This window comes from Theropithecus gelada, chromosome 18 (assembly GCF_003255815.1).
Source record: "Theropithecus gelada isolate Dixy chromosome 18, Tgel_1.0, whole genome shotgun sequence".
In the NCBI taxonomy this organism is placed as follows: Eukaryota; Metazoa; Chordata; class Mammalia; order Primates; family Cercopithecidae; genus Theropithecus; species Theropithecus gelada.
The window spans coordinates 66,833,868-66,978,046 of NC_037686.1; the positions used below are offsets into that span (position 1 = coordinate 66,833,868).

General features: G+C 42.6%; 2 protein-coding genes across 3 annotated transcripts; one reads left to right on the forward strand and one right to left on the reverse strand.

Moving 5' to 3' along the window:
* Positions 1-26,573: 26,573 nt before the first annotated feature.
* On the reverse strand, positions 26,574-105,450 carry FBXO15 (F-box protein 15). Of its 2 annotated transcripts, none has more exons than XM_025365212.1 (10): positions 105,242-105,450; positions 97,790-97,900; positions 93,384-93,488; positions 86,322-86,564; positions 85,317-85,526; positions 81,875-82,001; positions 80,387-80,469; positions 79,260-79,402; positions 36,320-36,444; positions 26,574-27,052 (listed from the first exon to the last, which is right to left on the reverse strand). In XM_025365212.1, the coding sequence occupies exons 1-10, from the start codon at positions 105,355-105,357 to the stop codon at positions 26,783-26,785; spliced, it is 1,533 nt and encodes a 510-aa protein (XP_025220997.1). In that variant the 5' UTR covers positions 105,358-105,450; the 3' UTR covers positions 26,574-26,782. The 2 variants fall into 2 exon arrangements, with proteins under 2 accessions (XP_025220997.1, XP_025220998.1); XM_025365213.1 differs by having other exon boundaries at positions 105,113-105,398.
* A 628-nt stretch (positions 105,451-106,078) lies between these two features.
* On the forward strand, positions 106,079-115,889 carry TIMM21 (translocase of inner mitochondrial membrane 21). Its single transcript, XM_025365685.1, has 6 exons — positions 106,079-106,681; positions 112,445-112,507; positions 112,606-112,703; positions 114,937-115,010; positions 115,094-115,199; positions 115,299-115,889. Exons 1-6 carry the CDS (start codon positions 106,381-106,383, stop codon positions 115,401-115,403), a joined length of 747 nt encoding a protein of 248 aa, XP_025221470.1. The 5' UTR covers positions 106,079-106,380; the 3' UTR covers positions 115,404-115,889.
* Positions 115,890-144,179: the final 28,290 nt, after the last annotated feature.

The window sequence follows — 144,179 nt, forward strand, 5'->3', positions numbered from 1 at the left end:
TACTGCAATTTCTCTCCGTTGGCAAACTCTAATGAAGTCTGAAGCTTCATCAATTCAACGTGTTCTCTTTGTGGGCTTTATTTAGCATGCCAACTTGGTCAGCAAGACTCTCTTCTCAATGACATCCTAAAGGTCTTTCTGAAAGTGAACCTCAAAGTTAGAAGCAGGACAGATTAACATCGTCAAGTCCCTCTCCAGTGTCCAGATGGTTACAATAAACACTCTAACCTCCATGCAGTCACAATGCTTGTAACTTTCTAAAATTGAACGTTTTCAGCTGCATTCCGCCTTGCTCATCCACACATCCACTGTCTTCCTTTAGACACATGCCAGGGGAGTTGCTGAGGAGGAGGGAAAGAACTACACTGTGGCATCCAGCACCATCTGCAGCTGCTTGTTATATATACGCTGGATTTCTGATCCCAGGATAGGCATCGCTGACTTCCTCTCATGTGGAGCCATTTCTCTAAGACTCCAACATGGCAAGTGAAAAAAAAACAGAGTCATGAACCCATTTTTAATTCATAGAAAGTGTCTATATCCTCGCCACAAGTTGCCCGGGAACTTTCATTTGGGCTCTGAAAATGTAGGCGTTATCTTCAAGTTAAATAGACACTGATGGTTGAAAACATGGAAATGACTATTGAATCACAGACAGATCTTATTATGGATCATAATAGAGTAAATATTGTAGGGAGACAGGTAATAATTTACAGCTGTTATGTACTCAGTAACTATTTGTTGAATTGAATGTAATAACTTGGGAAGGGGTGTGAATAAAAGCAGTTCTTTTTACTCGCTCCTAGCTGTAGTTTCTCCTGTGTTTTTCAGTATCGAACCCTGTCCTCCACCAGACTTTCTAAGGACATGCATTAGCCCCACAAGGGATTCTCCTCTCATTACGATGTGATTTGTCATTCTGTCCACTGCACCAATGGGAGAGTGAGCACACAATTATCCACCTCAGGGTGAAGTCCTGATGGCCTTGATTTAAGATTCAGAACGCTTATGGAATGTTTTCCCAGAAAATTAGCCCTGTTAATGTTTCTGGAGGAAAGAGAGGAGACAGGGAGTGTGCAGACACAATATATCTTTGTGCATTAAGAGTGTTACTGTGTGTCTGTCATTGCAAGCTACTAAATCCACACTCTATCACCCTGCAAGTTTTTATACAGGGACGAGTGCTGCTGAGTTGCATTCTACTTGTACCACATCAGAAACTGTTACCTTCATCCCTCATCGATTTCTTTGGAGAATTCTATTTTGGGTTGTGGGACATGAAGATTGTCATCATATTAAGAAATGTAGAGTTGCTTGCTCAGAGAGCAATGTCGTTGTTCAGCATGGAATGCCAGGATAAACAGCAGTAACCTTTTGGTATTGAGCACCTGGAATGTCCCCCAGGCAGGCAGCATATTCCCAAGTCCAAGGCAGGATGGTTCCTGTCCTGCAGTCAGTGCTGCTCCGTCTGACCCGCTAAGAGATCAACAGACTCCTTAGCTTGGTCAGAGTGCTGCCTCTGCCCACACTGAGATCACAGTTTCAACAGTCCCTGGGTTAGGTTGTGTGAGTCTTGAAGGCAGTGAGGATCTGGGCTGTCCCCCGTGTATACAGAACAATGCCTTTTATACCCTAGGAACTTGATGAGAGTTTTGTACATGGATGAATGAACGCATGAATGTAGACCTCTCAGACACATTTTCTGCTGCGTGGCTCCTTCTGCTAGCTGCAGTTTCTCAGGGAGATGGACAAACATCGCCTGGTTGATTCAGGGCAGATAGAAACAGGGAAAAATCTTCCCACCCTGACCAAATATCTGTCATTACCCTGGAGTCTGTCATCTAGTCAGGACTTTCAAAGGGGGATATTAATCTATTTCAATGAGCACTTTCTGAGTAAGCCTTTTTTATGAGCAAAGGAACATGTTTTGGGGACACAATGGTGAATACAAACCCCCCCATCCTGCACCAGGGTATAAACCCTCTTCCCCAAGCCTCTGCCCCTCCTGGTTTAGGCTCTCGCAGGGCCATTTCTCACTGGACTCCCCACCATCCCCCGACCCCCATCCTCCTGACTATGGCCCACCCCACTCCTCTCACCCTATCTGTGGATGAAGAGCTATTTCCTAAAGTGAGGACACCCTCTTGACCTTTCCTCTGCTATGGTTCCAGATTCTCTGGTGACTCCTGAGCTGTGAGATGCTGATGGGAGACTCCAGGGTTCTCAGCACTGGGCCTGACGGCCAGTGGCACCATCCAGGGACATGCTAAAAATTCAGATTCTGATTCCCAGCCAAGATGGCCAAATAGGAACAGCTCGGGTCTGCAGCTCCCAGTGAGACTAATGCAGAAGGTGGGTGATTTCTGCATTTCCAACTGAGTTACCCGGTTCATCTCATTGGGACTGGTTAGACAGTGGGTGCAGCCCACAGTGGGTGAGCAAAAGCAGGGTGGGACGCCGCCTCACTTTGGAAGTGCAAGGGGCCAGGGAACTCCCTCCCCTAGCCAAGGGAAGCCGTGAGGGACTGTGCTGTGAAGGACAGTGCTATGTAGCCCAGATACTACGCTTTTCCCACAGTCCTCACAACCCACAAACCAGGAGATTCCCTCCGGTGCCTACACCACCAGGGCCTTAGCTTTCAAGCACAAAACCAGGTGGCCATTTGGGCAGACACTGACCTAGCTGCAGGAATTTTTTTTTCATACCCCAGTGGCACCTGGAACACCAGCAAGACAGAACCGTTCACTCCCCTGAAAAGGGGGCTGAAGCCAGGGAGCCAAGTGGTCTTGCTCAGCGGATCCCACCTCCACAGAGCCCAACAAGCTAAGATCCACTGGCTTGAAATTCTCGTTGCCAGCACAGCAGTCTGAAGTCCACCTGGGACACTCTAGCTTGGTGGGGAAAGGGGGATCTGCCATTACTGAGGACTGAGTAGGTGGTTTTCCCCTCATAGTGTAAACAAAGCTGCCTGGAAGTTCAGACTGGGTGGAGCCCACCGCAGGGCCACAAAGCCACTGTAGCCAGACTGCCTCGCTAGATTTCTCCTCTCTGGGCAGGGCATCTCTGAAAGAAAGGCAGCAGCCCCAGTCAGGGGCTTATAGATAAAACTCCCATCTCCCTGAGACAGAGCACCTGGGGGAAGGGGCGGCTGTGGGCGCAGCTTCAGCAGACTTAAACCCTCCTGCCTGCCAGCTCTGGAGAGAGCAGTGGATCTCCTAGCACAGTGCTCAAGCTCTGCTAAGGGACAGACTGCCTCAAGTGTGTCCCTGACCCCCATGCCTCCTGACGGAGAGACACCTCCCAGCAGGGGTCGACAGACACCTTATAGGAGAGTTCCAGGTGGCATCTGGTGGGTGCCCCCCTGGGACTAAGTTTCCAGAGGAAGGAGCAGGCAGCAATCTTTCCTGTCCTGCAGCCTCTGCTGGTGATACCCAGGCAAATAGGGTCTGGAGTGGACCTCCAGCAAACTCCAGCAGACCTGCAGAAGAGGGGACTAACTGTTAGAAGGAAAACTAACAAATAGAAAGGAATAGCATCAACATCAACAAAAAGAACAACCACACAAAAACCCCTTCCAAAGGTCACCAACATCAAAAACCGAAGGTAGATAAATCCACGAAGATGAGGGAAAAACAGTGCAAAAAAGGCTGAAAATTCCAAAAATCAGAATGTCTCTTCTCCTCCAAAGGATCATAACTCTTCACCAGCAAGGAAACAAAATTGGACAGAGAATGAGTCTGACGAATTGACAGAAGTAGACTTCAGAAGGTAGGTAATAAACTTCTCCGAGCTAAAGGAGCATGTTCTAATCCAATGTAAGGAAGCTAAGAACCTTGATATAGGGTTACAGGAACTGCTAACTAGAATAAGCAGTTTAGAGAAGAACATAAATAACCTGATGGAGCTGAAAAACACAGCATGAGAATTTCATGAAGCATACACAAGTATCAACAGCTGAATCGATCAAGCAGAAAGTATATCAGAGATCGAAGATCAACTTAATGAAATAAAGCATGAAGACAAGATTAGAGAAAAGGAATGAAAAGGAATAAACAAAGCCTCAAAGAAATATGGGACTATGTAAAAAGACCAAACCTATGCTTGATTGGTGTACCTGAAAGTAACAGGGAGAATGGAACAAAGTTGGAAAACACACTTCAGGATATTATCCAGGAGAACTTCCTCAACCTAGAAAGACAGGCCAACATTCAAAATTCAGAAAATACACCACAAAGATACTCCTCAAGAAGAGCAACTCAAGACACATAATCATCAGATTCATCAAAGTTGAAATGAAGGAAAAAAATGTTAACAGTAGCCAGAGAGAAAGGTTGGGTTACCCACAAAGGGAAGCCCATCAGACTACAAGCCAGAAGAGAGTGGGGGCCAATATTCAACATTCTTAAAGAAAAGAATTTTCAACCCAGAATTTTATATCCAGCCAAACTAAGCTTCATAAGTGAAGGAATAATAAAATCCTTTACAGACAAGCAAATGCTAAGGGATTTTGTCACTACCAGGCCTGCCTTACAAGAGCTCCTGAAGGAAGCACTAAATATGGAAAGGAAAAAACGGTACCAGCCATTGCAAAAACATACCAAAATGTAAAGACCCATTGACACTATGAAGAAACTGCATCAATTAATGGGCAAAATAACCAGCTAGCATCATAATGACAGGATCAAATTCATACATAACAATATTAACCTTAAATGTAAGGCTAAATGCCCCAATTAAAAGACACAGACCAGCAAATTGGATAAAGAGTCAATATTCATCAGTGTGCTGTATTCAGGAGACCCATCTCATGTGGAAAGACACACATAGGCTTAAAATAAAGGGATGGAGGAAGATTAACCAAGCGAATGGAAAGCAAACAAAGCAGGGATTGCAATCCTGTCTCTGATAAACCAGAGTTTCAACCAACAAAAATTTAAAAAAAAGACAAAAGGCATTACATAATGGTGAAGGGATCGATGCAACAAGAAGAGCTAACTATCCTAAATACATATGCGACCAATACAGGAGCACCCAGATTCATAAAGCAAGTTCTTAGAGACCTAAAAAGAGATTTAGACTCCCACACAATAATAGTGGGAGACTTTAACACCCGAATGTCAATATTAGACAGAATGACGAGACAGAAAATTAACAAGGATATTCAGGACTTGAACTCAGCTCTGGATAGAGCAGACCATCTACAGAACTCTCCACCACAAAACAACAGAATATACATTCTTCTCAGCACCACATCACACTTATTCTAAATTAGACCACATAATTGGATGTAAAACACTCCTCAGCAAGTGCAAAACAATGGAAATCATAACAAACAGTCTCTCAGACCACAGTGCAATCAAATTAGAACTCAGGATTAAAAAACTCACTCAAAACCATACAACTACATGGAAACTGAACAACTTGCTCCTGAATGACCACTGAGTAAATAACAAAATTAAGGCAGAAATAAATAAGTTATTTGAAGTCAATGAAAACAAAGACACAATGTACCAGAATCTCTGGGACACAGCTAAAGCAGTGTTTAGAGGGAAATGTATAGCACTAAATGCCCACAAGAGAAAGCAGAAAACATCTAAAATCGACACCCTAACATCACAATTAAAAGAACTAGAGAAGCAAGAGCAAACAAATTCAAAAGCTAGCAGAAGACAAGAAATAACTAAGATCAGAGCAGAACTGAAGGAGACAGAGACTTGAAAAACCCCTCAAAAACATCAATGAATCCAGGAGCTGGTTTTTTGAAAGGATTAACAAAATAGACAGACTGCTAGCCAGATTAATAAAGAAGAAAAGAGAGAATAAAATAGACACAATAAAAAAATGATAAAGGGGATATCACCCCGATCCCACAGAAATACAAACTACCATCAGAGAATACTATAAACACGCCTGCACAAATAAACTAGAAAATCTAGAAGAAATTGATAAATTCCTGGACACATACACCCTCCCAAGACTAAACCAAGAAGAAGTAGAATCCCTGAATAGACCAATAACAAGTTCTGAAATGGAGGCGGTAATTAATAGCCTACCAACCAAAAAAGCCCAGGACCAGATGGATTCACAGTCGAATTCTACCAAAGGTACAAAGAGGAGCTGGTACCATTCCTTCTGAAACTATTCTATACAATAGAAAAAGAGGGACTCCTCACTAACTCATTTTATGAGGCCAGCATCATCCTGATACCAAAATCTGGCAGAGACACAACAAGGCTGGTTCAACATATGCAAATCAATAAACGTAATCCATCACATAAACAGAACCAATGACAAAAACTACATGATTATCTCGATAGATGCAGAAAAGGCCTTCAATAAAATTCAACACCCCTTCATGCTAAAATCGCTCAATAAACTAGGTATTGATGGAATGTATCTCAAAATAATAAAAGCTATTTATGACAAAACCACAGCCAATATCATACTGCATAGGCAAAAGCTGGAAGCATTCCCTTCAAAAATCGGCACAAGAAAAGGATGCACTCTCTCACCACTCCTACTCAACATAGTATTGGGAGTTCTGGCCAGGGCAATCAGACAAAAGAAAGAAATAAAGGGTATTCGAGTAGGAAGAGGGGAAGTAAAATTATTCCTGTTTGCAGGTGACATGACTGTGTATTTAGAAAACCTCATCGTCTCAGCCCCAAAAGTCCTTAAGCTGATAAGCAACTTCAGCAAAGTCTCAGGATACAAAATCAGTGTGCAAAAGACACAAACATTCCTATACACCAATAATAGAAAGCCAAATCATGAGTAAACTCCCATTCACAATTGCTACAAAGAGAATAAAATACCTAGGAATACAACTTATGAGGGATGTGAAGGACATCTTCAAGGAGAACTACAAACCACTGCTCAAGGAAATAAGAGAGGACACAAACAAATGGAAAAACATCCCATGCTCATAGATAGGAAGAATCAATATTGTGAAAATGGCCATACTGCCCAAAGTAATTTATAGATTCCATGCTATTCCTATCAAGCTACCATTGATTTTCTTCACAGAATTGGAAAAAACTACTTTAAAGTTCATGTGGAACCAAAAAAGAGTCTGCACTGCCAACACAATCCTAAGCAAAAAGAACAAAGCTGGAGGCATCATACTACCCAACTTCAAACTATACTACAAGGCTACAGTAACCAAAACGCATGGTACTGGTACCAAAACAGATATATAGACCAATGAACAGAACAAAGGCCTCAGAAATAACACCACACACCTACAACCATCTGATCTTTGAGAAATCTGACAAAAACAAGCAATGGGGAAAGGATTCCCTATTTAATAAATGATGTTGGGAAAACTGGCTAGCCATATGCAGAAAACTGAAACTGGGCCCCTTCCTTACACATTATACAAAAATTAACTCAAGATGGATTAAAGATTTAAACCTAAGACCTAAAACCATATAAACCCTAGAAGAAAACCTAGGCAGTACCATTCATGAGATACACATGGGCAAAGACTTCATAAAACACCAAAAGCAATGGCAACAAAAGCCAGAATTGACAAATGGGATGTAATTAAACTAAAGAGCTTCTGCATAGCAAAAGAAACTATCATGAGAGTGAATAGGCAACCCACAGAATGGGAGAAAATGTTTGCAATCTATCAATCTGACAAAGGGCTAGTATCTAGAATCTACAAAGAACTTAAACAAATTTACAAGAAAAAAACAACCCCATCAAAAAATGGGTGAAGAATATGAAGAGACACTTTTCAAAAGAAGACATCTATGCGGCCAACAAACAAATGAAAAAAAACCTCATCATCACTGTTCATTAGAAAAATGCAAATCAAAACCACAATGAGACACCATCTCACACCAGTTAGAATGGCAATCGTTTAAAAAGTCAGGATACAACAGATGCTGGAGAGGATGTGGAGAAATAGGAACGCTTTTACACTGTTTTGTGGGAGTGTAAATTAGTTCAACCATTGTGGAAGACAGTGTGGTGAGTCCTCAAGGATCTAGAACTAGAAATATCATTTGACCCAGCAATCCCATTACTGGGTATATACCCAAAGGTTTATAAATCATTCTATTATAAAGGCACATGCACATGTATGTTTATTGCAGCATTATTCACAATAGCAAAGACTTGGAACCAACCCAAATGCCCATCAATGATAAACTGGGTAAAGAAAATGTGGCACATATATCCCATGGAATACTATGCAGTCATAGAAAAGGATGAGTTCATGTCCTTTGCAGGGACATGGATGAAACTGGAAACCATCATTCTCAGCAAACTAACACAGGAACAGCAAACCAAACACTGCATGTTCTCACTCATAAGTGGGAGTTGAACAATGAGAATATATGGGCACAGGGAGGGGAACATCACACACCACAGGGCCCCATGAGTGTGATGCTGGGGGTGGGGAGCTAGGGGAAGGATAGCATTAGGAGAAACACCTAATGTAGATGACGGGTTGATGGGTGCAGCAAACCACCACTGCACATGTATACCTATGCAACAAACCTGCATGTTCTGCACATGTATCCCAGAACCTAAAGTATAATTTTAAAAATTTTTTTAAAAAGAAATTCGGATTCCGTGGCCCCAACCCAGATGCTCTGAGCCAGAAACTCTGGGGGTGGGGCCCAGCGAGTTGCATGTTAACTGACTCCAGGGACTCGCAGGGAGCTGGACTTGGGGGACCACTGCCCTAATCCACTGTCTCTCTCCTGACAACCTCCCAAGAGCTCCCTGGGTCGAGACACATGGTCCTGAGCAACAAGGTCAGTTCTGGAGCACGGAGTGGGCCTACTGGAGGAGTGCATCTGAGTGGGGGGGACCCACAGCAGGTGACAGCGAGAGGCCACTGGGCATAGAGAGGAAGGAAGGACGCCAGAGGCGGGGGCTCAGCAAACAATGTAGAGCACATGGTGTCCATCGGCCTTCTCCAGAGAAACAGATCCAACAGGAGAGGGACCTGAAGGAGTTGGCTCACGTTTGTGGGGTAGGAAGGCCACAATCCATAGGGCAGGCTGCCGAATGGAAACTCGGGCAGGAACGGATGCTGCAGTTTTGAGGCAGAATTCCTTCTCCCAGAAACCTCCATCTGTGCCCTTGAGGCCCTCAAGGGACTGGACGCAGCCCAGATTACAGAGGGGCATCTCCTTTGCTGAGTCAGCTGACTGTGACTGTGACCACATCCACACAACGCCTTCGCAGCAGCAGCACCTACGTTCGTGTTTGATGACTTCACTGAGTACGATGGCTTGGCTAAGTGGACACATAAAGCTACCCATCGCACACAACAAAGACAGATTTCCCTTATGCAAAAGTTCTCCGGGGACCAGCATTAGATAGAACAGTTCAACTAAGATTGCAATTTCCAGGACACCCAAGTCCTTGGATACTGACTGTCAAGACCTCCACAAAGGCAGAAGTATGATGCTTCTTCATAAGGTCTCACCCCAGGAACACCTGGCTAGAAGCTCACATGAAATCAATCCATTTTGCTACCTGCCTTAGCTTGGGCTGCAGTAGAAAAAATCCAGGGGCTGGGTGGCTTAAACAACAGACATTTATTTCTCGCACTTCTGAAAGCTTGCCATGCCTGACCAAGGTGCCCACTGACTGTTTCTGATGAGAACTCTCTCCCTGGCTTGCAGACAGCCACCTTTTCTCTGTGTCTTGACATGGCAGAGAGAGAGAGAGAGCGCGAGAATCTCTCTGGTGTCTCTTCTTATAAGGGCACTAATCCCATCAGGGGGCTCTAGTCCCACAACCTATTCACCTCCTAAAGGCCCCATCTCCAAATCACATCATGCTGTGGATTTGAGCTCCTACGTATGAACCTGGGTTGGGGAAACACAGACATTCAGTCCACAGCAACACCTGCACTAGGAATTGAAGTCGGTATTTCTTGAGCAGCTATTAGACGCTAAATTAGGCACTGGGGATATTCAGTGAATAAGGCAGAATCTCTGACTTGAAGGTCATTTGTCTAATTATTAGCTAAATCTAAGTTTGATATTTATTAATATATTTTATTTTTTATTAATATGCCTAATAGTTTAATTAATTACATGAATCTCTCCCACCCCAAAAATAGTTGAATTACATTGGGGGAAATTCCCTTTCCTGAAATTCCTGGAAAAATCTGAAAAATAAAACAGATGCTCTTGCTACAAAGTTCAATTAGATAGCAAAACTGTCTGAAGATACAATGCGACCATGTGGCAGTTGAGAGGTGTGTGTGCTCAGCTGCAGGATGTGGCTTGGGCGTGGGATCTGCTGCCTCCCCCCCAGGCTTGAGATCAAGTTCAGGGATACAAAACACCAGCTCTGAAATATTTCCTGTCCTACTTACCGGCTCAACTGTCTGTGCAGAGTCTCCTAAAAAAAGGAGAGGATGCAGGGTCCGACTTTTCCCAAAAGCCACATCCCGTCTGTTTCTGAGGCAGGCAGCACAAAAGAAAAGAGGTCCCAACCCCGGGCTCTGAATTTTAAGGCACCGTAATCTTGACTTTGAGTAAAATGAGTGTCAGCCAATGTCCTTCGCTCTGGGTAACAGGAATAGCTTCTTCTCTACTTCCTGGCCTTGCTGCTGGAAGCGCAGTCCCTGGACAGACCCACAGTCAGCACCTCCTGGGAGCTTCTTGGAACTGCAGAATCCCAGCCCCAGCCCAGCCCAGCCCTGCTGAACCCACAGCTGTGCTGTAACAAGCTCAGCAGGTGACTGACTCCCACGCTCACCAAAGGTAAATACTAGCAGGTGGCTAAGATAAGGCTGGGATGGGAGAGGAGCAGGATCAGGTCTTTCTCAACACCCCCCTTTCTTTTTTAATCTCTTAAACCATCAAGCCTAAAACAATCAGCCTAAAAGTGGTGGCCGGGCTGACAGAGGAGAGCCTCAGCAGATCGGGGCATCCTGACGCTCTCATGAGGTCCTCCACTAATATTTTCCATCACCCTTCATCTTCTTCCTGGGATCAGTTGAGCTGTTGCCTTCAAACATCTCTGAAGTCTATCAAAACATGGGCATTATTAAGTTAATCTAAGGTCTTGGTGTTGAATCGGCTAACAATCCTCTAACAGCCACTTCCACAGGGTTGTGCTGGTTTGGTTTCACCGCACATTCTGCACTTAGCCTCCTAGACCCAGACAGGGGTAAGAAATGAGCTCTCCACTCATCCTGGTGTTTGCACTGCACAGAAGAGGCCTCTCAACATACAGCAGATTCCACCTAAAACCCACCCCTAAGATCAGTGTGGTCAGCCAGAATTCTGTGTCCCCGATGAGGATGGGGGAAGAGACAGAGAAAACAAGAGAGAAAAACAGAAATGGAGAGACAGGGACTAAAACAAAGACAAAGGCAAAAAGGTGGGGGGCAGAGAGACAGATACAGAATCAGAGAGACAGGGACAGAAGAAGAGAGAAATAGAATATAGAGACAAACACAAAGACAGAAGTACCAGGTAGGAAATATGACAGGCACAGATGAGGTGAAATCTCATCTGAGCAATGAAAGCAAAGCCTCAGCCCCATCAGCCACACACCCTGCTGGCCCTTGTGTCCCAGCAGATGAGGATGCACTGCTAGGATGACTGCCAGCGGCCTCATGACCTGCGGTGACTGCCCATTACTGTGTCTGGCATGAGTCAGTGGCACAGCCACCTCCCCACTGGCTGCATCCACAATCTATCTGCAGAGTCAGTGCCTTGGTTTCTCCATCACACCAGAGCAGAAGAGACTGCTGACGCTGTGGCCAATGGATGGCCTGTGGCTATGACAGACAGCGCCGACCACAGTGCAGTGGCTCTGGGTGGGAGAGGAGGGGGGCCTTCCTGAGGACGTGGCTCCTCCTTGGATCTTGATCATTCATCGCTTAGCTGTTAAACACTTAAATGTCCCTTCCTCGCTGTTTTATCCTGGGGTTCCCTTTGGCTCTAAGCTTTGGGGTTGAAGCAAATGACAAGGGATCGTCTGGGGACCCACTTAGTCACTCTGACCAGCCCCAGGATCCTTCGCTAAGCTGCGTTCAGGAGGCTGGGGAACAGCCTGGGACTGCCGGTGCCCGCAGTGTGTCATGCAGGAACCGAGGGTTTGCAGATCAGAGTGGGTGACGAGCGCAGGCTGCGGCCCAGATGAGGGTGTCTGCCAGTGACCTGTGGGCAAGGCACGATGCTCTCTTGCTGTGGGGCCCAGGGAACATTCTCCCTCTGCTTCTCCCACCACAGCTCTCCCAAGCGGCCCTTTCACAGACGTCCTCCAAGGTACAGGGAACAACGCTTCGCACTCTGAGACCAACAGCTTCAGCTGACAGGTTCTCAGTACTGCAAAGGCAGTGATTTCCTTCCCTCACCTCAACATCTGGTCAGCTGGCCTCCCAGATGGACATGGGAGTCAGTTACTGGTGTAGGTGCTTGGCCCCATTATTCCTCTCACACCCCATGAGGTTCTTCTGCCACGCCAACTTCACTTACAAGCAAACTGGGACACAGAAAATTGAAGGAACCCACCTGACGTCACAGGGCCAAAGAAAGGCAGAGCCTGGCTTGGCCCAGACAGTCAGTGGCAGCCTTGACCTCTAAGCCCGAGTTTGAGACAGGAAGCCTCCCAGACCATGAATATCTCCTGGACCAGCCCTAACAGAGAAGACGGAACATTTGAATTTTGCACAAAAACATGTTTCCACTCTATTTTTACAGAGGCTGCTGTGTGGCCTATATAGCATGAAGGGTACATATTTGAGGTCATCTAAAAAGGGAAAACTTGAAGGTTTGAGGTGATTCATGTGTGAAATCAATTAAGCTGGATGTGGTCATGTATTTATTTCGAAAAAGAAATTATAGCAAACTATATAAAATATATAGTATTTTAATATTTTTTCCCAAAATTGTGCTCCTGAAATGGTGGACATGAACCTTTCTGCCTGTTGTATAGAACTCAGAAATGCGTCATCGCCTCTGGCAACATACACCAAGTATTTATGGCATCTATGAAAATGTCTAACAAAAGAGTGCCAGTAGCCAGGTGTGGAGGCACACGCATATAATCCCAACACTATGGAAGACCGAGGCAGGAGCACTGCTTGAGCTCAGGAGTTCAAAACTATCCTGGGCAACATAGGGAGACTCCCATCTCTACAAAAATAGAAAAATTAGCTGCAGGTGGTGACATCCACCTGTAGTCTCAGCGACTCAGGAAGCTGAGGTGCGAAGATCACTTGAGCTGAGGAGGTTGAGGCTGCAGTGAGCCGTGATCGAACCACTGTACTGTGACAGAGCAAGACTGTCTCAGAAAAAAAAAAAAAAAAGAGTGCCAGTAGATAATGTATAGACTATGTATGTAAGCAGCATGCATGGATTGAAAAAATAAAGAATCATACTGGGATTACTGACAAACACTGACAAACAACAAAGTTAAAATGTTATACCCATATCAAAAATATCTATGAGTAAAAGACTTTGTAACAAGAATATTAAAATATTTGGATTATGTAGGCAAAGAAGAGGAAAACACTGGGCCTTGGGAGAAAGCAGCCTGCCCATTCCACTTTCCCCTGGGCCCTCCTCAGCTCCAGGCCACTTTGCCTGGTGTCTTTTTGGCCTCTACCCAAAGCCCGACCCCAGCTCTTTCTTTTTCTCCAGTTCTCCTCCTCCTCTGCCTACCTCTCTCCCGGCCCTGTGATTTATCTCCTACCTTCTCCTTTCCACACACTTGTTGAGCACTTGCTGTACTTTGAGATCAACTGTTATACTCAATACTTAGTTTAAAAATTGGGTCTATTGAACACTGAAAAGGAAGCTGCATTTTCCCCACATGTTCTTCCCTTTTCTTTTTTCTTATGCTTGTCTCCCTACCTGGATAACCTCAGTTTTACAAAACAAAAATCAACCCGTATTTCAAGATGAGGTAGGAAGCACAATTTGACTCCAGAGGTGGAGTTTGGACACCAGACCAAATTGAGGACTAGCTAAAACAAGGAAGAGGCAGATACACCTCTCCTAAGACACGCCCACCAGTGTGGATGTCAGTTTACCATTGCCATAGTAACATGCAGACGCCACTGCCCCTTTCCATGGCAACAACCTGGTGACCCAAATGTTACCACCCTTTTTCTAGAAATGTCTGCACAATCTGCCCCTTAGTTTGCATGTAATTTAAAGTGGGTATAAATACGGCTGCAGAAGGGCCTTTGAGCAGCTACTCTCAGCGCACCACCTGTGGGTAGCCCTGCTCTGCAGGTGCAGTCACAGAGCTGTAACTTGCCACCTTAATAAAGCTGTTTTCTTCTACCACCAGCTTACCCTTAAATTCTTTCCTAGCTGAAGCCAGGAACCCTCCTGGGCTAGGCCCCAAGTTGGGGCTCACCTGCCCTGCATCAAAGGTCCATGGTGACTTTTTCATTCCCTCCTCAGACCTCATCTCCCCTTCTTCCCTGCACAGAGCACAGAACTGGGACATGGCACACGTCATGGTCTGCTTCTCTGGTTGTCCATGTCCTTTCCTCTTGGAATCCAAAGTAGCCAGGGTGTTGCCTTGTGCTGAAGAAGCACAAAATAAATGCCTGCTGGCTTTCCTTCTGAGGGTCCCTTGTTATTGTTAGGGGAAGAACAGTTTTAGAATGCCTGCGTTTTAGAATGAGTGGCATGAAGTGTGAGCAAGAGCCTGCTACTTAAGTGTGAAGTATCAGCTGTGGCTCACAGAGAATGCGTACATCTAAAATCCGGAGCTCATGCTGAAATCTGAAACAAAGGGCTCACATTCATGTGCTACACGATCCTCTCACCATTTTCATGGGGAGACTAGAGTATTTAAAATAATTGAAGGCAATCCTAAGTATTCTGTCCGAGAAGCCATATTTAACTCCTGATACAGGAACAAGTTTCAAACCCATATTCACAACTAAGGGAACGATTTTCTCACATCCACAGATGGGGACAGGGGAGATTCTGTACACAGAAGTAATATTCACTGTTGCTATTAGAGTTTTCTTAAATCATAGTGATTAAAATGCATGGTTATACTTCCTAATTTAATAACACCCTTGAGGAATAAAAGTGATGGGAATATAAACCGTGAGACTATAATGCATTATCTGCCTCCAGAATAAAACTTTCAACATTTTCCTAATGCCAGTGTGGCAGGTTTTCCGTTTTTGCCCCTCCGTGAAACAAAGTTTTACCATCTGGGGACTGGGGACTTTTTTATACAATATCGCTTTGAGAATCTCTTTTTACAACAGTTATAGATGTACCATAATTATCTCCTTGTGAAAGAGAAGAGCAAACGCCTACAATTTCAGGTCAGGCATCACACAGGTCTATTTCAGCTGTCCATGGAGCCCTTACTAAACAGATACATCAGCATAGTCATTTTACAGGGCTGCCACAGAAGCACATTGCTCCGGCATGGCCATTCATTCCACTTAAGCAAAACCAATAATAGGACAAATTCGCAATTTAGCTGCAAAACAGTGGCCAACGGAATCTTATTATGGAAAGAAAGTATCTTGTTCTGGGAAAATGGGTAGATGGGGTCTATAAATCTGTAAGCAAGCGGACAGTCACTTAGTATCTTATTCCAAGACAACAGCAATTCTTGCCCTAATAGTGCAAAGATCAGCGTGCATTGCACAAACACAAGAATTGGGGCCAATATAAGACTGCTGGGATGTAGGTTACATGTAAATAAAAGATTCAATCATTTTTATTGCTGGCTCCAGAGTCTAGCTACATCAGAGTTTAATAGTGGAATTAATGTAACCATGAACTAAATTTCTCATTTTAAAATATTTTACTATAGCAACATTAATAAAATTACAAATAAAATGTACTTAGAATCTCAGGACTTTGACAAATCAAATTGCATTTATTTGTCCATTATTACTTCTAGTCTCTGTTATTAAAATATCTAACTTTTGCTTAAAGAACTGTGCAGTTAAGAAGTACTTGATATTTCATATCCATATAGAATGTTTAGAATGTTTTAACCTTACTATTTTACCCTGACGGTGTTTAGGCTCTATTTATCAATAAAATATTTTTCTCAGAATTATAGCAAGATTAAATGCCATTAAAGCAACTTGATCGTTTGATTAATTACCAAGACTGCGTAAGTGAACTGTTTTCAGTTTTTCCTTCTCATTGGGACCAATTCTCATCCACATAAATTTCACAGCAGAAATTTGATTCATTGATTTTTTTGATCCCTATCAAATTTTACCAATCACCATGTCTGCCCCTGAGCATTTTCTGAAATGACCTTTATTTCTTCCCAGGCTAATGTTCTTATGTGAAGTTTTAACTACTCTCAGTTTTATTTTAGATTTGTCATTTCCACCAAGTCTAGTTTGTTAAAATAATGCACCCAACAAACATCATTGTGGCTAAAATGGCAGAGTCAAATACCCTGCTCTCTTTATATATACATCATATAATAAAACTTTCCTTTTGTTTTTCACAGAGTTGATTGTAGATGACTAAGATGTACCTTACAGCCCTAACTAAGAAGATAGAGCACTGTCTGCTTAGATGCAACATAGATTGTTCCTCCAGCTTTTTTAGTTGATGCTTTGAGGCCCATCTCCTCTTCCCCTTTCAAACAACTCAGGTGAGGCCAGTCAGCGTTAGACTTCTACGAACGCCCAGCTGGGGGGAAATAAGACCAATGAGTCATACTTTTCTGAAAGTTACTTACGGACAGGTGTTGCCTCTGGGCTGATTCAACTTGGAGAGGAATATTCCAGCAAGAGTTATCGAGAGAATGTTTCCTAAGAAAAGTGAGAGTCCTATTTCTAAAAAAGTAAAAGAATGGTTCCCAACTTGAGTGCCCGTCAGAGATGACGAAACGTGGAAATACTGCCCATATTGTCTTCCTGAAACTTCCTTACTTTGCTTTCCACATTTAGGGCTTGGTATAAGTAGGTCCACTTCTCTTTCCTCCAGATGGCTATATAATTGTCCCAGCATCATTATGAAAATGTCCATTCTTCCCCCACTGCTCTGAGATGCCACCTTTGCCATAAGACAGCTGTCCTTCGGTGTGCGTCTGTTTCTGAGCTCTGTGTTCTGCCCCATTTGTCTGTTGACTCTTTTCTTGCACCAAAGGGCACTCTAATTTCCTGTGGCGTTACAGAACGCCTTCCCATGTGGTAGAGCAAGCCCTGCCACCTTCCACGTCTTCAAAGTGACTTGGTTATTCTCAGTTCTTTGTGTTAGTATATACCAGTTTCACTGATTTAAGACATAGTTCTTTCAAACAGCCTTATCCCTGTTAGACAGAATGAGCTTTACTGCATGTGTTTATTTAAGCTCTGCTAAATACCTACATGACGACCTTTTCTTGTGTCAAATGTTCATAATCCATCATCCACCGCCCAGCACCATGGGTGCACAGGTGGAGATATGGGACAACAGGCCGTGGGCTTTAGAATCAGGCCAATCCTAGCTTTGTCCAGTACCAGATATGTACCTCTGGGTATTTAACCTCTCTGCTCAGTTCCTCATTGTAAATGCCGCTTTTCATACCAACCGCCCATAGCGTTTTGGGAGGATTTTAAAAAATATAGGTGAAGCTTGTTGCATAATGCCTGGCACACAATAAGGTTCCAACTTTTAAAAATGAAAGCTACTATTATTTCATGGTGAATTTTTCACTTTCTCCTTTCCCAAGATTAAGTCAGTGAGAAATCACAGGTGTTTCATCTTGCATCTCTGGGCACTTTTCTGAACCAAACACCTAAAGATTCATGTATTTCTTATAGCCATTTCACTAACTCAATCATGTGACCATATGTCAAGCGGTAAACACACATTTTCCCGAGGAGCACCTCTCAGAGTTCATTTTTATCATCGCCAGGAGGCCAGAAGGTAAAGTGAGGGGGTTGGCACAGACCAGCTGTCCAGGCTGAGGCAGGAGAAAGAGGCTGATGACCTGTGTGCCCCACCCCATGTGACTCTAAAACCTGACAAATTCCCAGTGTTTACACATTTCTCAGGGCATGCACTCATCTCTGCACGTCATTTTCAGGAACCAACTGACACCCACAATGTCCTGCGCAGCTGCAGTGATGGGTGTGTGAGCAAGCATCCTGCATCCCTGCTGGGGCTTGCATTTTGTGCTGGTGGCAGGGGATCTGACACGGTCTGTGGCTGCACCTTTAACCTGCTTTGCCCGCAGCCCAGCCTTTTCTGCTAAGCTCTTCCTTGGGAGCCTGGTGGACCTCCATGGCTGCAGTGGGCAAAGGAGAGCCGCCATTCAGCTACTCTCGAACATGCCTTTCATTTCCCCATAGCAGCCCTCATTTCTTTGGGTGTCCTACGCACCCCCCTCCTTTCTTGCCTTGTGTTGAATTCCCAGAGCGGTGACTAGTGAGCCTGCCTCGCAGCCCCAGGGGCTTTTGCAGCTCGAGAGGTACCTGGCAGTGACCTGGCTCATATTCCCCATAGCTCACAGGAACCTGGGGTTATTCCTTGCAGCCACAGAAGACCACAACACTCCCTAGCCTGCAGGTAAATGCCATGATATTCCACGCAAAGGTTCACAGGTGCCTGAAACCATCCAATGTGTTAAAGGCACAACCTCTTTCCATTACAAGCATTGGAAAATAGTTTCCATAGATTTTCCCATGAGAACATTTTTTTCCTGAAGTTATGATCATTAGACTTAGGTGGATGTTAATGAAAGTAAGAGACAACTATGAAGTTACATATAAAAGTCAACTTTCCAAAGGATGGTCAGATCTCTGACCTAATTTTGAATCAGACAAGATTTTGCATCTGGAGTTTACTTGAAATAGAAAACATGTCCTTTTTTCCTACACTAGTGGTAGGTATGCTTTCTTGTAACTCAAACTTATTTTCTTTGCCAACTGCATGATTAAGAGTTTGCACCTGTTACTTTTCTTGAATTGATTCAGCTCAACGAGCCCTGCCTCGTGATTTTTTCTTTGTAGTCAAGATAACCCAGCGCAATAATTCCTCTTGCTTTGCAAACAAAAAGCTTTCTCTGACAAAGGAGTATGATTAGTAAATGCTTTCTTTTCATGTGTCTGACAACTGCATTTCAACACACCCAGTATTAAGATGGTCAGTCCCCGCAAAAAGCTAGTATTTCTACTGGGTATAATCTGTGAACGTTTATGACACACAGAACTTACATGATGTTAGCATATTTAATCCTTCAGAAATATCTCCCCTTCACCCACTGTTGATTCCTAAAGACATTAAGTGGAGCAGAGCAAGGCAGCACCTGAAGCTGGTGGAATAAGCAATCCTTAAGGCCCAGGTGGAGTGATTGGGGTGTGTGGTAGAGGAGGCAGGGCTTAGAAGGAGTGGCTGGAAACTGGTTTGTTATTGTATTAGTTCGTTTTCACATTGCTATAAAGAATTACGTGAGACTGGCTGGGTAATTTATGAAGAAAAGAGGTGTAATTAACTCACAGTTCTGCAGGTTTAACAGGAAGCATGACTGGGAGGCCTCCCAGAATATGAAGGGGAGGCAAGGACCTTCTTCACATCGTGGTCAGAGCGAGAAAGCGAGGGGGGTTAAGTGCCACACGCTTTTAAACCATCCGATCTCGTGAGAACTCACTCACTATCACGAGAACAGCATGGGGGAAACTGGCCCCATGATCCAATCACCTCCCATCAGAACCTTCCCCAGACATATGGGGATTACAATTTGAAATGAGATTTGTGTGGGGACACAAATCCAAACCATATCAGTTTTTTTTAACGCTGTATCCATTTAATGCTTGACCTGATTTTGAGGATAGAGGCTGGTCAGTTCCCTTCCTGAGCACACCCCAGCCATTAAGTCCACACCCCAACCAATTCCCTTATCAGGCTCTCATCGTCAATGTCCACTATATACCAGCCTTAATAGCTCTGGGGCCAGGTACCAGACAACTAGGATATGACCACAGAATTATTCAAATTAGCCAATCCACAGGGAGGCTGCGAGACCTAGCTAGCCTCCCTCCACACCCAGCTCACCATTAATAGGCTGCCCCTGCAATGCCAGCTTGCTGTCACCCTGTCCCCAGGAGCAACCCCCAAGTGGCCCTAACTGGCAGCCTTCCCTTATTTAGAGCTGTAGGTAACCAAGAGCTCTGCCCATCATCCATCCGAATGCCAGGATGTTGTGGGCATGAAAAAGAATCTTTAATCCTACAAGTCAGTGGTTGAGTGTGACATTTCTGAGCCTGAGTGGGTGCGAGGGCTGCACAAACAGGAGTGGGTGCCCTGAGGCATGAGGGGTGGGGGCTCTGGCGTAGTGCGGAGGGTCTCCTTGTGCCTGAGCCTCTCATCACCATCTGTCAGAGCCCAGGAGAGGAAGCGAGGCATCTGCAGGGGAGGGGTGATGGGAGATGGGATGGGATGCCCCGAGGAGGAAAGAGATTCAGGATGATGGGAGTCAGGTGGGCATGGGAGCGCCAAGCATCCAAAGGAGAAAACAAGAATGAACTTGTGGTGCTGTATTGAAACTGAAGATATAGGGGTGAATTCATGCTTTTCAATATCTGCGGATATATTAAGTTGGTGCAAAAGTAACTGCGGTTTTCGCCATTAAAAGTAATGTCAAAACCGCAATTACTTTTGCACCAACCTAATAGAAAGGATATAAGTGAACGTGTAGCGTACGTATGAGGGGGAATACTTAACATTCCTGACGCTGTTCTTGGAGAGGAACTGAGGCAGTGACACCTCAGTAGAAATGAGTATGCCTGGCACCCAGATCTTTGTTTCCAAATACTCTCCACTAGAAGGAAGGCACACTCTTTGAAGAAAGGCTGATTCCAGGGCTGTGGCAGGGAAAGTACAGGATGAGTCTGAACCACCTTATTCCAGAAAGGAAGTGTCCGGAGAGTGGTGGGGGACATATCAGAGAACACAGAAGCCAGCTCACCAGGGCTTCTGCCAGCCAGACCTGAGAAAATTTGAGCACAGAAATAAATAATAATGGTAACTGATTACAACCCAATGAGAAAAAAAGAAAACCATGATTCCACACTGATAGAAACAAATATGTTAAAAGTTTGCTGATAAATAGGAGAGTTACCTAGTTTCAAAGTACCTCCCACAAAATAATTATCACAAAGGTGGGAAAAGTAACTTCAGAGAAGCTGCCAGACACCATTGTCATCCAGCGGCTGCAGGGAACAGTTTGGTAAGGGGAAAAATTGAAATCCTATGGCCCTGATAGGACACAGTGAGAATACAGCACCCCTTCTGCAATATTTCTGACAAAGATGCTGTATTAGTCTGTTCTCATACTGCTCTGAAGAAATACCTGAGACTGGGTAATTTATAAAGAAAAGAAGTTTAATTGACTCACAGTTCTGCATGGCTGGGGAGGTCTCCAGAAACTTACCTTCATGGTGGAAGGGGAAGCAAACATGTCGTTCTTCACATGGCAGCAGCAAGGAGAGTGCAGAACGAAGTCGGGGAGAAGCCCCTTATAAAACCATCAGATCTCATGAGAACTCACTATCATGAGAACAGCATGGAGGTAACCGCCCCTATGGTTCAATTACCTCCCTCCAGGCCCCTCCCACGACACGTGGGAATTATGGAAACTACAATTCATTATGAGATTTGGGTGGGGACACAGCCAAACAATATCAAATACGTAACATGAGACAAGCTCATATTGAGGGACATTCTATTAAATAACTGACCTGTGACATTCAAAAGTGTCAAGGTTGTAATAGTCAGCAAGCCTGGGGAGCCACTCCAGAATGAAGGGAGGAGAGCCACGGGCCAACCAAACACAGCACCTGATCCTGAACTGGACCTTCTGCTATGAGGTCATTATTGGGACAACTCGGGAAACGTGAATGGGGGCGTCTAAGTATGAGATCATCAGAATCAGTTGTGTTGATTTCCTGATTTGTAGTGGCTGTGATTATGTTATTAGGAGACTATCCTTGTTTGTAGCAAATATACATTAAAGTACTGAGAGGTGATGGTGCAACCTGTTAGCAATTTACTCGCAAATGATTCAGTCATTTAAAAAAGAAAAAGAGTTATTTGAACTGCACTTGTAACAGTTGTGTAAGTTTGAGAGTGCTTCAAAAGAAAAATACTAAACATAAATATCAAACTGAACCCCTTGATTTAAAAAATATATATATTGTCTTGTCATTTAGGAACCTGGAGAAAGACATTTTTAAGTGTATCCCAAAGTAGATTTACCTGTTGTTTTCGAATTGCTAATGTTTGGAAAGCTCTGACCACCTAAATACTACTAGGGTAAACTATTTTCCCCTAAGATCCTTTGCTCCGTGTCCTGGTCCACTTCCCTTTCTCACACCCTTAATTATAGGAGGCCAACAGCACACAAATGTTACTTCTGCTCAGATTCCCACCATGACCTCCCACCTGTTATCCCTGCCTTCATGTTCTCCTGCTCCGGTCCATCCTTTCCCATCTGTGTGGAAACCACATGTCCAACCAATGACAATTCACTTTGGCCAGATGGAGGTGGAGTAGTTTAGAAACAAAATTTTTGTTTATATTCTGATTTATATCTTCCTATTGTTTGAATGTATTACCTCTGTATATGAAAACAAAGCAAAACATTTAAAAACTTCCTACCATGTAAAGAATCAAGTCCAACTCTATCTGGACATGCTGTTCCCTTCTCAGCACGGCCCAAGCTGTGTCAGGTTTACCTTCCCCGGGCTGTGACCACAGCTAGCCCCTCTCCATGTCCTTTACACGGGGGACACTTGCGCAACCCTGGGCTCTTGTGAAATGGGAGAACTCTGTGAAGAAACTGGCAGCCCTAAAGAACAGGCTTCCTAATACTCATATTTGGAGGTCCCAGTACCAAACGCAGTGCAAGGTCCAATTACTCCAGTGTAGCCATCAACTGACAAGTGGGTCCCCTTGGCAGACCTCCTGCTGCGTTTCTGAGGGCTTCAGTCTTAAATAAGAGCAGACAGCAGAGGCTCCAACAGGCAAGCCTGAGAGCAAGGCAAATAGACTGACAAAGACAGCCTGAATTCCACAAAACAAAGGGCATGGGAAGATGTGAAAACCTTTATTTTTTTATGTTAACTTTTTACTTTGAAACAATTTCAGGTTTATTTAACAGTTGAAAAATATAACAAAGCTTTCCCATATGCCCTTCATTCAGACTTGCCAAATGTTGACGTCACATTTTGATATTAAAGTCAGGAAATGAACATTGACATGCTATAATCTACAGGCCCTCTTGACATTTCACCTGTGGTTCCATTAGTGCCATCTTCTGATCCAGGGTCCCATCTGAGATCACGTGTTGCTTTCATCTGCCCCCTCCAGTCGAGGAGACATTGCCTTTTACCACCCCGATACTTTTATAGGGGAATGTAGACTACAAGTGCAAATATAAGTGCAGAGTTTCCTTCAACCTGTATTTGTCTGATGTTTCCCCATGTATCATCCTTGTTACACATTTTTGATAAAATGCCACAAAATGATAAGGTGTCTTTCTCATGGCATGATCAGGAGGCAACATCTGCCCACTGCTGACGCTGCTAAGCACTGGTTAAGGTGCTGTCCTAGGCTCCTTCACTGTGAACTTCCTATTTTTTCCTTTGTAAACTAATATTATTTTGGGGCAAAATCTTTGAGACTATGTCAATATCTCCTTTCTCATCATACTTTTACCCACATATTTTAGTATCTACTGAAGATTCTTGCCTAAGACTATTATTACTACTATGGGTTTGCCAAATGGTTAAGATAAAAACTTTATTGAAAACTGAAATCAATAACCTAGAGATGTGTGCAGAACTACACTTGGCAAACTACAGCCTGAAGGCCAAATTCAGCTGCTGTTTTTATAAATAAAGTCCTTTTGGAACACAACCATGCCCATTTGTGTCCCATCTATAGCTGACTTCACACTACAATGGCACAGTTGAGGAGTTGCAGCAGACACCATATGGCCCACAAAGCCTCAATTATTATCTGGTCCTGGGCAGAAAAAGTTTGCCAACACCTGCCTTAGAGAAAATATCACATTTATAAAACAGACACAAATGCTTTAGAAGGAATTAGAAAACAGAGTTCTTACAAAGTAAAACTCTGACCATCAAAATAAAAAATAAAATACAAAAATGATGCAATATTCCATAAAGCAGAACAAAAGACTAAAAGACAGAAAATCAGATGGAAAAGATAAGGCATTTGAGAGAATCAATCCAGAAAGAATCACAGTTCATTAACAAAACTGAAAGAAGCAAAGAAAGTACTGTCAGATTTTTTAAAAATCCAAGACTTAAGTACACAAGTTCACAGATTAAAATGACCCATAATGAACGCAAAAACCTATTCCAAGGCACATCATCTTGAGATTTTAAGATACCAGGAGAGAAGAGTAAATCCTAGAAGCTTCCAGCGACCAGAGAAAGAGAGAAGACCACATAGAGAGGAAGAAAAGGCAAAGTGGCATGAGACACAGCAACAATGATAACACCTGTCTTCAAAGTCCCCAGTGGAAACATTTTTCTTCCTACAGTTTGGTACCCAATTAAACGATCCATCAGACATTTTTCAGAAATTCATAGATTCAAAATGTATCTTCCGGTCATCTTTCTTAGAAAGCCGCAGGAGAATGTGTACCACTGAAAAAAAGGATATGAACCAGGAAAGAGGAAGACAGGATTCCATAAAATGGAGGATGCATGCGGGGAACCCCAGAATGACAGCTGCCCAGCAAGGCTGGAGAACAGGCAGTTCACAGCAAAGAGATGGAATTCCAGGGCTGAAGTGTCCTGGGAGAAACAAAAAGTGGAATTCATAATCTGATATGTTTAAATATATATAGAAATACAGAGGCAAATATGAGACAGATTTAAAAGCTGAATATTAATATCTCAGACATGCGTAAGTTACGTTGGGACAGGGGTATCTGCTGGCATCTTTCGGTTGTGTGTGGCATGCACACCTGTTTTGATGAGACTCTTAAAAGCACCAAGGCTTTATGAGCACTGCCTCCTCCGCCTCACCCTTCCCCACTGCTGCCCAGTAAACCTCCCTTCCAGGGTGAACTCAGATGTCACCTGAGATGTAAGGGACTCCCAGAATCATCGGAGTCCAAATTGCTCCCTGCTTCCTTTGTGCTCCCATAGCTGCTGGTATATCCCTATAACAGTTTCCATTGATTCGACAAGTCATTATTGAGTATCAATTATGGAGCACCCGGCATGCTCCTAGGTGCTGGGGATGAAGCAGTGAACCAGAGTGGTCATTGTCCCTTCTCACAGGACTAGCAGTCTGGCGGGGAAGGCAGGCGCTCACGTCCACAGAGCTCCACTCTGCCATCCCTGGAGGTCCTGGCTTCCCTCCTCCATCCAAACATCATTAAACAGGAGGTAGAGAACAGGGCTCCTTCTCTGGTTCTACTATGTTTCCAGTACTGTCAGGACACCTAGTCCCTCACAATTTAACCCAGGGGGCTCAGGGGGCCTCCAGCATTTTCTCGTGGTTGTATTCCAACGCAGTTCTGTAAGTGGCACTCGGCATCCCTGGCCTCTCCTGACTCCTGGTCCTCATCTGGGCTCAGTGCTCAGGCCAGTGGCTCCTCCCTCCCCTGATGCTCACTTAGCTGGGGCAGACACTCCACATTCCCTCACTGGTGACACCATGAAATAACACAGCCCAGTGCTCACAACATCTGACCGCATTTCAGACTCCTGTCTTCCCCAGGACTTTGGCCCAAGGTCATGGAGAACAGGAGTGCAGAGGACGGTGTCAGCAGCAGAAATCCTTTTTACTCTCACGTTTTTTGGGGCAAGAACATAATATCTGTTCCCCATCTTCACTTGATTGCTGTCTTCAGGCTCTTTATTCTATACTCTCACACGCTCACCATCATACACACACCTCCAGAGAGAAAGTGGCCGGGTCACTAAACAGGAGAAGAATGAAACACAGAGAGGGGCCATGTGCTCATGCACGCCTGAAGAGAAGGAACATGGCGGGATGTCGAAAACCACCTTGGAGGGGAACTTTCAAGTGGGGAATAAAAATATAATCAAAGCAACCAATGCAATCTAAAACAAACGTAGAACCAAATGCCCTAAAATAACATAGGCTTAGATACTTATCACCCCTACTTGAATCCTGATCATCTGTCAATTTTCTTAAAATATTTCTGCAGAGGAAGTTTCGGTAACTCATCCGTCTCCATCCCCACTCACACAGAGCTGGTGTCCCCACTGGACTTGTACCGTGCCTTGCTCTTTTAAGCTATAACTTCCTTACGATCTCGGATACATCTTTCCTTGTGAATGAGGCCACTGGTCTATTTCACTTTATTAAATACCAATATGGCTGCTGACTGTCATGAATGTAGCACTTTCTAATTCTAGTGAATACAACGAAGTTTATATTAATATTTACGTACATTTTCTCATTTGAGTTTCTTACCAATAAAGAAAAAGAAAAACCGTTATAAGAACATACCCCTAAACACACACACACACACCACACACACACACACACAGTGATCACATGATCATTTGCTTAAGCAAAAGTTCTTAGATTTTAATGCAGGGCGGAAGAGAAGTAAATACCTTTTTTTCTTTTTATATGAAGTTTCACTGTTATTTTTATTTTTAAAATTTAACTGAATCTTTCAAACATTAACTTAAAAATGACCCATAAATCGTAATTTCTAATGTGAGATGAAAGGCATCACACAGCACTCTGCAGATTTGCTTTATTTTAACTTTCAACATGAAGAACAAAGCCAGTCAAAAATAAGCAACTAGATAACAACAATAAATTGCCACCTACTGCTAATATTCAGTCCCAAACCAACGGTTGATTTTTGCGATACTAAGGTAAAGGACCAGGTTGACAATAAGGTATTCTTCGGTCTCTCTGATCCACACCAGCTCCACGTGCACTCTTCCTTCTGCATCGACATAGTCCACGCTGTACGTCTGTCCCAAGAAGCTAGGGCCATCAGCGGGTGTGGCAGGCGATCTCATGCACACCGGGGAACTGAAACACCAAAAGGGTTTCCCATGTTCATCCAAAAGAGTTACGTCCATCATGGAACAACTCTGCAAAATAAACACAGATTGACAAGGATAAAAAGGTCAATCAGACCTGATTTTCACAGAAAATCGTGACTCTGTAAAACTGACTAGAAATGCTGCATGTGGCATCAAAATCCAGAATACTATCATTGGTTTTCCATGGCCTACTTCATAACCTAGACAATACTTGGGCTTGTGTCTCATCACTTAATATTCATTCTCAAATATACACAGGAGCACTCACAGGGCTCAGTTTAGGACTTACTTAGCACTGGGAGCTCAGAGAAATGTGTCACAGATATTGTCCCTGTCCTCATGGAACTTAAAGTACAGAGGCTACAGATGTGACACAAATCACACCAACAACCAGTCAGTGCTTCCGAGCGTGAGGCGGCATCACTCTGAAAAGCAGTGTGGCTGTGTGCCCGGGTCTTCACTGCCACCACCAGGCCGTCCCCTCCCCTCTTCTGAGAAGCCTCCTGCTTCTCCGAGGCTCTGAACTTCAGCTCGGCACCCCTGCTCCATGCGCATCTCCGACATGTGCCAGCCTCCTGTCTGCCCACTCTCATTTCCAGGACTCTGGTGCCAGTCCTGCTGCCTGCCTCTCCCTCTCACTCTCTCCCAAGTCTTCCAAGTCTCACTGTCATCCCAAGTGATCCCAACATCCGTGGGGACCCTGGTGGAGCCTCCAGTATCCTGGACTCTCAACTCCTGAGCTGTTCAACTCCATGACCTCCTCCTCAACTTGACCTCAGTTACTCACTCCCACAGTCACACCGCCGACACATCACTTCCCAGAAGTGGTCCACTACCACTGTCAACACCTCAGGCACCCTGTCTTCTAACTGCCACCTTCGTCTTCCAGCTGACTCACCGGACGATTTCCACTACAACTGTACCTCAGATTCATCCAGTGTTTTCACCCTGCAAGCCACGACCTATTAATGCATCCTGAATTACACTTAGCAGGACACAACTGTTTGTCAAAATAAAATGAAACAAGATGAAAGAGAACAGAGTCAGCATGCATCGCACAGAGTAAGCATAAACGTCATTTCATGAATGCTGTTTTCATTGCACGTGAATGTGTGGTTTGTATATCCCCATAACGCAGTGGATATGTAAAAAGGCCTGAAGAGCACTGCCCATGGACCTAGCCCACCCGCCGGCCAGCCCTTCCTTCTCCCGCTTCTTCCTTTCCACTTTAGATTTCACTGGCCTTCGCTGGAATAACACTCTTGCCAATGCACATACCTCCCTCGTTCCCCTTGCATCACAACTGAGGACCAGGTCCAGCAAAACCCCAGCCCTGGAGGAGCCTAGTTATTTTCTATCTGTCTGGACCTGAGCACCAAGCACAGCGGGAGGGCTGCATACAGAGCTGCTGGGTGCCCATGTAGCTGCACCATCCTCAGCATGGCCTGAGGGTCCCACCCTGGCTCTCTGGGTGGCTCCTTCTCCGCCTCATGGAACAATGCCTCATCTCCTCCCTCAGCCCTCCACATCCTGCTAGGAGGGTGCTCTCTGCAGAGGACCTTGGCCTTCACAGAGAGGGGAGAAGGATGTTTTCCTCAACTTCCCACCGCAGATCCACAGCCCAGCTCCTCTGCACCCACCTCTCCTCGCATGTGTTTCTCATCTGCTCCTCCCGGGTGTGGCCCAGTAACCTCCTGCTGCAGCACAGCCCATCTCGCAAAGGCACGACGTCCCTCTCTCAAGTGACTACTTCTGTCCTCCCATCAGCCTTCAGCCTTCAACACATTCAAGTAACTCCCATCTTAGAGAGACAGAGAGAGAGAAACAGCCTCCCTGGGCCCCATAGACGCCTGTTCTTTGCTCGCTTCCCAGACAGCCCTCTCCAAAGAGCTGTCTCCGCTGGATTTCTCCATTAATACCCGTTCACTCCTCAAACCACTCTGGCCTGGTATCCTTTCTCCATCATCTGACCGAACATCTCTTGATAAGGCCACTAAATCTAGTGACCGTCTGTCAGTCTGCCTCTCAGCAGTGTTTAGTTTTTCAAGAAAACATGAAGAGTAATTCCACCTCCCCAAATGCATCCGGAACCCACAAGCCCTGTAGCTCTCTACCCACTCCCATTGCTGAGGTTTCTACAGCTTGGTCCTAGGCCCTATTTTCACCCTATGGAATCTCTCCCCATAAGTGGAACCCATCTACATCCACATCCTAAGCTATCACCAACGTGCCTGTGATTCCCAAAAGTTTATCTCCAGCCGAACTTCTTTTCCAAGTTCAAGACCTAAATATTCAAGTGCATACTCAACTTCTGGATCTTTGAAGGGACCCTCAAGTCCAGCAGGACTACATCCAAACTCAGGACCCTCCCAGCAAAGCTCTCCTGGTGCTCCTCATCCCACGGATTGGTGAAACCATCATCAGTCATCTGGCTGTGCACGCCTGAAATGTGGGCGTCACTCTAGAGGCCTCCCTCCTAGTTCTGTCTGTCTCCATTGCCACTGCCCTAATCCAAGTGCTATGGTCTGAATGTCTGTGCCCCTCAAACCCCGTGTCTTAAAATCTGATCACCAATGTGACTGTTTTTAGGAGGTGGGGCCTCTGGGAGGTGATTAGGTCACGGGAGCAGAGCTCTCATGAATAGGACAGAGGTCCTTATACAAGAGGCCCACAGAGCTGTCTCGCTCCTTCCCCCAGGTGAGGACACTGCTAGAAGGTGCCTCCAGGAACTAGGGAGCGGGCCCTCACCAGATACCCATCTGCTGATGCTTTGACCTTGGTGCTTTCAGCCTCCACAACGGTAAGAAATAAGTTTCTAGTGCTAAAAGCCACCCAGCTGACGGTGGTTTGTGACCTCAGGCCAGGCCGACTAAGACACCAAGTGACTGCTCTTCCTTTAAGAAGGCAGCCATCCAGCTCATCCCCCACTCATTCTCCACATTCAGAAGACACACCTTCACAAAACATGAGTCTGAGCATGCCACCCATAGCTTAAAACCCTGAGACAACTTTCCATGGCTCTCAAGAAAGAACCAAATGCCTTCCGGCTACCATTAAGGCCTGGCCTGGCCTCATCTGCCCATCCCACCTCATTGCACACAATGCCACCTCTTGCCATCTGTGCTCCAGCCACACTGACCCTTCACCCTTGAACACACCATGCCCCCAGCTGACAAAGAGCCACCCAGACTCCCCTGCTGAGAGCTCCTCTCCCCATCTTCTCTTTGTCCATCTCAGCATTCAGTTCAAATACCAGTCCCTTGGGGAAGTTTCCCTGACACTCTCATCTCAACTGACCATGTACCCATTGGGCAGAAACACCAGTGTGTTGAATGCAGAACTTGATGCAGCTGCAGTGCTGAAACCGACTCAGCCCGGCCAGTGCAGGTAGAGATGGATGCTAAGCACCATGAGGGCAGGACTTAGGCCAGCTCAGCTCAGCATCGTGTCCCTGGCCACCTGCATATGCACACAGTCACTGAAGCTCAGCCACTATGTGCCGAATGAACGAATGAGTGTGATAAAATGGGAGGGAGGCGGTAAGAGTAGTGATAGAGATGCTGGTTGTTATTAAACACTAAGGTAGGACAGCAGGAGCCCTAATGCATCAGGGGCAGCAAACACCAGGAAAGAAGAAATGGAAGAGACACTGACGAGGTAAGCAGAGCAGAATCTCACATCTGAATGGGGGAGTAACAGGAACGGAGGTTTTGTCTCCTAATCATTTGCTTATCCATTACAGAAGCAGATGATATGAGGAAGAACAAACGTGCAAATTTTAGACATGTTGAATCCACAATGTCCATGAGGAACCCAAGCCACTAAATCCACCAAGTGAACAGATATAGCTAGGTGGGGTCTTGAGTCAGGGGAGGAGGCACAGTTGGAGATACTGATAATTATTACAATAATATTATGAACGAGCTATCTTTTAATTGTGGTAAAATAAACATAAAATTTACCACCTTCACCACTTGTCTTCCATATTTCAGTGGCTTACATACCTTCTCATTGTTGTATAACCATCACTACTATCTCATCTCCAGAACTCTTCATTTTGTAGAACTAAAACTCTGTCCCCATTAAACCCTAACTCCCCACTTCCCCTCCTCCAGCCTCTGGCACCCACCATTCTACTTCCCGTCTCTATGAATTTGACAACTCTAGGAACCTCATATAATGGAGTCATACAGTATTTGTCCTTTCGTGACTGGCTTATATCCCTTAGCATCATGTCTTCAAAGTTCTTCCATACTGTAGCATGCGTCAGAATTTCCTTCCTTCCTAAGGCCAAATAATACTTGATTGCATGGATAGACTACAGTCTGTTCATCCACTTATCTGCAAATGGACACTTGGTTTTCTTCTACCTTTTGGCTACTGTGATTAATGCCTCTATCAATGAGGGTAGATGGTGTGAGCCATGTTTTTAACGTGTTGTATGTTCTAGAAAAATAGTAGTGTACATTCACTATTTTATTTAATTCTAAGGAAGCTAAGAAGTAACGTCAAGGATAAAATCTTCTAACGTTTATCTTTTCAGGATGGCTCATTACATGCCATGACTTCTGCCCCATATTCGTGTTTTATTAATTGTAATATAAATGCTACTCTTAGATATCAGCAAAAACTGAGCAACTATATACCACTACTTTCATAAGTTATAACTAATCAGATGTGGCCAAAAATGCTGACCATTCAGATGTCAGTATGATCAGGTCAAAGGGTCTCGACTCAATAAATGTATATCTTAGAGAAATTTAAGGAAAAAAAGACATTCCAAACATTGAAAAAATGAGATGGTTTAATAAGTGACTGGCATGAACTGGCTGCTATCTGCGCAGGAGACCCGAGTGAAGCACCAGCCAGCATGAAACATCCTGATCCCTGATGGGAGAGTGCATGCCAGAGCCTAAGGCCCCTCACATCAGATAAGCTACACAGTGAGACCACCCAGGAACCCCTCAGACACCTGACCTTGCTCCCTGATGCCTTTCCCAGGCGATCAGCTGCAGTGGTCCTGGAACAGCAGTGCCTAGCCCCACACAGCCTGTTCCACAGCACCCACTGCTTCCTGCATGACGGGACCACCACACACAGAGCCTGGGCTGCCAGGAGAACACCAGAGTGGGGAGCAGGTGGGGAAGAAGAAAAAACACCCTATGCTGCAGCCTCACTGAGGCTGAGAACGGGGGAGTCGAAGCCAATACTGAGGGCCAGCAGATGGCTCTGTCCTTGGCAGGCAGCGGGAGCCCTCCTGGAATGGGCATTACCACTGTGGCCATGTTAGAGAGAAGGCTCTGAGGCCTAAGCACCTCTGAGATAACACAGCAGGTGGGACTGCATGGTGCACCCATCTTCCACACCCCACCACCCTGCACGACCTTAGCCACTGGGCTAGCAGTCACTTGACTGTGTTACTTACAACCTCACCAAACCCACCAGCATAGAGATGGTGGTTAGATCCCATGGGAGGAAGGAGGTGGAGCCCTGGGTCCCATCACCTGCAAGAAGGTTGCGGAGGAGAAACGCTGGCAGAACTCAGGAAGGAGCGGCCGGTGGGGCACATGGGCTCCTTGGTGAGGACGCAGCTCACAGCCCTAAGCCGTCAGTGGGTGTCTCAGTCTTTCTGCTCTCCCATTCCCTCTGCTGCCAGATCAAGAGCTGGGAGCTGATTCTCTTCTGAAGCCCTCCTAGTGCTCAAAGTCCAGCGTTCTCCAATTCCCTCCTAACCTAAAACACGGCCTAGCACACGATAGGCACATCAAACTCTTTAACAACATCCATAGATACACCAAAATCCAAATTCTTTCCTGAGGGTTTCAAGGCCCCTCCTGACCTGTCCCAGCAGCCTTTCCAATGCCCCCCAATCACTCTCACTCCTGTCCCTGGGCACTAGCCCACCCCAGGCAGGACAGCCAGCTAGGAAGAGGCCCACCTCAGCACCAGCTGCAGCAGCACAATGGGTCTCGCACCCCTCCCCGGGCCAGCTGCCCCTCACCTCTAGAACCTCGCTCCTTATTTCCCATCCTGTCCGAAGCATCTCTTTCTCCACTGGGTTCCTTCTCTAGAATAAATCACTCCCAATCTTCTGGAGGCGGATGCATGTCAGAACCTCCCACGAGCCTTCCTCCCACTGGCCTTTTCCTCTTTCTCCTCACAGAGCTTCTTTTCAATCCTCTCCTAAATCAGTCCCTCGCACCCTGAAAGTCCAGGAGGCACACATCTGAGCAGTTGGCAGACCTCACCCTCCTTGCAGGAGGAAGTCTCTCCTCCCCGGCGCCCCCATGGACCAGTGAACTACGCCAGGCTCAAAACTCAGCGTCTGGGGCTCACCTGCACCCCCATGGACCAGTGAACTATGCCAGGCTCAAAACTCAGCGTCTGGGGAGAGGGCAGCACTTGCACATGTGGGACTGTCCTGTTCTTCCTGAGCTGTTCAGTTGTATCAGCACTAGCAGCCCTAATCACCCATGCAGCTGCAGTACTTGTCAAGCAAAGTGGCCAGGGTGCTTTCTCATGGGTCACGGCCACCCGCAACATGCTGAGCCACGATGTGCCTATAGCAGGCTCTACTGAACTCAACTGTTCTTACACAAAGCAGAACCACAGAACTCCACTGAAATATCTAGTCTAAATAAAAACTGATGCCAATCTCCATACGGATTTAGAAGTAACATTAAAATAACATCAAAGATGCCAAGGAGTGAAAGAAAAACATAAAAGAAACATACGGGAAAACCTCACCAAAAGAAAATCCATCCGTCTGAAATTCTGATAGGCACTGGGAGGAGACAGAGCAGGAGAGTATTTCACTTTGATTACCTGACTTATACTGAAGACCGCAGCAAGGTTACCTTGAGAGGATAGCCTAGCTGTTCAACATGACTTTGTAAAACAGCATGGTAACCACTTATAGAGCAAGTGTCCTGCATGGATTCAGTACTAACACATGGCCACTGAAAGCATCTTTAAAGTATATTTGATATCATAGCTTGACTTTTTTAAAAAAGGAGTAAAAAACTGACCTACTTATAATGTGATTTTTAAAAAATGTTAAAGTTTAATAATTTACCACATAAACGTATGATCTGTTGAGTTTTTGCTCCAGAAACTCAAGCTAAAGATACTTTCCACCTGAATTACCTCCACAGCACTAAGTGTTAGAGGTCACTCAACTCTGAGGTTGGAGGAAGGCGGAGATTCTCATGGGAACAGTAGGTCCCAAGGACATCAGAAGTCCTTTCATGACTGCACATCACTTCAAACAACACGACCCAACCAGGCAGCATCCTCTGTCATTATCGTTAATACGTTCTCACTTCTCTGTCCTTCCACCAGCATCATATTTGGGTGATGCACTTTTTCAGTAGCCTATGCTCTGACAGGCATCGTAAACTATGTAGTAGAAGCTCCTCACCAGAGGTTGTGTCTACAATTTCCAGAAGGAGTAGGGTTTTTATTTTACATTTTTTTAAAAGTCATATGTACCTAAGAAACTTTCTAAGCTTGTCCATGCTTTAAAAAAAGTTTTTGACTCCTTCCAAGCAATTTCTTAAAATATATGTTATCATTTCACTATTCTTAGGGTGATCAGACGCCTGGAGAGAAATATCTGAGCTGCACAGCAAATACAAGGAATATGACATCACTGATCTGACTTTTTATTCTTTTGGGAATTCTGAGGACAGCTTAGTCTTAATACTGAACCCAAGAGCATAAAAGGCAAACAGAAAATAAACCACATCTTCCCTCCAGGCCCAAGGGAGAAGGTACAAGCCTTTGAGCTATTCGCTATCTTTTCCCAAAGCCCATCTGAGAGGAGGAATTTATGGGGAAAACTGTCCAGGGACATTCAATCCATTCCCTACCTTAAAAACTCAAAATCCTGCTTTCAGATCAAGCTGTTTTGCTAAAACCCTGTGCACCTGAGTCACACTGGTTTAGCAACCTACAGAATCACTGCTTGGAGCTCATGTAAAAGTCCAATTTTGAAGCTGTATCTTCAGCTTCTCTGAGAACTTCTATGAGAAATCTGTGAGTGCATCTGCTGCTAAGATGCTATTTAGGGTTAGTCCATTATGTAGCTTAGTCTGCCCTACATAAAGTCCCATTGGAGATTTTGTTTTTAATGATCAGAAGTGGGATAAAGCTTTCTTTGTATAATTACTACATTTCCCCTTTTTTTCCCAATGAGAACTAAACGACTGCTCTCATCTCGCTCTGGACTACCAGAAAACACAGAATAAATTTATTTTTAAAAATTATGCTGACCCTTTCAAAGACCGTCACATTCATATTCTGCCTTTCTTGATCCTCAAGGTCTATTTGATGTGAATATTTTATCTTAGTACCTATTTTTATTATAAGCTTTATCGAAATCTGAAGACAAAGAAAGACGGTAGGTCTGTTCTCTTAAAGGCATGAAACAATATGGTGTGTGATAAACATAATTTTTACCAAAATTTAAACATTTGCTATGAATAAATAGGATTTGTAAAATATCTCATTGTATCAAATATCAAGTGGCTCAAGGGACAGCGCTTCAGGATAACACCACTCTTGGTCCCGGTCGTCATCACGAACAGTTCTAACAAGGTGCCCACGCGCAGCGCAGAATAAAGCCATGTTACAGGAAGGCCCCGCAGTCACAGGAGATTGATCCCACTGGTCCCCGGGACCATAAATATCTTGTTCATCCCACAAAATAAAGACGGAGAGTGACAAGAACCAGGAGCAGCCATGGGCACAAGGACAGAAGAGAGCAAAACTGTGAGAACATCTTTCTCCTCTTCCTCCTCCTCCCTCCTTCCCTGCCACTTCCCAACCACTAAATCAACTCTCCCACCCATGTGGCTAATCTTTTATATAACAGTTCAAGGAAATCCCTATATCCTGGACTATGAATTTATAACTGCAAAAGGTTTTAAATTGGTACATGGATGATCAAGATGTTTTGAGTAGATGCTGCCTGCCTGGTCCAACCTTCAGTTCCACTCTCTTTCCACAAAACAGAGGAGCTTTGAGGGAGTAGGGGGCTGTAATCAACAGTGTTCTGAAATGCTGCTGCAGACTATCTGCCCCTCCAACTCTCAGTGACACATGAAAGGTCCTCAATAAGCATCTCATGAGTGAATCCACTGGATGTCAATGGCTAACAGAATGTGCACCAACCTTCAGAAACTAGAACAATAAATCCAGAACTATAAAAGAAACATCATACGTATATGATTATATCATCTACACATATAAACAGACTTTTTATTACATAGAAATCAAGTTACTTGAAGAAAAGAAAACGGTTCTGTTTTTTACCTTTATACAGCCATCCAAAATATCAGTTTTCCACGAGAGGCCAACTTTTCCAATAAGAGGTAGGTGTTCTCTGTTATTTTTTAAATGTATAACAATGAGCTTCACATGTCCATTTTCAATATTTCCTGAAAAGACATAAGATTGTTTCAATCACTGTCTTCCAATGCAGGACAACAAGCCAAGCACGTTCAGTCAGTGACTTCATGAGGATACCTCACCCTGGTAAGTCCTGGCCTCACCGACGGGGACAACATGGCACAGCAATCCCAGCCTCTGGCTTGAGGCCAGAGCGATGCATCTGTGTCCCAGAGACAGCAACATTAACAAGTACCCAGAAAGGTGATGTCAAAGGTGAGTCAGGGGAAGCCAGCTGAGGTGAGCCTGGATGGCCACCTGTCGCTGATGGAAAGGTGGTTGCTGAGGGAAGAAAGGGTTCTTCTGATATGGGTAAGCCAACAGTGCTGGAAACCGGTATCTATAATTACAGAGCTCAAGAAAGCAGGTGGAGAAATGGCAAAGAAACAAGGGGGCTGGAGAGCAGCCGAACGTGAAGAGGAATGGAAGAAACTCATATGAAATAAAAAACTCACACGAAAACACCTCTGCACAGGCTTGTAACTGAGTGAGAGTCCGTGCCCATGCCCACCTAGTTGGAGGCCAAACCCTGTGGCCCTCTGCTGCCAGCTCCAAGCCAGCTACGGCAGCCGGGCCACATGGAGGAGCCCTCGCATCCACGCAGCACGCTAGCCCTGCTGCCCTAGGCCTCCTGTGGCAGGGAGAGCCGCGGCACCGCTCAGCTTCACACAGACACAAGCTTCCTGGTTCTGTCTGAATGCACCCTGAGAAGCGACCGTCAGGCACAGCAACACAACTCATACCCGAGAGTTCTCCAGAGATGGGTGTCTGAACAAAGGGAAGGTGCAAGTCACCGGGCAAAGCAGACGGAAAAATCATGGAAAAGGGCAAGTGTTCTCCAGCCCTGGCCTGATTATTTCACGAGACAAAATAAAACCAAAGCCAAGCTGTCTTGGGAGCCAAAGCTCTGTTCTAGAAATGTTATACAGTGTTCTCCAACTTCAGTGTCACCAGGTTATAGCCCACGCTTTGCCAAGGGCCTTTAAGTGAGAGACGACACAGAGGCAGGGTTTCCAGCCCCGCAAAGGGGAGCTCCTCGCCCAGATGCCACGCTGCTGGTTTCTCCTCGTCTTATTTCTGTTCCAAGGACAGAGGCAGCCCACATTTTCCTCTCTACTGCTGAGTAATTAGCAAGAACTGTGTAGCTTCCCTTCCACTCTCCCCAGACATAGGAAGAAATGCCAAATGACACGGACCATTCCCAGGTAACAGCTCTACCGTCACCTCATCACCTCGTCACCTCAGCAGGGCTTGACGGAAGCAGGGAGGAAGTGTATGAAAAGCGAGGCCTCAGTGGAGGCACAGTAATCACATTCTGAATGGACCAGATGTGACTCTGCTCTGTCCTGCACTACTGCAGCCATGTGCAAAATCAAGGGAGGCCTCCGACTGGTGCAGCAAAGGCAGGCAGCTGACGGTGCCTACAGAAAACCAGGAGCTCATCTTCCATACAGCTTGTCCCCAGGACACGGCAGAAAATGCACTCCAAAGTATAGCAGCCAATAACGTCTCAATGGCAACTGTCTGAGCTAATAAACATCAAATCCCTGTAGGAAGCAGAGACTGTTATTTTGTTATTACCAGGTATTCTCCCACTTCAGAACAATTATAACACTGTGGTGTCTCCAAAGGTCAGAGCTCTTTCCGCCAACCCTCTGCAACCACTTACAAGACAGAGACAGGTTAAGCTCTTCCTACATTTAAACAACCTGCACATGGAACAGATGTGTGAAAGTGTGTGTATATAAAATAGGTGTGTTTTTGAGTACTTACTGTATACCAACCACAGAGTTAGACACTTAATAGCTTAGAAGAATATGTTAACACCTCAAATAATAATATTAATTGGGCATTATAATTTTCTGAATTCACAGGTGATAAAACTGATGCAGGGAGATTAACAGTAACTTGCCCAAGGTCAATGGCAGAAACATGATCCAAACCCTGTTCTGTGTCCAGAGTCTATGTTACAACAGAGTAAGAAATATGTGAAACATACACTAAGTAATTATCTGCTAGCCAGGAATTTATAATGTAGATTCAGATGGTCATGTTTGTTTTCATATTACTCCCAAGAGAAATGCCTGTTAGAAATCAGCAAGCAGAATGCACCATGGAATCGCCACGGCTTCCCGATACTCGAGGTAATGGCTCAGCCTGTGAGCACCACGCTCAGCCTCCGCTCCCAGCCCTCCTTAGAAGCAGGTCACCGGTGATGCAGGCTCCTTCCATGAGACACATGTGTTCCTGCAAACCTGGGGTCGGAAATGAGCATTGAGAGGAGGCACAGAATGGGAAGAGCCGTCTGCTGGCAGAGGCAGTGGCAGCGGCCTGCTCCTCATGCTGGCAGGGGCAGAGGTCCAGAGGCTGCTAGTGGTTACTATACTGGTGACAGTTTCACAAGACAAACCACAGAGCACGGCTTTGCATCTATAAACAGAGTGTGGCTCTCCTAGACCGACTATAAGCAAGTATATGCTTTATTAAATTCCCGTGCTCCTTAAGTCATTCAGAATAAATTCTGTTCTTGGAGACTCTAATCTTAACTTACCAATACACAAGACCATCTGCAAAATTCAGCAAAATACAATTTGAGGCTCACCATCCTTGGTTTCCAGTGACACTGTACCTGTAAGCATGGCCTTTAGACTCATAAAGACCCATTCCAAACCCTGCTCAGCCATTTACTAACTGTATAACCATGGTCAAGTTCCAAACTCAGTAAAATACGGATACAAATAGCACTTGATAAGGCTTTGTGAGGATGAATGGAACTGGTAATAAATATTAACATTATACAGTAGTTGATTATGTATGCCAAGCTAAGTGTGTTAAGTACCCTCTATGCTTTATCTCAATAATAATATTCTATCTAAAGACTGCCAAGTGCATTGTCAAGCAGAATGTGGAGATGTGCCACGTTTGTAGACCAGAAGACCCAATATAGTGAAGATGTACAATTACCCAAACTTATCTATTATAGTTTCACACAATCACAAGCATAATCCCAACAGGTACTTGAGAAAATTGTTTACAAATAATTAATACTTACATAAATAATGATATTGGCAAGATGATTCTAAACTCCATATGAAAATGCTACGGACCTAAAATAGTCAAAACAATCTAGGAAAGGAAAAAAAAAGTTGACTTCAAGACTTACTATAGAGCTACAGAAATCAAGACAGTGTGGGACTGTGTTTATAAAGACACACAGATTGGCTGGGCGTGGTCGCTCACACCTGTAATCCCAGCACTGTGGGAGGCCGAGGTAGGCGTATCACCTGAGGGCAGGAGTCTGAGACCCACCTGGCCAACATGGTGAAACACCATCCTACTAAAAATACAGTGGCAGGCATCTGTAATCCCAGCTACTCAGGAGGCTGAGGTGGGAGAATCGCTTGAACCCAGGAGGCAGAAGTTGCAGTGAGCCAAGATCGCACCACTGCACTCCAGCCTGAGTGACAGAGCAAGACTCCGTCTCAAAACAACAACAAAAAAAGACACATAGATCAATAAAATGGAATAGATGGGTTCAGAAATAGACCCACACTTTTACAAGCAATTGATTTTTGACAAAGTCATCAAAATGATTCGATGAGCAAAGAAAGTCTTTTCACAAATGGTACAAAAACAACTGGACATCCACACTGGGAAAGAACATCAACCTATCTTCTAATTTACACAAAACCAGTTAAGGACAGATAACAAACCAAAATGCAAAAGCTGAAACCATAACAATGGTAGGAAAAACAAAGAAGAATATCTTTATAACCTGGGATAGAAAAAGTTTTAAAACAGGAAAAAACAACCAGGAAATTTAAAATTGATTAGATTTCATCAAATGAGAAACACTAATTTGTAACACTTACTTTCATAATAAGTCATCAGATGTACAAACCAAGAAAACATGTACTAACAAGTACTAATAAATATGCTATAATGAATTATCTGCTCTGAGTTTGCTAGGTAATTACCACTCAGAAAGGAGTATACTGTTTCTAATGCTTTACCTATTATAAATTCTTGGGGAGTATAACCTGAACTAGACACAGAAAAAAAATTAATATCAAGAAACTTGTTAATATCAAGAAAGAACAAAAAGTCACCTATTTTTGGAATTACAACAATAAAAAGATAACATGAGATATACAAAAATAACTGAAGAAAAACCCAAAAACATTAAAAAAGAATTTCATAATGAGATCACCTGCACATATCAGGTTCTGCTGCTAAAGAGCTGAACAATTTCATACCTCTAAGGCCCATAACCTTATTTTCATACCCTTGACATTTTCTATTGTGTCTTACAGAGTAAGCACTGAACAGTTTTTGTTTTTGTTTTTGTTTTTTGTTTTTTGAGACAGATTCTTGCTCCATTGTTCAGGCTGGAGTGCAGTGGCACGATCTTGGCTCACTGCAAGCTCCGCCTTCTGGGTTCACACCATTCTCCTGCCTCAGTCTCCCAAGTAGCTGGGACTACAAGCACCCACCACCATGCCCCGCTAATTTTTTGTATTTTTAGTAGAGATGGGGTTTCACCATGTCAGTCAGAATGGTCTCGATCTCCTGACCTCGTGATCTGCCCACCTCAGCCTCCCAAAGTGCTGGGATTACAGGCGTGAGCCACTGCACCCAGCCAGCACTGAATAGTTTTTAACTGGTATTTTAATAGAAAGTATATTACAGAAAGTCTATAGGATATAGAGCAAATCTAACAAAATATGGAAACATAATAAATAAGAATTTGTTCACAAAGGCAACACAAAAATAAGTATTAATAAATGGAGAAAGATGCAGGATCTACATAAAAGCATTTCTCCAGGGTACTAGAGGGAAACTTAAAAACAAGTATATCTCAGATGTACTGCAGATTTGGTTCTTGACCACAGGAATAAAGCAAATATCACAAAAAAAGCAAGTCACATAAATTTTCTGGTTCCCCAGCGCATATAAAAGTTATGTTTATACTATACTCTTTTAACTGTGCAATAGCATTATGTCTAAAAAATAATATATATATTTTAATTCAAAAATACTTTATTGCTAAAAAATGCTAATGACCATCTGAGTCTTCAGCAAAGCAGTATCTTTTTGCTGGTGGAAGGTCTTGCCTCGATGTTGATGACCGATGACTGATCAGGATGGTGGTTGCTGAATGCGGCTGTGGCATTTTTTTAAACTTTTATTTTGGTTCAGGAGTATATGTGGAGGTTTGTTATATAGGTAAACTGCATGTTGCAGGGGTTTGTACAGATTATTTCATCACCCAGGTGATAAACATAGTACTCGATAGGTAGTTTTTGGATCCTCACCTTCCTCCAACCCTCCACCCTCAAAGAGGACCTGGTCGTATCCGTTGTTCCCTTCTTTGTGTTCATATGTACTCCATGTTTAGCTTTCACTTATAAGTGAGAACATACCGTATTTTGTTTTCTGTTCATCAGTTCACTTAAGATAATGGCCTCTAGCTCCATCTATGTTGGTGTAAAGGACATGGCTGCATAATATTCCATGGTGTACATGTACCACATTTTCTCCAGTCTACTACTGATGGGCATTTAAGCTGATTCTATGTCTTTGCTGTTGTGAATAGTGATGTAGTGAACACATACATGCATGTGTCTTTATGGTAGAATAACTTATATTCCTTTGGGAACATACCCAATAATGGGATTCCTGGGTCAAATGGTAATTCCCTTTGCAATTCTCTGAGAAATTGTCAAACTGCTTTCCACAATGGCTGAACTAATTTACATTCACACCAGCAGTGTATAAGTGTTCCCTTTTCTCCACAACCTTGTGAGCCTGTGTCACTTTTCTGAATTTTTAATAATAGCCATTCTGACTGGTGTAAGGTGGTATCTCACTGTGGCTTTGACTTGCACTTCTCTAATGATCAGTGATGCTGAGCATTTTATCATATGCTTGTTGGCAGCATGTATGTCTTCTTTTGAAAATTGTCTGTTCATGTCCTTTGCCCACTTTTTAATGTTTTTTGTTTTTTTTTTGTTTTGTTTTGTTTTTTGTTTTTTTGTTTTTGCTTGTAAGTTCCTTACAGATGCTGGATATTAGATCTTTGTCAAATGCAGAGTTTGCAAATGTTTTATCCCATTGAATAGGCTGTCTGTTTACTTGGCTGATAGTTTCTTTTGTTGTACAGAAGTTCTTTAATTTAAGTCCCATTTGTCAATTTTTGTTTTTGTTGCAATTATTTTTGGTGTCTTCATCATGAAATCTTTGCCAGTCCTATATCCAGAATGGTATTTATTAGGTTATCTTCCAGGGTTTTTATAGTTTTAGTTTTTACATTTAAGTCTTTAATACATCTTGAGTTGATTTTTATATGTGGTGTAAGGAATTGGTCCAGCTTCAATCATCTGCATAGGGCTAGCCAGTTATCCCTCCATCATTTATTGAATAGGAAGTCCTTTCCCCATTGCTTTTGTCTCTTTGTTGAAGATCAGATGGTTGTAGGTATGTGGCATTATTTCTGGGCTCTCTATTCTGTTCCATTGATCTATGTGTCTGTTTTTATGCAAGCACCATGCTGTTTTGGCTACTGTAGCCTTGTAATATAGTTTGAAGTCAGGAAGTGTGATGCCTCCAGCTTTGTTCTTTTTGCTTAAGATTGCCTTGACTATTTGGGCTCTTTTTCTGTTCCATATGAATTTTTAAATAGTTTTTTCTAATTCTGTGGAGAATTTCACTGGTAGTTTGATAGGAATAACATTGAATCTATAAATTATTTTGGGCAGTCTGGCTATTTTAACAATATTGATTCTTCCTATCCATCAGCATGGAATGTTTTTCCATTTGTGTCATCTTTAATTTCACTGAGGAGTGTTTTGTAATTCTCACAGAATTACAAAATAAATCTCACAGAGGTCTTTCACCTCCCTGGTCAGCTGTATTCCTATTCATAGGTATTTTATTCTTTTTCTCTTAAGTTCTGGGATACATGTGCAGGGCGTACAGGTTTGTTACATAGGTAAACACGCGTCATGGTGGTTTGCTGCACCTATCAACCTATCACTTAGGTATTAAGCCCCACATGCCTTACCTATTTATCCTGATGCTCTCTCTTTCTACACACACACCCCTCGACAGGCCCCAGTGTGTTTTGTTCCCCTAGGTATTTTATTCTTTTTGTGGCGTTTGTGGATGGGAATGTGTTCTTGATTTGGCTGTCAGCTTGGATGTTGTTGGTGTACAGAAATGCTACTGATTTTTGTACATTAATTTTGTATCCTGAAACTTTGGTGAAGTTGTTCATCAGATCAAGTTTTTGAGCAGAGACTATGGGGGTTTTTAGTCATATAATCATTTTGCCTGCAAACAGGGATAGTTTGACTTCCTATTTGGATGCCTTTATGTCTTTGTATTGTCTGATTGCTCTAGACAGGACTTCCAGTACTATGTTGGAGTGGTGAGAGAGGGCATCCTTGTCTTGTTCCAGTTTTCAAGGGGAATGCTTCCAGTTTTTGCCCATTCAGTATAATGTTGGATTTGAAATAGATGGCTCTTATTATTTTGAAGTACGTTCCTTCAATGCCTAGTTTGTTGAAGGTTTTTATCATGAAGTGATGTTGAATTTTATCAAAAGCTTTTCCTTCATCTATTGAGATAATCATGTGGTTTTTGTTTTTAGTTTTATTTGTTATGAGTCACATTTATTGATTTGCATATGTTGAACCAACCTTGCATCCTGGGGATAAAACCTACTTGATCATGGTGGATTAGCTTTTTGATGTGCTGCTGTATTCAGTTTGCTAGTATTTTGTTGAGGATTTTGGCATCTATGTTTATCAAGGATATTGGCCTGCAGTTTTCTTTTTAATTGTGTCTCTGCCAGGTTTTGGTATCAGGATGACGCTGGCCTCACAGAATGACTTAGGGAGGAGTCCCTCCACTTCAATTTTTTGGAATAGTTTCCTTAGGAATAGTACCAGCTCTTCTTTATACAGCTGGTAGAATTTGGCTGTGAGTCCTTCTGGTCTGGAGCTTTCTTTTGGTTGGCAGGCTTTTTATTATTGATTCGATTTTTGAACTCATTACTGATCTGTTCAGGGAGTCAATTTCTTCCTGGTTCAGTCTTGGGAGGGTGTATGAGTCCAAGAATTTATCCGTTTCTTCTATATTTTCTAGCTTTATGTGCATAGAGTTGTTCATAATAGTCTCAGGGTTTTTGTATTCCTCTGGGGTCAGTGGTAATGTTCCCTTTGTCATTTCCGATTGTATTTATTTGTATCTTTTCTATTTTTTATAACTCTAGCTAGCAGTCTATCTTAATTTTTTCAAAAAAACAACTCCTGAATTCATTAATATTTAGTACAATTTTTCACGTCTCAATTTCCTTTAGTTCAGCTCTGATTTTGGTTATTTCTTGTCTTCTGCTAACTTTGGGGTTGATTTGCTCTTGGTTTTCTAGTTCCTCTAGTTGTGGTGTTGTATTGTTAATCTGAGATCTTTATAACTTTTTGATGTGTGTGTTTAGTGCAATAAACTTCCTTCATAATGCTGCCTTAGCTTTGTCACAGAGATTTTGATATGTCGTATCTTTGTTCTTATTAGTTTCAAATAATTTCTTTATTTCTGCCTCAATCATTTCCCAAAAAGTCACTCAGGAACAAGTTGTTCAATTTCCATGTAATTGTATGGTTTTGAGTTATAGTTTCTTAATATTGATTTCTATTTTTATTGTGCTGTGTGGTCCAAGAGCATGGTTGGTATGATTTTGGTTTCCTTTATTTTCATTTGCTGAGGACTGTTTTATGTCTGGTTGTGTGGTTGATTTTGGAGTATGTGCCATGCACAGATGAGAAGAACATATATTCTGCTGTTTGGAGGTGAAGTGTTCTGTACATGGCTATTAGGTCCATTTGGTCAAGTGTCAAGTTCAGGTCCTGAATATCTTTGTTAGTTTTCTGCCTTGATGATCTAATACTGTTAGTGGGGTACTGAAGTCTCCCACTATTATTGTTTGGTTATCTAAGTCTCTTCATAGGTCTCTAAGAACTTGCTGTATGAATCTGGGTGCTCCTGTGTTGGGTGCATCCATATTTAGGACAGTTAGGCCTTCTTGTTGAATTGAGCCCTTTATCATTATGTAATGTCCTTCTTTCTCTATTTTGATTTTTGTTGATTTAAAGTCTGTTTTGTCTGAAATTGGAATAGTAATCCCTGCTTTTTTCTCTTTTCTGTTTGCTTGGTAGATTTTTGTCATTCTACATCCCTTGAATCTATGGGTGTCACTGCATGTGAGATGGGTGTCCTGAAGACAGCAAACCATTGGGTCTTGCCTCTCTAAATTGCCACTCTGTGCCTTTTAATTGTGCCATTTAGCCTGATTATATTCAAGATTTGTGTTGATGTGTCTAGATTTGTTGCTGTCATGTTGTTAGCAGTTACTATGTAGATTTGTTTGTGTGGTTGCTTTACGGTGTCACTGGTCTATGCACTTAGTGTGTTTTTGTAGTGGACGGTAATAGTCTTTCATGTTTACAACTACCTTGAGGACCTCTTGGAAGGCAGGTCTGGTGGCATCAGAATCTCTTAGCATTTGTTTGTCTGAAAAGGATCTTTCTCTTTCACTTACGAAGCTTCATTTGACTGGATATCAAATTCTTAGTTGAAAATTATTTTCTTTAAGAATGCTGACTAAAGGCCCCCATTCTTTTCTGGCTTGTAGGGTTTCTGCTGAAAGGTCCACTGTTAGTTTGATGAAGTTCCCTTTGTAGGTAACATGCCCCTTCCCCCTAGCTGCCTTTAATGTTTTTTTCTTTCATTCTGACCTTGGAGAATCTGACGACTATGTGTCTTGGGGATAGTCTTCTTGTGTAGTGTTTCACAAGTGTTCTCTGCACTTCCTGAATTTGAATGTTGGCCTCTCTAGAGAGGTTGAGGGAATTTTCACAGACCTTATCATAAAATATGTTTTTCAAGTTGTTTGCTTTCTCTTCATGTCTTTCAGGGATGCTCATGCATCGTAGATTTGGTCTCTTTGATCCCATACTTCTTGGAGATTTTTTTCATTCTTCTTCATTGTTTTTTCTTTATTTTTGTCTGACTGAGTTCTTCAGTAGAGCTGGTCTTTAAGCTCAGATTCCTTCCTCAAGCTTGATCGATTCTGTTATTACTTGTGATTGTATTCTGAAATTCTCGAAGTGAGTTTTTCAGCTACACCAGCTCAGTTTAGTTCTTCCTTAAATGACCATTTCATTTTCCATCTTCTGTATCATTTTATTGTAGTTCTTAGATTTCTTCGATTGGGTTTTGACATTCTTCTGAATGTTCATGGTTTTTGCTCTTATCCATATTCTGAATAATATTTCTGTCATTTTAGTCATTTCATCCTGGTTAAGAACCATTGTGGGGGAACTAGGGTCGTTGTTTGGAGGTAAGAAAACACTCTGGCTTCCGGAGTTGCCAGAGTTCTTGCACGAGTTCCTTCTCATCTGTGTGGGCTGATATTTCTTCAATCTTTGAAGTTGCTGTCCTTTGGATAGGTGTATGTTTTTCCTTTTATCTTTGATGTCCCTGGGGGCTTGATTATGACATAAGGTAGATTGAGTTGACTGGTTTCATTTCTGGTAGATTTTGTGGGGGCCAACGCTCAGCTCAGCACCCCTAGGCCGCATGTTTTAACTCAGGAAGACTGATATCAGGACCCCAGCTTTGTTCTTTGACCCCCCCCTGAGGATGGAAACCTGCTGTGTGAGAGGAGCCAGTGTTCCCAGAATGCTGGTCACAACACTCTAATGGGTGGTGCCAGATAAAGCATCATGTGGAGGCAGCAGGATCCATGCTTGTTTGCATGGGCGAGCAGCAGCAGCACAGCAGGGTGCATGCTTGTCACCTGAGACACAGGGCTGGTGGGCCCAGAGAAGTGGGTGGTGGGGCAGAGAAGGGGGCAGGCTGCTGGGGTCCATACACACATTCACACCCACAGCTGTGTTGGCACAGGGGCAGGGTGCTGGCAGGCGCAGAGCTGGCGACCTCCATGCATGTGTTCATACCAGCAGAAGTGGCAACACAGGGTGGGGGCAGGCCTGCTGTTGTCCATGCACATGTTTGTGCCAGCAATGCACATGGACAACAGGTGGGGGGTGTGCTCATGCCAGCAGCAATAGCATGGTGGAGTGCACATACACCCACATGCTGGAAAGAAAGGTAATGCAAGGTTCACTCACACATGTGTGCCGGCAAAGCAATGAGGGGGTGGCCACAGACAAGTGCATGCTAGCAAAGTGGCATAGGGTAGTCTGCAATGAGGAATGAATGCATGTGGGCTGGTGCGTGTCAGCGAGGGCCACTCTGCTGGAGCTCTCTGATGGTCAGGTGTGGTCTGCCAGCGCAGGAGCTACGATGTGGGTCTAAGCCATGGTTGGGTTTCCAAGGCAGCACTGCAAGCAGGCACAGCCAAGCTGGTGCCCTGGGAGAGGCCAGCAGACAGAAAGGTGCTCAGGTGAGACTGGCCTCAATTCATGGGCAAGATCACCCTGCTCCATTCCGGTCCAGTAGTTCCCCTAAGGCTAGAGTCTCCTAGAGAATCTTGGCAAGCCTTGGGGAGTAGGTGTCCCTGGCCATGCTCCCCTGCAGATGTTCTCACACCAAACCTCAGCCATTCTCACACCAAACCTTCTCAGCTCCACACAGGCTAGTGTCCTGCCCCTATCATCCCTCTAAGCAGCTCTCCCTGCCAGATCAAGTGTCTGTGGGTGTCATGAGGTCTCCTGCTGCCAGGATTCCAGAGGCCCATGGAAAGCGTAGGTCACTCCTCATCTGCTCAACTCACCCCTTCCCCAGGAGTTGTTGGGAGCCAGGAACAACATGTCATGGTGTGCAGTAGCCCCATGCAGGGTCCCCAGCTCCCTTCCCCTGCAGCCCAGCATGTGTATCCTCTCTCCATCCACTCTCAATGTCTTCCTTCCAAAGATCTGCTCAGAGTGTACCAGTCTTCCCTGTCTTCCCCACGTCCCAGTCCCTCGGTGGCGGATGTTCCTCCTGGCTGCATCTAATCAGCCTAGCTGCAACAATTTCTTAAGAGAACAATAGGGTTTGCAGTATCAATTGACTCTTCCTTTCATGAAACATTTATCTATAGTATGTGAAGCTGTTTTATAGCATTTTACCCATAGTAGAACTTCTTTCAAAATTAGAATCAAGCCTCTGAAACCTTGACATTGCTTTATCAACTAAGTTTATGGAATATTCTAAATCTTTTGTTGTCATTTCAACAACGTTCACAGCATCTTCACCCGGAATAGATTCCATCTCAGGAAAACACTTTCCCTGCTCATCTGTAAGAAGCAATTCCTCATCCACTCAAGTTTTATCATAAGATTAAAGCAATTTAGTCACAGCAGGCCCCACTTCTAACTGTAGTTCTCTTGCTATTTCGACCACATCTGCAGTTTCTTCTTCAAGTGAAGTCTTAAACCTCTCAAAGTCATCCATGAGGGTTAGAATCAACTTCTTCCAAACTCTTGTTAATGTTGATATTTTGACCTCCTCCCTTGAATCATGTGTGTTCTTAATGGCATCTAGAATAGCGAATCCTTTCTGAAAGTTTTTCAATTGACTTTGCCCAGATCCATCAAATGAATCACCATCTATGGAAACTATAGACTTATAAAACTATAGACTTGTAAAAAGACTTATAAGACAATAGACTTATAAAATGTATTGCTTAAATGAGACTTAATGGATGAAATTACCCTTTATCTGTGGATTACAGAATGGATGCTGCATTAGCAGGCATGAAAACAACATTGATCTTTTTGTACATCTCCATCAGAGCTCTTGCATGACTAGATGTATTCTCAATGAGCAGTAATACCTTGAAAGAAATTGATATAGTCTAGATATGTACCTCTGCTAAAATCTTATGATGAAATGTAATCTCCAATGTTGGAGGTAGGGCCTGGTGGGAGCTGATTGTATCAGGGGGCAGATTTCTCATGAATGCTTTAGTGCTACCCTCTTGGTACTATTCTCATGATAGTGAGTGAATTCTTGCAAAATCTGGTTTTCTTTAAAAGTATGTGGCCTCTCCCCTCCTTTCTCTTGCTCCAGCTTTTGTCATGTGATGTGCCTACTCCCCACTTCGCCTTCCACCATGACTGTAAGCTTCCTGAGGCCTCCTTAAAAGCTGATGCCACTCTATATCCTGTACAGCCTACAGAACCTCGAGCCAATAAAATCTCTTTTCTTTATAAATTACCTAATCCTGAGTATTTCTTTATAGCAATGTGAGAACAGACTAATACAGGAATCTTGCTTTCTGAGAAGTGGGTCTCAATAGTGGACTTATTCAGTAAACCATGCTATAAACAGATACGCTATCATCTAGGCTGTGTTGTCCCATTTATATAGCAGAGACAAAGTAGATTTAGCAGCCTTCTTAAGATCCCTAGGATTTCAGAATGGTAGAAGAGGATTGGTTTGCACTTAAACAGCTGCATTAGCCACGAACAAGAAAGTCAACCTGTCCTTTGAGCCAGGCAGTGACTTCTCTTCTCCAGCTATGAAAGTCCTCGATAGCAGCTCCTTCCCATAGAAGACTGTCTCATCTAAACTGAGAATCCGTTGTTTAGTGGAGCCCCCTTCATCAATGTTCTTAACTGGATCTTCCAGAGAACCTGCTGCAACTTCCCCTCAGCACTTGCTGCTGTACCTGGCACTTTTATGCTATGGATATTTCTTGTTTTCTTAAACCTCATAATCCAACCTCTGCTAGCTTCAAACTTTTCTTCTGCAGCTTCCTACCTTTTATCAGCATTCACAGAATAAAAGGGAGTTAGGTCCTTGCTCTGGATTAGGTGTGGGCTTAAGGGAATACTGTGGCCAGCTGGATCTTCCACCCAGACAACAGAAACTTTCTTCATATCAGCCATAAGGCTGTTTTGATTTATCATTTGTATGTTCACTGGAGTAGCACTTTAATTTCCTTCAAAACTTTTCCTTTGTATCAATGACTTGGTTGTTTGGTGCAAGAGGCCTAACTTTCAACCTCTCTTGGCTTTTAACATGCCTTCCTCACTAAACTTAATCATTTCTAGCTTTTGATGTAAAGTGAGAGACATGCAACTCTTCCTTTCACTTGAATGGTTAGAGGCCACTGTAGGATTATTAACTGGCCTGATTTCAACATTCTTGTTTCTCAGGGAATAGAAGCGCCTGAGGAGAGGGAGAGGGATGGGTGAACATCCCTGGCCAGTGGAGCAGTCAGAACACATACAACAGTTATCTATCAGGTTTGCCATCTTACATGGGCACTGTCTGAGGTGCCCCAAAACAGTTGCAATAGTAACATCAAAGATCTCTGATTACAAATCACCAGAACGGATATAATAATAATAATGAAAAAGTTTAAAATACTGGGAATTACCAAGATGTGACACAGAAATTCGAAGTGAATACACGTTATTGGAAAACCGGCACCAACAGACGTGCTCCATGCAGAGGTGCCACAAACTTTCAAGTTGTAAAAACTACAGTATCTTAGACTTCCAGATCCAACATGGTAGCATACAAGCAAGCTGGATTCACTTCCCCTCAACAGAAAACCAAAACAAATGCACAATGCTAAGATTATCACCAGAAATATTCCAGAACTCAAATACGAGAATGAGGCAGTTCCTGAGGCCACAGAGAAGTGAAAGACCCTGAGCAGATGGTAATAGAATTGGATTTCACATCTGTGACACCCCTCCCCCACTCTACCCATAACCAAGGGCGTAGAAAATTTCCTTGCAACTCATGGTATCCACAATGGAAACATGAGATTAAGGAGGACAACCAGCTTCCCCACCATCTTGGGTTCCCTGGCAGGAGACCTGTCCCTACTTTAACCCATGGGAAGTATTGCGAGTGCCTGAAGAGAGAAATATCCTTGAGGACAGGCAAAGTCAAAGTGGGGAGGTGAGACTATCATCCCCAGCCCTGGAAATGCAGCTCAGTAACTCAGCCAAAGGAGATGCCAAATCACTGTGGCTGTTCAGTAGCACCACACCACAGGATGGATGTTCCACTGACTCCTGGGCACAAGCCCCCAGCCAGCCTTCTCATACTGCCAGGATATACTCTTTGGGGCCTCCTGCATCTGAGACAAGCAGTACTCCAATTAGTTCCTACAGCCAAGGTGAAAATGGGCTTAAGGCACCACCTAGAGCCAAAAAGGAGCCAGCAACCTGGCAGTAAAGAATCGCTAAGCAAATATATCCCATAAAAAAAAAAAAAAGAAACCAGACAGAGAAGACTGGAATAAATAATCATTCAATGGAAAGAAATAGCCATACATCCACAAGAAAGAAGAGCAAACAGGGAAACATAATCTCCCAAAATTAAAAAAAAAAAAAAAAAAAAAAAAAACCACTAACTGACCCTAACAAGATGGCGATATGTTACCCTAACAAGAGCTTTCTGACCAAGAATTCAAAATAGCAGTTTTAAGAAAACTCGGTGATCTCCAAGATAACACAGAAAAGCAATTCGGGAAAATAAACATGTCGATAAACTGAGAAAAGCCACAGACCCTCCGAAGGAAGCAGATTACTCCCGCAGGACACAGGACACACTCCAAATACTGTGAGTACCCAAGCTATGGAAGTAGGAAAGGGGAATCACCCACCCCGAAAACACACCCTCATTGGAGAACCTGAAGGTCTAGATCACGGGAGAAGATTCATGGGTCCTTACCTGGAGCTGAGTCAATTTAGAGAGCCGAGTGAAATATGGGGGCAGAGGAAGCAGCGGGAAAAGCCCCGCGGGCTCTCTGGGTCCACAAGGAAGTCATTTCTGTCTTGCCTAGGAAGGATCCTTGGGGAGGGCTGCCAGAGGAACTGGGAAAAGACCAAAAGGAAAAGGACACCTCCAGCTAAACTTTGTAACAATCCAACTGAACGCAATGTCTCCTGGCCAGAACTTGGGGGAGGGTGTGAATCCAGTGTGCAGACTCCACAGGTGGGGAGGCACGAAAGCCCTCCTTGCTTTCACAGTTGAGAGGCAGGTAGACTGGGGCAAGTTCTCAGCCCTGCACAGCCATTGCCTGGAAACAGACTTGGTGCTATTAGAGGGGTGGGGGGGGGGGGGTGGTGTAAGTGAGACCAGCCTTTTAGGTTGCATGGGAGCTGGGTGAGGCCTGTGACTGTTGGCTTTGCCCCACTTCCCTGACAACCTGCATGACACAGCAGAGGCCGCCATAATCTTCCTGGGAACACAGCTCCATTGATGTGGGAACCACATCTCCATCCCCCACAGCAGCCACAGCAAGACCCACCCCAGGAGAGAGTCTGAGCTCAGACATGCCTAGCCCTGTCTCCACCTGATGGTCCTTCCCTACCCACCCTGGTAGCTGAAGACCAAGGGCATATACTCTTGGGAGTTCTCGGGCCCCACCTACCACCTGATCCTCCCTGTACTCCCACAGCTGATGCTCTCTTAAAAACACAACCTCCTGGCAGGAGGCCAACCAGCACAAAAATAGTGCAATACACAAAATTACAACTAAGAACCCTTGCAGACTCCACTTCACTCCCTTGCCACCTCCACTGGAACAGGAGCTGGTATCCACAGCTGAGAGACCTGCAGACAGTTCACATCACAGGACTCTGTGCAGACAGCTGTCCCACGAGTAGCAGCCCAGAGCAGGTAGGCCTGCTGGGTGGCTAGATCCAGAAGAGAGATAACAATCACTACAGCTTGGCCCTCAGGAAGCCACATCCCTAGGAAAATTGGGAGAGTACAACAAACACCCCATGGGACAAAAGACCTGAAGAGCAGCCTTGAACCCTAGACCTTCCTTCTAACGTAGCCTACCCAAATGAGAAAGAACCAGAAAAACAATCCTGGAAATATGACAAAACAAGGCTAATATCCCCCAAAAAATCACACTAGCTCACCAGCAATAAATCCAAACCAAGATGAAATCCTTGATTTGCCTGAAAAAGAATGCAAAAGGTTGGTTATTAAGCTAATCAAGGAGGCACCAGAGAAAGGTAAAGCCCAATTTAAGGAAACCAAAAAAAGATACAAGAAATGAGGAGAGAAATCTTCAGTGAAATTGAGAGCATAAATAAAAAACAATCAAAACTTCAGGAAGTAATGAGTGCACTTAGAGAAATGCAAAATGCTCAGGAAAGCCTCAGCAATAGAATTGAACATGGCAGAAGAAAGAACTTCAGAGCTCGAAGAGAAGGTTTTTGAATTAACCCAATCCAACAAAGACACAGAAAAAAGAATAAGAAAAAATGAACAAAGCCTCCAAGAAGTTTGAAGTTATGTTAAATGAACAAACCTAAGAATAATTGGCATTTCTGGGGAAGAAGAGAAATCTAAAAGTTTGGAAAACATATTTGGGGGAATAATTGGGAAACTTCATGGGCCTTGCTAGAGACCTAGACATCCAAATATAAGAAGCTCAAAGAACACCTGGGAAACTCATCGCAAAAAGATTATCATCTAGGCACACTGTCATCAGGTTATCTAAAGTTAAGAAAAAGTAGGCCAGGCACCGTGGCTCACACTTGTAATCCCAGCACTTTGGGAGGCCGAGGCAGGCAGATCAATTGAGGCCAGGAGTTCAAGACTAGCTTGGCCAACATAGCAGAACCCCATCTATACTAAAAATACAAAAATTAGCTGGGTGTGGTGGCACATGCCTTTAGTCCCAGCTATTCAGGACGCTGAGGCAGGAGAATCACTTGAACCCAGGAGGTGAAGGTTGCACAAGATTACGCCACTGCACTCCAGTATGGGCAAAGAGCGAGACTTCATCTCAAAGAAAAAAAAGACAAAAGTTAAGACAAAGGAAAGAATCTTAAGAGCTGTGAGGCAAAAGCACCAGGAAACCTATAAAAACCTATCAGATTAACAGCAGATTTCTCAGCAGAAACCCTACAAGCTAGAAGGGATTGGGGCCCTATGTTAAGCCTCCTTAAACAAAACAACTATCAGCCAAAAATTTTGTATCCAGCAAAACTAAGCTTCATAAATGAAAGAAAGATACAGTCTTCTTCAGATAAACAAACGCTGAGAGAGTTTGCTACTATCAAGCCAGCACTACAAGAACTGCCAAAAGGAGTGCTAAATCTTGAAACAAATCCTGGAAACATATCAAAACAAAACCTCTAAAAGCATAAATCTCACAGGACCTATAAAACAAAAATACAATTTTAAAAAAAGGTATACAAGCAACAAACAGCACAATGAATGGAATAGTACCTTAAGTCCCAATACTAACATTGAATGTGGCCTAAATGCTCCATTTAAAAGATACAGAATGGCAGAATGGATAATTCACCAACTATTTGCTGCTTTCAAGAAACTCACCTAACACATTAAGGACTCACATAAACTTAAGGTAAAGGGGTGGGAAAATATACTCCATGCAAATGGACACCAACAGCGAGCAAGAGTAGCTATTCTTATATCATACAAAACAAACTTTACAGCAACAGCAGTTTAAAAAGACACAGGGGGACATTATGTAATGATAAAAGGCTTTGTCCAATAGGAAAATATCACAGCCCTAAATATATATGCACCTAACACTGGAGCTCCCAAATTTATAAAACAATTACTACTACATGTAAGAAATGAGATACACAGCAATACAGTAACAGTGGGAAACTTCAATACTCCACTGACAGCTCTAGACAGGTCATCAAGACAGAAAGTCAACAAAGAAACAATGGATTTAAACTATACCCTGGAACAAATGGACATAACAGATATTTACAGAACATTCTACCCAACAACCACAGAATATACATTCTATTCATCAGTGCACGGAACTTTCTCCAAGATAGGCCACATGATAGGCCACAAAACAAGTCTCAATGAATTTAAGAAAACTGCAATTATATGAAGTACTCTCTCAGACTACAGTGGAATAAAACTGGAAATCAACTCCAAAAGGAACCTTCAAAACCACACAAATACATGGAAATTAAATAACCTGCTCCTGAGTGAGCACTGGGTCAACAATAAAATCAAGATGGAAATATAAAAATTATTTGAGCTGAATGACAAAATGAGACAACCTATCAAACCTCTAGGACACAGCAAAAGCGGTGGTAAGAAGAAAGTTCACAGCCCTAAATCCCTACATCAAAAAGTCTGAAAAAGCACAAATAGATAATCTAAGGTCATACCTCAAGGAACTAGAGAAACAAGAACAAACCAAACCCAAACCCAGCAGAATAAAGGAAATAACCAAGATCAGAACAGAACTAAATGAAATTGAACAAAAAAAAAAAATACGAAAGAACAAAATGGTGGTTCTTTGAAAAAATAAATAAAATTGATAGACCATTAGCAAGATTAATCAAGAAAAGAAGAGAGAAAATCCAAATAAGCACAATTAGAAATGAAATTGGAGATATTACAACTGACACCACAGAAATAGAAAAGATCATTCAAGGCTACTATGAACACCTTTATGCACATAAACTAGAAAACCTAGGGGAGATGGATAAATTCCTGGAAATACACAACCCTGCTAGCTTAAATAAGGAAGAATTTGAGACCCTGAACAGACCAATAACAAGCAGTGAGATGGAAATGGTAACATAAAAATTACCACCAACAAAAAAGTCCAGGGCCAGATGGATTCACAGCTGAATTCTACCAGACATTCAAAGAATTGGTACCAATCCTATTGACACTATTCCACAAGATAGAGAAAGAAAGAATCCTCCCCACACCATTCTATGAAGCCAGTATCACCCTCATACTAAAACCAGCATAGGACATAACCAAAAAAGAAAACTAAAGACCAATATCCCTGATGAATACAAATGCAAAAATCCTTAACAAAATACTAACTGAATCCAACAACATATCAAAAACGTAATCCACCACAATCAAGTGGGTTTCATACCAGGGATGCAAGGATGGTTTTACATAATGCAAGTCAATAAATGTGATACACCACATAAACAGAATTACAAACAAAAATCACATGATCATCTCAATAGATGCTGTAAAAGCATTTGACAAAATGTAGCATTGCTTTATGATTAGAGCTCTCAGCAAAATCAGCATACAAGGGACATACCTCAATGCAATAAAAATCTACAAGGAAAACTATAAAACACTACTGAAAGAAATCATATATGACACAAACAAGTGAAAACACATCCCATGCTCATGGATGGGTAGAATCAATATTGTGAAAATGACCATATTGCCAAAAGCAATCTACAAATTCAATACAATTCCCATCAAAATACCACCATAATTCTTCACATAACTAGAAAAAACAATCCTAAAATTCATATGGAAACAAAAAAGAGCCCACATAGCCAAAGCAAGACTAAGTAAAAAGAACAAATCTGGTGACAACACATTAACCTGATTTCAAACTATACTATAAGGCCATAGTCACCAAAACAGCATGGTACTGGTATAAAAATAGACACATAGATCAATGGAACAGAATAGAGAATCCAGAAACAAACCCAAATACTTACAGCCAATCGATCTTGAACAAAGCAAACAAAAACATACAGTGGGGAAAGGACACCCTATTCAACAAATGTGCTGGGATAATTGGCAAATCATATAGGAGGATGAAACTGGATCATCATCTCCTGCCTTATACAAAAATCAACCCAAGACGAATCAAAGACTTAAACCTAAGGCCTGAAACTATAAAAATTCTAGAAGATAACATTGGAAAAACCCTTCTAGATATTGGTTTAGGCAAGGATTTCATGACCAAGAACCCAAAAGGAAATGCAAAACACAAAGATAAATAGCTGGGACTTAATTAAACTAAAGAGCTTTTTCATGGCAAAAGAACAGTTAGTAAACCGACAAACTACAGAGTGGGAGAAAATCTTCACCATCTATACATCTGACAAAGGACTAACATCCAGAATCTACAAAAAAATCAAACAAATTAGCAAGAAAAAAAACCCCATCAAAAAGTTGGCTGAGAATATGAATAGACAATTCTCAAAAGAAGATATACAAATGGCCAACAAACACAAAAAAATGTTCAGCATCACTAATGATCAGGGTAGTGCAAATCAAAACCACAATGCGGTAACACCTTACTCCTGCAAGAATGGCCATAACCAAAAAATCAAAACATAACAGATGTGGCACAAAGGAAACATTTCTATACTGCTGAAGGGAATGTAAACTAGTACAACCACTATGGAAAGTAGTGTGGAGATTCCTTAAAGAACTGAAAGTAGAACTACCATTTGATCCAGCAAGTCCACTACTGGGTATCTACCCAGAGGAAAATAAGTCATTATACAAAAAAGATACTTGTTCATGCATTTTTATAGCAGCACAGTTCACAACTGCAAAAATGTGGAACTCGTCCAAATGCCCATCAGTCAACAAATGGATAAAGAAACTGTGGTGTATATGTAAACAATGGAATACTACTCAGCATAAAAAGGGACGAATTAATGGCATGTGCAGCAACCTGGATGGGATTGGAGACTATTATTCTAAATGAAGTAACTCACGAATGGAAAATCAAACATCGTATTTTTCACTCATAAGTGGGAACTAAGTTATGAGGATGCAAAGGTGTAATGACACAATGAACTTTGGGGACTCAAGGGGAAAGGGTGGGAAGGCGATGACGGATAAAAGACTACAAATTGGGTTCATTGTATACTGCTCAGGAGATGGGTGCACCAAAATTTCACAAATCACCACTAAATAACTTATGTAACCAGATACCACCTGTTCCCCCAAAAAACCTGTGGAAATACAAAAAAAATCTAAAGAAAAGCAATTCAGAAATTTATCAGAGAAATTTAGCAAATAGATTGAAATAACTGTAAAAAGTCAAACAGAAATCTTGGAACTAATGAATACATTTGCTGAACTGAAAAATTCATAGAAGGCTCTCAAAAACAGAATGGATCAAGCAAAGGAAAGTATCAGTGAGGTAGAAGGCAGGCTATTTGAAAATACCTATTCAGAGGAAAAAAGAAAAAAGAATGAAAAAGGAATGAAGACTGACTATAAGATATAGAAAATTACCTCAAAAGGCCAAATCTAATAATTATTGGTGTTCGATTCAAAGTTGAGCAAGAACAAGTAGTAGAAAACTTACTCAAATAAAAACAGAAAACTTTCCAAAACTTGAGAAAGATAGATCCAGGTACAAGAATACTAGACAACACCAAACAGATTTGATTCAAATAAGACTACTCCAGGACATATAATAATCAAATACTCAAAGGCCAAGCACAAAGACAGGATCCTAAAAGCAGCAAGAGAAAAGAAGCAAATAACATAAAAGAGCACAAATTCATCTGGCAATAGATTTCTTAATAGAAACCACATGGGCCAGGAGGGAGTGAAATGACACTTTCAAAGTGCTGGAAGAAAAAGAAAACTGCCATCCAAGAATACTGTATCTGGAAAATCTGTCTTTCAAATATGAAGGAGAGATAAAGTATCTTCCAGACAAACAAAAGCTGAAAGAATTCACCAACACCAGACCTATCTTACAAGAAATGCTAAAAGAAGTTCTTCAGTCTGGAAGAAATAAATACTAATATGTGAAAAAAAACATTGGGAGATAGAAAACCTACTGGTAAAATTAAGCACACAAACTCAGAATATTCTAACACTGTAACTGTGGTATGCAATCCATTCATAACTCTACTATGAAGCCCAAAAGACAAATCTATCAGCAATAATAGCTACAGCAACGTGTTAGGAGATAGGTAACCTAAAAACATGTAAACTGAGACAACTAAAGGTCAAAACATAAGGTGGGGAGTGGTAATTAAAGTATGTAATTTTTTTCTCATTTCTTTATTTGTGTCTATTCTTTAGTTTGTGTCCTAGGTTTTCATCTCTTTAAAATAACTCGTTATATCTATAAGATGTTTTTATAAGCCTCATGGTACAAGAATGAAAAAACCTATTAATAGATTAAAAATAAAAAGCAACAAATTAAAATATTCTACCAGATAATATAACAATAAAAAAGACAGGAAGAAAAGGATAGAACGGTTACAAAACAACCAGAAAACAAGCAACAAAGTGGCAGTAGTAAATGTTTCCTTATCAGTAACAACACTGAATGTAAATTGACTCAACTCTCCAATTAAAAGGCAGAATGGCTGAATGGATAAAGAAACAGAACCTAACTATATGCTGCCTACAGGAGACCCACTTCACCTATGAAGACACACATCCACTGAAATAAAAGGGTTAAAAAAAGATATTCCATACAATTGCAAACCAAAAAAGAAAAAGTGCAGCTGTACTTCTACCAGGTAAAATAAACTACAAATCAAGATAAAATAGACTGTAATAATGGAGAAAGAAGGTCACTAAATAATGATAAAGGGGTCAATCTGGCAAAAGGATATAACAATTATAAATACCTGTGCAACCAACAGCAGAGCTTCCAATTATATAAATCAAATATTAATAGATCTAAGGGAAGGGACAGGATATAATACAATAATAGTAGGGGTGCTTTAACATGTCTGCACCAAACCATGTCTACTGCAGCACTATTCACAATAACCAAAATACGGAATTAATCTAAGTGTAAATCTATGGATGAATGACTAAAGAAAATGTGAAATATATACAAAATGAAATATAATTCAGCCACTAAGAAGAATGCAATCCTGCCATCTGCAGCAACATAGATGAAACTGGAGGTAATTATATTAAGTAAAATAATCTAAGAACAGGAAAACAAATATTGCATGTTCTCACTTTTATGTGGGAGCTTAAAATGTGTATCTCATGAAGACAGAGAGTAGATTAGTCATTACTGGAGGTAAGGAAGGACAGAGATGAGGAGAAGTTAATGAGTACAAATATATAGTTTGAGAGAAGAGATAAAACCTAGTGTTAGGCCAGTAGAGTGACTACAGTTTATGATTGTCTATTATATATTTCAAAATAGTTAGAATTAAAGAATTCAAATGTTTCTAACATAAAAACCCTTAAAATGGTGAACATCACAAGTATATTATTTGATCTGCAAAAGTTATATAAATGTATTATCACATGTATCCTGAAAATATGTACATCTATTAGGCATCAATTTTTAAAAATTATTTCCCAAAAGACTTTTTTTTTTTTTGAGACAGAGTCTCACCCTGTCACCCAGGTTGGAGTGCAGTGGTGTGATCGTGGCTCGCTGCAATCTCAGCCTCCTGGGTTCAAGTGATTTTCCTGCCTCAGCCTCCTGAGTAGCTGGGATTACAGGCACATGCCACCATACCCAGTTCATATTTTTTTTTTTTTGTATTTTTAGGAGATGTGGGGTTTCACCATGTTGGTCAGTCTCAAACTCTTGACCTCATGATCTGCCCACCTCAGCCTCCCAAAGTGCTGGGATTACAGGCATGAGCCACTGTGCCTGGCCCTCAAAAGATTTTTAAATGCAGTATGTATGAGCATAATAAAACAAAACACAAAAAAGCAAGGTATGTCTGTAATTGGAGGGATAGATGAAAATTCCAAATAAAAATATATCAATCCATTCCAAATAAATATACAGATTTCATATGAATCTGCTCAAAATACAAAGAAGATATTTTAAAATCTGGCCAGGTGAATATTAAAAACATCTAAAAGCATAAATGGATAAAAATAATCAAGAAATCTTTGACAAAGTTCACTAGTAAAAAATTTTATAATGGGGTAGGGAACATATTTTCACAACAAATTGAACAAGGAAAGCTTGAAGTATCTTCTTGCCCAGTAGAGATAAAAGAAGGTGTACTTATTCTTAACAGACAAGAATAATCCTAACAGGTAAGGGTACAGGAATCTGTAAGCTATGTGTAATTTTTATGTTAATCAAAAGGAAGCCTAGGTTGAAAAAGGAGAAATACTCAATCTAAAGAAAATATAGTTGAGTATTTGCCTTTTATTCAAGAGCAGAACTTACCATATCTACAAAAATTTGAAAGATGCAACATTAATTATTGACATGCAATTAAAAACCTCTGAGATTCAAAACAATATGTACAAAATTAGAAAGCAAAAGACAAAATGGGAAAAGATTTTCAACAAATGTAATGCATATGAATCTTATAAACATTTAAAACAATGGAACCAATTGAATATGAATAATGAATATTCAATTAGAAAAGAAATATGATAATGAACAACAATAACAGCACCAAGCACATTTGAAGCATTCTTTAGTACCTCATAAGGGAGATACTAATGTTTTCCTTATTTTGTGAGCAAGGACACTGGTAATTGATTAAGGTTACACACATAGTAAAAGGTGGTACTAAAGTCAGATCCTAAGAAGAAGCCCCTTAAACAGCCTGCAATATGGTTGCTATAAAAACCATAAACCTCTGTGATAGTCAATTTTTAAAATAGTCAACCTAACATTCAGGCAATGCAAATTTAAAACAATCAGATGTCCTTTTCACCTCTCAAATCAATAGATATTTTTCAAAATAATGGTCATGATAACAGTGCTATAATCTTGAAAAGTGGATACTAAATGTACAGCATTAGGAGAATGGGTCAGTAAATCATAAAAAAAGCCAAACAATGGAATATTATACAATTTTTCAAAATCAAGTTTTCAAGAACTATTTAGTGGCATTTGAAAAACACTCACAATGTAATTTAAAAGGAAAAAGAATGTAATATTGTTCACATAATGTTCTCTAAGGATATAAAGAGAGCTATATATTTGAAAATGAACCAAAACATAAACAATAGTTGTCCTTGAATGATTTTTATTTGCTTCTTTATAAATTCTACATATTCTGAATTTTCAAATCTCATAATCAAAAAGATAATTGTTTTTTGTTTTATTTTACTTTTGATTGACAATAATTAAACATATTTATGGGGTACACAGTGATATTCTGTAAAAAAAAAAAAAAAAAACCCAAGAAATTCTATCATTTATAATAATATGGATGAATCCAGAAGACATTATGTTCAGTGAAATAACCAAAGAACAGAGAAACAAATACTGCATGATCCCACTTATATGTGGAATTTCAAAAGCTGAAGTCAAAGAAGACATTAGTTTTTTTTTATTATTATACTTTAAGTTCTAGGGTACATGCGCACAACGTGCAGGTTTGTTACATATGTATACATGTGCCATGTTGGTGTGCTGCACCCATTAACTCGTCATTTACGTTAGGTATATCTCCTAATGCTACCCCTCCCCCCTCCCCCTACCCCATGACAGGCCCCAGTGTGTGATGCTCCCCTTCCCGTGTCCAAGTGTTCTCATCGTTCAATTCTCTCCTATGAGTGAGAACATGCTGTATTTGGTTTTTTTGTCCTTGCAATAGTTTGCTGAGAATGATGTTTTCCAGCTTCATCCATGTCCCTACAAAGGACATGAACTCATCCTTTTTTATGGCTGCATAGTATTCCATGGTGTATATGTGCCACATTTTCTTAGTATTTTAATAGCAACTCAGATAAAAAGTAAAATGTGACTGGTTGCCAGTTCATTTTTAAAAACGTTGGAAGTCACCACTCCATCCTAACAACAAGTAAAAATCAAGTCTTGTTAGATCTGTAAGAAAAGTAAAGTCATAGGGCAAACCACTGTCCCAAAATTAGAGAGACAGACAGGAGAATACAGAGAGTCATAGCTCCATTGAGCCAAAACCTCCATAGGAACCAGTACCAAAAAAAAGGGAAACCTGAGCTGTAAATGATAAGCTGCTAGAGACTCAGTGTGGGCAAGTCTGAGAGTTAAAAACTTAAGGGGAACCCAGTCAAGGGGTGTGGGCACATTTATGTGAGTTTTACCTCTAGGAGCTTCACCTGGTTCTCACAGTGAGTATCAGAAAAATATTCCTCCACTCCCCTGGAAAATGAAGGGGAAAGGAAACACCGAAATATACCAGAGCATTCTATGCTACTTAACGAGGCTTTTCCTCAGGAGAAACTAACTAGAGAATAACCTACTAGGGGAGTTATCGAGCCTAACCTACCCGAAGGAAGAGAAACACTAAACCGCAGCCCCATCCCTCCAGCCATTCTGGATGTTGTAAAGTGGGGGACCAGAGCAGCGCCTGTGAAGTTCACAATCTGGGGTCACAGGCTCACTCAAAGACTGAGATCTAACCAAAGGACTAGAAAATGCTTACCACACACACACACCTTACCACCACATTACTGTTTTTTGTAGTTCCTTTTACCCAGGACATCATGTCCAGCTATCAAGAAAAAATTACAAGGCATACTAAAAAGCAAAACACACAGTATGAAGAGACAGAGCAAGCGACAGAACCACACTCAGCTGTGGCAGGGATGTTGGAATTATCAGACTGGGAGTTTAAATCAATTAAGATTAACAGACTAAGGACTGTAAGGGATAAAAAAAATTTTTTTTAAAAAGACAGCATGCAAGAATAGGTAAACAATGTAAACAGAAAAGTAGAAACTCTAAGAACCAAAATAAATGCCAGAGATTAAAAGCCCAGTAACAGAGATGAAGAATACCTTTGTTGGGCTTATTAGTAAGCTAGAGCTGAGTAAATAATTTCTGAACTTAAGGATACTTTGATATAAACCTCGAAAACTGAAAAGCAAAGAGAAAAAAAAAAAAAGACAGAAAAAAAAACCAGAACAGAATATCCAACAACTACAAGAAAACCACAAAAGGTGTAATTTACATGCAATGGAAATACCATAATGAGAAGAAAGAGAAGGAAACAGAAGAAATACTTGAAACAATAATGACTGAAGATGTCCCCAAGTTAAGGTCAGACATCAAACCATAGATACAGGAAGCTCAGAGAACACCAAGCAGGATAAATGCTCCCCAAAACTACACCTAGGTGTATAATCTTCAAACTACAGAAAATCAAAAATTTTAAGATCCTGAAAGAAACTAGAGGAAAAGAACACATTACCTATAGAGGAGCAAAGATAAGAATTACATCTGACTTTTCCTCAGAAACCAGGCAAGCAAGAAGAGAATAGAGTAAAACATTTAAAGTATTAAGTGTTGAGAGAAAAAATCCACCAACGTAGAATTCTCTACCCTGCAAAATTCTCTATCAAAAGTGCAAAGGAAATAAAGACTTTCTTAGAAAACAAATATTGGCCAGGAGTGGTGGCTCACGCCTGTAATCCCAGCACTTTGGGAGGCTGAGGCGGGCAGATCATGAGGTCAGGAGATCAAGACCATCCTGGCTAACACGGTGAAACTCTGTCTCTACTAAAAATACAAAAAATTAGCTGGGCGTGGTGGCGGGCGCCTGTAATCCCAGCTACTCAGGAGGCTGAGGCAGGAGAGTGGCGGGAACCCGGGAGGCGGAGCTTACAGTGAGCCAAGATTGCGCCACTACACTCCAGCCTGGGCAACAGAGCGAGACTCCGTCTCAAAAAAAAAAAGAAAAGAAAAACAAATATTGAAGGAATTTGTTGCCTCTAGACCTGCCTTGTAAAAGAAAAGGAAAATGATCATCTGACAAAGAGCCAATATCCAGAATCTACAAAGAACTTAAACAAATTTATAAGAAAAAACCAACCCCATCAAAAAGTGGGTGAAGGATATGAACAGACACTTCTCAAAAGAAGACATTTATGCAGCCAACAGACACATGAAAAAATGCTCATCATCAGTGGTCATCAGAGAAATGCAAATCAAAACCACAATGAGATACCATCTCATGCCAGTTAGAATGGGTGATCATTAAAAAGGCAGGAAACAACAAATGCTTGAGAAGATATGGAGAAATAGAAATGCTTTTTACACTGTTGGTGGGAGTGTAAATTAGTGCAATCATTGTGGAAGACAATGTGGTGATTCCTCAAGGATCTAGAACAAGAAATACCACTTGACCCAGTGATCCCATTACCGGGTATATACCCAAAGGATTATAAATCATGCTGCTATAAAGACACATACACACGTTTATTGTGGCACTATTTACAATAGCGAAGACTTGGAATCAACCCAAATGTCCAGTGATAGACTGGATTAAGAAAATGTGGCACATATACACCATGGAATACTATGCAGCCATAAAAAAGGATGAGTTCATGTCCTTTGCAGGGACACAGATGAAGCTGGAAACCATCATTCTCAGCAAACTATCACAAGGACAGAAAACCAAACACCACATGTTCTCACTCATAGGTGGGAGGTGAACAATGAGAACACACGGACACAGGGCAGGGAACATCACACACCGGGGTCTGTTTGGGGATGGGGGGCTGGGGGAGGGATAGCATTAGGAGAAATACCTAATGTAGATGACAAGTTGATGGGTGCAGCAAACCAACATGGCACATGTATACCTATGTAACAAACCTGCATGTTGTGCACATGTACCCTAGAACCTGAAGTATAATAATTTTTTTTAAAAAAAGGAAAATGATAAAGATCAGAAACTTGGATCTACATAAAGAAATAAAGAGCACTGAAGGAATAAGCGAAAAAATAAAAGCTTTCACTTCCTTATTCATAATTGACCTAACAAATAACAGTTTGCCCAAAACAATAATAGTAATAATATATTCAAATACATATACATATGTGTGCATATATATATATATATATATATATGCTTATGTATAAGCAAAAGGAGAAACAGCAATGATACAAAGATTGGGAGGGAGGAATGTGGATTATTTTGTTATTGTAAGGTATTTGCAATACCTGTGAAGTGGCAGTGTTATGTGAAAGTGAATGGATTTGTGGTAAATGTGGTAAATTGTAGAGCAACCACTATAAAAGTTTAAAAACAAGTATAAGTGATATGCTAAAAAGAAGACAAAATGGAATCATATAAAATGCTCAATTAAAACTACAAAATGCAGAAAAAGCATAGAATACATAAATAGGAATAAAGAACAAAAGTAACAAATAGAAAACAATAACAAATACAGTATATACCTCTCCAACTGTATTGATAATAACTTTAAACACCAGTGGTCTAAATATACCAATTAAGAGACAGAGATTCTCAGAGTTGGTAGAAAAAAACAAGACCTAACTATATATGGCCAATAAGAAACTCACTTTAAATGTAAAGATACATACAAATTAAGTGGAAAGAAAAAAATAAACCATGCTAACACCAATCAAAAGAAAACGTAAGTAGCTACATGTCAGACACAGCATGCTTCAGAGCAAGGAAACTTACCAGGGATAAAGAGGGGCCACCTGATACTGATAAAGAGATCAATTTTCCAAAATGCTATAACAATTCTTAATGTGTATGTGATTAGCAACAGAACATCAAAATATCTGCAGCAAAAACTAATAGAACAGCAAAGAGAAATAAACTAACCCACTATTATAGTTGGAGACATCAACACCTATCAGAAATTGACAGATCCAGCAGGCAGAAAATCAGTAAGGACGTAAGTGAACTCAACAATGTCATAAATTAACTGGGTATAATGGATATTTATAGACTACATCATACAATAAGAGCAGAATGCACATTCTTCTCAAGCTCACGTGGAACATTTACAAAGATAGACCACATTATGGGCCATAAAACCATAAAACACACCTTGGCCAGGCGCGGTGGCTCACACCTGTAATCCCAGCACTTGGGAGGCTGAGGCAGGTGGATCACCTGAGGCTCTGTCTCAGAAAAACAAAAAAACAAAACATAAAACTTACCTTAACAAATTTACAAGACTGGAAATCATACAATGTCTGCAAATTGATACAATTAAACTAGGTATCAATAACAGAAAGTTAGCTGGAAAATTCCAAAGTACTTGGAGACTGAATAACAGATTTCTAAATAACACATGAGTCAAAAAAGAAATTCCAAGAAAAAGTTAAAAATGTTCTGAAGTAAATGAGAATGAAAACACAACTTAACAAATTTTGTGGGAGGCAGTAAAAGCGGTGCTTAAATGGAAATTTACGGCATTAAATTCATATATTAGAAAAGAAGAAAGATCTAAAATCAACAATCTAAGCTTTCACATCTTAAGAAACTAGAAAAATATGAGCAAATTAAATCCAGACTAATAAGAAAAAAAGAATAAAAATTAAAGGAAGAATCAGTAAAATTAAAAACAGAAGATCAATGTAGAAAAATCTATGAAACCGAAAGCTGGTTTTTTGGAAATAAGAATAAAATCAATAAGCATCTAGCAAGGTAAACTAAGAAAAAAAGAGAGAATACAAATTGTTAATATCAGAAATGAAAAATGGGAACATCAGTGTAGCTGCCATGGATATTAAAAAGATAATAGGAGAATACTATGAACAAAGCAATGCCCACACATTTGATAATCTAGATGAAATGGGCCAATTCCTTGAAAGACACCATCTGCCAAAATTTACACAAGAAGAAATAGATAATCTAAATAGGTCTATAGCTATTAAAGAAATTGAATCAATAATTAATAACCTTGTAAAACAGAAAGCACCAGGCCCAAATGAGTTCACTGGTAAATTCTACCAAATATTTAAGGAAGAAATTATATCAATTCTCTAAAATCTCTTTCAAAAGATAGAAGTAAAGGGAATACTTGCTAACTCATTCTATAAGGCCAGCTTTGCTCTAATTTCAAAACCAAAAACATTGCAAGAGAAGAAAACTATAGACAAGTAACTCTCATGAATAAAGATACAACAATCCTCAACAAAATATCAGCAAGTCAAATTCAACAATGTAGAAAAATAATTATATATTATGATCAAGTAGAATTTCTCCAAGGTCAACATAGCTGGTTCAACATTGAAAATCAATTAATGTAATCCATCACACAACAGGCTTAAGAAGAAAAATCACATGATCATAACACATACAGAAACAGCATTCAACAAAATCCAGGAAAAAAAAGGAATACAGGGGAACTTTCTCAACTTAATAAAGAATAGCTACATAAACGCTGTAGTTAATATTGTGCTTTATGGTGAGAAACTCGACACTTTCTCATTAAGATCAGGAACACAGCAAGGATGACTCCTCTCGTCAGTGCTTTTCCACATCATACTGGAAGTCCTAGCTAATGCAATAAGACAAGAAAAGGAAATAGAAGGTATCGTGATTGGGAAGGAAGAAATAAAACTCTTTATTCAGAGACGACATAACCATCTCGGTAGAAAATCCAAAAGAATCTAAAAGAATGGCCAAAATCCAGGACACTGACAACACCAAATGCTGGTAAGAATGCGGAGCAATAGTAACTTTCATTTATGGCTGATAGCAATGCAAAATACTACAGTCACTCTGGAAGACAGTTTGGCCATTTCTTACAAAATTAAACACAACACACTCGTACCACATGATCCAGCAATCACACTCCTTGGTATTTACTGAAAGGAGTTAAAAACTTGTGTCCATAAAAACCTGCACATGGATGCTTATACCAACTTTATGCATACTTGCTAAAACTTGGAAGCAACCAAGATGTCTTTCAGTAGATGAATAAACTGTGGTACATCCAGACAATGTGATATTATCCAGCACTGAAAAGAAATGAACTATCAAGCCATGAAAAGACATGGAGAAAACTTAAATGCATACTACTAAGTGAAAGAAGCTGGTCTGAAAAGCTTAATACTGTAAGATTCCAATCATATGATATTCTAAAAAAGGAAAAAGGATAGAGACAGCAAAAAGGCTAGTGGTTGCTAGGAATTAGGAAGAAGGGATGGATGAATAGGTGAAGCTCAGAGGATTTTTAGGGTAGTGAAACTGCTCTGTATACTACCATAATAGTGAAAACGGACCATTAATATTTGTCCAAACTCATTAAATGTATAACACCAAGAGTAAACCCTGCCATAAACTACAGTAGGACCTTGGGTGATTATGATATGCCAACATTGTCCACTCTAGTGTGGGATATTAATCATGAAAGAGGTTATGGTTTTGTGGGGCAGAAGCTATATGGGAAATCTCTGTACCTTCCTCCCAGTTTTGCTGTGAACCTAAAACTGCTCTAAAAAGTACAGTCTATTTTTAGAAAAACTCAAATGACAGAAGCAGCATACTTTGTTATTTAAGATTTACCTCCCTTAGATTCTTTAGTATTCCTCTTCCTCTCAATACTGATAAAAATACTACAATATACTGTACCATGCAAAACCTTTTTCCTTCAGTTTCTGAAAATTGGTAATAATTAGCCTGATACAAAAATCAAATAAATATACACTTCTTCATACTTTGCCTTGCTGATCAGGCCCCTTTGGCAAGCTCTATTTACACTTCAAAGACACAACTGGACTATTTCCTGTCTTCTCTTTCACGTGGTGGCACCATCACCTCATCAAAGTGCTCATGGACAGCTATGCTGAAAAGAGTTCACACAGCAGGCCTCACACTGTCAATTCTTAGGAAGATCTGCTTGCAAGCCTGGCCCTTGGATGTGGTCTAAGCATTTGGATTTCAGAAGTGTTCTCACCCACCATTCCCTAACCAGAAGGGGTGGTTCCCGTACCTAAACAATTTGTATAACATGGTTAATGCTGAACATCCTCTTTGCTTCTGAGAGTCTGGAACTCTGCCAGTGCCAGGCAGAGACTGCCAATGTGACAAGCCCCCAGTAAAAACCCTGGGTGCTGAGTCTCTAATGAGCTCTCATTAGAGCTGTCTAATGATAGACATTTCACACGTCTGGTCACAACTCATTCTTGGAGGAATTAAGAGCACTTTGTGTCGACCCCATGGGGAAGGAGTCTGAGCTTGCACTGGTTTCCTGCAGACTTCACCCCATGCCCTTTCTATCTTTGCTGACTTTGTTCTGTATCCTTTCACTGTCATAAATCTTAGCTATAATGCAACCATATCCTGAGTCCTGGGAGTCCTCCTAGTGAAGCACTGAAATTAGGGAGCCAATGTCACCTATTTACATTCCCAAAAGAACAGAAAACAAAAGTTATACAGAAAAACCTACAGGCACTGTTAAAAGCTCACCTTAACTTTTCATTTACAAATTACTCTTTCAGTATTTCCTTCACTATTTACGCACATTCCTTCTTTCCCCTCATAAATCCAATTCAGATAGCAAAATATTTCTTCATCTAAACTTCCTTTTAGCTTAATTTTAGTGGCAATACACAAAGAAGCAGGTAACAATATGTGCAAGTCCGGGGATTATACATTTTTCTTTGAGAAGAAATTAGATGGATCCTTTTAAAAATTTTCCATATAGCCATGACTTGACAAAGTCGCAGAACACATAAAAATACAAAGAAAGGACACTTCCCAGTTCCTTGGGGGAGGAGTATGACAAAGTTCCAAGGAGAAGCAGTCACATAAACCTATAAGGAAAAAAGAAAGGACACAAATCCTTTTTATTCACTATCGGGTAGTGCAGACAGGTCAAAAAGCCTTTCCCTAGACACAGCTTCTTACTGAGGGGAAATAATGCCTAGAAGCAGGAGCAATATTTTATGGAATTAGAGGACCACGGGTCCTCCTAACCACGCCAAAACAGAGCATCCTCAGATCTGAAAGGACCACAGGTCCTCCTAACCACGCCAAAACAGAACATCCTCAGATCTGAAAGGACCACAGAGGAAGAAAACTAGAGCAAGACTTAGTGTCCACTGGCCTGGGAGCTGAGCCCACTGGAGACAGGTCAGAACTCAAAGCTAAGAGACATAAGCTGTTGCCTCAAAATGGATGACTGCAGCGCTGGCTGAGCTGGGAGATGTTGCTGGTCAGCCAATGAGGTGACCCTCATTTCTGAGCATTTACCACTGAGTCAGTTTGGAAATACTCTTCCCACTCTGTGACTTGAGAACCTAATCCCAGGCACCAAGAGTTAACGGGCTTCTTCTGGTTTGTTTTTAGTAACAGATATTGAAAAAAACTCAAAGGACCTTGTACCAAAGTTCATGGGACAGAGTTAAGAAAATAGAACAAAGGGATATTTTGTTCAGAGAAAATATCGTGACCAAGAGGTAGACGACATTAAACTGCCAGAACTCACTCTGAATGCTTCATTGGGATTGTTCTGTCTGAAAATACACACAAATCCTTGGATTATTTGCATTCTCTACATATACAACTCTAGAGATCCTTTTAGCCAGTATAAGGCAAATTATTCTACACAGTGCATTCTATACTTTCTAAAGAAATACATATGTATCTTTTAAAGGATGAAGATAAACACTGGTATGTAGATATATCATAATGCATAATGTATAATCAAAATAGATACTCATTGCTTTTTTTATGAGTCTAATATTAATTAAAATGTGAATAAAGCATTTATGTATACAAAAATAATTTGACAGAAAAATCTGGAACTGCAAAAGATGTGAAAGACATTTTGCTCCACTCCCCCGGGAATCTATTTCTTTAGTGATACTGCACTTTCTTGGTTACTGTAGTTTCAGAGTGGTTAACATCTGCTAAGCCAGCCCCCTCTCAATTCATTTTCAAAACTTAAGACCTGGATGGTGATCACACAGGTGTTTTCTTTACAATAATGTCTTACGCATATCTCTGTGTGTCTTTTCACAATACAAAGATGTTTAATTACCAAAACAAAAAAAGGAAAAGCAAGGGAACAATTAACAGTCAGAATGGTGGTTCCCTCTGGCAGGAAAAGAAGCAGATGAGAGGAGGTTGGGGACACGCAGGTGGCTTCAAAGTCTGTGGTGCTGGCCTATTTCTAAACTGTGGTGGCTACATGGTTTTTTATTGTATTATTTTTCTGTAGCCTGTATACATAGAAAAGATTATACTTTCTCATAATTAAAAATTTAAAACAAAATTTCTCAGCCATTTAATATGCATATGTGCATTTCCAAAGTGATTTTAGACTCTACTTTGCAAGTTTGCTAATAAATTTCCATTGGGGTTTTTAATAGGATTGCGATGACTTGGTGGACTAAATTGGAGCAGTCATAAAATCCCTTATTCAAAAACAGAATCCTGGAAATGTCCATACAGAATGACCAAATTCTGGCTCTATTAATAAATTATGTCATAGTTGAAGTTTTATCCTTTCCACTACCACACGACCCTACTACCCAGGCCTGGACCCCTCCCCAGTAACCTGTCTGGACACTGCAACTGGTCACTTCATCCCCACCCCACCTCCTCCTGGTGTGCCCTTCCTCAGAACCTTCCAGGAATCCTTTATGCCACCCCTCCCTGCTCATGTCTGTGCCTGGATTCCCAAGCCTCTCTCTGCCCCTAACCCTATCAGGCAGGGATCACATGAAGGCGGGGCTTCCCTCTGTGTGGCCCATCTCCTGCATTCAGTAACTGTTAATGAATGAACCCCAAACCACCCAGCCGCATCCCTTTACTTCCCGCAGCTCCCTACAGCCTGCCTGGTTAGCGTCCAGCCAGGCTTCTCAGGTCTCACGGAGGATGAACAGAGCAGAGAGCCACCCACATTCCAGAGACGTGATGATAGAACATTTTATCCTTGATAGGGAGAAAGTATTTTTTTTTAAATGGGGGCAAAGTGCTTTATCCCCAAATGCAATGACATAGCTGAAATTTACTAAATATACCACATGGTACCACAAGAGAGTTTCTCAAAAACTACAGAGGACATGCTATTTGTATAATACTTTTTAAAATGTTACAAAGACACTCTGATGACAACAGCGCCCTCTGCTGACTTCTAGTAGTGCAACCATGGGAACTGGAAATATAGTTGAGCCCACCTTGGAAATCCTACTTTGTCATCTTTTTCTTGGGGGGAAATCATAAAAGGCTAATTATTGCTATCTCAGTTTCCCATTCTCCTTCATTTAACTTAACCTCTTATGCGTTATAACAATCATATAACCATCAAGGGGTTTATTCACGTTAACACAAAATTGGCTTAAATATTACTCCAGCAAGTCAGCAGCCTACCCTGACCACACTTACAATGCCAAAACTTTGGAAATACACTGACAGTCACACACACACAAGAAGATATACTCTAAAAGTACATCATTTAAAAGGCAAAAATATACAGGAAGTATATTGCAGGAAGCAGGACGTACCCAGCTCTGGAGTCGCACAGACCTGAGTGCAGACTGTGCCACCTGCTAGCTTTACAGAACAGAGACCTGACTCACTACCAGCTTCTGATTCCTCATCAATAACATGGGGAGGTAAGAGTACCCACGGCTCAGGCTTGCTATGAAGAGGAAGTGAAATACTTTACACGAAACATTTAGCAGAAACCTATAATGAGTGCTCATAAATGTTCCCTATTACTATCATATTCATCATTATTACGGGCATATTTTAGGTATGAGGAATGCAATATAAAAATTAATCAATGTTATGCTGTATTTGTATGCAATAATGAATGGCGGGTCCTCTTCTCTGCAGTTCTACATATTCCCCTGAGACAGACCTAGCACCTAACCAGCCTAACTCCTCAATAATAGAGTGATGGGATAATTCTACATGTATATGGATTCTAACATACAACTTCTACATATATATTTCTTTTTTTTGAGACAGGGTCTTGCTCTGTTGCCCAGGCTGGAGTGTAGGGGCACAATCATGTCTCACTGCACCCTGGAACTCTAGATCCTCCCACCCTCAACCTCTCAAGTAGCTGAGACTTCAGGTGCATGTAATCATGCTCAGCTAACTTTTGAATTTTTTTGTAGAGACAGGGTTTCACCATGATGCCCAGGCTGGTCTGGAACTTCTGGGCTCAAGTGATCTGCCTGCCTCAGCCTCTCAAATTGCTAGGATTACAAACATGAGCCACCACACCACACCACATAAAGGTAGGCCAGGGTGTGGTGGCTCATGCTTGTAATCCCAGCACTTTGAGATTCGTAATGTTAATAATGCTAATATTCCCCTTGATGATTTTATGACCTGTGTGCGTGTATGTACGTGTATGTGTATATATGTGTGTGTTTATATATACATACATATGTATGTGTATATATGTGTATATATGTGTGTATGTGTATATATATGTATATACACACAAGTCATATAAACATCAAGGGGTCTATTAACATTATACACACACACCCAGAGAAAGGGGGAGAGAGAGAGAAAGAGAAAGAAAAAATGATTTTTAATGGCAAATAATGTTGTAATTTGGTAAATTCTGTATAAAGACTGTACAGGAGTTCTCTGTATTTGTACAATGTAAAATTATTTCAAAATAAACATTTTAAAAATTGAAAGTAATATAACTAGTATCTTGGAAGCAATTTTTATAGAATAGTTGGTGTACTGCAAAAGCTATGTCTTATAAACCATCTCAGATGAGAAACAGCACAAGTTCCTGATGTTTGCCTTGTAATGAGAGGATGATACAGACACTAAGTACCTAAACACAAATTTCATTTTTATTTGTCTAGCCAAGTCACCTACCATAGGTACAAAGGTAGAAAGTATTCTGCCAGACCTTGAATTTGTGAGGCTTTTTCTTTACAGAGAGAAGTACACAGTCACGTACTTTAGAAGGGGAATTCTGATGCCCTTCCTCTGGGTTGTAAAAGAAAAGGAATTAAGGCAGTGGAGGAAGACCAGCAGTGGCAGCTCTGGAACCACACAGCAGCCTAGGAACTAGACCCCACCAGCCTCCTGGGGCCTCCCCAGACCCTGAGAGGCAGGATGAGGCAGGGCTTCTCTCTCCTGATGGAGAGGCTCAGGCCCTCGCTGACCTTGCTTTGGTCCTACAAGGAGGGCCAGCTTGCAGCTCTGCTCTGCAGCATCCTGAAGCTGCATCTTTTCCTCTAGAGGCAACAGAGAACTGCAAGAGCTTTGACCAAAAAGATCCTGGCCAATGCAGCTGAGAATCCTTTAGCCAAAGAAACAGAAAGAGCTAAGAGCTTTAAGGTAGTAGGCCCAGAAGAGTCTATCTAAGAGCCCCTCAACTGCGTGGCCTTTGGGAGCCACCCATTCTCTGTGATATTTATGTGCATGCCTACTATGTGCCATGACAGTCCTGAACAAAATAAACCAAAATACTGCCTTGTTCAAGTTACTTCTCTTAAACATACAAACTACCTAAATAAGTAAACTCTGTGTGTTAGATAGTGCTATGGAGAAAAATTGAGCCGGGCAGGTAAGAAATGGGGAAACTGAGGGCTTCTAGGTGTAGCAAAGTGGGTAAAGCCTCACTGAGAAGCAGTCAGTGAATCAGGCTCAGAGAAACACGACCCCAGGGACCCATGCTGAGATCCAGGGCAGTAACACTGCAGGCGAGAGGGGCACACCAAGAATCTGAGGCCACAGCAGGCCTGACACAGTCAAGGAACAGAGAGGAACTCATTAAAGCTGCAGCAGAGCTAGAGTGGTGAGGACAGAAAGGGATAAGGCCAGAGAGGGAACAGCAGCAGTGTGGGCTGAGGCGGGGGAGGCAAAGTGGGGACACACAGGGCTCCATAATGGTTCACAAGGTTTAAAGGGGAAGGAGAGCTCTGAGGAGCAGCTGTGGCTGGGACCAGCCAGCCATCTCACCTCATCGCTGTGGAAATCGCATCTTGTTCCCCCATTTCCCAGGACAGCTGCTCACAGTGGTGGCACAGGTCAGGCTAGATGCCCAATTCAACACTCTATGAGGGTTGCAGACATGGAGAGCAGAGACTCAGTCCTCAGCTAATACTGGCATATAAGGCACAGCGTTTGTACCCTTGGCATGCATTGGGGCACACTGGCGACACCCTCAACAGTGTACACAGTGTGTACTTAGTCAAAGGAATATCATAGTCTCCAATGTTCATGAATATAACAGAGCTTCAAAATACACATGGCAAAAACTGATAAAACAGCAAACAATTCACTATTAGAGTTGGAGATTTCAACACCCCTCTCTCAGTAATTGATAGGCAAAAAAAAAAAAAAAAAATCAACTCTCTCAACCGATCTGACCTGATTAATATGGTAGAACACGCTACTTGACAATAGCAGAACACATTCTTCTCAAGTACACACAGAACATAGACCAAAAGAGATCATATTCTGGAACATACAACAGATTTCAGTCACTTTAAAAAATTCAAGCAATACAAAGCATACTTCCTGACCACAATCGAATTAAATTAGAACTCAGTAAGAGAAAGATCTCCAGAAAATCCCCAAATATTTGGAAACTAGATTACACACTTCTATCTAACCCATAGATCAAAGAAGAAATAAAAGGGAAATTAGAAAGTATTTTAAAGTGAATAAAAATGAAATAAAACATATCAGAATTTGTGGGATGCCACTAAAGCAGTACGTAGGTGGAAGTTCATAGCATCAAACATCTTAATATAATACGAAAGTTCCCAAATCAATAATTTCCACTTCTCCCTCAAGAAATGAAAAACAGAGCAAATTAAAACATAAGCAGAAAAAAAGTAGAAAGAATAAAAATCAACATGCAATTCAATGAAATACAAAACAGAATACAGGAAAAAAGTCAATAAAACCAAAAGTTAGGTCTCTGAGAAGATCAATAAAATTGATAAACTTCCAATCACACTGATCAGGAAAAAAAGAAAGAATACACGAATTACCAATATCAGGAATCACATCATGGCACTACAGATTCTATAGACATGAAAAAGATAATAAGGGACTATTATGAAGAACTTTATGCCAATAAATTCAGCAACTTAGATAAAATGGACAAATTCCTTAAAAGACAAAAAAATACCAAAGCTCACTCAAGAAGAAATGAATAACCTAAATAGCTCTATCTCTTTGAAAGAAAAGGAAACTGTAATTAAACATCTTTTCATAAAGAAAGGTCCAGGCTTTGATGACTTCATAGATGAATTCTACCAAACAAGGAAGAAATACTACCAATTCTATGCAAAAATCCTCCAAAAAATCCAAGAGGAAAGAATACTTCCTAACTCATTCTATGAGACCAAAACCTAACAAAGAAATTACAAAACAACTGGAAGATAAAACAAAAGAGAAGTAACAAGAATTAAATACTTCATAAATATCTTAACAAGAAATGTACAAAACTAGTATGAAGAAAATTCTGAAACACTCCTAAAAGACATAAAAATATTTTTAAACAAACTGAAAGACGTTCCACATTCTTGGATGGAACAATTCAACAACAAAGATGTTAATACACCTCAGGTTAATATATGGAATTGAACAATTCTGATAAAAATGCCAACAAACACAAGAAAACCTAGAAATCTTCCTGAGCCAAAAAGCAAGGAAGACTCAAAGGCAAATGGGTTATCTATAGGACACAGGAGCAGCCTGAAGCAGACCCCACCCAAAAAGCTGGGGACAGTTTTAACTTCAAAAAGAAATGTCTATAACTGACTATAAATTATTGAATCAGTAAATATCCCAGAGTCCAAAGTGACACTAAACAAGGGTGGGGCCGAGGAGGAAAGAAGAGCTCAAATTTTTTCTACCACAGGAGATGACTACTGCATCAATGAAACCATGTTCCACAGAGTTAAAGAAACTAACGGAAATGCTTGAGTTTGCAAGATAGCAGATAAGAAAAAAAAGCGACTTACTGAAATACTAAAACTCCCTCCACTTGTAAGACAAAACTAGCTGAAATCCGTCGGAACCAATATGGCCAACTGGAGTTTTCACAGATGGAGCTTTCTGACATCACAGCCCAAATTCCCACCACGTTTCATATTAACTCCTCCTGAATTTGCAAGTGACCCATGAGGGCATGAAGAGATAACTGCACCATGCCTGAGGACCTTCTGGACCTCCCCTTTCCTTCCACAAATCACCTACTAATCCCAGAATCCACTCCCTAAACCTTTTCTAAAAAAATTCCTGCGTTAAAGCCAGCATGAGGAGATAGGTTTCAGCTGGACTCCTGTCTCCTTGTTAGTGGACCAGCCATAAAAAGCTTTTCTTTTCTCAAAAACCTGGTGTCACAGCATTGGGTTCTAGCACATCGGGCAGCAAGCCCCTTTTGCTCTGTAACATCAATTTCTTCATCTGAAAATTGGCAGTTAAAAGGAAAGAATTAAGCATTTGCTCTGCCTTTTTAGAAGTTCACCCAGGTGATAAGAGAAAGTTATTTACAAAAGCTCAGTGGATTAATATAGAAATAGTGACATAATTAGAAAATCAACATTTTTAAACAAAATATTTGATTTAGGCAAAGATCATTAATGGGTGTCAAGTCCACTAGATGAAAGACTTCGGAGGAGCAGAGTATCTGGAAAAGAATACTTTTAATAATGAAGACATCTAGTGGTCACCATCTTAACCAGATGATAAAACCTGACATTAGTAATAATGGGACAACCTGACATTACATACCTCTCAATATAATGCAAAATGAAGTACATAACTTCCCTTTTAAAATATTTTTACCAGAAATGTTAAACTTGAATCTAACCAAGTTCTTACACGAAACTCTAAGTTTCGTGTAAGAAACTTGGCTACAGATGAATGAAACCAAAAGGAAATAATCAGACAAGTCAGAATGGGGCATTCTGACTTTTTTCCTGCTTGGCCTAAGCCCCCTCCTTTTCTCTGTCTGCCCAGCCTCTGTCCTGGCTTTGGCAGGCTTGGCAAACACCAATGCAGTATGTAGAGGAGAAAGGCTGGTTTCTCTTTACTCTCATCCTGGAGTGGCACAGGCCCTGCTGGCAAATTTACCACATTCCTTTGAGAAAGAAGGGAAGAAGTCTGGGGAAAGCAGACTGCATGGAAAAATAATGACACATCGGTAGAGAAGATGAGTAGGGGCTACCCCCAGGAGGTGGCATTGAGAGTGATGGTGGTGAAGGAGACAGAGCCAGTGCTGAAGAGACTTGGTCCGGTGAGGACTTTCACAAGCCCTGGGATGACACACGGGTCTAGGAGGACACTGGTGCCAAAAAATTATAAAGTGACCAGTGAGGGCAATTCTTAACTCAGACATAAAAATTGGTTCCCTCATCTCAACCTTTAATTTCATAATGAAATAAAAACTCAATTAATGTCACCTTTCTTGGTGAAGAGATTGCGAAATGTACCACACAGGTAGAAAACTCCACCACTGTGCAGATCAACGTGGAGTTGGTAGCCGTGCAGTCCATACTCGGGGCTATCATCCAAAAACGGGCTATGTGGAGGTAGTTCATAGGGACTGAAAAGCAAAACAAAAGAAACATGCAAATTTGTCAGTGCTAGGGACAAAATTCTTGGTTTGAAAACACTTTTTAAAAAATTACCATCCATATGAAAGCACTACCTCCTACAAATGAAACACCATAGGATTCCCTATAATCTTCAATACCAGGAACTTAAAAGACTGCTCAATGTTCCTTTTACCAACTTCTATAAAAACAGGCAATGATGTGAGTTCTGTAGGCAGCCACAGCCCAGCACGGGTGCACGTGTTTCTGCAGCTGGTCCCAGGATGGCCACTCTACAAAGGCCACTCTGCCCCCATGTTGTTCTCAGTGTCCAGTGGACAGAAGCGCTCAGCAGGAAAAGGCACTGAACACCGATCTGCAGGACAGACAGACATCCAGGCAGACCCAAAGCCAACACAAAGTTTTATTCAACAAGAAAAACATGACTACATAAGGTGACAAATTCAAAAATATTCAGGAGCTTCTCAGGTAATAAAAAAAAACAACAGTGAGTAAGGAAGAGTCTAAGTCCACAGGAAAAGGGTGAGAGCTGTAGTGAAATGGGAAGCCTGTGCCCCACCTAAAGACACAGTTCACTGAAAGACACACACTGTCCACACCAGACAGAATCATCCGCAGGCCAGGGTCAGCCCAAGGGCCATGAGTCTACGTGCCTCACGAGATGTGAAAATTCACATGAGAGCAAGAACTTGAAGGAGAGTAGTGGCATCTTAAAGTAATGAAGCTGTCCTACCCATATAAATAACATCCTACTAGGTATAAATTCCTTAACCCAGAATAAATACAGCAAATATGTACTTGTGAATAATCCAATTATTTTAGCAACAGCCAAATAATTATGCCTGTTGGTTTGTGTTTACTGATTAAAAACAGAATATCTCTGCAGCTATTCTCAGGATATTAAGATGGCATCAACTTCTAATACTTTATATTTACTGTACAAAAATTCAACACACCCACATATAAATACATACATAGTGGCCGAGCCTAATGTGCTTCTCTCCACAAGGTGATGAAAATGAAGATTTGCCATAACAAAAGCCAGTTCTTCCTCCTTCTGAAAAGTTAATTAAGAAGAATATATATTTCAACCAAAATGTTTAAATTTTTCACAAGGTCATTGTGAAGATCACAGCACATTCATCTTGCAGATAGATGCAGTTTCTTCCAACCATAAGATCACCACAGTGCTAATGCATTATTACTGCTAATATGTTATTACTATCTAATAAGACTTACATTTCATATTGACAGCAGGACCACAATTCACCCAAATATGCAGAGCACACAGGACCAAAAGAACTCACAGCCCAGAGCTTGCGAAATATCAAAAGATATACATGACAGTTGTGAAACTACGTAGTTAGTTCCAGGCTGTTTCAAACTCTTTTCAAAGACCTTCACAGATACCATATTAATTTCACAAATACTGAACTTCACTGACACAACATTCCTCTTGCAAGTAACTGCCTGATTTGGCCAACGTGATGGGAATGATTAGATTCAACTTCTTCACTTGTCCCTCAGGTTGAATAGCAGAAAATGCGACTATTTGGGGACTGACCTCCATTTCTCCCCAGATTCACAGCTGACACTGATGGGCATAGGTGACCCCAAATGGTAAATCTGAAGGTGCCACTCTCCAGTAGCCAGGCAGAGGACAATCGAAGCCACCAGAGTGCTCACAACTCTGCACCCGACACAGCTGAATGCATGCGAGTCACAGAATGCAGAGCAGGCAAGCTGCAGTCTCACCCACAAGCCACCTTCACACAGAAAGGGGAGAAGGGAAAGAAAAACTGACGGCCACAGTCGGCTGAGGAAAGGAAAAGGGACTAGAGGATTGCGTTGTCTGAAGCTGGGGTCTTAATTCCATCTAGTCATTGTAAACTAATGCATAATGCCAATGCAGAATCAGATTTGTGAACTAGTATCTTAAAATATCAGCCAGACGTGGGGAAGCAAGAAATCTTATGCAGAGAGAAAGGATAACATCTTAGATACCTGACCCTGAAGAGCAGATTTCACTCAAAGCCGCACCTACAGGATCAGAAACGTGCTTGGGAGACGAGCATGCTGAACACATAGTAAGGGGAGACGTTGTCAAAGAAAGAGCATGAAAGGAAGAGAAGGAACATGGACTGATTGGAAGTGGGAAAGCCACATGACATTAAAGGAGTAACACGAAGGAAAACATGAAGGCAGGAAGAGGTTGTTGTCTATGACAGCTGAACAGCAGAACAACAGATAGCACAGTTGTCTATGATACCAGAATAGCAGAACAGCCTCGGTGGAGCAGAGGGCCAGGTTAGTTTGGAAAAATGAGGTTGGTGAGATGTAAAACGGAGTGCAGTTAGTGAAAAGACTTAAAGCATTTTACATTTGATGTCACACACAATGGTAAGTAAACGTGGTATTGTGATGGGGAAATGACACAGTACATACAGGGACTCAAGTCTTACCTTCCACACTCCCACCAGGAGGCCAGGGTGCAGGCAGAAGATCCGAATGAGTCTGTCACAGCCAATCATGGTAGATACGGTCAAATGACTCAGATTGTACTTTGCAATTAAAGAATGCCATCGGAGTCTTTGAACGTTATGCCAAGGAAAGGAGAGAGAGAAGTGAGCTTTCCTGTCTATAGTGTTGCCAGTTCTCTTTAGCGTATCACAAATGTGTTTGAAGAGCATGTTAATGATGTGCTCAAACTAAGTGGCACGTTGGCAGGGTGGGGACACAAATGAATAAAAGGCAAAATGGATACATTCAGATTTCCAACCCAAATCGGTTTTTCTTCCCCTCCATCTTGCTCTTACTGTCAACTCAATGACCCAGCCAGGAGGAAGCTGAAGTATCAGGAAAGGGGTGAAGTGGTAGAACTGTCTCCTGTTCTATTCCCTCAAAACCCAGCACAATACAATCTAAAGCAGACACTCACTGTGCATTCCTAGTCAAGTGAGTGAAACGACACAGAAGCAAAGATACACTATTTCAAGTGACATAAGAATGGGTGGTCTCAGGAGGTGGTTGGAAAGCAGATGGGCCTTTTACAGTTATTATCAAGGATAACTCAGAGAAGGCGAAAGTTGACACATCAGAAATAAACTGAAACTAAATCACCAGTGTTTTCATAAAGGAGACACTAATACAGCATTAAACTGAAATCCCTAAGGAGCTGGGGTCACATCTCATTCAACAGGTGGTGCCCAGCACCTCAAGCACAGTCAGCAGGCAATAGGTATTCAAAGGTACATTAAATAAGCGAGTTAAAAAGGACATCAGCTGCAGTCCTGTTTCAAAGTGGAAGGGACTGTGAGGCATCAAAACCAGATCTGCAGCTACCACATGACCCTAGTCCCATGTTCAACTTTTCAAAATAACTTCTTGTGCAGAGAACCACAACTGGGTAAGGAGAGATGGTCGGTGAGCGTGTGTGATGTAGAAATTAGAAATAAACCCAGCAAAAATGCAGAATACACTTGGAGGAGGATAAATGCAGGGTCAGGAACCTCACCATGGAGTCAGGGAAACCTGAGGTAAAACCTTAGCTTCAACCTACAGTGACTTTGTGACTATCACAGGCTGGTTCTTCGTGTATGAAATCACCAGCCTGCTCAGTGGGCACGAGAGCACAGGGCGTGGGGCAGGTGCTCAATAAATTGCAGTCCCTGCTAGTATCATTAGTGTGGACAGAGGCAGCTGGGTGGGGATGTGAGAAACCTTCTTCTCTGAAAATCTGGCTGTAGAGGTACTTATTAAATAGCCTCTGAGAATGTGCTGAGTCCTCATGTGCTTGGCCTCACAGCCACAGACACAGAAACTAAGGCTGACGTTTCCCCAGCAGTTCTCACAAATTTAGGGTGGGATAGCACAAGCTGCAGAGCAGAAAATGCTGGCAAGGAAGAAAATTGAGAATCTGACTAGAAAGGTATAAATTACAGGGGAATCCAAATTACATCAATAAGGCTTTCACTGTTGTTGAAAAACTTCTCATAGAGGAAACAAGAAAGACCCAAATAAAAACCAGGGTCTCTTCTGGGCTGTCACACAGATGCATACAAGGATTTATATTCCTGCATGATGAAAGCATTCAGTTACAAACTTGCAATAAAAGTGCCGATCAAAACAAATTCCTAAAAAACACTTTTAGTTTTGTTTATCGCAGTTTATCAAAGGCTGGCTGAAGTCCACTGAAGTCCCATGGAAATAAATTACATCAAATGAATTTTCCCAATGAACTCTAGCATTTGGCAGTCTACAGTATCTATTACTTTTGACCTTGATGACCATTTTAGGGAAATACTGTCTTTGAGCTTTATAACTCAACATTATCCATTTAACTTAATTCTTCAGGATCATTTGAATTAGTGTTAGCCATTTTGTCCTAATATCTGTAAATAACATTTCATGATATGCCAAGTAACATACTGTTTAGCAAAACTAGTACAGTTTGTGGACTTATTCTCCAAACGTAATTTTGAAATGCATAAAGTCTAATTACCACATTAGAAAAAGCTGACTTCCTTCATGATACCACAAGAAATTTCAAAGATTTATCCAAATAAAAGTACAATTTTTTAAAAAGGTAACTGTTTCCAAAGTATTCTCCATAATATATTCAGGAAAAATAATTCATTTGTTGTCATAATATCAAGAATATTTTTAGAGTACAATAAAACCTGGATTTGCCAGCACCAAGAGGTCTGAATAGTCTTACATTCAGAGCATGGAAAGAGAGCTCAGTAATCACTAAAACAATGCTCAAAGAGCAGGCGCCATGGAGAGGAGCCAAAAACAGGCTCTCCAGTTACAGAGCTGCAAAAAAAAAAGAAAAAAGAAAAAAGAAAAAAAAAGTGCCTGTATCCAGGGAAACCATGAAAGAACGCTGTCCCTCCATGGAGACGGCAGGCACTAATGTCAGATATCACAGCATCCTCCATAGCAAGGACAGACAGGAGAGAAACCAGTGGGTGCAACTGCAGCATGCAAGGATGGTAAGAAAACGACATGGTAAATATTCCTGAAAAGTCAAAGAATACTGAGACAGTGAAGGAATTGGGAGGGCAGGAAACCAATGTGGAAGAAGGCAGGTATTACCTTTATATTTGCAATATATCTTATATAAAGCTATGCTAGCTTGCTCCAGAGATGAGGATGCTATGCATGCCATAATCCAGCTTTCAGGAGGAAGCAATCAATGATGAAAAAGAGAGCCTGAGAGAGCTGCTCAAAGGCAGATGCCAGCCTCATAGTGAATATGGACTCAGTGCAAAGCCACCTGACAACAGAATAGTAAAGGGCTCACTAAGCATTACCCATGTGCTGCACACTTAGCTGATCTACACATTCTACAGTGATGTCTTTTGATCAGTCTTATTCACTGCAGTCATATATGCTAAATACTATGCCAGTATAATGATCATCTTATTTCAGAGAGGAGAGAATGGTGACATAAAAAGAGTAAGTTACTTGCACAAGATCACATATCTAGTAAGTTCAACAGAAGGCAGACAAAATAACTGATCATTATGACTTGGTTTCCTCATATTTAGACTACGATTAGTATTCCATTTACTAAAGAAGGAAGATACCACATATCTTTCTGTTAAGATGGTTAAAATGAAAAACCTCAAAGGTTAGCCATCAATCATCCAGGAAATGTTGTTAACTAGAATATCATCCTCTACCATTAAAGACAACCAAGATATGAGGAACTTAAATTTAGACCTAATCAGAAATGTGATAAAATGCATTATTTTCCTCTTCTACAGTAATGCAGAATGTACATTTAATATGTGATAAAATTAAAAAACACTGCTCTTATTTTTTAATTACAAAAGTAATGCCAAGTAATATTTACACATAAGATGCTCTCACTCAACAGTTCTGCTGATTGGTACTTACCTATGTTTGGTGGGAGTTTTATACCAGTCCATAAAAACTGGTGTCACACCACATAAATCTAAGGTTGACAATGACGCTAGGCACGGCCAGTTTTTGCCATACCATATAACAGTAACTGATGTGTCATTTACGGAAAGATCAACATGCTCCATGATATATTCTTTTCCACTTTTTTCTTTCAGTATAATTGTCCAACCTAAACCAAACATTCTGGAGAAAGAAAAAAAACTAACAATGTTTGCCTCATTGGAAAAAAAAAATGCTAAAGGCAATTTCACATATCTTCTCTAAAGCATCTAGTTCCTCAAAATCCAAAGTCAAAATTCTCAGAACATGCCCAGTTCAATTTTCATTCCAACAATAGTACTCTCTTCAGACTTTCTCTCCTCACCTAACACCCACTGAACATCCATGATCTTCCAGGTACTGGCAATATATACATAAGACAAAGATTCTGCCCGGAAAAGAGACCTTGAACATTCTCACTGTACTACAGCAGATAAGTCGGTTACTTCTGCTTTTCATTAAAACTTTAGGCTATTTACTAGTTATCCCTCTGTCTCCACAGGAAATTGGTTCTAGGACCCCCGTGATACCAAAATCTGTGGACGTTCAAATCCCTTATATAAATGGCATAGTATCTGCATATAACCTAAGCTCCTCCTCCCGTATTCTTTAAATCATGTTGAGATTACTGATAATACCTAATACAATGTAAATGCTGTGCAAACTGTTACTATGTATAATGTACTGGTTTTATTTGTATTTTACACTGATATTATTGTTTCAGGTTCCCCCCGCCCCTACCAATACTTATGATCTGCAATTGGTTGAACTGGCGATGCAGAAGGCTATGTGGAATAGGAAAATGCTACATATTTTATAGATGCACAAAACACACAAAAATACTAGAGATGGTCCCACACAATCTAAATTGCACATATGTCCTATGTACATGATACTTTGAGCTGATGCCATCATTCTCTTTTGGAACACACTGCGTACCTGAGGGCCTCTTTGGTCTTAACTGGAAGGCCTGTGTAAGGGTTGACAGGTTTGAGAATGTCAGCTAGTGCGGCTTTTACAGATGCTATTTGTTTTGTGATATATTCTTTCTTCCAATAACCAGCTTCTTTATCCTGAACTGACAGAAAGCTCACAGACACAGCTATCTTCTCTACTGAATTAATTTTCCAATTTGATCTTGTAGGTGAAAATGCGGTTGAGTAGATTCTGATCCAAATAAAACTGGAGGGAAAAGAGGAAATATGTTAACTAAGAGACACTGTCACCTACCTTAGTCATAATATATCAAATTAGAGATGCATAATATTCTCAAATAATCCAATTCCATGAATAAGTCAAGCTGAATATTTACAGTTGAACGTTCATCTGTTAAAGTGAGTTGCAGTTTCAGATTTAGTGTTTTAAATTCAACACCACCAAAAACACCACCAAAAACCACTGCCTCTTATATCAGTAATGGAATAGGAAATCTAGTATTTTAAAAGTAACAGAAAGTATATGTAATATGATTCTTGTTTTTAAATATATACATGCTTTTTAAAAAATCAGAAAGGATGTATGTACACACACCAAGAAATTTCAATAGGGAACATTGGAATTGTACATTCTTTTTGCTATTTTTTAACTTTCAACAAGGAATAGGCTTTCACAAAGAGAAAAAAAAGTGAAGATTTTTAATGGTAACAACTAAACAATAGTTAACATTAAGTTTTTTCTTTTTTTTTTTTAATTTATTTATTATTATTATACTTTAAGTTGTAGGGTACATGTGCATAACGTGCAGGTTTGTTACATATGTATACTTGTGCCATGTTGGTCTGCTGCACCCATCAACTCGTCATTTACATCAGGTATAACTCCCAATGCAATCCCTCCCCCCTCCCCCCTCCCCATGATAGGCCCCGGTGTGTGATGTTCCCCTTCCTGAGTCCAAGTGATCTCATTGTTCAGTTCCCACCTATGAGTGAGAACATGCGGTGTTTGGTTTTCTGTTCTTGTGATAGTTTGCTAAGAATGATGGTTTCCAGCTGCATCCATGTCCCTACAAAGGACGCAAACTCATCCTTTTTTATGGCTGCATAGTATTCCATGGTGTATATGTGCCACATTTTCTTAATCCAATCTGTCACTGATGGACATTTGGGTTGATTCCAAGTCTTTGCTATTGTGAATAGTGCTGCAATAAACATACGTGTGCATGTGTCTTTATAGCAGCATAATTTATAATCCTTTGGGTATATCCCCAGTAATGGGATGGCTGGGTCATATGGTACATCTAGTTCTAGATCCTTGAGGAATCGCCATACTGTTTTCCATAATGGTTGAACTAGTTTACAATCCCACCAACAGTGTAAAAGTGTTCCTATTTCTCCACATCCTCTCCAGCACCTGTTGTTTCCTGACTTTTTAATGATCGCCATTCTAACTGGTGTGAGATGGTATCTCATTGTGGTTTTGATTTGCATTTCTCTGATGGCCAGTGATGATGAGCATTTTTTCATATGTCTGTTGGCTGTATGAATGTCTTCTTTTGAGAAATGTCTGTTCATATCCATTGCCCACTTTTTGATGGGGTTGTTTGTTTTTTTCTTGTAAATTTGTTTGAGTTCTTTGTAGGTTCTGGATATTAGCCCTTTGTCAGATGAGTAGATTGCAAAAATTTTCTCCCATTCTGTAGGTTGCCTGTTCACTCTGATGGTAGTTTCTTTTGCTGTGCAGAAGCTCTTTAGTTTAATTAGATCCCATTTGTCAATTTTAGCTTTTGCTGCCGTTGCTTTTGGTGTTTTAGACATGAAGTCTTTGCCCATGCCTATGTCCTGAATGGTACTACCTAGGTTTTCCTCTAGGATTTTTATGGTATTAGGTCTAACATTTAAGTCTCTAATCCATCTTGAATTAATTTTTGTATAAGGAGTAAGGAAAGGATCCAGTTTCAGCTTTCTACTTATGGCTAGCCAATTTTCCCAGCACCATTTATTAAATAGGGAATCCTTTCCCCATTTCTTGTTTTTCTCAGGTTTGTCAAAGATCAGATGGCTATAGATGTGTGGTATTATTTCTGAGGACTCTGTTCTGTTCCATTGGTCTATATCTCTGTTTTGGTACCAGTACCATGCTGTTCTGGTTACTGTAGCCTTGTAGTATAGTTTGAAGTCAGGTAGCGTGATGCCTCCAGCTTTGTTCTTTTGACTTAGGATTGTCTTGGAGATGCGGGCTCTTTTTTGGTTCCATATGAACTTTAAAGCAGTTTTTTCCAATTCTGTGAAGAAACTCATTGGTAGCTTGATGGGGATGGCATTGAATCTATAAATTACCTTGGGCAGTATGGCCATTTTCACGATATTGATTCTTCCTATCCATGAGCATGGTATGTTCTTCCATTTGTTTGTGTCCTCTTTTATTTCACTGAGCAGTGGTTTGTAGTTCTCCTTGAAGAGGTCCTTTACATCCCTTGTAAGTTGGATTCCTAGGTATTTTATTCTCTTTGAAGCAATTGTGAACACATTAAGTTTTTTCAACACTTACTATGTGTCAAGCATTGTTTAACCACTTTATGTATTATACATCACTCATTTATTCCTCACAAAGAAACCAGGAGGTGCTGGTATTCCTGTTCCCACTGCACAGATGCTGTCACTGAGGCTCAGATGCAAGGTGAGCTGGCCCAGGTATGTGCACTCAAGTGTATAGTGAAGCTGGGATCTGAACCATAGCTCACACTGTTATCACCTGGGTTTCACTGCCTCTTCAATCACAAAGAAATGGGTCAAAGAAACTGAATAAGCTCGCCAAATTCAGAGAGTCAATAAGCCTCAATCTGGGAATTCAAACTCAGCTCTGACTCAAAGTCTGTTCCTTCCACTCATCTCTTCTAAGAGGCTGGGAGAAGCCCCACGAGTGGTGGCAGTGAGCTGGCCTGAGGGCTCCTCCCTCTCAGCCAGTACTCTCCACCACCACCAGGAAAGAGAAGGAAGACACAGGGAAAACTGAGTCAGGGATTAAAATCAATTCCTTACCTGAAAGGCAAACTTTGCATTTTAAACATGAAAGATTTGCTCATTTATGTCTCCACATTACTACTCAGAGCAGTATGGGATGAAGCAGTCAATGGCCTGGAGGCTGCAGGGAGAAAGCGATTCTCCCACAGAGCGGTGGTCCTGAACTGCAGCAGGACCCCTGGGGATAAGCCTGGGTGCTCTGGGGAGGCAGAACTATTGCCTTAACTGCAGCAGAAAAGGACCATTTCTCAAACACATGACTTCAGAACGCCACCTCCTTGACTCAGACATTACATGGACTTCCCAACAAATGCAAGCTCACACATAGTCAGACCCTGGTTGAATTTTCTTCCTAGTGTGGGTTTCTCAAGTCATTTCTCACTCTGAAAAATCCAAAAAATCACTTCATGCCCAGCTTTTATATTAAAGTGTCAGTGTTTTCAATTCAGAAATTTCTAGACTTTCCTATGTAAGCGGATAGATGCAATGTGATGATGAGTTGAGTACATTTAAGTAAAGCTGAAACTGTTTCACCAAAATCCTTTGAATAGACACTTTTAAAACTTCCTTTGCATAAAAGCTTGCTTGTGTTTTCTTCACATTTATTTTACTCAGCATTTCACTCTATGTAAGTATTCCTTTAGCAGGACCTTTATGGAGCCTTGAATTCCTCACATCAGCACTATCTAAACAACCTCTGATACTATTTTTACATGTGTTAGCACTTACCAACTGCAAAAACAAACACTGTTGCAGAGATGGCAATCACAGCATAAACTCCACATGAAGCTAGTAACAATAACCACACCTAACATTCCTATGATAAACTATGTTCACACACGATCATATATTACTTACTGTAAATGAACCTAAGTAAAATCATTTTATATTGCAGATGGTTCCCCTTGATTTTTTATAATACACAAATGTTAAGGTTCAGATGCCTTTCACAGTCTCAAAAACCCAAATATATTTACTTCTTGATCCCCAAATGCTCCATCCTGTTAGAAGGCCTAGTCAGATTCAAGGACAAGAGCATATTTATCCAATATAACTACCAACAGGCTCAGGGAAACTCAACCAAGTTGTTTAGAAAATGGGGCCAATTTAATGTTCAGATAAATAGTGTTTGCCAGAGTACATGGCAAATAAAACCCCCTTGTGATAAACCAGATGCCACCTCATCCACACATCCTTGTTATTCCCATGCAGAGACTAGCGCTCATGCAGAAGAGAGTAGCCCCCCCGGGATGGGGCACTGGGGAGCCCCCTGCCCTTCAAGCATGTCTGCCCACAAGTCATCAGAGCGTAACTTGCTACACTATGTGTGCTTGCCCTCTCTTCAGAAGCAACGCTTAGAATACACTGTAAACTTTTCAAAAACACGTATTGATTACTCGTTCAATTATCACACATCCTTTTCTGTAGTCTGACTTCATGATCAGACGTTGACTTTAAGAGTCAGACTATGCCTCTTTAGGTCCTTTAGCAGGACCTAAAAAGTGCAACTCAACTTAGCACAATTAAATATGTCCTTTGAAAAAGAAAAGAAATGTGAGTGCAATTTCATCAGAAGCTCATATTTCCAAACGGCAACTTCCAAGAAAGTGAGGAGGGCACACGAGTAATACTAAAAGTATGCAAAAAGCATCACTACAGCTGTGCTCCAAATCTGATTCCAGGCCTGGTTTCTTCACCATGCAGGTGAAGTGAAGAGTGGAGACAGTAAAGAAACATACAATTTATTAGCTTATCTGAAGAGTCTGAATTCTACCGTTTAATAAAGTGGGAACCCCCCAGAATGCTACAGTTTTAGACATTTGGTTGACTCCTTCCTTGAAAAATGCCTTGCTGTGCTTTCTTTTAGTGACCACCTTCATCTCTTATTAGATCATTGTCTTAGTCTCTTTGTGTTGCTACACAGGAATACTTGAGGCTGGGTAATCTGTAAAGCAAAGAGGTTTATTTGGCTTATAGTTCTGCAGGCTGTGCAAGGAGCATGACACCAGCATCTGCCTCTGGTGAAGCCTCAGGAAGCCTCTACACATGGCAGAAAACCAAGGCAAGCCAACTGTGCAGAGATCACATGGCAGAGAGAGAGAGAAATAGAGTGAGTGAGCAAGAGAGAAGGAAGGGAGGTCTGCCAGGCTCTTTTAAACAACCAGCTCTAGAGCAAGAACTACAAGGAAGGCACCAAGCCATTCAGGAGGGATCTGCTCCCATGACCCAAACGGCTCCCATTAGGCCCCAGTTCCAACACTGGGGATCAAATTTCCACATGAGGCTTGGTAAAACAAATAAATCTCAACTACGTAAACTACAACAATCATTAAGTAAGGGAAATGTAGAAAATGCTCTAATTCATTGTGTAACTACTGTGAAGAACATTATTAGTTCATTCTTTGATATGTACGTGTGTGTGTGTGCGCGCATGTATTGACATAGACAGACGTACATTCTTCCACACAGGAAACATCTCTTTAAATTAAAAGAAAAATCACCTTTCCAACTAGGGAACAGTGTATGTCCTCTTCAGAGTATGACAGTGGTTGAGGACAGCTTTAATGAGATCTGAGGGCTTACTCTGAGTTCCTCACTTAAGTGGCATACACCTAACATCAAAGATGGACTAGATTAGTCATTTCAGAACTTGACTATTCATTAGTATGACCTGGAGAATTATTTATTTATTTATTTATTTATTTTGAGACGGAGTCTCGCTCTGTTGCTCAGGCTGGAATGCAGCGGCGCGATCTCGGCTCACTGCAAGCTCCGCCTCCCGGGTTCACACCATTCTCTTGCCTCAGCCTCCCAAGGCCCGAGTAGCTGGGACTACAGGCGCCCACCACCATGCCCGGCTAATTTTTTGTATTTTTAGTAGAGACGGGGTTTCACCATGTTAGCCAGGATGGTCTCTATCTCCTGACCTCATGATCCACTCGCCTTGGCCTCCCAAAGTGTTGGGATTATAGGCGTGAGCCACCGCACCCAACCAGAGAATTTTTTAAATACAGATTTCAAAGCACTAAATTATAATCTCTAGAAATGCAGACTAGGGATGGAAATTTTTTAAACTTTCCCAGGTGGTTCATATGTAGTCTTCTCTGGGTGGCATTTGAGAACCACTGTACCAAATGACATTCTTGTCCACCATGTTCCAGGGTTAACTAATATGACAGCCCTCCTTCTGCCATTCTCCATCTCCTTACCTAGTAAACAAAACCACCAGTTAAAACCTGCATTCCCTCTCATCTTGCGATTTCCCCAGCTGACATGTAGGTTCTATGTAGGAACAATATTTGTCTGATCTTTTGATGCTGAATGACAGAGGGGCCTAAAAAGCCAGATTTCACCATCTCTCCCTCCAAGATATAATTCTGAGATGCAGGCTAAGATTACAGTGACAAACAGAAGCAGAGGCTTCTCCCCTTCCTTCCTAGATCTGCCCCCTGCAAGCCCAGATGACCACAGGTGAACCCCTCACTTTTGGCTCCCTGCTTCCAAGGGTACAGCCTCCAGGAGAGGACAGTCTTGGCCGCTCTCTGTCCACTTTGCTCTCCCCACAGAGTAAGTTAACTTGATTGGCATGTTTGGGAGGAAAAGCTAAGTACACCTAACTTAGCCTCTTCCTTCTCTTTCTTTAGAATCTGCTTGGCCATCAGCAGAGAGCACTCATTCTGCTCTGCAAACGAAGCGCCAGGATCAAAGCCAGCAGGTCCCTGCAGTGCTGCCTGAGACTCTGTGATTAGGTCTGATTCTGTGGGGAATACAGCCAAGACCTCCTGACAACAGACCTGAAGCTGCATTCTCTAACAGCTACAGCAATAACAAGTTTGATTTTTTTCCATGCAAAGTATATTCATTTTAAGCATATAAATGCAAATATTTGAAAATTTCATAGTTAAAGCATTCGACATTTCCACATGTGCAAAAATACTCCTGAATTCTCTTAAATTCTTAAAAATGGTTAAAAAGTTACTAATCTTCCTGACTTCCATCAAACTGTCATCAAAACATAACAGAGACTTGGATTTCTGCTTACTTGTCATTGGCTAGATGGTAAAAGCGCCTGCTCACACATCCAGCACACAGCAGGCTCACAGCATCCAAGTAGGAAAATATCTTCAGCAAGATTTCTGAAGGCATTCTGCAAAAACAGAAAAAGGAAAAACAAATCACCAGAGTGGACCAGGGCTTAATCTACAGATTACCCAGAAAACAACTGGCTGCTCATCTGTAAATAGAAGGCCATAGACAGACTCCTCCTGTACAAAAGGCAAACTGTACCCTCATCTTCAATTATTTTCTTTATTGAAATTTTCTGGTTATTCTAATTCTCATAACATAAACCATAAATAGAGTCAAGGGTTGGAAGAGCTAACTTCCTCGCATTTTAATCATGTTCACACACTGTGAATCAACAGGCAGAATTTCAGTGTCCCCCATGAAACTATGTATTTTTTTATTATTATTTTTGTAGAGATAGAGTCTTGCTCTGTTACTCAGACTAGAACGCAGTGGCATGATCAGGGCTCACTGCAGTCCTGAATTCCTGGGCTCCAGCCATTCTCCCACCTTAGCCTCCCCAGCAGCTGGGACTATAGGCACATGCAGCCACGCCTGGCTAATTTTTTGTATTTTTTGTTTCACCATGTTACCACCAAACCTGGACTAAACTACGTATGTTTCGTTAGTGAGATAAAGAGAATCAGAGAACATATTCGTAGGTATTAATAAGAAAAACACAGAATCCCTTTCCCCAGAAAAGTAAGTATAATGGGAAATACCAGCTTATTCCGACCTCGCCCACACCAATCCCAGGCATCGCCTTCTGAGCACCCTTGGGCTTTTGACTGCTTCCTCTGGGGCTTCAAGGAGACACCAAGGGCCATAAATTTTTTCTGAAGTGTCTGTTTTATTTGTATGCCTAAATATGATATTGAGATGTAGTCTCTATACTCCACCTATTTCTATGACCTCAAAATTCTATAAAACACAGTAATAATCTGAAAGTGACTAGAAAGTATCACTAGTGTCAAGAAGTCAGGAGTGTGCCTCTATGAATCTTCAGCAAAAGGGCAGGTGACAAGAGCAAGAGAGCTACCAGAGATTGTATCAAGGGTTGGTGGCGGGCAGTTCTAGGGATAAAGGAGTAAGGGGAGAAATCTTTTGTCCAATTTAAAAGGGCTTGCCCATACTGTCTACTTGTGATTGTTATGATTTTAAATTTGTTTCTTTTTCAAGCAAATCAGGTTACAGGTTATCAGTCCCATAATCCTGATAATACTGAGAAGGAATAAAGCAGATTCTCAGAAAAAAGACAGTTAACGCCATGCCTGTTGGATATGTATCACCATGTAAATGTCCCCACTGCTCAAAGCCCCAGCTACAGTTAACCAGAGACGTTCTGAGAGTTTAAACAAAAAGCTTTGCTTAAGCATTACTTAGATCAGTCCCCCAAATCAAACCCCTCCCATTCAGAGTCAATAAATTAGATACTTTCAATGAGAAAAAGTCTCTAATGCTAGAGACAACAAAGTTGCAAGAAAACATTTTTGTGACCATTTGGATTATTCATTGCATATAATTTTCATATTTTGATTTAACTACTTCCCAAAACTTCCTATCTATTATTTTTTAAATCAGTACAATTAAAAAAAAAAAACAAAAAAAAACAGAGTTGGGCTTAACGACATTTCAGAAAAGTATCCAGCAACTACCAGAATTATTTAACTGGAATAAAATCCCACTCAAGACAGGCATTCAGCAGGTTTTCACCTTCCTCCCCACTGGACTAACCTAATGAAAAGGGGGTTTCTCTGTGTCCTAGCAAAAGGAGAAAATCTCTACTTTATAGTTAAGACAGTGGAGATAGAATACCTTCTTAATTATTGTTCAAACAATTTCTTCTAACCTGGTACAATCAATGTTTATACCCATATTGGATTACTTTCTGTTGGATTCTAGTTATTCACTTTGTATGGGGTAAGGAGAGAGGATGATAGGGAGATAAGGGAAAGGGGAGGTGAGAGGCAGGACCGTTCAAAATGTAGAACAAAGAAACTGCTTTGAACCAACGAGCTTCCCTGAGAATGTTAATTTGTGCATGTTCATTTTCAGTACTGTGGGAATTCAAATGTGAACACGTCCTTGTCCCTGCTTCATATTGTGGATCTATCCCAATATTCCTGTTTTCCTCACTGTCTTCCCCATTCCGATGGAGAACGCTCACTTCCCTGCATCCAAGCACCTGTGCTGTAGGTCCTCACGGTTTCTGCACAAGGACCTCAGTCTCTGGTTCCTGCCTCCCTCTTCCACACTGTTGATATGAGCCTCTGAATCACCCCGAATCTCTCATCCTGAAACCACACTCTTCCTTTGCTTCTCCCCACCCTGATCTCTCTGGAGCCACCACCTAATTTCTAGGCTCCCTCGCGCTGCCAAGCTCTGGGAAAGAACAGAAGAAAACAAAACAGTTGTCTACACCTGTTGCCTCCACCTCCATGCCCCCTTTTTTGCTTTTTACATTTCAGTGTGGAATAGAATATACACAAATATGAAAACGAGTGGCCAGCCCCTTCCCTTGCATTCACCTGCAACAGCTCTGAGGGGCCACCGTGCCCTGCTGCCTCCTCCCCCTGCCTCCCCAGGCCGCAGGTCACTGACTGCTCTTGTGTTTCAGGCTGTCTCCTCCTCTGCTTCACACACAGCCTCTCCTCAATTTCTTGGACCTCAGGGCTCTTCCCTGGCCTGCTTGGTTGGTTCTCACTGCCCCGGGTCTTCCAAGCTTGCTCCTGAGTCACCTTTGCCTTCCCTTCCCCACCCTTTCCCTAAGCACCTCACCCAGCTCCATGACTGCTGACCCCACCAGGCCTCATCCTGAGCCAGACTGACACATCCATAATCCATCTGGCATCCTCCTTTGAACGCATCCCAGACATCTCAGCTGTAACCAGTCCAAAGTCACCATCACGGCCCTCTCTTCTGCCCCGACCCCACCTCTCTTCCATCTCAGCTAACAGCACCTCAATCTGTGCTACTGCTTCAGCCAACAGCTTCGGATTCCTACTTGTCTGTTTCCCCCTCACACCTACATCTAATTCATAAACGAACCATGTCAGCTATGCCTCCAAATACATCTGCCACTTGTCTCTGCATCTTCCCTACTTCTAGAGAAGAGAGGTAAATAAGTAAACAAGATAATCTGGGAAATTACATGACATCCACCCTCTTCCCCAGAGCCTGGTAGCCAAGCCTGATGGGCTCCCCCACTCCCACACTGCTCCTGTAGCATCTGGAGCCCCCACCACACCTGTGGTCTCCCCTCACTGGCAAGCTCCTCTCATAGCTCTCGAATCTCAATGTTCAGTTCTCATCTCAAATGCACCTCCTCAAATAAGTCTTTCCTCACCACGCCACCCCATTATTCTGGATTTGGGGATCCATTTGTTTTCTCGACAACAGGTATCCCAACTCACTGTATTTTAAATCTGCCTCCCCGACTAACCATCAGCTTCGTGAGAACATGTGAGGGGCTCACCACTTGTGTCCCAGTACCAAGAACGGTATCTGCTACAGAGCAGGTCCTCAAATATTTAAAGGATGGACTAACCAAATGAATATTTGCTCCGTTTCTCATATCAGATGACTGTAAAACAGCCTATTCCCAGAGCTAGGGTTTTAAGCTGAAATTAATGACCTGAATTAAAAATCCTTTTTGCTTTTTCTTTTTAAAAACACACTGAAATTTGTATACAAATACATACATTGTTAGCTGAGCTAGCTATGATACAGTGTTAAAAGCCCAGAACTTGAAATCAGGCAACTTATATCTGAATCACACAGTTCTGCAATATGCAGACTACGTGGGCCTAGCTTCCCGCAGTGTAAAATGTCTCTGTGATCGTCTCAAGCTTTCAGGCTCCCCACGATGCTTAGCATATAATTGGTGCTCCATAAATGTTACTACAGTACAAATCTATGGACTTCTAAGCATCAATTACAAATAATAATTTTTTAAAGCTTCTGTGGATCTTGGTGCTGAGGGTCACAGTACAGAATCTTGCCATGGCAAATGGGCTCCCAGATATTGAAAGCTGAGAAATGAACAGAGCTCTTGAGCTTTCAGGAAAACACACTTTAATCTTCTTTCTCCTTTTTCAAGGGTCTTTATCAACTCAAAAGTGAATATTTTTGAAGAACATTTTAGTAAAAGGAAAATTCAATTTACTTGTCACTTCTTGAAGTTTCGTTTCATAAAGTTCATCTCATAAGGATAGTGGTGACAGGCCCATGACTCATGAAACGCTCCATGCTGTACTGTCTTCCCACACAATCCTATTCTTAGCAAGCTCAAAATAGCAACTTGGTATATACAGCATCATAACTTTCTCTAATAACCCCATGCCGAGAGGCCCCCAAAAGTGACAGTCTACTTCTGCTACTTACCCATCCAGGAGCCCAGAACGGCAGGAGAAAGGGCTCTCCCAGCGCCGTCCACCTCTGGCATGGCACCTCAGGGCAGCAGAGCCTGCAGAACACTTGACCCCTGGCCCCCTTCTGAAAGTAAATGTGGGAAATTCAAATTACGTAATTATCAAAGGAGGTGAACTATCTATTCCCTTCTACAGAATTCCAAAGGATTCCTAAACTCCAAAGATTACTCATTGAAAAACTCCATTTCTGCAAAGAAAAAAAGGAACGGAGGAAGGAAAGATGGTAAGTAAGGAAGAAAGGGAGGGAGAAGGAAAGAAGAGACAGTGAAACCTTTAGTGTCCTGGTAAGGAAACCCAAAGACAGTACTTACTCTGATGTGCTTTCACCCTTAGGTTTAGAAATATATGCTCTCATTATAGGCTTTCAACATATCAAAGAGGTGCTATCAGATACATTTAATGGAAACAAAAAGGATAAAGTTAGTGTATTGATTGGCCAATTTGGATATAACAGAAACCATTAAAGGTTTTTTTTTAAAAAAAAAACTTGAAATTAGTGAACTAGAACTGTCAACATAATCTACAACTTTTCTGATCTTTGAGGGTTCCAACTCTAGTTTTTGCAGTCATAGACAAATTACCAAATATTCATCCACAAACTTTTACATTTTAACCTCACTGGCCATCTTTGTATTTTAGTGGTACAGAAAACAGTGGTACATCTTAGAATCAATGGTTTTATACATTCAATGAAATAGCGTATAATATTTTTATGCAGTGAGTTTTTTTCAGAGGTTCCTAAAATAAATTTTATTAAGATCAGTCCTCAAAACCAGTAGTACTCAACAGCACCTTGAGGGAATCCGAAACACCAGAAAATCATGCAGGTCACAGCCTCCATGTCTAGGCAACAGCACACCCGGAGAGTCACGAGTGGTTACACTATTTCTCTAGAAAAGGTTTGGAAGCTTCTGCTTTAAGCAACGTACAACACACGGGTATTGGTTATTGACGCCCCTCCTTCTAGGTGTGCTATTTGAGAAGTAGCTAAATCCTAGAGGGTACATTACGCATACGCTCAGTTCACCAACACCATTGCTTCAAATACATATTCTGTGCAGTGACAGTTTAACCACCCTCAGTTTTTCATACCACGTTAATTCCCCAGATATATTTGAAAGAACATTCATAGAGGAGGGCAACAATTGGGAGCAAAACAGAGGTGTCCTAAGAACTTGGAAGAAAGCTGAAGTATGAAATCCACACACAACTGGTCTTCACAGAGGATGACCCTCAACTCTAAGCACAACCTATTAGATGACACAAGTGGTGAAAAAGGAGCCCTTGCCCAGGCCTCAGCTGGGCAGGTGATAGTGCGGCCTGGAGCCTACCGCAAGACAGCATCATTATATGCATACGCCAGGAGGCACTCAAAGCACCCACTGGCACCTGCCTGCCCTGCTAAGCAGGCACAATTCCCCACATGCTTCCGAGCAGCCACAGAGTACATTCCTCTTCCCTTTGCAGATCTTTCTCTCTAGAAAAAAGCACAGTAGCTGGTACAGGGAAGGCCCTCCACAAATACTAGTGATCAGCTGCCCCACTGGCATCTCAACAAAGAAGAAGTTGCGTAAGGTAAACTTTTCCAGATCCTGGAAGAGTAAAAATGCACCGAGGAAAAAAATGCTGGCTCCACATGCCTTTCCATTCCAGCTCCAGTAAAAGGTGCTTAATGTACTTTTGGTCTTATATGACTTTCTAGCCAATTGTTTTCAATCCGTGCTCTGCAGGGCAGGAAGACAGGGAGAAATGACAGGAAGAAATGCTAATTTGGAAATTTTTGCAATACCCTCTCTTCCTTTAATCAGATAATTCTGCCTGTGTTATGTATTTTTGTACTTCTGTTGGAAATTTTGTTTAAACACAGATTTCCACAGGAGAAAAGCTTAGGCTCCATTAATGTGGTCCTAAAATAGTAATCAGAAGTAAAATATCATTTTCTAATTGCATTCGTTTCCTAAGACTGCCTTCACGAACTGGGTGACTCAGAACAACAGAAATGTATTGTTTCATGTCTTAGTAGCCAGATGTCCAAAACTCACGTTGTCAACAGGACCGCACTCCCTCTGAAGGCTCTAGGGAGGATCATTCCTTTTTCTGGTGGTTGCCAGAAATCCCTGGTATCCCTTAGTTTGTGTCAGCATAACTCCAATCTCTGCCTCCATCTTCACAGAGCAATCTTCCCTCTGGGCATATCTGTCTCTGTGCCTCTTCTTATAAGGATATCATTCATATTGCACTTAGGACTCTCCCTCATCCAGTATGACCTCATCTTAACTAGTTACACCTGCAGAGATCCTATATCCAAATAAAGTCACATCCTGGGGTTCCAGGTGGACACAGATAACTTTTAGAAGGTATAATACACTTTGTTTACTGTCACTAGTCAACACAGTAAAGAAATTTGTAATACATTCTACAATTATTTAAAAGCATGACATTTTTAAATGGTTATTATTCTTAGAAAGTCTACATAGACTTATGCTACATATTCAAAGATAAAATATCTACAATTGACAGAGGATTCTAACACTTAAGCTTTGATTAAAGGGAATTTCTATCATTCCTCCATCAAATAATAACAATTCCCACCAGGAGCTCCAAACCTGTAACCCTCCACCCCATGGGAGTGTGGGGCTTGGCTGTACTAGAGTCTGAGTCCACACATCCCCTAAGCACCATATGAATAATTATATGTATATACTTCAAACATAAATATTCTTGCAGTTCATCAAATATACATTTATTTAAGATATCAAATAAATACCTTATTGAATCAGTAACAGCTTTTTGTCATTATGTATTTTCTCAATAAAATGCCAGAAAAATAAAAACTGTTACCCTAGGCCTTTCCAAGAGAACCAAAGAAAAGTAAATCCATCTGATGGATCCATTTTAATCTAGCAATTGGCAAAAACCAAATAAATGACGATGATTCATGCTGGCTATGTTACAAAGAAATAGGCATCCTCATTTACTACCGGTAAGACAAGACACAGTGGTACAAACGTTATGGAAAGCCAAATCTGATATTGGAAACCGGGATCCTTAAAAAACACATACGCTCTTTTAAGCCAGGAATTCCACTTCTAGAAATGTGCACAGATAGTTCACTCAAGAATGTCCATCTCAGAGTTGTCTGCACTGGGGGGGAAAAAAAAAAAAACTCAGAACAGTATAGGCATTGGTTAAATTGCATGGCCTCCACAGAGTTAACAACCTTTAGTCAATTAAAATATAGATTTTCAACCCAGGTTAAGTGTTTGAATTAGAAATAGGTCCCTGATGTCCTCCAGGTGTCTATATGGTTTGCTCTCTCACTTTCTTCAGCCATTGGCGACAATGTCACCATCTCACTGAGACCTTCCTTGGCTATTTAAACTGCAATCCAGTCCCCACCCCACCCTCTGTCACACACACATGCACTTTGTGCCCTTTCTCTGTTTTTCTCCTTAGCACACATCACCGTCCATCACTATACATTTTACCTGTCTGTCTTGCTTACTATCGCTGGAACAACATGGGCAGGTATACTGCATGGGTTTGGTCACTGCTGATTGTTCAGCACCCACAATACGCCTGGCATGCAAGCAGCATTCATAAATATCGGCTGAATCACTAACAGTATAACTAACTGAGAAAGCAGGTTATATCAGTAGATACTATTATGTTGGTGCAAAAGTGATTGCGGCTTTTGCCATTACTTTCAGTAGCAAAAACCACAATTGCTTTTGCACCAACCTAATACATAAACTTATTTTCGTATTTCTCTAAGAGGAAACGAAAATATATGCATACAAATAAAAGAGGTCTAGAGAGACCAAGGTTTGCCATTTAATAGATCTGATTCATAGGATTACAAATGTTGTTGGTGAAGGTCTTTTCAAATGGGGAGGACTTAGGGGGCATAACTCCGTGTATTTTCTAATTTTTCTTAGCATATTGAATCCGTAATAAGTTGGGGGGTGGGGGGTGTTGTTTTAATTTCAAACCGAAGAGTCACATGCACAAGAAGGCTAGGGAATCACAGTTGGACAGCACAATCCTTGAGATTGGAGCAGTGGTTCTCAAAGGCATTCCTAGCAACAGTACCCCTGCAAAGGAATTGAAATCAGGTCTCCTGAAATCTGGAGGTAGAGTCTGCAGCAAACTCAAAACTTCTTAGAAGTCTCCCAATTGATCTTAAAAATTAAAGCAAACATTGCATTCTACCAAATAATTTATCTGTCTTTGTCCTATCATAAAAATATATTATATTATTTACCAGCTAAATTATTTAACATTTTCCCAAAGCCTTTGTGTTGATTTTGCAGACAAAGAAGATGCTCTACGTATCCCCTACCCATTACAACTACTCATTTGAAAAGCACAGTGCCAGGGTGCTTAGATGTTTCAAGAATACATACTGGCTTAATCCACCACCAAGTTCTTACTGAAAATCTTCACTTTTCAGTAAAGTGTGTCCCAAATTTATGAAAGATTACTGTGAAAACATCAATGAAATAAAGTCACCTGTTTTGTAAATATATATGCATATAAAATATATGTAAATAAAATTATCTTAGTAACTTCCTTAAAATCATGCTGTAACTCTCCCCATTCAAAGATAGTTTAAAATAATGATTAAGCAAATAAATTCTGTTTGGTACTAGTTAATTTTTTTAAGTACCAAATCCTTTTCTCTAATCTGAAACCCTAATTCAGTAACAAATGGATATGCCTCTATCTTTGACTAAAACATTGAACAGGGCTTAGTTAGGTCAATTCTACAAATACTTCTTAGTCATACACTGCACAAGGTAATGTGTAAGTGCTTTAAGACACTTCATCCTTTATTTAATTGGAATATGAAAGCTATTTTATTACAAACATGTTTTCACACTGTTAAAACGTCAAAGCTTATTTCTTGCTGTTTTGTTTTTTCACAATTAAAATGGATCTCATTGAGTCCCTCATTTCAGTTTAGAAGACTAAGGCTCTAACAAGGCAACTAAAGGGACGTAAGGTCACCATCTAGAAGCAAAGACAGTCTCTGAGAGCCCCATCTCCTTAATGTCCTGTCAGAGCTCTCTTTACCATGATGAGATCATACATCTCATCAATGTACCTTTTAACACTATTGAAAACACATTTCTATTTCTCCATAAAATAAACCAACTGCACTTTTCTTTTTTTTCAGACAGAGTCTCACTCTGTCGCCCAGGCTGGAGTGCAGTAGCACGATCTCGGCTCACTGCAAGCTCCTCTTCCCGGGTTCACGCCATTCTCCTGCCTCAGCCTCCCGAGTAGCTGCGACTACAGGTGCCCGCCACCACACCCGGCTAATTTTTTTTGTATTTTTAGTAGAGACGGGATTTCACCGTGTTAGCCAGGATGGTCTCGATCTCCTGACCTCGTGATCCGCCCGGCTCAGCCTCCCAAAGTGCTGGGATTACAGGTGTGAGCCACCACGCCCGGCCCCAATTGCACATTTTTAAGGGCCACAGAATTAACAAATCAGCAAGTTCCATTTATGTTTCTATACAGATCTGTATGTCTACAAGGTTAAGTGCAGACATACACTGATACATTTAGCAAGATAAATTTAGTTTGAAAATACTTTCTTTCAAGTGATAGGTTTTGTCTGATAGCTTTGAATAAGTCCAATATTTTAAAAACCTAAAGACTGTGCTTCATTTTAAATATCTGGCAAATCAAATAAATTACACCAGGTACAAATTAAGCCAACTTAATATGCTTTCTGCTACACTTCTTACAGTTTGTGACAGTTATACTTATTCACATTTTGTGTTAAAAAGGGAACACTGATTCCTTAACAACATCTAATTTTCCACAGCAAGACATTAAAATAACCACCTGCTTTGACCATAGTCAATCATTCTATTTTTAGCAGCGGACTTTTCTTTACCAAAAATAATGCATACATTTCCAAATCAGCTTGAAATGCAGGTTCCCATTCCAGGCATGATGACAGGCCCTCTAATTATATCAATCCAGGAAATTCACTCAACTTACAAAGGATAAGATTCATCATATAAAAATCATTCTGCTTCCTCCAATAGAGCACTATGTAAAGACTAATTTTAGTAACAGCAGCAAATTTATTAAAAGTTCAAATTTCCTATTTAAATTCCTGCTTTTTCTCCTACATAAAATAATTTTTGCAGGCACTGTCACCATTCTATTTGTGACAAGATTTGTGGTATATCTAGCATTATAGGTATTCAATTAAGAACTATTATCATAGCACTAAGTAACAGGGATGGGCTTCTGAAAACAGTTAAGTGGAAGTAATGGAGACCTAGTGAGGACATAGTTCTGGAGATTCGGGGGGAAAAAACAAGTAGTTCAACTAGTATGTAACAGACTCCCTTTGTATGCTTAAAACATACACCACTGATTTATTAGAAGGCAAAATATATATGACTTTTCATATTTATAAATCAAGGAGTCTTACAAGCAGAAAGATAATCCTCAAGAATGTAAACCATTCTTAGCATTATCCCTCCATCTGTAAACTAACTGCAGAGATGGGTCCACAGCTAGGGAACAGCTCACGATATAATGAGAGGGATTTCATAAGGTACCATTATGCATGCTGACACTTCTGATGCACTGGATCATTTTACTTTTTCACGCTGAAGATGCTTCTGGAAAGCAGATGCAGCCTCCTGCTCCTTTCCTAAGTCTTCAAAATTGCCTTCTCTCTCACTGTAGGAGAGGACCACGCTTCAGTTCCAGGAAACCCCAAGAGAAATGGAGAGATGAGCCTCTAGGGAGCAGAATAAGAATACCACAGGCTCCTGCATGTAGACAGGAAGACAGGCAGAATGGCACTAGGAGCTGAGCAAGACCTGGTGATGTAGATGGCAACTTAGCCTTGATGTTGGAGGTGCACAAAGTGCTGACCCCCCGCCCGCCAGACCAACCTGCCTGCCAGAGGTATCTGCTTGGGAGATGAGGGTGTAAATTTATAAGGTTTTGATGAGCAGACTCTACTTTCCTAAGTTGTAAGGTCATGAAAAAGACGAAGGGAGATTCTTGGTTACAGAAGAGCGAAAATACGAAGGCAGGGGCGGAGCACACGTGAATCTATGGCACGCATCCCGGAGAAGCGACCTCTTGGACCTGCACCTGTCCTGGCAAGTGAGCGTATCCCCGGCCACAGGCGCCGCGAGAAAGAATATTTCCCCGAGAGGCTACTCTACTTGTGTCACAACTTAGGGAACCCCACATTGCAGGGTAGAAAGGATTTCCTCCAGTCGTTCTTCCAGACCCTTCTCACGTTGAAGAAGGCCGCGGGCCTTATGCCAAGCTGGACGAATAAAATACACGGTGAAGAGAGTGGGGCCGCGCAGTGAGGGGTTTCCCGCCAGCGGACCCCACCCGCAGGCCCTACAGTCACCTGAACCCAAAGGTCCTGGCGCGCCCCCGGGCCGCGCCACCGCCCCTGCTGGGCCCGCGCAGCGTCTGGAGGCCGAGCCAGTGCTGCTGCAAGATCCGACCGCGTCCAGTCGCCATGGAGACGAGTTCACCCCAGGACCGCTCAGGGGCTGAAACGAGGAGGGCACGCACCGCCCCCACGCCCGCGCGTCGCCACACCCCCTTACGCCCATGCGCAAGTTCACAAAAGTACCGCTGGCCTGGCGCGTGCGCAGACGGCACCGCGCCAGAGAGCCGCTCGCAAAGCGGGCTTCTAGAAACTTCCGGGCCCCGGCTTCCTTCCTCACCCCTATATTCTGCCACCAAGGGCGCTAAGCAAGTCCTCGGCTTAACCATTTAGGAAACCGGTGCCTGCTTTGCAGCGGCCTCGTTCATCTCCACTTGCTGACTCTTTTTTGTCCTGCTTTTCTGAAAACACAGTGAAATGCAAAAACGAAATCATTTGCCCACGCGGAATGGAAAAGACCACAGTCAGAGGGAGTACTTCCCACTGCGCACAGTCCACTCTAGAAGGATAAGGAAAACACGTAGTGTGCAACTGCTAATTTGGCTTTTGCAAGTCCCGCTTGAATTACGTAGGGTCTGTGGTACCAATTACCCCACCAACTCCCCGCCTTCCCGCCTCTCCAAGGACGCGCAGCGTCTGCGCAGGCGCTGGGCACGGAAGCGCCTGGGGGCGCGGGAACGGCCTGCGCCTTGCTCTGGCCGCCTTGAATTGTGGGAGATGTAGTCTCTTGTGCGCGCCCCATTGCCGCATCCCAGTTAAGAGCGAGGTCTTCAAACTACTATTCCCAGGAAGAAGGGGGGGGGGTTTCCCAGGTGACTTTGCGAAGACATGGCGGGGACACTGTGAATGTCAGCCCAGAAGGTAATCAGAGCGTGTTGATTCAAAGAGAAAGAAGACAGAAGGGAAGGTAGACATCAGGTTCTCCCTGGAGATTTTTCGTTTTCATTTACGCTGCTGAAGTCAACGTTTTTGCCTAACGCCATGTAATGTAAACGTACAGGTTTGAGTACGTGTCCGGCCAGATGTGTAGTGAACCCAAAAACTTTCCTAATTGTAGTTAGCATCGTCCCTAAGCGGAACGATTTTCTGTGAACATGATTTGTACTTTTCTACGAGCCATACAGTATACGGAGAAGCTGCACAGGTCCCCGGCAAAGCAATTGCTTTTGCCCCACATTGTGCTTAACAAAGCGTGCTTGAAGACTGAACCCAGTTTGAGATGGGGGCTTCAATATCAAAAGAAAACAGTGCGACCTAGATGTATTCTTGGAGTCACCCAGAAAACCATCTGGACGCAGGGACCGAGCCCCCGGAAAGCAAAGGAGGGTAGCAGCAAACAAGTGTCTGTGCACAGGAGTCAAAGAGAGGGAACCGCCGTCCCAACATCACAAAAAGGTAAAAAGGAGTACTTTAATGATTGGTCTTTCAACAGACGTGACAAGAGCTGCCAATGCTCATTTACACCAAGTTCACTACTAAAGGTGAAAAAGCAATTTACATGAATTTTTAAAAGCCGTTTAAACATAATTTAGAACTAGAACATATAGACCTACAGTTTTCTTCACAGATTGGAACTCAGATTTGAAAGTTGATCTTGAATTTGATATAACTTTCGTTATGTTTGGGAAATTTTTCTCAGGTTGTATTGGCTCTGTTACATATAATAAAGAGTAATTGGATAGGATAAAAAGAGAGAGAGATTATTGACTCATAATCAATAGGGAAAACTTTCGTATGTTACCTGCAATAATAGAAAAACATATAAACTAGGGAGGATGGAATGTAATTTGTCAGGAAAAGTCAGAGATGTGTTCACAGATATTTTAAGATTTTTTTTTAAATTTCTTCATTTCGCATGTGATTTGTAGGAAAAAAAGGACAAAGCAATTTAGACCCCATGATTATACCACGCAAAGATGACTATTTTTAACATTTTGCACTTTCATACACATACCTTTTAATAATTTTTAACCCAAAAAATTGAATCATATTCTACCAATTGTTTTGTAATCTGCTGAATATGCCAAAAACCTAGTTTTTCATTCGTAATAGTTCAGCACGAAGGAACAATCCGTATGCAGAGGTGAAAGGCATAGAAGTGGCAAACAGCATGTGTGTCAGGTAATCTGGCTCAGGCAACAGTGCTGCTGCTTGCACTGCATGCCAGGCCTGCTTAGGGACCCCTTCCCTGATCTGCATCCCATTCAGAGGTGACAGTCCTTGTTGCTGAATGAATGGATGGGAGCAACATTCCCAAATATGGAATATGCTGTGTCCAGAATTCAAAGAAACATTGTGGTAGGAGGTATAGGGTACAATTGTCTTTTACTTGGGAGGGCATGTCCTGGCACGGCCCAGTGTAGCCCCATGAGGTCGGCTCATGTGTTGGTGAGCCTCTGCATCTTTGTTGGACCCACCTCTCACACTTGCAGCTTGTCTGACCAAGCCTTCTAACACACTTGCCGCTTGTTACTTCTGGGCTCTAACACGATGGTGTAAACATAGTAGACAAATGTGATATTCTGCTGAATGTCCAGAACAGCATTATTCAAATAAAACTTTCTGCAGTCATAGAAATGTCCTGTATCTGTGCTGTCCATTTGGGTAGTTCCTGGCCACTTGTAGCTATTTTGAGCACTTGAAATGTTGCTAAATTATGTTACTGAAGAACTGAATTGATTTAATTTTAATTAATTTAAAATTGAACTGAAATACCCATGAGTGGCGAGTGGCTACTGTATTAGACAGCCCAGATCCAGAAAGTTTCACTCCCTTAAGACTGTAACAACAGAGGGTGAGAGAATTAGCAAATCCTGGTCAGGATCATAAACATACACTGTTATTATCTGTTTCATGTTACTACACACTACTCCTGCTGCTGCTTCTGAATAGAAGGCATTCTTCAAATCAATGGCCAATACCATCAGATTATGTTAATGCACTCCCCTGTAAAGTTACCATGTGTGGTATTGCATGTGTACCCCGGCTGCCACTTGGTTGAGTTTGCAGTTAACCACTGTCATCCTCCAGCGCCTATTTGTGTTTTGTAAAGGAAGACTGGTAAATTACAAGGGACTGTGATAGGGACCACCATGCCTGTATCTAAGGTCTCTAAGAATAGCACTCTTTCTGCCATTCCCCATGGATGTGATATCGTTTTTAATTTATTGTCTTGGTCACTGGGGCAGTTTCAGAGGCTTCCATTTGATTTTTCCCACTCTGATAGCTCTTAACCCACTTCCAAAGGAACTAAAGTGGGAGTTATTGTTGCCAATTACTCAGTACATCCCCTTGATTTATACATTTGGAAATCAAGGAAATTGTTACCAGATAAGTCCCTGGACCCAGCTGTGAGCTTCTTACATGCTGTCGGGGGGGTAGGGGGTGGTCGGGGGGTCATCATGACTCTTTGGGTCCTTGGATATCACTGTCAGCACAGACTATGTCCAAGTTGATAGCTACAGGTCCTTTTGGTGAAGGACAGGGGTAGTCAGTCACATACACTTTCCTTCAGTAAATGGGGTCCAGGTCTGAAAACTGGTTCAGGTCCAGAAACCGGGGCAATGTTCAGAGCTTTGCATTAGAGCAACTGCCTTCAGCCTCAGGAGTCATCTGAGGTTAATTTCTCATGACTGTGTAATTCAGAAGCAGCCTTGTCTGCTGCCCTTGAGTCTTCCCCTTGAGAACACTGTTCTAGTCATCAGCTCTGTTGCCCTCTGTAAGTCAGACACTCCCGACTGCCACTCCAGCCTTGCCGTTAGTTATGATGGTGGCATCCACCTTGACTTCTGTTTAACACCCCAACCTGGTCTCTGCTTCAGAATCCTTTCATCTCCATTTCTGTCAGGGCATCCTGCTCTATAAAGATGTAACTGTGGCTTCCTTGTGGCTTTGGTATACAGTGTCCTCCTGTCGCTCCTAAGAACATCGTCAGCTGGTGGGTTTTCGGGCTTTATATCTTATATCTGTGGTAGCATCCCCATTCTTGGAGGCTGTTGAGCCTTTCCTCTAGTTTGCCATGGCTGTTCTGTTACTTTTACTTAATGTGGACCATCACTGTCTCGAAGTTTCTGGGAGCAAACCTAGCCAGCTGCATATCAGTTCCCAGGGTGCTTGCCTGTTTGCTAAATTCATCACAGGAGTGTGCCCCATGCTGATCAACTCTCAGCCGCTTTTGTGTTCTGTGCCTTGACACACCACCCTTAAGAAGCAGTGGGGTCTGTGTTCCCCTGGCTGCTGCTGGGGTGGACTCCAGCTCATTCCAAGTATTGTTCCTTCTCATCCTTCTCATGCCCGATTGTGTTGTAACTTGGCCAGGAGAGGAGGTGGAGAGACCTCCTGAGAGCAGCATGTATCTTGCTAGGCAGAAGCCCCCACCCACCCCTCACCCAGTTTCCAAGATGGAGGAAGTGTCAACCAGACAATGAGCAGCTTCTTCAGGGCTAGAGGGGTCAGGAGAATCTGAGGATTCAAGATTTTTTTACAACATTGACCTCAAGGGCCCCCTACCCAGCTTTAGGTTCCCTTTCCTCCCAAATCAGGACCCTGGCCTTGGTGTAGGAGGTCTCATGTGCTTGAAATGCCAAACTCCCTGAAGCGCTTACGCCCCAGACCTGACCCCCGCATTTTCTGCCCTCTGGGTGTAATTTGAGTCTTGTTCTGCCGGGAGGAGGCTCCTGCCCTTGGCACTCACCTTCACTGATGATTAGTTACACACATCATCTCACCGTCCCTCTCCCAGATTATCCATGGCCCCAGCCACAGCCATCTGATATAAGTCCTTAAAATTGCTGATTCCCCCTAAACTCCCAGAATAACACACCAGCCAGTACATTCCCTTCCACCAGTGTTCCATCCCAGGTCCCCATTGGTGAGAGCTGCATCAGCTGCCCTACAGCTATATGACGGGTGCTGTCAGTAGCCCCCTACCACCAGGGACAGGGTCCTCATTGCCAGCCAGTGGCCAGTGAGCCAGCTCCAAAATCCAAATTGAGAGCTGCTTACCACTCCCAGTAGCACCCATTGTAGGTTGGCTTCCCAGGGAAGTGGGATTTACGTAAGGAGGTTTATCAGGGAGTGCTCTCAGAATACATCTTGGGGGTGAGGGAAGCAGGACTGGGGAGAGGGAGAAGCTGAAGTACATTTGCAGTTGGGGCCTCAGCTGCTGCTCTGGGGACCTCTGGAGCTGAGCTGGCCAGTCACTGTCCTTCTGCCTAATGTGGGGGCTGAGTCTTACGCTTCTGCATCAACCAGGCGTTGAGTATGGGCTGGTCCAGGGATGTGCTGTGACCTAAGTGAGGAAGCTGTCTTATGGAATGCCCAGAGAGGAGCTCAGCTGACAACTGTCAGCTTCCAGTGTTCCCTGCAGCTGGGAGCACCCATACCACAGCACCCACTACAGGAGGGGTAGAGAATTGCAGAAGCAAATAAATGGCGTGAGGGTTTTTTGCATGAAACTATTAGGTCTGATAGGGTTGAGAAAGTTAGACAGTGAGCAGCTTCTGTTGGAGACAGCTATAAAGTAACAAACAGAAATTTTTTAAATGTGTAGAATATGGAGAATGTTTAGCACAGGGCTTTATATATAACAGATATACAGGAGCTGTTGTTTATCCAAATAAGTGGAAAAGACCTGTCAGATACCCTAAGCAAGGCAGGAGTGAATTTTTGGAACGGACAGTCAAAAATCCAAGGTGTTAGGGCCAGTGACCTGGTTTGGGTAACAAGAACAAATAAGGATACTTACGAGAACTAATTAGTTGTTATTGTGTTCTCAACCTGGGACTTGGCACATAACTGGCAGGTAATATTTATTGAAATTCCACACTGAGAGTGGAATGAGTGGTGAGCCCCAACTCCTGAACCTCGGAAGGGAAATTGGATTTGTGACAGCTGTTTGAGTCAGTCCCATGAATTACACAGACTTTGGCAGATGAGGTCTTTTTATTATTTGAATAATGTCTTCTAAGTTGGGAACCTTGCTGAAAACTTGAAGGATCGTGATACGCTAAAGACTACTTTTAAACAAGCGTTGTATTAGCTAAAGACTTATTTTAAACAATTTTGTTTTATAAACGTAATAGAAGCTTTTTATATAGAATAGAAAATAGCAGCAACCTCTGTTAAAATTTTCTTCTAAAAGTTTTTTTCTTAAAAATGTTTTAAAGATTTATATTTCTGAAGTCTGAATTGCTAATGTGGTGAATAAATTAGTCTATAAACATAATGCCAGGAGGTGACTCACTTTCTCAGCATCGGTGAAAAGCATAGTCATAATTGTAATGTTAAGGTGGTGTAAGTGTAATGTTATAGCTCTTTGCATATATATGAAGATACACATAGTAGATATACAGTAGCTGTTGGTAAGTGAAAAAATAGAAAGACTCATCTGATATGCTAAGCAAGGCAGGAATGAAATGTTGGGAGGGACAATCGGGAATCTAGGGTGTTGGGACCAATGACCTGATTTGGGTAACAGGGACAAATAAGGGTATTTGTATATGTATTTCTGTATAATACAAATACATTTATTTATAGCTATACATACTTATATACGCTGTCCCCTGACACTGTCTTGATTGAGTTTCTCTAGCTCTCAGAGCATCTGTTTAACCCATATGCACGTATTTTATTAGTGTGGGAAAACAAATGGTCTGTGCATATTCTTCATTTTCTAAGTTTAATTCATAAATCTTTCTGGCCAACCAAATTCCTGTTCCGAACACAATTCTGTTTTCATGCACCAGTCAGTGTGGGATGGGACTGGCATTCGAGCTAGTTACTGACTGTTAAGAGTTGACACCCATTTTGGTCCATTCAGTCCCTTACCCGTTCGGTTGACAGAAGCCAACACTCTTCCTAATCTGGGAGTGGCAGACCTTGGTTCAGTGTTGCTTAACCTATGGCAGTTGTGAACTGGATCACTTGTTAAAAGGATTTCTTCATCCTGAATTAAAACATAGATTCCCAAGCCCTGCTCTGAGAATTCTGCTGAGGCGCCGACACACAGGGAGTTTTCAGAACAGCTGCCCCTGAGCACACGCAGAGCCCGTGCTTTGATCTGGAGGCTGCCTTTCTCTCACAAGAAGCAAAAAGCAGCATACAAGCACGCCTGCTCCCAGCCAGCACACGTAACCCATTGGTGTTTTCTCTTTACAGTGAAAGAAGCCGGAAGAGATTTTACCTATTTAATAGTGGTGCTTTTTGGAATCAGCATTACAGGTTGCAAAAAACAGCAAGTATAAGCCCTTGAATGTCTTTTCAGCTGGCCTTTTTCTGTTGTCCTTGCTTTGCTTCATCTTTGTTTTCTGTGATTTCAGGTGGCTTGTTTTACACGATTTTCAAAGAACTTTTTTCTTCATCCAGTCCTAGCAATATATATGGGAGAGCCTTAGAAAAATGCAGATCACATCCCGAGGTTAGTTCTCAAGATTGAGTTACATGAACTCTGATGAGCTGGGAGGAGGAAGTGGGCAGAATTCAAGAACCAGTTTTCACGCTAGTGATATTCACATAATAATACATAATGGTTGACTTATCATTACATTATTAGGTCTTTGTTCTTTAAGAGAACCCAAAACTCAGTGTACAGATGTTTTCATGCTAATTGTACAAGAGAGTCATTTTGCTGGTTGTTCATAGATATTAAATTCTTAGAATACACCAAAATACCAAACTCATGGTAAGTTTCTAGTCTTTTTAAAGCCTGATGCATGACCTCATGGTTGTGTGGCCTGGGAAGTGCCAGATTTCTTACTCTCTGATGGAAAGCTTCAGCACTGAAAATATTACTCATTGAAATCCAACTTCATTCACATTGAAAGATAACAGCCGGTAACTGTCTGCCATTATCATCATAAATATTAGGGGTGTTCTTCACACAGACCAAGGGGTAACATCCTAGCTCGCATTTGCAGCCCCTGAAGAGGAGAAAGATTTGAATCCACAGTGTGCTCAGTATAGAGCCCAGTGCTGATCTGCCCTGGGACCCTGGCTCTGAATGTTCCACCAGTTTTTCTAATCGTGTCAGGGTGGAAACCTCAGAAGCTAAGGATCTCTGGCATCTTTCCTTTTAAATCCACTGATTTCTCTTCATTGAACTCTGGACAGTCAGTGGTAACCATGGAACAAGAGGCAGGGAGGGTAAAGTATCTCAGAGGTGAAAACCAGGAAATTAGGAAGGTTCCCATGATAGTTATTGGGAATCCAAATTATATCTGACAAGAAACATTCTTTACAGACTCTGGAAGTACCTATGGGTGTAACCTGATTAAATGTTAGGACGCGTCTCTGGAAAGAGATGAAGAGTTGCTGTTTTATTCACAAACTCAGCCTTTCATAGATTTTTTCAGCATTTTGAACAAACAGAATATACAATAGTGAGATACTATTAAAGTCATACCTTAATTTGCTGCCTGAAAAAGCTCTACAAATAATAATGAAACTTTAACAATTTTGTCACCATTTTTAAGGGGTACCCTTCTCTTTGCTGGGTACCGTGTCTGCTTAAAAAACAGAAAATCTTGATGGGTGTTGATATTTATATGTTTAATAGATTAAAGTAAATTGTTCTATCTGTTTGTGCTATACAATTCTGAAATATTATCTTACATATTACTTCTTTTTATCCTGGAAAATGTGATACTGAAGATACTCCACAAACGGACAAAATAAGATAAATTTCATAGAGTTGAGGGTCAAATTTTTTTAGTTTAATATCAAATTTATATTTTTTTGGGGGGGTTCCACAGTATTTGCATTTTGAATTCAATAAAATCTACATTTCTACTTCATGTGGATTTTCTCGTTAGAAATAATGGATTCACACCTGTAGCTCTGATTTATTTTAAATGTCATTATTATCTGTTTTCTTTTTCTTCACTGTGTTTAGTGACTTTAAAATTTTTTTATCTCATATTTTAGTGTTAGATGTTATTAATTAATTAAATTTCATTTAAAATGTTCATATATTTTATCTTCAAACCATAAAGGGTTAGTAGAGAAACATCTGAACTCTGTGTTGTTATGTTTGTTTTGTATAAGGGGAGCAGGAACTACATCATTTCAACCTACATTGTTCTGAAACTACAAGTCACACCATAAAGCTACCTATTTTAATCTGTGTGCATGAAATATTTGTTTCAGTCATTTATGGGATGATTTTTGTATAATAACCCTTTTTTCAGTTTTCTTATTGGAGTGGTCATTTTTTGTTTGGTTTTTTGTTTTTTGTTTTTTGGTTTTTTTTTTTGAGACGGAGTCTCACTGTCACCCAGGCTGGAGTGCGGTGGCACGATCTTGGCTCACTGCAGCCTCTGCCCACTGGGTTTGAGCGATTCTCCTGCCTCAGCCTCCTGAGTAGCTGCGACTATAGATGCGCACCACCACGCCTGGCTGATTTTTGTATTTTTTAGTAGAGATGGGGTTTCACCTAGTTGACCACGCTAGTCTTGAACTCCTGACCTCGTGATCCACCTGCCTCGGCCTCCCAAAGTGCTGGGATTACAGGCGTGAGCCAGGAGTAGTCATTTTTGTAAAGGTCCTATGCTTACTGATTTTTTTTTTTCCTAAAATCATTTGGATTGTTAGAAATTATTTCTTTAGTAAGCTTAAAAAATAACACAAAATAAAGCACTGTCCTTGTTCTGCAGGTAATCGCTGTCTTTGGTGAGCCTCTTAAAGGCTATGGGGAGGTGACAAGGCGGGGTCGCCGGCAGCACGTCAGGTACCGTGGCTTGAATTCAGAGGAAGCTCTGGGGAGATTTTTAAATGAAAGGAACTTAGACTGATCTTTCGTTTTCTTGACAGTTTCACTGAATATGTAAAAGATGAGCTGAAACACACGCGTGTGAAATTCTACATTGAGGGCTCTGAGCCAGGGAAGCAAGGAACGGTGTATGCGGAAGTAAAAGAGGTGTGGGAATTGTGGGTCGTGGGGTCAGAGGTTCTGAGCGCGGTGTTATTTAAGTTCTGGAAAGGAAAATAATACCTGGAAACACTACATTTTTTTCAGAACCGAGAAAGTGGTGAATATGATTTTCGATATATATTTGTAGAGATTGAATCTTATCCTAGAAGAACTATTACCATTGAAGATAATCGATCCCAAGATGATTAAAATAAGCAAGCAAGCAGGTTTCTGACGGATGTTGAATGGCATGGACTCACGACTCTGTTCTTCACAGCTGTCTTCCAGAATGTGTTCAAAAGACAGGAAGGAGTGTATGGTTTATAAAGTGAATCTAATACAGTATTTGTTGCATTTAAACAAACTAGACATTTTCTTATGGAAAAATTATGAAATACAGCATATTTTGTGTTCTCCTATTGACTCAATCATGACAGTATTTCTGCTTTAACACCATCTTTCATGATTAGATGTTTGTTATTGAAAATTTTACGCCATGTAAATAAAGGAAATAGATTTTAGTATTGTATTCATTTTATATTATAGAACTGTATAATGTCTGCAGAATAAAATTAACAAATATGTCATTAGCAGCTGCCTTCCACATACTTTGGAATCTGACTTGAGATAAACGTGAAAATGGTTGAGGACCATAGGGAACCAGATGGTAAATACATTCTTCAAAATTGTGTGAGTTTTAGGAATCTGTCTCATTTTCCCCCCTCTGTGAATTAAGGGCCTTGTACATAGCAGGAAAAGTACACACTCCCAAGTCGGGTAGACCTGGGCACCCATCCCACCTTTTCTAACAGGGTGTGGGCCTGCGCAGGCACCTTAGCCTCATCAGGCATCCCCATTGTGTGGGTTGTTAGGATGGCAGTGTGATGGGGGAGGTACAAGCCTGGACCATAGAAGGCGGCCATGAAGTGCTCTCATCCCATTTAGAACTTGCTTGCACTGATACTTCTGACTGCCAAAGAGCATGGGAGTGAACGACAGACACACTCAAATATGTGTGTGAGGCCCCCTTTAAAAAAAAAAGGCGGGAGGAATTCTATTTTATTTGAAGTATTTGCTGGAGATTTGGCAAAAAGTGACCTTCACTTACAAGATCCCAATTCCATATCTGTATAAATCCTATGTGCATTGGGAGGGGTCTAGAACCATGTTTATCTGTGGTGGCTTCATTGTGAGGTATCCCCTCTGATGCGTTTGTTCCATCTCCCTTAGAACTGTCTGTAGAGGAATTTCTGATATATTCTTGAAATTTTGGGATATTCAGGATAGAGAGACCTCCAGGCAATCTATCTTGCCTGTTTACTTTATCTCCCTGCTTAATTTAGTTAGTTTCTTGGTTTGACTGCTTGTTTTAGATGTTTTTAATTATAAAAATTTCCAACATTTGAGGAGTATAGAAAATATCATAGCAGACCCTCTTGTCTCCCTGATGTAACACACTTTGACTGGATGAGTCCTTAACTTAGACTTTCTCTCCTAATCATTTTTTCCTTTGCTATAGAATGTTCAGTTTCAGTATTCACTGAAATGTCAACATTTAACAGGCTGAGAAGTTCCACTTGCTATCCTAAACTCAAAAAAGCAGCCCCGCTCTTCAAAGGACCTGCTCAAACTGTAGCTTGCTGAAGAAGCCCAGCATCTGAGGTCAGGTGGGGATTTAGCCGCCCTCCATGGCCCTGTCATTTGGCTTAAGACCGTTTGCTTTTTCTATATTCATTTTTATGTACCTCCCATTTTACAATATGCTCATGCCCCTTTAAGATCTGAGCTTTTGGCCAGACACAGTGACTTAGGCCTGTAATCCCAGCACTTTGGGAGGCCAAGACAGGTGGATCACTGGAGGTCAGGAGTTCAAGACCAGCCTGGCCAACATGGTGAAACCCTGTCTACTAAAAATACAAAAAAAAAAAAATTAGCTGGGCATGTTGACGCACTCCTGTAATCTCATCTACTTGAGAGACTGAGACAGGAGAATCGCTTGAACCCAGGAAGCAGAGGTTGCAGTGAGCTGAGATCATGCCACTGCACTCCAGCCTGAGTGACAGAGCAAGACTTCATCTCAAAAAAAAAAGAAAAAATTCAGCTTTTATAATTAAAAATAAAACTAAATTACTTTTTCAAAAGGAAAAATTTCGGTATCTGTAAGAGATTCTTCCATATAGCCACAGGAGAATGTGATGTGTAACTCTCTAGATCTCTGTTTTCGTTACCTCTGATGTACCCTACTAAATGTTACAATTTCCCTTTTTTGAAGACCCTCTTTAATCCACTTTGATTGTGGTGTCTGTGTCCATGGGCTTACTCCCACTTTTGCTCTGAATTCTAGGGCACATATCTGACTCTGCCTGGTATCCCCCTTCTGTCATATTTGTGAATTTGCAAATGCTCTGGTCATTTTCCTCCAAGGCCTCTGTCACTCCTCCACACCTGATCAGTGAACTCTTTTCTTTTTTTTTTTTTTTTTTTTGAGACGGAGTCTCGCTCTGTCACCCAGGCTGGAGTGCAGTGGCCGGATCTCTGCTCGCTGCAAGCTCCGCCTCCCGGGTTTACGCCATTCTCCTGGCTCAGCCTCCCGAGTAGCTGGGACTACAGGCGCTCGCCACCTCGCCCGGCTAGTTTTTTGTACTTTTAGTAGAGACGGGGTTTCACCGTGTTAGCCAGGATGGTCTCGATCTCCTGACCTTGTGATCCGCCCGTCTCGGCCTCCCAAAGTGCTAGGATTACAGGCTTGAGCCACCGCGCCCGGCCGTGAACTCTTTCACAACTAACTCTAGAGCAGACTCTCCGGTCACTGTTTGCTCTTCCTCCTTAATGAAGAAGGCAAGAGTTTATCAGAAGTTCTGCTTTTAGCCCAGTGAGATTTCCAGCCTGACTGCCTTGCAAGCTGCCTTCATAACTATTGTTGATCGATGCTAGTAATACTTTATCCATTTCCATTTGGTAAGCCACTACAATATTACTTCTGTTTCTCTTATTCTCATCCAGAGACAGTTCCCCAATTCCTAATTCATAGATTTCCACTCAGGGTTACACTTACTATTACTCATGTGTTCCATCTGTTAGATTTCATGCAGCATATTGTTTGAGGGTATGTTATATGTCAGACTAGAGTCGTCCAGTGCCACCGAAATGCTTGGGGGTGGGGTGTAGAATGCAGGGGCCAGGTGTATCATGGGACAGGGTTAAGGTTTTGATCCTGTAGGCCTGAAGAGCATCCTAGGAATCTGAGTGGGAATAAGCCGTTGTGTCTGTATTTAGAAGCGGTAGTTGTGTGCAGGATGGCTTGCATTTGGCAGAGGCCAGGTAAAGGTTACCGTAGTCGTTGAGATGAGAGAGGATAAAGCTAGAGAGGAGTTGGTACATTTGAGAAATGTGTGGGGCTGAGTGAAGGACAGGACTTTGTGACCAAGTGCATGTGGGAAGTCACACGGGGGAGGAGTCAAGAATAACTCAGGCCTCTGATTGTTAAAATCCAGTCACACAGCGGGAGGAGTTGAGAATAACTCGGGCCTCTGACTATGTTAAAATCCAGAGTCACATGGGGAGGAGTCGAGAATAACTCGGGCCTCTGATCGACTCTTAAAATCCAGGACAGGAATGGGTCATGAGCAGAAAACAGTCAGTTGTACATTGAGCTCAAGGTGCATCAGTCAGCCAGGTGAAGGCCTAGAAGCAACAGGCTTCTCAAGTCTGGCGCTCAGGATGCTGTCTGAACTGGAGGAGATTAGGAGTGGCCTGCAGAGAGGAAGTAGCTGGAGCCGAGGGGGCAATGGCATTGCCCGGGGAGAGCACGCTGGCCAGTTGAGGCAGGCTTGCCGTGTGTTGGGGTCATCTGGCCAGCACCATCTTGCAATCCCCTCTTACCCTGTAATGGTTAGCAGATTCTGAGGAAAGGATTTTATTTTTTGTTTTCAGTTGTAAATTGGTTTGATTTATATTTTTGTTAAAGATGAAAGAAATGGGGAATGTGCTAAAGGAGGGGAGGCCATGGAGGAGAGGTTGGAAACCCATGGAAGATCAAAGAGAATAGTGGGGTAAGGTCTTGGCAGGTTCGACTCAGAGCAGAGCTGACCGGAGGCAGGAGAGCAGCTCAGGCAGAGGAGTTTGTGGAAAGATGACGCATTGGCAGCCGAGCCCAGCTGGTCAGCCTCTGTGTGTCGTCAGCTGAGTGGCAAGGCAGGGTGGCGTTGGGACTTAAAGAGAAAGATGAAAGCTTGGAAGAAGCCCTGAAGGAGAAGGGAGGAAACTGACTAGGGAACAGTGGCCAGCGTGAGATACCACAGAAAGCAGGTGATGATGCTGGTCTGCATAGCTGTGCCATCGGCTCACGCAGGGCTCGCAGGTGTAGAAATGGGTGAGGCAGGTCGCTGGACTGATCTTGGTGAGCCTGCTGGGCTACTCCGAGCTGACCTGTTTCTTTGAAGAATGCACACCTTATGGAAGCTCGAGGCAGAGATACTTCCCCAACCAGGTATCTGCACTTCCTAGAAAGCGCCAGTAATCAGCGCAGCAAGGCGTTCATGCATCGATAGACAATTGAGGCAGTGGAACAAACGGAACAAAATAGAGACCCCAGAACAGGCTACACACTTGTGGAAACTAGTTATGTGTCAGAGGTTACATTACAGTGCAATGGAAAGGGTTCAGTGTTCAACAAATAGTGCTGAGACAATCACGCATCCATGTGGGAGAAAATGAAAGTCAGTCTCTACCCCACACCACACAAGAGTCCATTCCAGGAAAAGTAAAACCTTTACGCTTGCAAAACTGGACAGGAGAAGATCCTTACGACATTTTGGAAAGGATTTCTTAAATAAGACACAAAATTAGAAACCATAAAGAAAAAGTTTGATTTTTAAAATCAAGAACTTTATCAGAAAAAAAAAAAAAAAGGCCATGAAAGAGAAACTTTAAAGAACACAAAGCCAAGAAAACATCACTTTCAGACACACAAAGGAACCCCCAAAAAAGGGGGAAAAGCTGCCCTAATGGGCAAAAGACCATTTCAGCAAAGAGGAAAACGTGAAGCTAATACACTTCCAAAAATACTTTCAGTCTCACTAAAATCAAGAAAATGCAGAATGGGTTACTAGTTTTCATCTGCCAGATTGGTAAGAAACTTTTAATAAAACAGTGGATGGAGCAGAGGGAACTCTCATCCCCTGCTGGTAGGACGTATATTCGTGGAACCACCTGGCTGGCCAACGTGGCATTATTCAGAAAAGTTGAAGCTGCAGATTCTCCATGATGCAGAATTTCCTCCCCTGGGTGTTCACCATAGAAGAACTCTTGCCTGTGGCCCTGGAGCCGAGTATAACATATGTAAGAACAAAAACTGGCAAGTTTTGACAAAAGATTGGTGGAAAAAAATTGTGATGCCCAATTTCGGTTGCCATGGGACCGTGCAAGTTGAGGCGAGAGTTCTGACTTAACGTGAGTTTCACAGGTGTGGTTTGTTTCGACAAGCAAGGGAAAAGGAGCTAATAGCTGCATTTGCCAGCACCAATGAATCTAACCAACACTTCGAGCAAAAAAGGCAGATCGCAAGATTAAATAGGTATTCTGACAGAATTTATATAGAGTTCAGAAATACGGAGCTAAATAACTACTCTTTGGAGATACATACGTATGTGTCAAAACCCTGTGAAGAAATGCAAGGGAAAGGTAAGCTGAGGCTTCCGGAGAATGTTTGTTTCTGGTGAGGAGGTAGGAGGATGACAGTGAGTTTCCCAGGGGTTCATCTTGGACAAATTCTTACACGGTGTGGTGGGTTGCTGGCTGTTCATTCTGTTACTATATACCTTTCACTACGGGGGGTGAGTTACCCAGAAGGCCACAAAACTTAAGTTTTGGGGCCCCTCATTTTCACAGATTCCCAAGCCCAGTACTTAATTTCAGGTTTATAATTATTTCCTTTCTTATGGAAGACTCCAAAACCTGTCTAACCCTTGGACCCTGAAAACTTGGATCTACACACCTGCATACAAGTTATACCTTATACACACCAAGTATTTCATAAATGTTAGCATGGGTACATTACACTGCTTGCCATCCCAGGCTTATGTTCCAAACCTGAGTGTATGCTTCAGCCTGCTCACAGCCTTAGGTTTTATTAGCCTCATTACATGAAATTCTTAAGTCTTCCCAAAGTCTATGCATTAATATACAGATCTGTGAAAATCCTGCTTTCTGTTCTTTTTCCCTACTATAGCATCGTTACGTTTGTTTCTTTCACTCATGTTTTTCTTTCTATATCCTAAATTGTTTCTAACCTCACAATTTTGGTGACACATTTTTTCCTCCATTCTCCTTAAACTGGTTTTTAGTCCACTTGCTACTCCCATTCCCCCGCCCTGTCTTTGTCTGCTGCTCACAGCTGCTGTCGGCTAGGAAATTAGAGTCATCTCCAAAATCACCATCTGCCCCAAATCGCTCCCGCGTGTCTGTCCTCCTCGCTGCCCAGGAGCTGATTGTGCCCTGATGCTCAGTGATCGCCAGTGGTCCTGAGAAAGCTGAATCCGGTTCACAAAGGCCTGATTGGGAAGTCAGGCTCCACCGTTCTGCCGGTCCTCCCACCACGGTCCAGCTTCTGGACAGGCGCCCCTCCCTGGGTTCCCTCCTCTATACCCTTACTTTCAGAGGTTCTAGTGATGGGTTGTTTGAAGACTGTTGTGTCTGTTTTGGTAGTAGACATTCCCAGCTACTTGGAATTTTCTTAATGTTTAACATTGGGCCACCTGAATATTCCTTTCTTACCAGAGCGGTGATGGAAGTGGTGTTTTTATGGGTAAGGTTTCTCCGTCCCTCAGTTGCATTTTCAAAAGTCTTCTACAGGATTCCATAAACTTCCACATAAAAATTAGGTCCTCGAGACATGTTTTGGTAGCCCATAATTATTGACAGTACATTTATGGAGCACAAAAGATAGCCAGCCCCATCGCCCACAGTCCTCCGGCCATCTATGTGGGAAAGCCCTGCTCACCAGACCTTACCTGCTGTCATCACAGCCCTGGGGGGCTGACCAGGCAGCCCAGTTTTACTGATGGGGAGCCTGGGACTCCAGGGGTTCTTGAAAACATCCCAAGCACTAACCGGAAACGAGTTCTCACGCATGCATTCAGCCTGCTGCTTTTAGTGCCACCTGACCTGGAACAAGAGCGAGGGCTTCCTGCCTGTTAGGCGCTTCATTCCAGGGGTCTGGAACGGACCTTTCCTGATACCATTTTAGTTCAGCCCCTACAGCACCTCCCATCCTCTGGTATCATAGATAGAACATACAATTTGCTAATGAAATGGAGTGGTTACAGACCGTAGGAGAACCGCAAGGAAATGGACACTTGCTGTCCTTCCTGCCCGGATGTGCAGTACCCATCATGGAGGTGGGGAACACTTGGCCTGTCACATAAGAGAAGCTGATGACAAGCCCTCTGTAGCATATTCATAAAGCCCTGGGCTGACCTGTGCTCCCTCCCACTGAACCCAGCATGGCTGAGGCCTTGGCTCAGCTATTTCAAGGTTGAAAAGCACAGGCCAAGTCAACACCAGGGGCTGAATCCACAGACTGCCTTTACTGTGATAATTCCAAGGCAGAACTACCCTGTTTAGAAATATAAAATGGCAAGTCATGACCATAATCATTGCCGTCTCAGCTTTACTTTGATGAAGACTCTCCTTCAACCAAAACTTTAGCTGAATTCCTCTGAGTCCTGTGATTGACTAGCCTTAAGCCTAGGCTTCCCTCTGTCCTTGTAGAATCCGCTGTGAGCAGGAATCCTGCCAAGTCAGCTTAGCAAAAATCCCCCACTCTTGGTATCTGAGCACCCTGGCCTGCCTTCCCAAACAGTCATAATTTCAGCCAGAACCCGCTTATCCGTGCTGTCTCCTCGTAGTGATTTTCCATCCACTGACTCCCATCCTGTCCTTGGCCATAAATCGCCACTTCTTGTTGGAGCTGAGTCCAATCTCTCCCCAACTGCAAGACCCCATTGAAGTGGTCCCTGTTCCTATCATCACGGCCCCCTTTGAACAATGTCTTCCTTGAAGTCATGAATAATTCTTTCTTTAACAACCTGTATTGAAATCCTTTGCAAACGTCTTCTGAGAACATACGCGCATTTCGAAGATGGTTCTTACATACAACAATGGTGGGAGGAGAGGCCATACCTTATTTCTGGGAGAGTCCCAACATGGTTTTAATCCTGAAAAAAGACAAAAATCAAAAGATTCTTTCCGTAGATGATGGTTAATTTTATACGTTAACCTGACTGAGCTAAGGCGTGCTCAGAGAGCTGGTAAAGCAATATTTCTGGGTGTGTGTGTGTGAGGGCGTTTCCAGAAGAGGTTGGCATTTGAATCAATGGACTGTAAAGAAGACCCACCCTCACCACTGTGCAGTCCTTTGACGGCTGGAATAGAGCACAAAGGCAGGGGGAGAAGTTGCGCTCTGCTGGAGCTGGGACGTTCATCTCCTCCCGCTCCCAGACATGCGTGCTCCCAGTTCTTGGGACATCAGACTCAGACTGGGCTCCTCCGCTTCTCAGGGCTTCAGAGTGGAACTGAAACCAACACCACCGGCTTTCCTGCTTGCAGGCGACCGAGCCTGGGATGCACAGCCTCCATAACTGTGTGAGCCAATTCCCATGCCGAGCCTCTTTCTGTACAGCTCTTTATATCCTATTAGTTCTGTTTCTCTGGAGAACCCTAAGGCACCATATAATAAATAAATATATAAATAAATAAATGAATTCCAAATTCTCAGCAAACTAAGGCTTGGTAATCATAAATATAGCCCTTGGAATACTTAGTTCTATTTGTGTCTGTGCTGTTTCTTGGAAAGGTACTGGTTGCAGATATGACAGCGTGGGGCCGTATCCATAACTGACCATCATCCAGGTGAACTCTGCCTCATGTGACTGACTCTTGGCTGTCGCAGTTTCTGTTGCCATGTTTTTGGGGTAACACCCAAATCTGCATTACCAGCCTCGAGCTTTCTGAGCATTGCCTCTGCAGCTGGGCAGGTTCAGTCTCCATGTGACAAGTCCTACTGTCACCTCAGCTTCCACACACCCAGCCCTGCACTCACCATCCCCCTACAACCAGCTCCAGCTCCCCCAGGTTCTTACTGATTTCCATAGCCCGCAGTCACCATTGCCATCCACTCCTTCCCTCCCCAGGCTTAAGATCCCTAGATTGTTCTTTAAACCTTCTGTATTTTTAAACATGTATTGCCAATTAATCTTTGACTCCTATGATTCTTTCAAAATTTCTGTAATTTCCATCCGTTCCTCTGCCATAATGCTAGTCTAAGTACACTAAATATGCCTCCATTTATGAGACAAAACAGAAAGTGTCCTTTCATCCTCCTGCCCCCTCTACAGAAGGTGGCCTTCTCTTCCTAGGAATCAGATATCAGATCAGGCACAAAGATTTGTGTGACCTGGTTCGAGACCGTAGTGCCTCCCACTGATTGGATGGGAGCCTCGTCTTCAGAGATCCAGCATGCAGGGATCCTCCATGTTCAGTGTTAGCATCCTCAATCTTGTCCCTTCCAGACCTCAGAAAAATCCAGGCCCTTTTCTGCCCTTGAAAGTGAGGGGTGGAGCCGCAGGCCTGACAGATCTGGAGGAGCCAAGGCGGGCAGCCAGCCTCTGCCTGCTGGAGGCGAGTACGGGCCCAAGGCCAGACAGAGGTCGCTGGCCCTGAAAGAGCAGAGCAGAGGCCGGAAGGGGTGGCTGCTACCAGTGCCCTCACCCTGGCTGTGGTTAGGAGGGGTGAGCAGCTGCTGGGATGCAGGGGATGCTGACAGAGAGACGGACAGAAAGGAACTGGCAAGGTGAGCCTGCGGCATGAGGAGCAGCTCCTCTCTTTCTGCCACTGCCTAGAGAAATATGAGTGTTGCCATGAAATCAGGGTGCCAAGCTAGACCCAAAGCAGAAACAGGCAGTGCTCACCTCGGCTCAAGCTATGAGATCAATGAGCTTAAGGATAAACTCACAGGCAGCGGGGCTGGAGGCCGCCCGAGCCCCTGCAATTCATCCCTGTTGCAGCAAGGTTGCCTTTCCACACTCCCCATCCAGGCTCTTTTGAAAGATTGTTTTCTTTTTTATCTTATTAGAAACTGCGCAAAAGAACCATGAGCCAAGTGGAATAGTTGTCTTCCCACTTACAACTTATTTCTGTATCAGTGATAATTAATAGAGTATAAGCACATTTTAAACAAATCTCGTAATTTGTTACCAAGTTAACAAGTACTGATTGAGCACGGACCTGGAGAACACAGCACTCAGGGCTGCACAAGGAAGCAGCTGGCACTCTTCCGCTGAAGCCCTACGGTTGAAATGAACTTGCTAGTTAAACATGAGGTAAGGAGTTTCTCGCGGTTTTATGTATTTATTTAACAAACTCCCATGTAACCCTCACAACATGCCAGTCATTGTTCTAAGTACCACAAAAATACCAGCCGGTTTCACATTCCTGACAACTCCTAGCTACTGCCAGCAGTCCAGCTTTACCTATGAAGTAACTGATGCACAGGCTGGTCACAGAGCCAGGAAACGGGGAAGCTGGATTGCACCTAAGCAGAATGTCACTGTCGCTGTGCAGTGGCACCCGGATGCTTTGTTTCCTGGAATGCCTTTTGTTCAGAATGTGACTAGGGAGAGTGAATGGTAATGACTCTCCCTAATGTGAGATGAGGAAGGAGAGCAAAGCAGGCTGAAAGCTGAGGGACAGTGATGCCGAGGGCCAAGGAGAAGAAGAGGAGCCTGCACAGGAGAGGAGGGACAGGTGGATGACAGGGATGGACAGGCGAGATGCACAGATCGTAGACAGCTGGACGGATGGACAGGCCAGAAAGGAAGTAAGGACAGAACCACAGAAAGAAGCGATGGGAAAGCTAAGGGTAGCAGAGGCTGACGCCCCCTGTTACAGACTGAACTATGTCTCCCTCTGGCCTCCAAAATCCCTGTGATGAAGCCTCCCAACTCCAGCACCTCTGAATGTAGCCGAATTTGAGGATAGGGCTTTTAAAAGGGTGATTAAGTTAAAATGAGGCCTTTCGGGGGTGGAGGGCCCCCATCCAATCTGATTTGTCCTTCTAATGAAAGGAAATCCGGGCCCACAGAGACACCAGGGAGGTGTTCGCAGAGGAAAGAGCACGTGAGGACACTGCAAGAAGGTGGACGTCTGCAAGCCGAGGAGAGATCTCAGGAGAAACCCACCGTGCTGATACCTTGATCTTGGACTTTCAGCCTCCAGGACTGTGGGAAAATAAACATCTGTTGTTTAAGCCCCCGAGCCTGTGGTATTCTGTTACGGCAGCCAGCTTTAAGAAGTTGTAAGTGATTATGACAACACGACTTCCAGCCGTGCATTGTAAGAAACCCTGTGGTGTCGCATCCTGCCTTGCCCTGTGACTGTCAGTCTTGTTCATATTTGCCAGCCACATGGTGTAAGCGGTGTCTCTTTGTGGTCTTGACTGCCATTCACTAATCATTAATGAACATTTTTATATGGTTTATGTGTTCCTTCTTCTGGACAAATGCCTGTTCATGTCTTTTGCATGTCCTTTTATTGGTATTTTTCCATTTTCTTGTTTGTGTGTTTTTTTGGTTTTTTGAGACCATGTCTCACTCTGTTGCCCAGGCGGGAGTGCAGTGGCATGATCAGGGCTCACTGCAACCTCCTCCTCCCAGGCTCAAGCGATTCTCCTGCCTCTGCCTCCCAAGTAGCTGGGATTACAGGTGCCCACTACCACTCCCTGATAATTTTTGTACTTTCAGTAGAGACGGGTTTCACTATGTTAGCCAGGCTGGTCTCAAACTCCCCACCTCAAGTGATCCACCCACCTCGGCCTCCCAAAGTGTTGGAATTACAGGTATAAGCCACTGTGCCTGGCCTCTATTTTCTTATTAACTTGTAAGAGGGTTTTTGTGTATTTGATAGTAATATTCCATTGGTTGTGTGCATAAAACACTATCTCCAAGTTTTAAACTTGCTATTTTGCTTTATATGTGGTATCTTTGGATGATCAAATGTTTTTAACACTAATAAAGTCAAGATCAAGAGTATCTTTTCTTTTAAAGTAAAAAGTAATGTGTCTTATGTAGGTACTCTTTCTCCAGTTTTTGTGTAAGGAATCTAAACCAAGATTGAAAGGATATTCATCTCCATTGTCTATTAACCATTTTAAGTTTTGTTTTTGATATTAAGTCCTTAATTCATCTGGAGCTGATTATTTTTCTTTTAAGAGTATGAAGTAGTGATCCAACTTTATGTTTTCCGTATGGATGACCATGCATTCCACCTGCATTTACTGAAATGACATCTATGTCTGTCATACACTGAAATCCTGTATGTGTATAGGTCTACTTTTGGGCTCTCTTTCATTCTATTGGTTAATTTTTGCTAATACCAATACTGCACTAATCTATTTACTACATAGCTTCATAGTAGGTACTGATACCTACTAAAAGGAATCTACTCTCCGTACTCTTCTTGTTCAGAAATACTCTAGCTAATGTTAGCTCTTTACTTTAACATAATATTTAGCATTATTTTCATCAACATCCATGGAAAGCCCTTTTGGGATTTTCTATGATCTCTCCATTTAATTTATTTAAAAATTTGGGAAGTAATATGTCTATAGGAATGATAATTGAATTTTCTAAAAAATATCTATCATATAACAAATGGGAGGACAAGTAAAACTTCACCCTCACCCTCCATGCTGGAATCTATTTAAAAGGATCACGATGGTGCCACAGTGCAGGACCGTGAGGGCTGAGAGTCCCATATTTGTGTCTACTTTGAATGAATGTGCTGGTTCAAATCCTTGGTTGCTCCTTCCATTTGGAGCTCATCAGATCAAACCTGCTTAGACACCCACCCTCGGCCCCCGACCCTCAGATGAGATATTGTCCTGGGTCAGCCCCTGTTTTAGGCCCTTCTTGTGTTGCTATAAACAACACATACTGGGGCCTATCACGGAGGGTGGGAGGAGGGAGAGGATCAGGAAAAATAACTAATGGGTACTAGCATAATCCCTGGGTGATGAAATAATCTGTAAAACAAACCCCCACGACACAAGTTTACCTGTGTAACAAACCCGCACATGTACCCCTGAACTGAAAATAAAAATCGAAAAAAAGAAGAGAAATACCTAAGACTGGGTAATTTATAAAGAAAAGGAGTTTGATTGGTTCATGGTTCTGCAGGCTTTATAGGAAGCACAGTGCCAGCATCTGCTTGGCTTCTGGGAAGGCCTCAGGGAGCTTTCACTCATGGTGGAAGGTGTGGGGGAGCCATCGTATCACATGACGGGAGCAGGAACAAGAGGAGGATGGGAGGTGCCACACACTTAAACAACCGAACTCACTATCACAAGGACAGCACCAAGCCATGCGGTATCCACCCCCATGACCCAAACACCTCCCACCAGACCCCACTTCCAACTCTGGGGATTATATTGCAGCATGAGATTTGGGGGACAAATACCCAAACCATATTAGTCTTCCACCTCTCCCACTGCCACCGGCTTCCCCAGACCAACCCAGCTCCAATTCTTCCCAGCATCCCCATTGTCTTGCTCCATGTTGCTCTGGGGACCCCACTTTGCAGACCTGCCTGACTTTGACCTGGCACCTTCTTAGATTGCCCTTAGGTTGACTGATAAAACCTTTTCCAGAAGCCAGCCCTGTCATCTGGCCTCTCCCCAAGGGTCAGGAGCAAGAACACTGCCAAGTGTCTCTGCCCTCAGTCCTCACGGGTGATGAAAATAAGGCGTCTATGGTTGTCTTAGACTAGTCAGACACTACGTCTGGGCTGGAGAGGACAGCAGCTTCCCTGAGGAGGGATGCATGAAGAGCACTGAGGACCTAGTGACCAGAAAGAAGCTGGGAACGGGTGGGCAATGGGTGTGTCCGTTCTCTGCAGCTACCATAACACATTTCTACAAACTGGGTGGCTTAAGACAACAGTTTGTTATCTCACAGCTCTGGAAGTTACAAGTCCAAAAACCAAAGTGTCAGCTGGACCCGGCTCCCGAGGGAGGCTCCAGGGGAGGGTCCTTTCTTGCCTCTTGGAGCACGTGGTGGCTCCAGGCATTCCGAGGCTTGCGGCCGCATCACCCCAGTCTCTGCCTCCATCTTCACATCATAATCTCCTCCGTACTTGTCTTCTCTTCTGTGCGTCTGTCTTACAAAAATACATGCCCTAGAATTTAGGGCCCACCCACATAACCCAGGACAAATGTATCCTCTCAAGATCCTTAACTTAAGCACATGCTGTACCATAGAAGATAATATCCGCAGGTTCCAGGATTGAAATATCGACCACCTTGTGGGAGATCACCCCTTGGGAGGCAACCAAAAGCATCTGCTACAGCAGCGTGTGGCCCGAGGTCATCTTACCATACACGGCCTGGGACCGGGGATCGAAACCCAGGCCCGTCTGATTTTCAAATCCTGAGTGTTTACACATCACCTAATGTTGCCTTTCATGTTTTTTTGTTGTTGTTTTGTTTGTTTTTTTTTTTTTTACCTCCCTACATTTCAGTTTCCCCATCTCTTAAATGAGGTCAGTAATACCTACTTCTTAGGCATTTTGTAAGGACCATATGAGGCCGTAGGGAAGGAGCTTCAGCAGTAGCTGGCACCTGGTTACCCCGTAACTGTCGGTGTGTTTCTTGCCTTCCTTTTACATTGTACATAGAGAAGGTATCATTTTAACTCCTGTACCTCCAGTTACTACAGTATTTGAATGTTAATAGGTTCTCAGGAATAAAAAATATATATATATTAAATCTAAACCTTTTAAGTACCTATAGTTCTAATACCCAAGCAATGCGTTATTCAAAAAGTGACTGAGAAAGCTACCAAATTCCTGGAGGGCCAGCCATGAGACATCGAGGGCTGCAAAAATGGCGGATGTGTCCCGTTGCACACAAACGTGGTCTTGCATTAGCAACATAAATCTAATGCCTCTAGAAGGCTGAATCACCATGAGGAGCAGGGTTGGCAGGAGAAACACATATGCTGCTGTTCAGGGTGGAATAAGGCAGCAAAAAAAAAAAAAAAAATGGTTATGGAACAATCACCTTGTAAGACCACTTACTTTATAATACGACAAAACAAAAACACCAAAAAAGAAGGATATTCTGATCAAATAGTTACTAGAACCACAGTAAATGCTTTAATGGGAATCTATTGATTTGACCCTACAGATTTTGTTCATGTTTAGAAGAGAATGTTTTCATGATGACACATTTATTCTGCAGTGAAGGTGGCGCAGCCATTTACATGAGAAGCTCCTACATAGCTGAGAGTCACCATTTGCTTTCAATCGTTCGCATGAGATATTCTGCACTTAGCTGTTGACCTTCCAGAGTAGCATCTTGGCCCCACCATGCTTCTCGCTGTGTGGAATACGGTGCTACCAACAGTTGGCTGTGTGTAGCTTGGAAGAAAGGTACTCCCCAATTTCCCCAAGACCCTTCCTAAGGCACTCTTCCCCTTTTACCACCAACATCCTATTTCCAGACTTCTCATCCAGCCTAGGAAAAGATTAGTCTGTGCTTTTCTGGTTTATAATCATAATACCGACATCTCCTAAAAATTATAAAATGTCCCTCTCTCTCCTCTTTTTCTACACTCTCTGCTTTTTCTGGAATTTGTGATGAACATGGAATTTGTTTAAAAACAGTTAAAGGAATGGTTAATACAGCATAAGATGTTTAACAGGTTTTACTTTACATGCTTATTACCTTGAGATCTGAGTAATTTATAAAAAGGGGGGAAAAGCATACCAAAATTAAAGCCTAGTTGAAAAGGTCAAATTCATCACGTGGACAATCCTGATTTCATTCCTTGCAGCTGCTGTCAGTTGCTACATTTATTGCTGACAGTCACGATTATTTGATGGGTATTATAACATCATGGGAGAGTGACACAACAAATGGGGAGAAGGACAAAATGATCTGGTCAATGATGATACTTAGTCCAAACATGAGTCACATTTATGAGAACGTATTGCTCATGTCCACTGACTGTTCTGGCCACCTGAGAATGGACATGGGAATGTTCATTTATTTAGGCAAAGTTGTCAGCATTGTTTCAAAGACATGTAAATGCTATCAACAAATAAATGACAAGTGAGGCAAATAGCTTACTGCCCATGGGGAAGCCTCTAAAGGAATATGTCTTGATTTCTAGATGAACCCAACAGACCCCTTGTCTCTGACAAGATGATGAGAATTACCTATACTTTTTCTGGAAGCCACTGGCTGCTCTGTGTTATAAGCTGTGAATACTGCTGTCAATTTTATTTAGGAATAATTCAGATAAAAGACATAAACTTATTAAGCTAAACATCATCAGCATTGATATCGATTTGTATTTAGCCTATAGATACAAGAAATGAGATAAAAAGAATATGCTTCAAGTAGCTGCAAATAATGTAATTGACTCTTCATAGGCTCATTATTTTTCATATCAAAGGATTACAAAAGTGTTCATTTTTACCCTATCAAAGGTGACTGTGTCATTATTTGTTATGAATATGGATTTATTTCATTTTTAATGTATTTCATCCAGGAATGCCAATGCATTCACCAAGACCCATGTAGAAGTTTCTCATCCATGCCAATGCCGCCTGCCACAGCTCTGCGAGGCTCTCCTTCTGGTAGCACAGGGGAGAGCTGGCTGAGGGGACGAGCCAACCTCTTGGCTGGATTGCATCCAGTCTTTGAAGTGTTCTTGACTTGGCCCCTGTGGTTGCAACTCTGAGGACGTTTTTCAAGGGGGCAGCTTGCATTTCTCCTGTGCGAAGGGCACCCACAGACTTCTAGAGTCTCAACAAGAGAACTGGTGTTTCAGTGTGTGGAGAGTTCTGATCAGCAGTTAAACAACATGAAACGCTTCAAAATCCAGGTGACCCCACACAGAAGCTCATGTCCCAAGGAAACAGCGGGACTCAGCTTCTGGCTAACTCTCATTGGAAGCCCATCAAGCCTCAGTGTCCCCAGGTTACAGCCCTTGTTTGTGCCCTTTCCCTTTTCTTTTTTTATTTTTTGAAACAGAGTCTCACTCTTATTGCTCAGGCTGAAGTCCAGTGGTGCGATCTCGGCTCACTGCAACCTCTGCCTCTCGAGTTCAAGCAATTCTCCTGCCTCAGCCTCCCGAGTAACTGGGATTACAAGCACCCACCACCATGCCCAGCAAATTTTTTGTATTTTTAGTAGAGAAGGGATTTCACCATGTTGGCCAGGCTGGTCTTGAACTCCTGACCTGAGGTGATCCATCTACGTTGGCCTCCCAAGGTGCTGGGATTACAGGCGTGAGCCACCATGCCTGGCCATTTGTGCCCTTTCTCTCATGCTTCTCTGTCTCTCTGATGTCCCTCCCTCCTCTCTCTGCTGTCCCCACTCCTCTGTTTCCTCATCTCCATATTCTCTCAGACTGTAATAAAAGCTATAATAAAGACTAGTGCCTTAAACAGGCCCTAAACACAACCATGTCGACAGGTGTTGATATCCTTTCTTCTTGGTTTAAAATCAGCAAAGTGAACCTTTTAGGTGTCACTGGATCATTAAAGGTAAGGAGGAGTCTCGTGGATTGGGAGAAGCATCAAGTGAGAAAGGTGCCCTTTCCTCAGGTCAGCTCAGGCCCACAGAGAGCTCCCCACCCACTCCCCGATCTTTCTAATGTTAATACCAGGACCCCATCTCATTCTCAGACCAGCTCCTCATATTTTCACTTTTTTTGTTTGCAGTAAGCAGGTCCAGAGACTCAATCAACTTTTCTTCTCTTGAGCAATACAGCTTCACAATTGAGCATTTGGGCTCAGAATTCAGACAGCTTTAACTGTATCAAGTCTGAATTCTATCACTGTGACAGATCATTTACTTTACTTCTCCGTAAATTGCCTACTGCCTTATCTATAAATGGGATAATGATAGTGCTGATCTTGTAATTCTTTCTGAGAACTAATTGCATGTAAAGTTCTAAGAAAGACTGGAGTGAAGGAAAGGGTGCAATCTATTCCTCGGGGAAAGTACTAACTCCGTAGTGTGGATCTTCCCACCACGCCTGCACACGCCGCACACTCAGGAAGACGCTGCGAGCAAGAGGAGGATCTCACCGGGCAAATCCCAATGGTCTCACCTGGCCCTGTGGCGAGCTCCCATGGGGGGAACAAAAATATCAACAACACAGGACAACATGCCAAAAATAAGGCGAGTGCTGAGATCAGAGAAGAGGGAGCTAATTCATTCTAAGGGCAGGACTGGGGAAGGCTTCAGGTGTTCCTGTGCACAGGGGCCCAGAAACAGGCTCTAAGCCATCACTGCACCTTGTAGGGAAGCAGTGAGGATGGGGTGAGGAAGGTCCCACCTGGCCACCACCTCCTGCATCCTGAGGAGAGGGTCAGAACCCGCTCAAGGGAAAGCCTGGCAATGCCAGCCCTCCTTTCCTTGTGGCCAAGTCCACTTCCTGCTCGGCGCTCTCAGCCCTGTCCTCCTCCCTGGTTCCTCCTCCTTTCCTCACCCAGTCCTCCCAATCCTCCCAGCTGCACTCACTACACTGTTTCTCTCAGCAACTGGCTTGGGCTCCAGTCTACGGAGGGTGCTTTCATCTCTCTTCCCCGCCCAGCTCTGTGGTCCCAAGGATGCTCCTCTGCCAGCCTCGCCTCCCGGCCTGTAACTCCACCCTGCCTGAAACCGGCTTCCTGCTTCCTTTTCCTCATGGAGGGCTCCCACTGGGGTGCCACAGCCTTGGGTGCGGGGCGGGGGTGGTGAGGAAACGCTGAGCATGACAAATACTTGACCCTTTGCTGAGGAGACTGGGTTTCCTTCCTTGTGTGATGGGTAGCCATCGAAAGTTTTTAAGAGACTGACTTGTGTTCAAGATCACTCTGCCAGCCAAGTAAAAACTGGATTTATTTTATTTTATTTTATGTTTTGAGACCGAGTGTCACTCTGTCACCCAGGCTAGAGCACAGTGGCGTGATCTCGGCTCACTGCAACCTCCACCTCCTGGGTTCAAGCGATTCTCCTGCCTCAGTCTCCTGAGTAGCTGGGATTACAGACACCCACCACCACGTCTGGCTAATTTTTGTACTTTTAGTAGAGACGGGGTTTCACCATGTTGGTCAGGCTGGTCTTGAACTCCTGACCTCATGATCCACCTGCCTCGGTCTTCCAAAGTGCTGGGGTTATAGACGTGAGCCACTGCACCTGGCGAAAACTGGATTTAAAAGGTGAGAAGTTAAAAAGAGAGGAGCTAGCTCAGAGAGGATGCCCTAGGCCTGAGAGGTGACGGAAGCTTAACGGCCAGGCTGCGGAAGTGAATGGGGACATGAGGCAGAAGCAGGATTGGGAGATGTTGGTAAGTAGGATGCGGAGGATTGGAAACCGACCAGATGTACATGGAGAAGAAAAGTTAGCCAAAGATGGCCCTGTGGTAATATTTTCCAAAATTTGCTCCATGGATTTTATCAGACTTCCTATTTTTAAGAAACAATTTTATGGTAAAATAATTTTTTAAAAATATGAAATGACACTTTAACTTTTAAGTTAAAAACACTTCTCAACTGCAGGATGTCTAAGTTCACTGAAAAAACTTATAACAGTCAATATCTAAGTGGGGAGTTAGGATGAAGGTGGTCTCAAAGTTATTTGAAGAGAGAATTTCCTCTCACAGAAACACACAGATACACACACAGAGAATATTTATTCACACCTCAAGAAGCAATTCCACAAGGAACAGCATTTGGAAAGTGCTGCCTTAATGCGTACAACTTTATATGTGAGGAGAATAATGGCCTCAAAGTGGTAATAGAAGCTGGTAACACAGAAAGGGGGGTGGGCGTGGGGAGTAAAATTACAAGTTCAGTTAGGGAATTTGAAACACTTCTAACACACAGACCACTGGCATTCAGCAGCAAGCTTAGAACTCAGAAGAAAGAACAGGAATGGAGACATCCGATTCGGGGCTTTTTAGCATAGAATTAATACTTTTGATACTTTATTTATTGTCTGGTTTTTTGTTTTTTTGGTTTTTTTTTTGAGATAAAGTCTCACTGTATTGCCCAGGCTGGAGTGCAGAAGTGCAATCTCGGCTCACTGCAACCTCCGCCTGCCAGGTTCAAGCAATTCTCCTGCCTCAGCTTCCCAAATAGCTGGGACTACAGGCATGCACCACCATGCCCAGCGAATTTCCATATTATTAATAGAGATGGAGTTTCACTATGTTGACCAGGCTGCTCTTGAACTCCTGGCCTCAAGTGATCCATCCGCCTTGGCCACCCAAAGTGCTGGGATTACAAGGGTAATCCACCGTGCCAGGCCAGAATTGATACTTTAAAGACAAAAAAATCAGAGACCCAGAAGGAGAGCATCAATCGAAAATGGGGAGAAAAAACAATTCTTGAAGACATTGTGGCCAAAGTCCATTCCAAACTCGATGAAAAACAACAACCCACAAATCCAAGGAGCTCAGTGAGATATACAAACAAAGAAAACAAGAGCCAGGCACGTCAGGCGCCCATTGGTGAAAGCCAAAATAAAGAAGTCGTGAAACAGTCAGAAAAGAAAACTGTCACCTTAAGGGAACAAACAGAAGTCATGTGCAGTGATAGAAGTCGTAAAGTTGTTTGCTTTGTGGGCTGGGAGAACTAAACGGAGGAGATCTTCCAGGGTGGAGATCCTTGGAAGATCCTTGGTGGAGATCCTGCCATCTCGTGGAGTTGTACAAACACACACAGCTGCCACAACTCAAGGCCGTATATCTAAGATCTGGGTGTTCTGTAATAATGCCTCCGTTTAAAAGAAAAGGTGGAAGCCCGTGGAGAAAGGGCAGGAAAATGGGAGAGTGCAATGTGGGCAGTGCCCTGGAGGCAAAGGACAGTGGCCGCCTCCAGCACCAGCAGCTGTGGAGTCAGCAGGAACCAACCCCTCCACTCGAGGGACAAGAAGATCCACATCTTAGCTTGTTAACATCTGAGGTGGGTCTCAAACGTCCTGTGATTAGAATCATCCGCCCCAGGTCGCCTGAGTCAGGACTTCTGCAGGTACACCCTGAACATCCCGAGTAATTTCAAAGCTTCCCAGGTAATTTGATGTGCAGCAGGCGTCAAAAACCTCTAATCCTGATCAGTGACACGGAGGGTATATCTTGGTCTATCTGATCCTCAGAAGCACTTTAGAGCTTCCTAAAACTGCATTTCAGGAGGCCCCGGGCCAGAATCTGCGTTTTTCTCCTGCAGCTGCTGAAACAACCAACCACACCCTGGCTTACAAGAGGTTTATTGCTGGCGGGTCCGGAGCACACAAGTCTGACAGCAAGGTGTCCTCAGGGCGGCGCTCGCTCTGCAGGTTCCAGGGAAGAGTCCCTCCTGCCTCTCCCAGCTTCTGGTGCCTCCCTGCAATCCCGGCCTCCCTCCCTCGTTGCAGAGCCTTCTCTCTGGGTGTCTTGCCATCGCCTCTCTTCTAAGGACAACTGTCATTGGATTTAGGACCCACCCACATAGTCCAGGATGACCCATCTCAAGATCATCCATTTAATTACATCTCAAAAGACCCTTTCCAAATAAGCTCATGTTCACAGGGTCTGGATATTAGGACATAGACATATGGGGAGGGAGCACCCTTTACTCCATGACAGGGCCCAAGAGTTGATTATTTTTAGTGAATTCCTCAAGTCACACGGTGATTGGGAACAGCTGGCTAGGAGGACACCTCCACGCTCGGATCTTATGACTTCAGCCACCACTTTGTTCTCTGAGGGTTTCCTGCTGCTGGTCCTGGCTCTCTAATTCTGCTGACCTTTTTCTGGGGACAAGGGCCTTTGCAAGGATTCAGTAAACATGCAGCGGTGAGAATGGGAAAGATGCCGCCAGGGCTGCCAGTGAGCAGCTCCTTCTCCAGACCCCCCGCTGCAGGGCCCTCTCCCTCGCAGCCTCGCTTCTCAGGGGCGCGCCCATCTGTTCACACGACATCTGCGGTAATTTAATAAACGTGGGCACACAGAAGGCGGCTCCGCTTTGGGAAGACATTTAACCTGCTGCAGAGGTAAATGATTTGACTCTACGCGGTGAGAGCAAAGAAAGATGTCCTTAATGCAGCTTCTGCTGGGCTCCGTGTGTGCCGGAGGACAGTGGCCAGCGAAGGTGACAGCAAGGTTTCCAGGCTGCCTCCCTCCAGCTCAGCCTCTGCTGTGCTCTGAGTGTGGAAAAGCCATTGCGAGCTAAGTGTGGAGAATAGAGTGGGCTGTAACTAACAAAGTACCACAAACAACCTTGCCATTCGCAGAGCCATTTCTTTTTTTTCCTCCTGAAAACTATAAAGGCAGAAATGATGATATTCATGAATATGGAGCTCTGTGATTTCTGAAGAGACATTAGGAGCCTTGGTTAGGAGGAACCGAAGGGATTCAGTCTGTTATAGCTACAGTCACCACCCGCTCAAGGTTGAAAGTGCAGATTATTTCCTATTCAAAATATAATTTGGGTCTCTGTTCACCTTAATGCCCCTTATAGAGGCTGCTGTGAACTCCTTTTGACATTATTGCCCTAGAGAAATCTCAGATGCAATTGTTCCGCTTACCTGAAATGGACTTTGGAACAGTCTATGGTTCTTTATAGAAATTATGACATGAAAAAGTATTCATAGGAAGTCAGAGTTCATTACAATTTATAGGAGACCAGTCTTCAAATTTGAACATATTTTCAGAACGAAAAGGAAGACTCAATTGTTTAGTGTACTTAAACGGTTTAGCTTAATTAGATTCTGTCTTTGGGTCAAAATAATTTCCATGGCAAAAAGGAAATAAATCCCTAGCTCTGAAGCATTTTGAAAACATCTAATTCGAATACCTTGTTTGAAATTATATTGAGCAGAACTATTTGGGGAAGTAGTAAAGCTACTCTGTATGTCTGTTTTAAAACCTTGTCATGGAGTTTCACTACGTTTTAAAAGTTATGATCTGGATTTATCACCGAAAGGAGAAATCGTTTCTTTATGCTTGGAAATCTTTTCTCATACAGTGTACTCTGCATATAACTTTTATTATCATTATCTGCCCCTCCACCTTTATTCATTATTATGGTTTTCCTCGTCAGAGTCCTTTCTCGTCTTTCCCTCTGATTGCTTCCCATGTGAGAGAACATCGGCTCCCCAGTCTCTGAAGCACAGTGGAGCCAGAAGTCAGACAGCTCCGACCTCACCTCATTGTCCAGGGTGCTGGACCTGAGACCATGAGGGCTGAGCTAACCAGGAGGCAGAGGGAGGAAGGTGTCACCTCCGTGTGGCTTTTCTTCTAGGCATGGTTGCAGGAACGTTGTAGAAATTATTAGGTAACCTACATTTCCACTCTTTAAGGAAAGAAGTCTTCTGAGAAATCTTTTTTTTTTTTTTTTTTTTGAGACGGAGTCTCGCTCTGTCGCCCAGGCTGGAGTGCAGTGGCGCTTTCTGGGCTCACTGCAAGCTCCACCTCCCGGGTTCATGCCATTCTCCTGCCTCAGCCTCCCGAGTAGCTGGGACTACAGGCGCCCATCACCATGCCCAGCTAATTTTTTTTTGTATTTCTTTTTTTAGTAGAGATGGGGCTTCATCGTGTTAGCCAGGATGGTCTCAATCTCCTGATCTCATGATCCGCCCGCCTCGGCCTCCCAAAGTGCTGGGATTACAGGCGTGAGCCACTGCGCCCGGCCTGAGAAATCTTAATAGTACTTTGAAAGTCACAGTAGTATTCCACTATGATTTGAAAATGTTTTCTATCGTTATAGTTAAGTAGTTAGGGGCATAGCTATAGAGCTAGATGGACCCAGGAATGAAATCCTCGTTCTGCCACTGACTTTGTTGAGGGACGTGGATAATTTTGCTCAGCCTCTGAGTTTCAGTTTACCCCTCAGTGATACAGAGACAGAGTCAGAGGCAAACACTCATCCCCAGCCCAGCATGATCTCTGGAATATTCAAGGCTCAATAAACATGAGCTGTGGCGCTGTCACCCAGCCCTTGCTCTAAAGTAACCATTCACATTCACTAAGAATGCACTTTGAGAATTAAATGCCACATTTTTCTACACAGTGGAAAAGTGTGACAACAAGAATTCAATGTTATTTTTCAGGGAGAGCCTAACACATGTGACCCACACCATGTCAAAATGCAAAAGAGTAATGTAAAAATGAGAAATTGAGGAGAATCTCAGCACCACCAATGCAGCATTTAACTGCTTTCAAAGGAAAAGCAAGCCCTTCGTTTCCCTTCTATTTTATTAAATACCACTAAAAAAATCTATCTTCCTTTCTTATTATTTACCCTCTATAATTGGCATACCTACAAGTTGGTGATAGCCATTTGTCTTCGTTTTTAAATACTTGAAGAGTAGCAAAAATTAAAATTATTTTTAACTGAAGCTATGAACAATATAATCATTTATAAGCATACATTCTTTAGTAACTCTGAGCTATCTTCATAATTTACCCAAAAGGAATCTACCTTAAGAAGGAAGTCTCCTCATGATTTCCTTTCTCAATCAGCCCATTACAGGGCCCACTGTTTCTTTCACTGCTGTAAATTCTCAAGTGGCCACATCATAAATGACACTAAGAAGCTTAGCCTGGAAGTTGCAAGAGTGAAAGATGCCTCTGACACAGTGGAGAAGCTGGGACATGGGCTTGGCTGGTGAGGCTGGAGGGACAGAGTGAACACACGTTTGCATTAGACGTGCCTGATTCCAGGGTCAGGTGTGCTGGCATGTGGGACCGGCGGCCGACAGTACTGGGTTCTGCGCGGTTCAGTACTGGAGACTGAGAACTGTGTGTCATTCAGACACGTACTTGGACTACCCAGTGCTGGAAGCCATGAAGAAGGGCATGACTCAGGGTGTGACACTGGGTCGAGAGCAACAGTCTGACAGACACCCTAATCCAGCACTGGCCACATACATGGAGCATCAGACACAAGCCTCCACATAGACGCTTCCGTGAGTCAAATCTTGTCCCCACCAAATTCAAGTTCTCCTGAAACCTCAGAACATGACCTTAATTGAAAATAGGGTTTTTGCAGATGTAACCAAAGTAAGGCCGGATAGGAGATCATACTGCATTGGAGGGGCCCAAAATCCAACAGGAGCATCCTTAGAAGAGACAGAAAAGGACACACGGTTGAAAGACAACCACAGGAAGATGAAGGCAGAGACTGGAGCGATGCTGCCACAAGCCAGGGACACCAAGGGTGCCTGGAGCCACAGAAACTGGAAAGAACCAAGGAAGGATCCCCCAGCCTGCAGCCTCCAGAGGGAAGCACTCTGCCAACCCCTTGATTTTGCACTTCTGGCCTCCAGAACTGTGGGAGAATAAATGTCTACTGTGTTAAGCCACCCAGCTCCCGATCAAGTGTTACAGCAACCACAGTCAACTAACACAGAAACCAAAACACGAGTGGCATTGCGCAGTGACAGGAAAGCAGTGGCTTCTGCTTCAGAGGCATCCAGAATTGAAGAACAAAGGGGGCATTCCTGGAGACCATAAGGGGCACGTTCATGGAGCAGACGAAGCGGCGTCATGAGGGATGGTGGGTGAAAATCCACATCAGCTGAAAGATCACCTTCCCAACAAGTTAGGCAACCAACAGGAGGAACCAGAAGGGACAGACCCCAGGAGTGTTTGGGAGAGTCAAGAAAAGGATTTTAAGGTAGCAAGACCTTTTTATACTTGAAGGCAGCAAAAAAGTCACACATACTTGCCCTAAGAATTGTAAAACTCATAGAATTGTCGGTTCAGATGGCTATATCCTTGGAGCAAAGATCGATTTACGCTTCTCTACTGTACCATAAATTTTGTTAGGTTATAAAACCAAAGCCGTTTTCTTACTGTGGCCACACATGGTCGGCCCTTTCTGCATGACTGTTTTCTAATCTCCTTATTTTAAGGACACCCATCAGATTAGATTAGGGCACATCCTAATGATCTCATTTTTCCTTCATTTCTTCTTTAAGGCACTATCTGTAAATACAGCCACATTCTGAGGTACTAGTGAGGAGAACTTCAACATTCAACATATAAATTTCACAGAGGAGGCCCAATTCGGCTCATCAAGTAGGAGAATGTCCTCGTTTGTAGAAAGTACACACTAAAGGATGTGGAAGTAATGTAGGATCATATCAGCAGTTTATTTCCAGGTGATGCAGGAAAAAAGGTTTTTATACTGCACTTGCAATTTTCCTGTAAGTTGGAGATTGTTTTTAAAAAATTGTTTTTTCTAAAAAAGCAATCCGTGTGGGACAGTTAAAATGTGTGTTAGTGGGTAGGTGAGTCGACCACATTTAATTAAAGACTGTGGCAGCACTGTGAAATCTCAGCTCTGAATGTATTCGAGCTCTTTCTCTCCATCTTTGTCCACAGCAAGCATTCCACTCAGCATGGCATTCCTCCCGCGATCCATTCTCAAATGTTGGCATGAATTCTTAATACTCTGAAAGAAAATGATCCTGGAAAGTATAAAATATTTACAGCCTGCTGTCTGTTCTGCCTCGCTGGAGGAAAATTCTCATCTGTACACAAATGTTCTTCAGCTTTTGAGACCAGATGGCAGAGAGTCATAAAAAGACTGAAAAATTAGAAGGCGGGAAGTGGAACGCGATGCCCATCAGAGAGCGGCCGTTCCCTGCGGGGCCAGCGTCTTTACGTTCTTCAGATGAAGGGCTTGCCCCGACGCGGCAGTCTCAGTCTATCGAGCTCTGTCCATTCCTCTTCTTAATTTCATATAAATCTCCTTTCTGTCCCCTGCACATGACCGATACCCAGGGAAAATGCCTCACTGCAAACGCTATCATCTGGTGGGGCCACTGGACAGGGGTGGGATGGCTGTCGCAGCACTGATCCCCCTGCAGGGAGGCCGACCTCATGAGGAGGTCTGCGAGCCTCCATCACCATCTTCTTCATGGGCTCTGGGCTAGGAACTGCCCACAACCTCACTTGAAGGCCTTCTGTCTCTCACTTTCCTCGGTCCATCTGACCTAATCATGCTACTGTGATCATCACAGGCACAGGTATCAGGAGACCCTGCCAGCACACAGCAGCCCTGCTTGGGGCCTCGTAGGTTCACCTTGGGCAGTGCTCCCAAGCACACGGGCCAGGCGATGCCCTTCAAGCCCGAGCCAGACGCCCTCCTGCTCTTCAACATCACCTGTCAGTTGCCAAGGCCCTCCATGTGAGCTCCTCCAGAAGCAGACGCTTAGGCTATTGGGGAGGTGATTCCAGAAAATGCCAGGAAGGGCTGGGAAGCAAGACAGGAAAGGAGAGGAAGGCGACCCAGGGTGGGAAAGCAGGGGGGTCTCCTGGGCTGCTGAGCCTCAGCTCAGGGCCACGGGAAGACACCCTGGCACCTGCTTCTGAGCCATCCTCCCCAGGGCCGGGCTGGGCTCTCCAGGGGGCAGCCTCACAGGGGCTCTACAGGACCCTCCAGCCCTGGGGCCTGGGTCAGCGGCTGCTCTACATGAGGGTTAGCTTATGTATCTGGAGCTTTCTCCCAGGAAAGATTTGCCCCTAAGCTTGGTTCAGCTGCACTCACGCCTCAACCTGTGCCTGATTCACCTCTCATTACAATTAATATGATAACTTAGAAAGGTTTTCTCCCAGGAGACGGTCTGCACAGATGACTTTCTGCTTAAGACAATCAGCTGGTCCATCAACCAGGAGGCTCACCTGGTGCCTCTGTGCTGCATCCTCCTGAGTGCCCAGGCTCCTGGAGGCTGTGCCTCCCCCTGCACCAGCTCCCTCCAACTCCCTTGCTCCTCTCCCCTGCCTCTCCCTGTATCTTCCCCACAGGTCCTCCACCACTCCTCTCCCTCTCCCCATCCTCTCCCCTCCTCTTCCCCACCTCTCCCCTACTCTTCCCGGCCTGTACCCCCCTCTTCTGTTCTCTCCCCACCTCTCCCTTCCTCTTCCGGACCTCTCCCCTCCTCTCCCCTACCTCTCCTCTCTTCTCCCCCACCTCTCCCCTCCTCTCCCCAACCTATCCCCCACCTCTCCCCTCCTCTCCCCAACCTGTCCCCCACCTCTCCCCTCCTCTCCCCAACCTATCCCCCACCTCTCCCCTCCTCTCCCCGACCTGCCCCCACCTCTTCCCTTCTGTCTCCACCTGTCCCCTCCTCTCCACTCCACGTGCCCAGCAGCCCTTCCTGTTCTACACACAGATCCTCCTTTCACTGGGCAATTCAATCCCTTCTACTCCCTGCTCTCATCTTACACAGAGGAAACAAGAGCATATCTGTGCTTCGTAGTAGACATGAACTTAAGAGAGTGAACCCGACACATGTGTACACTAACATTCCTCTACTTATTAACACCAATAAACAGTAGGCACACCCTAATACATTCACATTCCTTTTTGGTACATTTGAGATTAGCTTTTCTTTCCCAAGCATCCTTACAAATTCACAGGTCTGCAAAAACTGACCTTACCTGAACTAATGTTGTCATTTTCTTTTTAAGCTCAAGTTACTGCAATGAGATCATCAAAAGTTTCTTTATGCCAGTTCCTTTGTCGTGATATCATTGAGAGGCCCGATATATGGAATGCGTTTCCTCCAAGAGCACTGCCTGGAGGGGTGGAGAATGACGCTGGAGAGAACCGTGACTCAGGCAGTGGGAGCACACAGGACCCGGAGAGGCAGTGCCATCATACTCCTTAGGCCACATTTCCTGAGGAAATCAGGGAAAACCTTTTTTTTAAAGCTCATAATGTCACATTATGTTAATTAAAGTTAATTAAAATGGAAATGAAGTAATTTAACTTAAACAATTTAATTAAAATGTTTAAAATTTCTATTTTATTTCCACTACAACCTATCGGCTTTAATTTTTAAACCTGTCTTCAAACTGTAATTATGCCTCTTTCTCTTTAATAAGTTCCACCTTACTCATTAACCATCTTTCTGTTGCAGTTTGTTGAGAGTTCCATTTAAGAAGC

Excerpts from the sequence above, each read along its gene's own strand:
- FBXO15 (XM_025365212.1), bottom strand. The coding sequence starts at position 105,357 with ATGGCGACTGGACGCGGTCGGATCTTGCAGCAGCACTGGCTCGGCCTC. Across the intron at positions 86,565-93,383 it reads TACCATCTAGCCAATGACAA|TTTTATTTGGATCAGAATCT; the intron begins GTAAGCAGAAAT and ends TTTTCCCTCCAG. Across the intron at positions 85,527-86,321 it reads AAGACCAAAGAGGCCCTCAG|AATGTTTGGTTTAGGTTGGA; the intron begins GTACGCAGTGTG and ends TTCTTTCTCCAG.
- TIMM21 (XM_025365685.1), top strand. The coding sequence starts at position 106,381 with ATGATTTGTACTTTTCTACGAGCCATACAGTATACGGAGAAGCTGCAC. Across the intron at positions 115,011-115,093 it reads GGTCGCCGGCAGCACGTCAG|TTTCACTGAATATGTAAAAG; the intron begins GTACCGTGGCTT and ends TTTTCTTGACAG. Across the intron at positions 115,200-115,298 it reads TGTATGCGGAAGTAAAAGAG|AACCGAGAAAGTGGTGAATA; the intron begins GTGTGGGAATTG and ends CATTTTTTTCAG.